This window comes from Manis javanica, chromosome 12, assembly GCF_040802235.1.
Source record: "Manis javanica isolate MJ-LG chromosome 12, MJ_LKY, whole genome shotgun sequence".
NCBI classification, from domain to species: domain Eukaryota; kingdom Metazoa; phylum Chordata; class Mammalia; order Pholidota; family Manidae; genus Manis; species Manis javanica.
This window is the reverse complement of record NC_133167.1, coordinates 48,041,108-48,185,286: the sequence shown is the minus strand read 5'-3', so window position 1 is coordinate 48,185,286 and position 144,179 is coordinate 48,041,108. Positions and strand designations below refer to the sequence as shown.

Sequence of the window (144,179 nt, the reverse complement as noted above, 5' to 3'; positions counted from 1 at the left end):
CATGAGGGCAGGTGGGGAAATAGGCACTTTTAACATGTGTTCTGTAGTAAAGCTTGAAAATACTGTTTTACAAATCTTGACTCCGATTCCCAAATAGTTTGAATTTATCCTTATTTCAAGTACACAGGGTAAATACTGCCAGAGAAGTGAGTGCCACTTTCTCTTTCCATGACAGCCATACCTTGCTTTATTGCTCTTTGAAGATACTGCATTTTTTATGAATTGAAGGTTTGTGGCAACCCTGTGCTGACCGTCTAGTGGCACTATTTTTCCAACAGCATTTGCTCGCTTTAAGTTTCTGTGTCACACTGTGGTAATTCTCACAACATTTCAAACTTTTTTGTTAATATTATATTTGTTATGGTGATCAGTGATTACAGCTTGCTGAAAGTAAAGATGATGGTTAGCATCTTAATTTTTTACTTAAAGTACTCACACTGTTATTTTAGACATAATGCTATTGGATACTTAATAGACTATAGTATACTGTAAACATAATTTTTACATGCACTGGGAAAACCAAACATTCATTTGACTTGGTTTATTGTAATAATTGCTTTATTGTGATGGTCTGGAACTGAACCCTCAGTATCTCTAGGGTATGCCCATACTAGCTTTCCAAAAACATTTTCCCTTAAACCATCCTTCTCCGAAGCAATGAAATAATAGGTAGGTGCTGATAATTCAGGAACACAGAATCGAGTAACTAAGAAGAGGAATATTTGGCTGTGTTTGCTGGGGAAATCTACTAGGGTGGCCCAACTGGAAGATTTTTTTCTTTGGCAGCAATCCCATCAGTTTGTCTCACTAGAGGTTGTGCTGTATTGTAATGACTCATCTTTTCCTTCTCTGTCCTGTGAATTGCTTGGCAGACTTTCTGCTAATTTGGAACATGTCAAGGGGCAGGTATTAGATTGTGTGTGTGCATATTTCAGGATGAGCAGATGCAAATGTCTGAACTATTTGCTCTTTATGTAGACCTCCCGGGATGACCTAATTTTCCCAACATCTTAAATTTAAAATCATAACTCAAACTTCATATTCTTTAATATCAACTTTAACCTTTAAAACTCCCATGAATTAAGTGATACACTGAGAAGTATTGACAGAGAGTCAGAGTGACAAAATTCTATGTACACTGAGAAGGAAAGCCAAGGCTTTCAAAAATAAAAAGGTTTTACTGTTACACTGTTTAGCTTGTGACCATTGCTACCATCTGATCTGTGAACTCTGCCCTCCTGGGATCCATTTCCCTACATCCTTCTTTAAGGTCCTTGTAGGGAAAGCAAGGACAAAAGAGCTTGGACCAATAACTCATTAGGTATGCAAAAAAAACTAATCTCTTACAACCAGCCTAAGGCAGAACTACAAGACTATATTTAGCAATTGTTCATTAATATTAATAATCCTCAAGTTCTTTTTCACAATCTGAAATACCGTCTCTTTTCCATGTCAATCCTAGTTACACATCAGCCAGCCTCGTAACTGTTTGAGGTGGGAGGCAAAGTTTAAAACGGAACGCTGGGCAAGAGAAATACAAAAGAGGAGCTTTCCAAACCATAGTAGACACAGTCTTTTGGGCATGGAGAAGGAATGCTTTCTGAAGTTCTACGTTAAATGCCAGGAATCTGCATTGTATTTTGCTATGGTTGAAAAGGACTGTGTCTAACCTGAGGCTTCTTAAGCTTAGGACTATTGACTTTGGAGCTGGGAAATTCTCTGTCGTGGGGGCTGTCCTGTGTATGGAAGGATGTTTAGCAGCATCTCTGGTCTCTATCCATTAGCTGCTAGTGTACTTCTCCCCAGTAGTGACAATCAAAAATGCCTCCAAGCACTGCCAAATATCCCCCCTGGGGGGAAATCAGCTCCTGTTAAGAACACTAACAGGACTGGGTCAGCCACATGGGTCAGCTTCCAGTCAGGCCACACTCCCTAAAATGCTACAATGCATCCCTGTTGGTTCATTCGTCAACTGCTATTGGGCTCCAGCTGGTCCCTTCACACTGCATTAGAGGTGAAAACTTACTAAGAGGTGGAGGTGGAGGAACTTGTTGCTATATCTCAGCACAAAACAGGAAGCAAAAGCAAATTAACACTGAATGCATGGTACCAAAATTAATTACATATGTTAGCCAACTCTATCACTGAGAAATGCTCATGAGCTATCTTTCTCCTGCCATGGTTCAGGCTTCCATCTCTCTCCTGAGAATCCATCTCTGGCTCATTGTTGTCTCCTGAACCAGTTAATGAGTTACCAGGTGTCTCTTCCAGTACCCAGTGGATATTCAATAAATATTTATTGAAGAAAGAAATACTAGTTATTTGTAATTTGATTTTTTCCTTACTATAAATGAGTTTCTTTTCTCTTTAAACCAAGTTTGATTTTAATGATAGCATGGTAGGGCAAGATTTTCCAGCACCACTAAAATTCCACCATGATATAGACCCATTGATGATAAGGTGAGTTCTGGCAACTGCAAGCAATCAATTCTTTACCTGAGGGCCACGGCATCCTGCAATGTTCAGGCTTCCCTTGAAAATCTTCCAAAGCACACCTGAAACTGGATTTTTGCCACCCTGTTTCACTTGGTTTCTGGGATATGATTTAAATCTTTTGATGTACTGAGTCAAGTGTAAATGACATTATGAAATGTCTACCCAGGTAATTTCAAGGAAACATTTGTTCCCAAGCATCTACAGTCAACATCTTTGTTCTGAAAACCTACAATTCTCAGCATAACCAAGTTATTCATGTGAAAAATTAAACTCTTTGTCCCTAGTAATAGTGATTTTTAACTCAGTCTCTTTATAAAAGACTTATGTCTTGGTACTTAAAACTTGGTCCTGACTCTAAAAGTTGTTTATCGAATTTATAGTAAGAGCCCATGACCAATTATTAAATATCCACTTAAATATTTAAACACTGAATATATTGGTTCAGTTATGTTAATTGCACATTTTTCGTAAACATCACCTATGATATGGAAGTTACTTAATCCGATGCTATGATAAATCATCAACTGCCTCATTGAGGAATGGAAATTGTCTGAATGATATCTTGAATCCATGAGCAGAATAAGCTCATGATTTATGTAATCCATAAATCTATGTAATCCATCAGTAATCCATCCAGCAGTCAGACAGGAGGGCGTCTGCCTTATTTGAGGCAAGGTCAGCCCTTTCCTCCTATTCAGGTCTTCAACTGATTGGATGAGACCCACCCATATTAGGGTGTCTCATATTTGGTTGTCAAGGTTAAAGTCAAAATCATCCCTAAACAAAAGAATCCCAGGGAGACCTATGTAAATCTTAGACCGTTTTATCTTGGAGAGTGAGTGACATAATTGCTAAGGTCTAAACCGACTCATAGGCCTACTTTAAACATAAATCTATGTAATCCATCCTCCCATAATTTGCATAATCATTAATTAAGAAATAGACACCAATTTAAAACATTGGAAGAAGGGGCAAAGAGAGAATTCCCCGGGTGAAATCCAGTTGTGGTTTTAGGGCCAAAGGAGAAGCAGACTTGATTACGCATTCTGCATTGATTCTCAGATGCCTGCTTTGAGTTTTCCAGAAGGCCTTGACATCATTACGATTTACAGATGACCCATTTGTTCACGTAAACCTCCCTCTCACTATGTGCCAGGTAGTTTCCCAGGAATGGAGAATGTAGCAATGAGAAGACACAGCGGGCCACTGTTCCTATGGAATTTGACTAAATAGTCAGAGAGATAAATGAAGAATATTTCTGACAAGTACATTTAAGAAAACAAACACAGTGATAGGCAGTGGTTTGGAGCAGAAGGGAAGGGCTCCATAGCAGATGAGATTTTCAGAGAAGGCCATGAAGGTAACTTCTGAGCTCAGATCTGAAGGACAAACAACATTTGCTAAAAAGTAGTTGAAGGAGAGGAAATAGCAAGTACAAACCACTGAAAAAGAAATAACTTGGCAGGAATAAGATCACCAAGACTGAATCTTAATGATCAGGAACAGATGCACAAGGTCAGAACACAGGGATTTATGGTTAAAAAAGGGGATTGAATTTTATGCCAACGTAAAGAGGCCGTTGGCTAGTTTTAAGCCATAGAATGACATGATCTTATTAATATTTAGAAAATCTCTTTTCCTGCTAATGTTAAGGTTCAAAAGGAACATCCATAGCAGTGAAATTCTTTACTTCTTCTGGCTGGCTAATTTGTTAACCCATCACACATTATGTGTAATTAGAAGCTTTAATTGTGGCTTAGTGTTTAAAGACAATCTTTGTATTTTATCTTTATTTTCATAATCATTAATCCCATCAATAATTTTTAAGGCAGACCTTCTATACTGACAAAAACTGGATTCTAAATAGCTGGAGCTTTAGTGTACTTTTGGTCCCCAAAATACGGACTTTAGTAGCCTTATTTTAATTCTATATGTGACAGCATTCCCTTTTTTTTGTCTATTAGTGAACATTGTTTTATTCAAACAGAAAGTTCTATTCAAGCAATAAAAAGTATGTAAAGTTTTACAAAATCATTTAATAATGATTAACCTCTGAAAACAACAGATCTACCCTCTCAAATCTCCAAGGCTCAAAGGAAGCAATTTGAATCAATGGAAAACAATTAACTGGTCAATAGGTTATAAACTGATCCGAAGAAATACTACCAAATATTGGTTATTTTTTGTTGAGAAATGTGTGTAAAGTTCAGAAATGATAGATGTTCTTTCTCTGCATTTGTCTCTTTTTGACTAAAAAAACTTCAAACTTGTTATTAGAAAAAAGGAAGACTAGCAAATCAAAGATGTTTGTCTTAAAACCTCAGTCACCTGGATCACTATATCCCTTAACAGAAAAGAAATTGTCAGGAGATTTAGAAAGTCAAAGAGAAAAGGGTTGGTTCCAAGTTATTTTATTTTGACTAACAGGTGATATGTTAAGAAACTTTGTCTAAAGAATAGAACCTGTAGGATGTATATATACATATATATGAAAGGAATTGACTCCCCTGATTATAGTGGCTGACAAGTCCCAAGATCTGCAGTCAGTAAGCTGAAGACCCAAGTCAGTCAAGTTTGAACACAGGAAAAACTGATTTCCATCTCCAGGCAGTCAGACAGGAGGGCGTCTGCCTTATTTGAGGCAAGGTCAGCCCTTTCCTCCTATTCAGGTCTTCAACTGATTGGATGAGACCCACCCATATTAGGGTGTCTCATATTTGGTTGTCAAGGTTAAAGTCAAAATCATCCCTAGACAAAAGAATCCCAGGGAGACCTATGTAAATCTTAGACCGTTTTATCTTGGAGAGTGAGTGACATAATTGCTAAGGTCTAAACCGACTCATAGGCCTACTTTAAACATAAACCCATGCATGGCCTCACCCAGCAATAGAACTATTATTTTAACTGTCATCTCCACCTGGAAACAAGAAATATATTTTAAGTTCTTTCTTGACTTTGTTGTCTGACTCATTCATATACATTGCTTCTATTGGTTATCACTAACCAGTTTAACCACTCCCTTTCCAGCACTGTTGTTTATGTGACTTAGAAATTATACTTTGAGCCTATGCTGTCAAAATCTAAGAGAAATGACATAAGGAATAAGAATAAGGCTTGTCACAGTTTTCTGCCTCTAGGCAATTAGATTTTATAGCATCTTTTTATAACTAAATGGGAAATATAATTGAAATGAGATGAACTCATTTGCTTACCTGAAGACCAAGCTGTTTTTCATCATGCCAACCCCAGTCAGAGGCTCCCAGGCTCCAACCTCCAACAGAAAGCAATAGATGTGTGCCTCCAGTCTTTGGTGAATTACCACTGAAGTGGTTTTAATATTGAAAGGCAGCGGGAAATAAAAGAAACCCAGAAACTGAAAGCTCATTCAGATCCACCAAACTCCTGTCTGATTCTCCTGGTTAGCCCTGGCATTAAAAACATTTGCAAGCTTCAATACTCATAGCCCAAACAAGTTACTGAGGTCTTTCCTTGTCTGCTTTGTATATACAGTCAGGTCTTCCACTGAATTTGTCTCCTAGTCCTATTGCTGCAGGATCCCAGCCATTACCATTCACCACCCTACATTAACCACACATCTGCTTGAAACTGCCTGGGCCCCAGTCCACTTGGCTCTAGGAGGATCTGTCTTCACCCCATCCAGGTCACAGGTGATGTGACTAAGGACCTTCACAACTCCTGGTGAGCTGCGATCCTCTGTACCATGACTGTAGCAAGAACAAAGGAAGGCTGAAAAGGAGACTAGTGTTTGGGGATGAATACTTTTAATAGAGAAAAAGCTTTTACACGTGCATTATAGTAGATAAAGCATTGAATACCTGAGTTTTGCTCTGACTGTGCATTTACATATCACCTATTTTAAGAATACCTAGACATTTAACTATACTAGGAAGTAAAGTTTTTAATTCTAAAATGAGAAAACTCAAATACAGCCAGCAGTTAAATTCAATTAACTGTGTTTGATAGGAGTTCTTGAGCTTCTATTAAATACACATTAATTCATTCATCCATTTAGCCATTCATGTATTAACTCATTCAACAAATACGTATTTTGAATCAACTGTCAGTAAAATTTTATTCTCATCAGAGACCCAAACATGCAAAGAAAGATACTATTTTCTTATCATATTAGATTTATATGACACAGAAAGAGATTGTATAATACATTTATTTTAGATCTTTAGAAGTAGAATAAATACTATCTATTTATGGATCACATAAAACAACAAGGTTATTACAATTTTTGTAATCTCATCTTTGCTGTTATTTATTCATTCATTCAATAAACATGTGTTGAAATTCTACTATCTGTACCGAATGAAGCTCAGCTCCTACAGAGAGGAATAATTATCTCAATAGATTATTTCAGTACATACAAGAGTTCAGCAAGCTTGCTCACAAGATGTTAATGGGGGAGAGAGAGCATTAGTTGCTTTGCCAAGAAGTAGAAACGTGCCCCTTAAGCAATTGGGAAGTGCTGACTTTTATGTGTAGGAGAGTTCTGGATAGGTTAGAAAGATCTCTGAGGGCCAGTGGGAGGATAAAAAGGGGCTGGAACCTTAGGGAGGCTCAAGGTTATAGGATGAAAAGAAAGTAACCCATTCTAAAGAGATTGTATGTCCCCACCAACATATAGGTTAAAACCCTAAATTTAACATAGTTATGTAGATTTAAGAGTCACCATTTTATAGGCAACATACATCTGTTAAGGATTAGAAGTATGAGGCTGTAAAACCCAATGTTCACATTCCACATACCATGTGTCTAGATATTGTATACAGATTAATTTTCAGAGATTGAAGTCACAGGTTAAACCCACATGAATCCCAATTCTACATTTCTCCCCCATTTTACACCTGAAGAAACTGGCAAGAGAGATTAAAGAAAATTTCCCAAGCTGCTGAGCCACTAAAGAGTAAGTGCTAGATATAAAATCCAGGTACGCCATCACCTGTGGACTTAACCACTGCACTAAATGGCATTATTGCTTCTGTCAGTGAATCCATATTGTAGTAATTCTTGCTCACACAAACATCAAACTGTACAGAAGAACTATACAGAATTCAAGTTCTTGAATTCTCCTTCTTTATTTCCTAATTCCATGCCCTCCAGATCTCTTTTAATTTTGATTATTTTAGATCTATGGTGGCTCCCTCCATAATTTTAGATAATAAAAACAATACCTATTTTTTTTCACTACAAATGGTGAGTTAGCTTAAATGCACTTTGACCCATGTTCTCCAGCTCTAGTCCCAATGTTTGGTAATTGTGTTACTGTTCTTAGTTTTTATATTGGTCTTTTATATCCTTAGGAATACACATGAATCCCTTTTTTCTATTCCATACTATTTTTATGGTATTTGTTGACCTTTGCCATTTATTAAGACAAAGCTGTCTCTACCCTCATTCCTCCCTTACACATTTTCCCCACACTTCCCTCTGTCTTATCCCTCACTTTACCAGTGTGTTTTTTCCTTTTTAACTAATTAATTTTACCAACCTTTACACTCTGTTCTGTGCTTACAACTAAGTTGTCCATGCTTTGCCTATACACTGGCTCCAGAAATTTAGGACATATAGATAGCTACACTATTATGCTGGTGCAGGAAATTTTACTGCTGCCTCCAACACTATATCAGAATTAAATTTTCATTTCAGAAATGTCATGTTGGGACCTCTGTGGAAGATGAAAGAGATGTTCCTCAGATCAGGGTCAGTTTGGTTTTATTTTATGATACCAGATGATACCACACGTTCTTTGTTTCTATGCAGACAATGACATTTTTGTACCTTTTGGTTTTTCCATTTCCAATTACCAGTTTCTTTGCTTTTCTTTTTCCTCTCCTTTCCCTTTCTTTCGTTCCTCTCTCTCTTCTTTTCTCTCTTCCTCACCTCCTTTCCCGCCTTCTCTCTTCAAGTTTTGTGTCCTGATACTATCTTATGATTTCCAAATCTCTCATTCAGAGCAACAGCAGTTTCTTCAGAACTTTTCATGCAATGTGGGTTTCCCCCGACCCCACTCCTTTTCCCAGGGAACACTAATATTCTGGGGGCTCCAGGGTGGTCAAAGCACGGAGGGAGAAGGTACCCGGGCCCCTGATCCCTGTATGCCCATACTGACATCAGCCGAGGTGACAGGTCCCTCTGTGACCATCCTTCCACCCTCTCAGGAGCTGGTCTCCCATTCTGGGTGTTGGCCACAGTCAGCCCTTCTCCTGCTCTGCTCTGAAGTCAGGAAAACTTGGCAGTGATATCCAAGTCGGGGTTAAAATATATTCATGCCTCCATCACGTTCTTCTATCCCCAGGTCATGCACAAAGCACTCTGTGAGCCTTGCCAGATTCTAGGGATTTAGATACAAATGCTATAAAATCTCTTCTGGTTTTGAGTTCCCAAAACTCTATGGGAAATCCATCCCACACCCTCTCCCTGCCACCATGCAGGAATTTGGCTTTAGCAGAGAGTGGGTCAGATTCCTTTATCAGAGACCATTATCAGTGATTTACTCTATGCCTTTTTTTCGCCTGAACTTTCACCCTTTTCCCAAGCCCAAAGCTCTACCATCTAGAAAGACCCATTTTCAATGATCCTTCCCATCTCTCATTTGGGTCAGTGTTTCAGTAAGTAACTTCATTTATTTCCATTTGTTTTTCTCTTACTCCTACCTTGTGTGCAGAATATCCTTTTAGACCCAACCTCTCCTGGCAACTGATTCTTCAAATGAATTCCTGGTGATCTAGACACCACACTCCAGGAGTGTGTGAATCTGAATGCAAACTCAAGCTGTGAAATAGTTATGTGCACTAGACTTTACCTGTAAGTGAGCTCTAGCAGTCACTAAACCTTCACATTTCCTAAAAGAAAACTAATCACAAATATTTTCTGCACAAATAAGTCTCCTGCACAAATAAATCTCCCTGATTCAGTCCCAACAATCAAATTGTTTTGCATTTCAATCTCAATTCAAGATGTTTAGAGACAAAAACAGACACTGAATCTATTAATTCTAACCTGAGGATCCCTGCATATTCTGGGCACCAAAAGATCTGTTGTACTGATGCCATGACTTGAAATCTGAGCCTCTCAGGGATCTGCTAAAGAAAAAGGGCTTTGAAAGGATGACTGCCCCCTGGAAGGCTAGATTCCCGCAAGCTACTAACTCCTGTACTCAAGTGGCTCTTACAGGCCCTTCAGAGTAATGCTCAACCCTCAGGGACCTGCATATATCAGACATTTTTATCTTTTCTCCCATTTGCTCTTTTCTCTCATTGGATGAGTATTTAAAAAGGGTTAGTAGGAGCTGTGGTTATATTTAATTTGATGTTCTAACTGTTCTCATTAAAGTTTAAAGAATCTTCTTGAAATAAGAAAGTACTTATTACCAGGTATTCCATGAATTTTTGAAGTAAAGAGAAAGATGAATCTTCCAAGTTCCTCTGTTTTATGCTTAAAAATATCAGGAGCATATTTTATTACTGCTACATCCCCTTTTCTCCAGTAGCTGATCCCTGAAATAAGGGGAGAATATTCGAAAGTAAGATCCCTGAAGCAGTGGGTTGTGTGATGTTGAGCTCCTCCACTGGGAATAAGTTTCAAGGGCAGAGAAAAATCCAGAGTGATAAACTAGTTAGTGTGTGTGAGTGTCCATGTGTCTGTGGATGTGTGTTATCACCAGTACCTAATGCATTTTTTATCTGGAGTGAATCACTTTTGAATACCCTCTCTTTTATAGGAAAAAATTATTTTCAGTAGTAATTATGAAATAAAACTAATAAATGTCTCTTAATAGCCAGAAAAGTACAGACAGCAGAAAGTTTCTCTTATTCAACTTTTCATACATAATTATATTAGTACAAGTAAAGTAAAATAATTTTTCAGTATTTTTCATCAGGAGAGGAAAAGAAAAAAACAAAGAAGCACAACTATTTTTCAGCACTTTTTATATCTAACTAGCAGTTTGAACTTTGATCTTCAGGGGACAGTTCTATATAAACTATAACAATAATGCTTATTAACTTTATTAGCTACTATTAGTGAAATGTACACTATTTATAGTTAAATGTACACAAACTTTTTGCTAGTGTAACCAAAAAAATACAATTTAGGCAACTACAAAATCATGCCCCTGTCAAAACATTTCATTTATCTTTAGGAAAAGAACCCTAATAATTAAGAAAGAAGAAAATCACTTTTAATTTTATTTTTATGTTTCACTCATATGAATGTAATAAATTGTTTACATTCAGTAAAATAGTTTATGCGCAAATTAAAAGGTGCCCTTAGTAAACAATAAAATCATACCACAGTTCACAGTTTCACTGTTTTACATTTCAAATGCAATATAAACTCCATTTGCCAAGTAGATTAGAATGGCAAAATGCAATAACCCAGCTTCTCTTTCTGTGTTTTTACAATCACTATACAAGAATTATTTTGGATCAATGATTTAAATGTGGGACTAGGTAATACCTGGGGGTTAGAGATATACACTGCCCAAAATGCACATGAGTGATTCCAAACCACTATAAATATGTTCTCAAAGGAAATACCTGTAGCTGGTGTGTATACGTGTTGGGAGCTGTGTAATGAGAATTCTTTGAATTAGCTTCCAAGTAAAATACAATGTTTGTTAAAAGCTATAAAAATGTTTAATTCTGTGTTACATATATATTACTAATAACCAAAGATAACTATAGGAATGGCTTAGAACATAGAGCAACAAGACTTTTTCAGGAAAGAAGTACTTCGTCACTGACATTTATTAGCCATGCCCCATCCCGAGCACAAGGTGATAATAAAAAGTAGGCTGACTAGTTGGTTATATTATTGTTTCTAAGTCATCAGCTACAGATAATACACAGCCCCTCATCGATTGCTTAAGTCCCTTCTGCCACTGTGTCCTTGACATGCCTATGGTTATATATAAGCACTTTGCTTTCAAATACTTTGACACAGGTGGTGGAATCTTTGCTTGTGTTTATTTAAATCTACATCCAATGATGATCAGTTAATATTTGATTTACCTTAATAAAGTCTGAGCAGTCCATGAGAAAGTGATGACACAGACTCTAATCAAAAGCCCACATTCCAGAGACGGCCAGGACAAGTGCTTCAGGCAGCTTTGTCTGTACTCAGCAGCAGAAGGCTGTGAATTTAGCAGAATGCTTCAGAGAAACATTTTTCACTGATGAAGGACGCAATATCCGAGGCATGCGCATTACCCGGCACCTCTACCCTTGGCGTGGTGTATTATTCCAGCACATGCCAGCATTTCTCAACTGAAACAAATAGAATCTATGCATGATTTTATAATGTAATCATTTCCCTAATAATGGAACTGGTATCACTTCCAAATTATTCATGTATATAAAAAAGTGGCAGTAAGACATCTTACATTTACATCTTATATCTTTGCACCCAAGGCCTATTTTATATAGTCAGTTTTGATAGATATTGCCAAATGTGTTCTCTAAAAAGCTGTAACTATTTATACTATTAGAAATAGTCATGAGGATACACATTAACTCATACTCTAGCCAAATGTTGGATATGATCTACTGTTATTTAATTCATGCAGGGCCTGATGAGCTAGAAATATCTACCAGTGAAATTTAATTTGCATTTTTTGATTCTTGATTTGATTATATTTATATGTGTCTTATCTCTGTATCCACTCTGAATTTGCTGTCCATATCCTTTGTCCATTATGTCTATAATTTTATTTTTTCATATAGATTTTTAGGGGCTCTTATTTATTAGACATTGTTATATTGGATATGTTGTATATGTTGTAAATATTTTGTCCTAGTCCTTTGCCTTTTCATTTTATATCTGGTATCTTTATTACACAGAGCTTTTACTTTCACATAGTAAAATTTCTGTCTTCTTGATAGATATGGAATCTAGAATTTGTCGGGCTTAAGAAGTCAGCAAAGCATTATACAATAAAGTATATTTTATTATAACTTAAATTATTTATAAAATGCCATTATAGTTTGAGAAGTTGTTTAACTCTTAAGCCAAACTAAAATTTGTTTCAGTGGACGGTATAAAGTAGTGGCTGAAATTTTTTTTGAAACAGGTGTCACATTATTTTTGGTTGAAATAGGTGCCAAGCTATTGACATCACTGAGTGAAATGACGTTAGGGGAGACAGGAGGGAGGGGAAGATGTATAGATGGCTGCTCAGCTCCAGCCCATCGCTGCCATGTGGACACATGAGCCAAGTGGGCCCGCTTTTCCAGTTTTATTTTTTTTCCAAGAGAACCCTTAGGTCTGTATATTATATAAAATCTCATGCTGCCTGACTGAGAATATGTACATTTCCAGCCATTTATTTTTCCTAGAAAGAATAAAGCTTCTGAAGCAGAAAAGAAAAGCTCACTTATTGGACATGTTGACTCAGAACCTATGTTTTATAAAAGAATTATTAAACAAGTATACAGCTAAGGCAAGAACTGGAACTACAGTTTCTATTTCAGATGTCTAAATTTAGCTTTGAGATACAGATATCTTTATAAAATGAGAACCACACTTTGATTTCACAGTTGCTTTTGAATGTAACATCATGCGTATACATTAATTCTTGCCCTTTTCCTAGATCTGAAGGTCCCTCTTGGTATACAATCTCCACTAGGCACACAATGAGAAACATCGTATGTTGGTATTTTAAGCCATATATACTATTTGTTTTTACATATCTGTGATCACTTACACATCAATTGTGTAAAACACACTTACCAAAAAGATTTTAAAATTATAAGTTAATAAGCCTTAGTAATGCCTGGCTATAAAGACAAAATAGAGTTTCAAGTTAATGTAGACTGCTCGTTTTCTCTGATTGCAAAAGGAGAAAAACACCCAACTCTTCAGTTTTATAGAGATGTCCTTTAACCAAGACCTGGTCACAAGTTACTTCCAAGGACAGAGGTTGGATTTAACTACCGTGCTAAACAGGGCTTTAATTAAGCCAATCTCAAGCCCTTCTGGTACACTGTGCATCTTTCTTTTAGAACAACAATTCTATTTTTGTGTGCGTGTTTGATTTCCTACCTTCTGAGGAGACAGTATAATATGGACAAAATGGATAACATGACCTGGTTTTGCTATTTATTAATTGTGAGATCTGGGACAAATCACTTAACTTTTCTGAGACCTTATTTCTTTACCTATAAAATAAAAATAATAAAGGGGGGAGTCTAGTAAAAGGGGGAAGTCTAGTAAACATAATGTTTCCCATGTAATTGTAGATTAAGGATACAAAATAAATAAACAAACAAATAAATAAATAATAAGACCTCAGGTTTGTTGGGAAGATTGCACCTAATAATTTGGAATCTATTACAGTTTTATTCAAAAATACATTACCCAAAAAATATAAGCTCCTCTACGTCCAGTAGACTGGGAGTTCTTTGAGGACAGAGCCTCTGTTCTTAATTCTCACATCCTTAGCCTTTAGCATAATAGAAGGATGTAATAAATGTTCATGCAATAAATGAATGAGTGGACAAATGGGTGATTGGAAATCTATGTGTTTTCAGGAAATGAGCTCTTAAAATTTTTGATTCAGTGAATGATTTTATTCTACTTTGGTTCAATTGAATTCAAGAATATCCCAAATTGCACAAGTGAAAAAAAATATTTCCTAGGATTTTTCAGCCCCAGGAGGTTCCTTACCTTTAACTCAGCCCTCGATTCCACATCAGTCATAATCTGGGTGTTCTACAGTTCAGAACACCTCCCTTGGACTCTGAGGTCTCAAGAATTCAAATTCTTTGAATTCTGAGGTCTCTCAATCCTTGGCCCTTTGGCTTAAGTTGACAAAACCTGTTTCCTAAACCTTACATGCATTCAGCCTCCCTTGGGAGTTTGTTAAAATGCTAACTTTGTATGTACCATTCCCAGAGATTCTAGATTCTGAGGAAGGTGGGTCTCAGGCAACTGCATTCAAATGGTCCTAAAAGCAATAAATTCTTCTCATATCTGTCATCATCTTTTACATTCCTAATGTTGTTTTCTTGGTGCAGTTCCTGGGCTATTGAGCTTGCCTCTAGAGTGACACTTATGTGGTGGGGCCACTTCTGATTCACCATCCAAACTTCTGCCTAAGTGTCCTCTGTGGAGCCCCTATAAAATCATTATTATTCAATGGCTCCCCATTACCTGCAGAAAACAGTTAATGCTTCAGGTCCATCACAATGAGCCTCAACATTGTCTTTCTGGCTGATTTATTTTACTCCATCCATTCACTCCAGACATCCATCATACTCCAGACTCCATCATACTCCAGACATATCTGATTACTCATAACTCACCAACACCATAGGCCCATTACTTTCTCCCATTCTGGTGCTCTAGCTGTTCTTCCATTCTGAAACTCTCTGGGAGAGTTGCAGCCTCTCTTCCCAACAGCCTCATTTTTCATGTAATCCCATTTATGTTTTTAAAGTTTAGCCAATTGTAGCAAGAAAGCATTCTGGGACCTTCTATGAATTCTGATAGCCATGCGTGCTTACTGCTGGCCTACCATTTAATCATTCATTCATTACTTCCTGAGGTCAGCAGATCTCTTACACCAAGCTATGAGCATTGTATTATTATGAGTTTTGCACAAGCTTCTGAAAACAGAGGTCCTGTTTATATAATTTTTTGTAGCCCTAGAATCATAAGTCAGTACCCGCAAACAAGTCCCACTGTGTTTTATATAGTTACAGCTTCCTTGAAACAAAGTTTGAGAGGTAGATTTTTTTACTACTTTTTCCTGATTATAAAAGTAATATATGTCTATGAAATACAGATGAGTAATATAAATAAAAATCATTTGTGATACTACTACACAAGAAGTTTAGTGTATATATATATATATACCTTAGTATATATTATTAGTATACATTAATATACACCATTAGGATATATTAGTTTATAATTAGTATATATTATTTCTTACATATAAATCAGAATAACATAGACATGTAATAATTATATATGTATGTATATATAAATTATATATTTTTCAAAACTTGTGATTATGCCATATATCAAATTTCATATCCTAGCATTTTTCTCATTATTATAATTATACTTTTAGATACATTTTTCAAGACATGATAATAAAAAAAACTATTCAGGATTAGTGTATTTAGCCATTTTATATTTGCTCACATTTGGTTGGTTTTCATTTTTTAAATGCTGTCATGTTTCAATACTTTATGATTTTTTCTCCCCTAGAAATTCAAACAAACAGTATTTCCCAGTAGAATAGTCAGAACATTTTAAGGTTCTTGATACAGATATAGTCTATTGGTCTTCCAGAAAAGTTAAAATATTTTTCCATTCCCATGTACCACATCTTCATTAGAGTAAGTTGTGTTACCAAAAAAAAAAGTAAGCAAGTAGCAAACAAAAACAACTTTGTAAATTTTGGGGTCTAAAAGAAGCCTTCGGTTTCAACATTTGATGTTATTAATAGTGAGTTGAATGAGCTTGAATTTTTCCCAATTGTTTAATAACAGGAGACCCATATAGTCTTAGTTTTTTCTTTTATTTCCTAATGAGGTGGTAGTTTTATTCATAGCATACAATTTTTTTGTAAATTTGGGTATTCATATTTTGTCATAATAATTTCCAATGTTTGATACTTAATAGTCATTTATGTTAGTACAGATAGATGTTTCAAATTTTTACATAATCAAATCAATTAATTTTTTCAGAATTTCTCTATTTTTTAGTCTTTAAATTTCCTGCCTTTTGATAACCTGTAAGTATAATTCTTTATATTTTTCAAGGCTTCTGGTTTTGTTGGGCTCTTTAACTCACCTTTTACTTAATTTTTTTAAAATTACTCTTTGTTGCCAGATGTATGTTGCTTAGGAAGGGAAAATATATTTAATTAGAAAAGTAAGACAAAGGTAAAACAATGAAAGGACAAATTTTACTTTTTAATTCTTCATGAGCTGAGAATCTACTTTTGTTTATTTCAAATATTTAATCAATTGTTCAAACATATGTATAGTAATAATAGTTGTCATATTTGAAATTCTGTAAGTAATTCTGTACTATAATTTCATTTTATGATGTAATAGCTGGTGTGAAACTCAATCATTAGAATATGCATATCAATTCTACTTTAAGAAAATGAATGTCAAAATTGAAAAATTGTTTCCCCCTTTCAAACTGCGCTGGTGTAATAGTTACCTATTTGAAACATAAATCTATTCCAGTAAAAACATATACATAACTAATCAGCCTTTTGCCAATCAGCATTTATTTTCCTACCTCAAATGATGCATATTTTGGACAAATACAGTCTTCTAGGTTGGAACATAGGAAAATCTTCTAAAGTGTTTCACTTAAGAAAATATTTAACAAGTGTTTCAAAGAATCATTATACTTCATTAAAAGAAAGTAAAAATCCATGTTGAAGACTATCTGGAAGCCTATCACATGCACATATACATGCACACAAATTCATGAACACATATATGCATGCATGTATAAAAGTATGTGTCACACATTTGTGCACATATGTGTGTATGGCAGTGCTTCCATGTAATTATGTATACATATATGAATGTATCATACATCTATGATTGAATAATTTTAACTTTCTGTAGGTTTGATTATCATGTTGTTAAAAATATAAAATAAAGTTTTGCTGAAGGAATATATGTGTCAGTGATGTCACTGAAGAAAAAATGGTTGCCTAAAGCTAATAAAATCTTGGGATTCTAAATTAGTATCAAGGAATGATATCAAAACTTTCTTGAATGATTTTATAGAAGTTCTAAAGTAAGTTAGCAAGTTATATTCACCTTTGATGAAGTGACTTTGGAGTAAAGGATTGTCACAGTCTGAGTAATAATCATAACAACATCAACAGTGTAACAAGGGCAGCAACAGGGATTTTTCGTGTATAAACTATGTTCCAGACACTCTAGGGGCACTTAGCATACATCAGTTTCTTCAAGGCTTAAAAACTCTGTAAGCATGCCTTGTTGACTTGTTTTAGATGATAAATTGAGGCTTGAAGAGGTTAAGTAATATCTATAGCATCATATTCCTAATAGAAAGCAGAACTGGAACTGGAAATGGAACCCAAGACTGAATATACTGAATGCTAAAAGTCTCTGCCTCTATCATTACACCAGCTTGTCTCACAGCCAGTCATGATCAGCATGGTCCCCTCAGGAAAAACACACACACATACACAAACAAACACAATTATTATACTACTTTGACTTCATACACCCAATGACATGGGACAGTAGGCTAAATTAAATAAAGGTGGTAAAAGTTTGCTGCTGAAAGATCAAAAGATTAAAGAATTTATAAACTGTCCAAACTTTGGTGGAAAGATGAAACTTTGACCTTATTGTCTGTTATATTTGTCATCACTGTCTCACCACCATCCTCTCATGCTGATTTTTATCCAGATTGTGGGCACAATAAGCCCTAAAGAATACACTCATCAGGCCCTAAAATATTTTCAACAGATTATCTTCAATATCTCAGGGTAGAACTGCAAAGGTTGAACTGCCCTTCACATTACCTCCCTCCTGGCTTCCTTCCTGAGGAAGTGACCACTAAAACATTGAATGGATGGGGCACCCTGAAAGGTGTGTCCAAGTGGTGAATAATAACAGTCCCAGTGACAATAAGAACAATGAGCCCTTTCTTGCTATGTAAGAATAGCTCTATCTCACCTCACCTGCCAATGGTTTACTCACTGGTAGTACTTTCATATGACTGTGGGCTGAGAAAACATTACCTGATTTGGTACTGCACCAGGGAAGCCCCTCTGAAGATATTGTTCTTTTTATTTCATCAACCTCAAATGAAATTCACATCAACAAACACCTTTTTCCTCAGTTCCATGGTAGCAAACAATATAGTGATCCTTCCACCTTTATTTATGCTTCAAGTATAATTCGGTCTCTTGACTGAGTTACACAAAAGTGTTAGCTGGTTCATGAGTTGCATTAGAAGAAAAAGCAAAAGGCTACATATGGTAAAAAGGCCAGGGACGGCTTCCATACCACCAAGAAAGAAGATGCTAATTCTTTTAACAAAACCATCATTTCACAAATTCTTTGCTGTAGCAGATTTTTAGAAAAGAATAAAATTTAAATGTCTAAAAACCTGAAGGCCTTAAACATTTAAAATGCATCACATTGTAATATTATAGGATGAGAAGTAAATGCAAAAGCAAGTTGTCAAAACAGGATGTTAACTTTGTATCTCTTATGAACAAAGGCAAACTGGCAATTGTATGTAATTTAGCTCATGTTCTCTGGTAAAAGACTGATCAAACATACAATGGAAACCTATCTATCCAATAATCCACCATCCATGTAGGCGTGAGTAACATGATGTTGGCATCTTTATTATGTATACAGAGCACATATACAGATATAATAAGTGGATTCTTCTGCATAAGGATACAGAAAAATGCAATGACTGAGAAATAATTATTGTATTGCACAAGAAAGGTTTGTTTTGTGATATAAAATTGTCAAGTGAGATAACCTTAAAAAATTAAACAAACCTTAAAAGTTTGTATAAAGTTGTGATGGACATCTAATAGAAGTGTAAGTGATATATGATATTCATGTATCAAAGTGCAAGATGAGGCTTTTCAGAGGAAAGCTGATTCATGCCCAAATATTAAAAAAAAGTATCACTATGCCCATAGGCAGGACCATGTATAATCTTAAAATCCTCGTTATATATATATCTTGATTTGGCTTTTTGCTATTCTATATTTATAAAGTCTTTGCCCTTGCAAAGTAAAAAGGCCATAGGAAAATTGTGATACATGTTTCCCAATAAAGAAGGCACAACATATTCCTCAGGAATTAAACCTGATAATGACTTCAGATACAATTTCAGCTGCTAATTGATTAAGCTAATTATTTGTGATAAAGAGAAATAAAAACCTCTGAGCGAGTTTTGGAATTAATCTGTTTTTAAATGAGCAGGAAGTTCATAAGTAGAATGCCTTAAAGTGATATTCCCTGAAGGAGCAAACAGTACTATGAGATAAAATTCAATTATAATAAATGTATTGACATTTTTCACTGAGTATATCCTCTTAATCACTTATATTAGTACTAATTTAATTTCAAGTTTAATTTCATTGCAAAATATTGGTTTTTAATAGTGCATATGGACCTAACCATGGATAAATTAACGAGACTTCCATCTCAGCAAACATTTTTTTTTTTTTGAGAGGGCATCTCTCATATTTATTGATCAAATGGTTGTTAACAACAATAAAATTCAGTATAGGGGGGTCAACGCTCAATGTACAATCATTAATCCATCTCAAGCCTAATTCTCGTCAGTCTCCAATCTTCTGAAGCATAACGAACAAGTTCTTACATGGTGAACGAATTCTTACATAGTGAATAAATTCTTACATGGTGAACAGTACAAGGGCATTCATCACAGAAACTTTCGGTTTTGATCATGCATTATGACCTATAAACAATCAGGTCAAATATGAATATTCGTTTCATTTTTGTACTTGATTTATATGTTGCTCCCACATTTCTCCCTCTATTATTATTATTATTTTTATTTTTAATAAAATGTTGAAGTGGTAGCTAGATGCAAGATAAAGGTAGAAAACATAGTTTTCTATGTAAGAGGGCAAATGTAGATGATCAGATGATCAGGTGTGTGCCTATGGACTAAGTATTAATCCAGGCTAGACAAGGGCAGCAAGACATCCACGGATGCAGAAGATTTCTCTCAAAGTGGGGGGGGGGAGGGGGGGAGTTTCTGAGCCTCACCTCTGTTGATCCCCAAATTCTCACCTGATGGCCCCCCTGCCACTGTGCCTGTCTTAGGTTGTTCCTCCCTTGAGGAATCTTACCCGTCTCTGCTAACCAGTCATCTTCCGGGGCCATACAGGGAAATGTAAAGTTGGTAAGTGAGAGAGAAGCCATATTGTTTGCAAAAGTTAGCTTTTTACTTCTTTGCAGATTTATGCCCTGTGGCTTCTATGCCCAGCACTTGTCTCGAGGTATCTTTACCACCTGGAGGAATTATGATACTCGGTAAATTCGATATGAGGCACGAATTCTATTTAAGGGTTTAATTAGGAAGGAAGAAGAAAAGCTATAGAGGTAGCATATGGAAGGAAACATGGGAGGATTGATTATTTCTTTGACATATCTTCTTGTAGAGTACCTTAAGTATGTATAGGTTTTAAACTACTAACTAATTTGCACACACATATTAACATAATAGGAATACGGTGACATAAACAAAGCAAATCTGTAATTACCATCCATCTCCAGTGAAGCCAAGAAAACCATTTAGGCACCCTAGGCATTTGTGAAAATTTATCTATGATATGATGGATATTGTCCAATTGTACTTGAACAGTCTGAGAAAAATCAGACAAATTAAAGCAGCCCATTTCTGGGATCTGTTCACATCCCATATGTTCTTTTAACCGTAGATAGTCTATAGTCATGAGATTTTGGAGTGCTACAACTTGCACCCCTCCCAACTCCTGGTTGAGTTCCAACAGTACAGATCCGGTCAAATTCGTTGTCTCACTGTATGCACATGCCAGCCTAGACATCTCCCTCCTCATTCCTATGGCAAGTCCAGGAGACGGTGGGCTGGATGCAGCCACAACCGCAGCATCGTCCGGATCCCTGTGGAGGCTTTTTGATGATCATCCCCTGGCACAAGTCCTCCAGAGAGTGCTGATGCTGGAAGCTCCTCCTCATATCGTATCTTAGTTCATTTTCTGGGTATCCAAGCTAGGCCTTGATCTTCTGCATAGAAACAAACAGACCCTTTGCCCACACTTTGACATGCCCTCTATACCACTGTGCAGAAACTCATTGGAGGTCAGCACACAGTAACTGCTTTTTTTTTTGTTTTAATTAAGAGAAAGGAATATTATCAGAAAAGAATACCTCCATAGCTGATCATCTGACACCCTTTAAGTGATCAACATTAAGGATATTTAAAGCATGCGTTGATCTTTGATTTACCAATAGTTTTATCCTATCAAGGAGTAATCCTCCTTTTATTTATTTATTTATTTCTTTTTTTTTTTTTTAATTTTTTAATCTACACTTACGTGAAGAATACTATGTTTACTATGCTCTCCCCTATATCAGGTCCCCCCTAACAACCACATTACGGTTACTGTCCATCAGCTTAGCAAAATGTTGTAGAGTCACTACTTGTCCTCTCTGTGTTGTGCAGCCCACCCTCCCCTTTCTCCCTCTCCCCCATGCATGCTAATCTTAATACCCCCTTTCTTCTTCCCCCCCTTATCCCTCCCTGCCCACCCATCCTCCCCAGTTCCTTTCCCTTTGGTACCTGTTAGTCCATTTTTGGGTTCTGTAATTCCGCTGCTGTTTTGTTCCTTCAGTTTTTCCTTTGTTCCTATACTCCTCAGATGAGTGAAATCATTTGGTATTTCTCTTTCTCCACTTGGCTTATTTCACTGAGCATAATACTCTCCAGCTCCATCCATGTTGCTGCAAATGGTTGGATTTTTCCACTTCTTATGGCTGAGTAGTATTCCATTGTGCATATGTACCACATCTTCTTTATCCATTCTTCTACCGATGGACATTTAGGTTGCTTCCAATTCTTGGCTATTGTAATAGTGCTGCGATAAACATAGGGGTGCATCTGTCTTTCTCAAACTTGATTGCTGCGTTCTTAGGGTAAATTCCTAGGAGTGGAATTCCTGGGTCAAATGGTAGGTCTGTTTTGAGCATTTTGATGAACCTCCATACTGCTTTCCACAATGGTTGAACTAATTTACATTCCCACCAGCAGTGTAGGAGGGTTCCCCTTTCTCCACAGCCTCGCCAACATTTGTTGTTGTTTGTCTTTTGGATGGCAGCTATCCTTACTGGTGTGAGGTGATAGCTCATTGTAGTTTTAATTTGCATTTCTCTGATAATTAGCGATGTGGAGCATGTTTTCATGTGTCTCTTGGCCATCTGTATTTCTTTTTTAGAGAACTGTCTGTTCAGTTCCTCTGCCCATTTTTTAATTGGGTTATTTGTTTTTTGTTTGTTGAGGCGTGTGAACTCTTTATATATTCTGGACGTCAAGCCTTTATCGGATCTGTCATTTTCAAATATATTCTCCCATACTGTAGGGTTCCTTTTTGTTCTATTGATGGTGTCTTTCGCTGTACAGAAGCTTTTCAGCTTAATGTAGTCCCACTTGCTCATTTTTGCTGTTGTTTTCCTTGCCCGGGGAGATATGTTCAAGAAGAGGTCACTCATGTTTATGTCTAAGAGGTTTTTGCCTATGTTTTTTTCCAAGAGTTTAATGGTTTCATGACTTACATTCAGGTCTTTGATCCATTTTGAGTTTACCTTTGTATATGGGGTTAGACAATGGTCCAGTTTCATTCTCCTACATGTAGCTGTCCAGTTTTGCCAGCACCATCTGTTGAAGAAACTATCATTTTGCCATTGTATGTCCATGGCTCCTTTATCAAATATTAATTGACCATATATGTTTGGGTTAATTTCTGGGGTCTCTAATCTGTTCCACTGGTCTGTGGCTCTGTTCTTGTGCCAGTACCAAATTGTCTTGATTACCATGGCTTTGTAGTAGAGCTTGAAGTTGGGGAGTGAGATCTCCCCTACTTTATTCTTCTTTTTCAGAATTGCTTTGGCTATTCGGGGTCTTTGGTGTTTCCATATGGATTTTTGAATTATTTGTTCCAATTCATTGAAGAATGTTGCTGGTAATTTGAGAGGGATTGCGTCAAATCTGTATATTGCTTTGGGCAGGATGGCCATTTTAACGATATTAATTCTTCCTAGCCATGAGCATGGGATGAGTTTCCATTTATTAGTGTCCCCTTTAATTTCTCTTAAGAGTGACTTGTAGTTTTCAGAGTATAAGTCTTTCACTTCTTTGGTTAGGTTTATTCCTAGGTATTTTATTCTTTTTGATGCAATGGTGAATGGAATTGTTTTCCTGACTTCTCTTTCTATTGATTCATTGTTAGTGTATAGGAAAGCTACAGATTTCTGTGTGTTAATTTTGTATCCTGCAACTTTGCTGTATTCCGATATCAGTTCTAGTAGTTTTGGAGTAGAGTCTTTAGGGTTTTTTATGTACAGTATCATATCATCTGCAAATAGTGACAGTTTAACTTGTTCTTTACCAATCTGGATTCCTTGTATTTCTTTGTTTTGTCTCATTGCCGTGGCTAGGACCTCCAGTACTATGTTAAATAACAGTGGGGAGAGTGGGCATCCCTGTCTGGTTCCCGATCTCAGAGAAAATGCTTTCAGCTTCTCGCTGTTCAGTATAATGCTGGCTGTGGGTTTATCATATATGGCCTTTATTATGTTGAGGTACTTGCTCTCTATTCCCATTTTGCTGAGAGTTTTTATCATGAATGGATGTTGAATTTTGTCAAATGCTTTTTCAGCATCTATGGAGATGATCACGTGGTTTTTGTCTTTCTTTTTGTTGATGTGGTGGATGATGTTGATGGATTTTCGAATGTTGTACCATCCTTACATCCCTGGGATGAACCCCACTTGGTCATGGTGTATGATCCTTTTGATATACTGTTGAATTCTGTTTGCTAATATTTTATTGAGTATTTTTGCATCTACATTCATCAGGGATATTGGTCTGTAATTTTCTTTTTTGGTGGGTTCTTTGCCTGGTTTTGGTATTAGGGTGATGTTGGCCTCATAGAATGAGTTTGGGAGTATTCCCTCCTCTTCTATTTTTTGGAACACTTTAAGGAGAATGGGTATTATGTCTTCTCTGTGTGTCTGATAAAATTCCGAGGTAAATCCGTCTGGCCCCGGGGTTTTGTTCTCGGGTAGTTTTTTGATTACTGTTTCAATTTCTTTGCTCGTAATTGGTTTCTTTAACTTTTGTGTTTCTTCCTTGGTCAGTCTTGGGAGGTTGTATTTTTCTAGGAAGTTGTCCATTTCTTCTAGGTTTTCCAGCTTGTTGGCATATAGGTTTTCATAGTAGTCTTTAATAATTCTTTGTATTTCTGTGGAGTCTGTCGTGATTTTTCCATTCTCATTTCTGATTATGTTGATTTGTGTTGAGTCTCTTTCTCTCTTAGTAAGTTGGGCTAGAGGCTTATCTATTTTGTTTATTTTCTCGAAGAACCAGCTCTTGGTTTCGTTGATTTTTGCTATTGTTTTATTCTTCTCAATTTTGTTTATTTCTTCTCTGATCTTTATTATGTCCCTCCTTCTGCTGACTTTAGGCCTCATTTGTTCTTCTTTTTCCAGTTTTAATAATTGTGATGTTAGACTATTCATTTGGGATTGTTCTTCCTTCTTCAAGTGTGCCTGGATTGCTATATACTTTCCTCTTAAGACTGCTTTTGCTGCATCCCACAGAAGTTGGGGCTTAGTGTTGTTGTTGTCATTTGTTTCTATATATTCCTTGATCTCTATTTTGATGTGTTCATCGATCCATTGATTATTTAGTAGCATGTTGTTAAGCCTCCAAGTGTTTGTGAGCCTTTTTGTTTTCTTTGTAGAATTTATTTCTACTTTCATACCTTTGTGGTCTGAAAAATTGGTTGGTAGAATTTCAATATTTTGGAATTTACTGAGACTCTTTTTGTGAGCTAGTATGTGGTCTATTCTGGAGAATATTCCATGTGCACTTGAGAAGAATGTATATCCTGTTGCTTTTGGATGTAGAGTTCTATAGATGTCTATTAGGTCCATCTGTTCTAGTGTGTTGTTCAGTGCCTGTGTGTCTTTACTTATTTTCTGCCCGGTGGATCTATCCTTTGGGGTGAGTGGTGTGTTGAAGTCTCCTACAATGAATGCATTGCAGTCTATTTCCCTCTTTAGTTCTGTTAGTATTTGCTTCACATATGCTGGTGCTCCTGTATCGGGTGCATATATATTTAGAATGGTTATATCCTCTTGTTGGACTGAGCCCTTTATCATTATGTAGTATCCTTCTTTATCTCTTGTTACTTTCTTTGTTTTGAAGTCTATTTTGTCTGATATTAGTACTGCAACCCCTGCTTCCTTCTCACTGTTGTTTGCCTGAAATATGTTTTTCCATCCCTTGACTTTTAGTCTATGCTTATCTTTGGGTTTAAGGTGAGTTTCTTGTAAGCAGCATATAGATGGGTCTTGCTTTTTTATCCATTCTCTTACTCTATGTCTTTTGATTGGTGCATTAAGTCCATTTACATTTAGGGTGACTATTGAGAGATATGTACTTATTGCCATTGCAGGCTTTAGGTTCGTGGTTACCAAAGGTTCAAGGTTAGCTTCTTTAGTATCTTACTGCCTAACTTAGCTCGCTTATTGAGCTGTTATATACACTGTCTGGAGATTCTTTTCTTCTGTCCCTTCTTATTCCTCCTCCTCCATTCTTCATATGTTGTGTGTTTTGTTCTGTGCTCTTTTTAGGGGTGCTCCCATCTAGAGCAGTCCCTGTAGGATGCCCTATAGAGGTGGTTTGTGGGAAGCAAATTCCCTCAGCTTTTGCTTGTCTGGGAATTGTTTAATCCCGCCATCATATTTAAATGATAGTCGTGCTGGATACAGTATCCTTGGTTCAAGGCCCTTCTGTTTCATTGCATTAAGTATATCATGCCATTCTCTTCTGGCCTGTAGGGTTTCTGTCGAGAAGTCTGATGTTAGCCTGATGGGTTTTCCTTTATAGGTCATCTTTTTCTCTCTAGCTGCCTTTAAAACTCTTTCCTTGTCCTTGATCCTTGTCATTTTAATTACTATGTGTCTTGGTGTTGTCCTCCTTGGATCCTTTCTGTTGGGAGTTCTGTGTAATTCCATGGTCTGTTCGATTATTTCCTCCCCCAGTTTGGGGAAGTTTTCAGCAATTTTTTCTTCAAAGAGACTTTCTATCCCTTTTCCTCTTTCTTCTTCTTCTGGTATCCCTATAATACGAATATTATTCCTTTTGGATTGGTCACATATTTCTCTTAGTGTTGTTTCATTCCTGGAGATCCTTTTATCTCTCTCTATGTCAGCTTCTATACGTTCCTGTTCTCTGGCTTCTCTTCCTTCAATGGCCTCTTGCATCTTATCCATTCTGCTTATAAATCCTTCCAGGGATTGTTTCACTTCTGTGATCTCTTTCCTGACATCTGTGATCTCCTTCCGGACTTCATCCCACTGCTCTTGCATTTTTCTCTGCATCTCATCCCACTGCTCTTGCATTTTTCTCTGCATCTCATACCATTGCTCTTGCATTTTTCTCTGCATCTCTGTCAGCATGTTCATGATTTTTATTTTGAATTCTTTTTCAGGAGGACTAGTTAGGTCTGTCTCCCTCTCAGGTGCTGTCTCTGTGATCTTTGTCTGCCTGTAGTTTTGCCTTTTCATGGTGATAGAGATAGTTTGCAGAGCTGGTACAAGTGACCGCTGGAAGAGCTTCCCTTCTTGTTGGTTTGTGGCCTTCTCCTGGGAGAATAGCGACCTCTAGTGGCTTGTGCTGGGCAGCTGTGCGCAGACAGGGCTTCTGCTTCCTGCCCGGTTGCTATGGGGTTTATCTCTGCTGTTGCTGTGGGCTTGGCCTGGCTGAGGCTGTTCTTCCAAAACGGTGGAGCCCTGTTGGAGGGGGAGCGGCCGGGAGGCTATTTATCTCCGTAAGGGGCCTCTGTGCTCCCTGCTGCCCAGGGGGTTAGAGTGCCCAGAGATCCCCAGATTCCCTGCCTCTGGTCTAAGTGACCTGTCCTGCCCCTTTAAGACTTCCAAAAAGCACTCTCCAAACCAAAACAACAACAGCAACAATGAGAGAGGGAACAGAAAGAAAAAAAGAGGAAAAAACACGCGATTTTTTTTTTTTTTGACCTCCGGTGCCGGTCCCAGGCACCCGCTCACTGGTCATGCCGCCCTGTCTCTCTAGTACCAGGGTCCCTGTCCTTTCAAGGCTTCCAAAAAGCACCCACCCACCAGTCCTGCAGGGAAAGAACGCTCGATATTCTTTGTCCTCAGGTGCTGGTCCCAGGCACCCGCTCACCAGTCCCGCCGCCCTGCCTCCCTAGCACCGGGGTCCCTGTCCCTTGAAGGCTTCCAAAAAGCACTCGCCAGAAAGAGAGAAAAAAAGGGGAAAAACGCGCGATTTCCTCCGTCCTCAGGTGCCGGTCTCAGGCACCTCCCCACCGGTCCCACAGGGAAAAACACGGGATATTCTTTGTCCTCAAGTGCTGGTCCCAGGCACCCACTCACCAGTTCCGCCGCCCTGCCTCCCCAGCACCGGGGTCCCTGTCCCTTTTAGGCTTCCAAAAAGCACTCGCAAAAAAGAGAAAAAAAAAAGGAGAAAAACGCGCGATTTCCTCTGTCCTCAAGTGCCGGTCTCAGGCACCCGCCCACCGGTCCCACAGGGAAAAACGTGGGATATTCTTTGTCCTCAGGTGCCGGTCCCAGGCACCCGCCCACCAGTCCCGCCACCCTGCCTCCCTAGCACCGGGGTCCCTGTACCTTTAAGGCTTCCAAAAAAGCGCTCGCCAAAAAGAGAAAAAAAAAAAAGGGGAAAAACGTGCAATTTCCTCCGTCCTCAGGCGCTGGTCTCAGGCACCCACCCCCCGGTCCCGCAGGGAGAATCGCGGGATATTCTTTGTCCTCAGGCGCCGGTCCCAGGCACCTGCTCACTGGTCCCGCCACCCTGCCTCCCTAGCAATGGGGGCCCGTCCCTTTAAGGCTTCCAAAAAGCACTCGCCAAAAAAAAACCACTCCGGTTTCTTTCCACCCGCCGGGAGCCGGGGGGAGGGGCACTCGGGTCCCGCCGGGCCAGGACTTGTATCTTACCCCCTTCGCAAGGCGCTGGGTTCTTGCAGGTGTGGATGTGGTCTGGATGTTGTCCTGTGTCCTGTGGTCTCTATTTTAGGAAGATTTTTCTTTGTTATATTTTCATAGCTCTATGTGTTTTTGGGAGGAGATTTCCACTGCTCTACTCATGCCGCCATCCTGGCTCCGCCCCAGCAAACATTTTTTTATCTAGCAAGAGAGAAGGAGGGAGGTTCATAGGCAAGCTGAATATGCTATTCTTCCAGGAAGAGACTTTAATCATCACTGGAACAGCTAACAATCATTTTTGGTTCTTATAACTTTGCATAGAGCTGGGAAAGTACATAAAATAATTTTTTTTCTCCACTAGAATGCATTGTATAATATGAGCTTAACTTTGTTACAGAAGGAGAAACAGCCTGGCGATCACAATGATTCAGTGCTGAAGCCCGCTTTGCTGTTTACTAGCCCTCAGAATGTCACTTCACTTGCCTGGGCCTAAGGCAGAAAGGGCCAGACTGAACACACTGAAATGCAGGGCCGTGACAGACTCACAGGTATGTTCTCTATAAACTGCAATGTATTTTAAATTTTGAGCCAAGGTGAAAAGAAAATCTTAAGAGACAGAGAGAGAAACTGGGGGAGTTGAGGGTGAAGGCAATAGCACATTGATTTGGGCTTCTCTTGAAAAATCAGAGAAACATGGTAACAAGTGGCTGGAGGTGAGTTTTCTCTGCCCTCTTTAAATAAGCCTGCTTCTCTAGTTCAACCTTTTCCCCACTGAAAGTTCTGAAGCAAAGTGCCAGCTGCCATTCACGTCATACAGTAGAATAGTATTTTCTGTACTGTTGATTCTATCAAAGTGAGAAAGTACTCACATCCAATGCCTCCTAGGCAGCTGCAGGCATTGGGATCTGGGTCTCTCTAACTGTACCATCTAAATAGATTGCTTTTCATTCTGTGATTCCATGTCTGAGCCACACTGACAGAAAGCTAGAGGCCCTTCATCCTAACTAAAAACCAGCACTTACCCCAAGTAATCAAAATAATCCTTGTAATTTTGGCCATTAGCTAATTGGACTCCTACTATAACTGGATTTCCTCAAAAGAGGTTGGCCATTTTCATTTTAGCCAAATTCATCCAAATCATCATGAGATCAGTATGGAAAGGCAGGAGAAAATGAACACCTTATAGAAGAAACCCCAAATCAGCTTAAGAGCAAGGAGTTTACCTGTAGTCCATGGTCTATCAAGCTAAGAGCTCAAGAGAGAGGCCCTTTCTTGTTGACTGTACATCTTGCACCTCACTTTCCTCTCTCCTGCTTCTCTCCTCTTCCCATGCTGTTTGCTCACTGCCCAAGAAGACATCCTTTGAGGAGCTAGAACTGAGGTGCCATAGGCTCCCATAACTGGAAAAGACATGCCCCGTGTAAGGCATGCTTCTTGGAGAAATCAACCAAGCGTTTTCCATTGAAGTCACAAACTGAGCGTCTTGAAATCTAATTTCCAGAATTAAAGGCTCTTATTTGCTGTTAACATACTTCTTATGAGTGCAGTTTAATGTCGTTTCCTCAAGTTTAGAAACTGGAAGGAATTTTTTTATTAAATGGTAGTTAAAGTTTTAACCATTGAGGATGCCAGCTAGTTTAAAATTATCTTTCCTAAGTCAATATTCACAAAGCTTCCATAGTTGTGACAAACATACACTCTTGCAGCCTGAAAGTGATTGAAGTTATTACCTAGAAAATGGCTCTGCCATCCCATGCCCACTCAGCACCTGCCTTTCAAAGAACCAGCTATGGGCCACAATGTCATTCTTCTCTATACATAGGACCAGCTTATGTTCAGAAATAGAATTAAAGCTAAAGTTAAAAGCAATATAGCCCTTGCTAGAAATTATTCCAGGATTGTCCCTGTGACTCTGCTATCATATGCTACTCTAGTTCACAAGTTACTATGGCATTTCCCATCATGATGCCCTTTAGTTAGGTATCAGAGGAAAGAGAGTCGACAGACAGAACAGTACAGGGGGAGTGAAAACGATGTAATGACTACTACACAAGAACAATTCATCATGTCATTGATCTGCTTAGAAATATCAAAGGGTTCCCACTGTCAAAAGCATTATGTCTACATAACTTAGCTTGCTCTTGAAATATATGGACCTGTGGTCACATCTGAGCTCAGTGCCTACAACTTTCTCCTAAGAACTGTGGGCTCTCTACAGTCTGTGGCAGCCCACACCACTCCTGACTCAAATTGAAAGGTGGTTTCTCTCAACCAAAACTGCTAGATGCCTAAAGATGTGACATGCCTATTACTTTTGAAAATATGAGGAATCCTTGGTGATATGCTGTTCTGGGTCCAGTTTCTAAGGGCCCAGAGAAGTAGCCAACACAACTTCAGAAATCCATGATTTCATAACAACAGTAATGACAAGCTTTCTTCCTCCCCCATTCTTACCAAAACTCAGACCTATACGGTGTTCAGAAATAGGACACAAGTGGAGGGAAAATGAAAATCAGAAAGACAAGGGAGAAGCAGGAGGGCTTGGGTGCTTTGTAATACTTTGTAGCTGTCAGAAGGTTGCAAATGGAATTGAGGTGGCCTACAAGTACTATGACTTTTATCTCTTCTTCCCCATTTCAACTGCTTCTCTTATGGCTTTCTGAACTTGCCATCATGAAGATAATTGTAAATGCATTGGCTACAATCATAAATGACTCATGAAAGACCTTACAATTTCTCATGGCTATACTCAGGACCACAGTAGGAAATAATAAAGATTTTTATGTTTTTTAAGAACTTTATTTTTCATGGAAAAATCTTCCTCAAGATCAACATTTAATGAACTTTTTCTATTGATAACATAAATGAGCTTTCAGTTGGTTCAGAGAGGAGTGACCTCCAGCTCGTGACCGTATCTGCCATGGCTGGATGGCTGGCTCTTTCAGTAAGGGTCCAAAGAATAATGAGGAATAGAGGATGCTTCTGTGCAGTACCAATGGTATTGGGGAGCTAAAAATATTAACAATTGCTAACAAACATTGAGCACATATAATGTCCCATGTGCTTTATATGTGCCCTTATTTACTCCTCACATCAGCATTATATGATGCCATTCTTATAGATGAACAACTGATGCAATGAGAGAGTAAGAAACATGTCTATTAAATCACTGAGCAGTAAGTGGGTGGAACTAGAACCTGAATTCAGGAAAACTAACTCCACAGCCACCACTTTTGAGTCTTATAGCACATGACTCTGTTCTTGACATAGATGTATGAACACAAAGAGATTACAAATATTTTACGTTACATATCTATCGCTGTTCCTGGAAAAGAGCATGTGACCAATAAGTGTTCCTTTTCTTCCTCTTACTATTTTTCAAATTAAATAACTGAGGCTCACAAGAGTTAAATCGCTTGCCCTAGGACATACCATCAGGGAACAGAAGAGTCAAATCTGACTTCAGAATCCATGATGCAGCACAGCTTGTCTCCAGATGCAGTAAGCCTTCACACATCTCAAGATTTGTACATTTTCATCCCTCCACTTTTACTCCATTGTTGCTACCATGTTTTATGCATTTATTTACTGAAGACCTACTCCCTTGCAGATACAAAAGGCCTTGTGATTGAATTATGACTGTGTGTCTCTCTCAGGACAGACAGATAAAAATCATTCATATATGATGCTGTCTCTTTTCTCCGACCCCTCTCTTGTCAGCTTGAGACAGTAGATTCAGGAAAAGACTTAGATGTTCTCAGGAATGACAAAATCATAATTTGGGAGAAGCCCAAGTCTATTTAACAATGAGGAACAATCATCAAACAGGAACACCTGTGTTTGATTTGTGAAGCTAAGAAACATTTTTTTAAGGAAGAAACATTCAAAGTTTAGGTTGTGTCTATTACAGAAGCTCTGTTACTCACCTAACCAATAACAATCACAAATGTAAAAAGCACACAAAGTGTGAAGTATATTGCTATAGGACAACTTGTGTTCTATCTATTTTATATGGCTATAGCCCTATCTAGGGTGGAATAGTTTAGAATGAAATTTCCCAGTAATTTACATTCTATCTTTAAAAAGACTTTTATGCACAGATACATATCTCATTATGGAAATACCATGCACATATAAGCAAAGAGATAATCTTACATACATTTTTTTTTATGAAGGTCTGGGTTCAGAATTATAAAACAAATCCTAGCCTTTTAATAGCCAACAGCCCACTTCTGGTTTTCAGATAATAAAATTGCATTGGAGGGAACACTGGGCAAGTCACAAACTGCCTCAGCTTAACACTAGTCTCAATAACAGTTTGATTATGTGGCAGTCAATGAAATATATTATACCCTTAGAATAAAGTTAGATAAATATAAGACTCTATCTCTGTCATTTAAAGATTTGTGTTCCCCATAAAAATGCTTGAATTAAAAATATCAACTTCTTGAAAAAATTGAGCCACGAATGCTAGAAAAATCCAAATTGTTGTAGCAGAGTAATTCAGGGTGTAGTGCTATATTTGGCATTCATAGTAAAACAGACTCTACTTTATGAATGAATTGCAACCCGTTACTGGTGTCATAAAGCCTCAGAATCAACTCCACACTCTTGCACTTGATTGGTCCCTCTTCTAAGGCAGGGCCTTTAAATAGCTAGTTTTTCCCATACTTCTAAATTTGAGCAACATTTTATTCTCTGCCAGAGATGTCTCTGGTTAACAAGGAAGAGATTTCTTTTACCAAACTGCAAAAAAACACTTTTAGAGGTTTCCATTGACCTTTTTGACTGGAAGCCCTAGAGCCCATGAGAGACTGACTGACGGATCTAACGGTCACTGGGTGTGTAGGAGGGACTTACATGATGAGAGAAAACGCCAAGAGTAAATCAAGCATCTTAGTACGGTAAGTACAGTGCTAGCGACTCTGTAGTTCATCCCATACTATGTCTCCATTTATATTTACCAAAACAGTGGTGAATATCTCTATATGACAGGTGAGGAAATTGAGCTGATGAAGGACAGAAAGTTTTAAGCCAGAGCCAATTGATTCTACAACTGCCAGCTTTCCACAGGCTAAATCATTCTTGGAAATTAGAAGATGAAAGTGAACAACAATATCAATTTGAAAAAAGAATGAAAACTATTAAAAACTTCCCCCTGAAAATGAAAATGTATTACCAATGTGTTCATGATATTTACATATTGTTTTAAGTTATATTAGATATGAAACAGAATTAGTTAATTCAATATAATTATGTTTTAATGAACATTGTAGACAAAATTTTTAAAAAACAGCAAGTCACTCTGTATTATCTACATTAAAATTAATGCAAAACATCTCACTTACTAGTTGGTTTTTCTCTAGAGCCATGGTTTCAAATTATATTGTATTACTAATATTTTCTTTTCTACCTTTTTTTCTGAAATAAAGTATGTCCTTTTTTAAAGCATTCCTCAAAAATTAGAACATGCCTCTAAAACAGTTATAATGGTGTCCATACTTGTTAAGTCACATTTTTCCTGAACACAATCTGCCAAGTTTCTCATACAATTGTATTTAATATGTTTCTTTTAGCTGGGATAGAAATAAAATAATTTTTTCATTATCTGTTGAGGATTAAGCAATGATAACAAAACCAATGATGTTTTCAATCCATTTTATCATAAGTTACCCTTATCTATCCTCTTTAGAATGATAAGTACTGCTCATTTTCATTACTACTATTTTTTAGATAAGGCACATGAGTAAGAGAGGTTAAGTAATTTGTCCATGGAACTCAGCAAGAGGAAAACTGAGCTAGAATTAAAGTCAGAGATTGTGACCATGTGCACCTTTACATTCAACCTGACAATGTTCATGAACAGTGCATTTTGCAAATAAGTATATTCCAGCTCGGATACCGCTGGTTCCTCCAAGCTCATATCTCCCAGTTCAATCAGGCAATCCAAAAATACATAGTATTCTGGAAAGAAAGAAATGGTCTTTATTTTTATTTTCACTCTCTTAAATAAAATGCTACATATTGAAGGAAAGGTTACCTCCTTCCCATGAAGTTTGAGAAAAAGATCTGAAAGAACTCGACCTCTGAAAATGGAAGCCACTGATTTATTCAACATTTGGAAAAGAGCAGTTGAAACTCTTCCACCACTAGGGAACAACAACTATTGAAAAGTACTAATGTAATTTATGTGGTTTGTGCCAAAAACAAATCCTGTCAAAGAATCTGAGGAAGTACTAATGGGTAATCATTCATTTTACTACAGAAGTTAAGCATCCCATCATTTCTTCCGTTAACACCTTACTGGAGTTTTGCCCCTCACTTTGCTAAAAACATGATTTACTCTGAAGTCAGTGTATTAGAAATATAACTTGCAGATTATACACCTGTTCAAGTTCTCTGAACCCTGGTGACCCACATGCACTTGGCAAACATCAAGAAATCAGCGCGACACCCCCCCCGCCCCGGGACCAAATATGACCTCTGGTTCTCTCTCAACATATCGGTCCCAGGAGAACCTGCAAAGAGGTCAGATTCAGGATATGGGATGTAACATATGTTCCACTTCTCAGTTGGCTAATAGCAAATATGGAGGGCTTCCTGGTCTCAAATAGCAAAAGGAGAAAATTCAACAGAAAAGTGACAGATCGGGATTGTGGTCACGGGACGGTGCTTATGGACTGAGGGCAGCTTTCTACCGCATACACTGCGTTGATTGACTCTGCACATCTCTAGTCACTCTGGGAATCCCAGTAGCACCACACAGCATGGCTGCTCCCCACATGCTCCCAGTAACAGCCTCAAGGGGCAAATGTGAACACAGATAGTTCTTGTCAATCATTCTAAACACACTAACTTGCTCCACTCCCCACCAAAGCTTCTAGATACAGGGATAGTAAACTCTTCTGAGATGCACTTTAAAAACTCTCAGCCTATTTTCACACTAAGTTCACAAAGCATTTCATGTGCAGATGCCAGAAAATGTAGCCCGTCTTAACAAGGCTTAGCAAAAATGTCTCATACACCTCCAAATCCATACACCACAGCCTGATATATATTCAAAGCCCAAACTCTCTGCAAGTTACACTCTTCTAGACACTGATCTCATCAACGTCTTGCTAGGAGAAACAGAAGTTTTTCATTACTTTTGTCTCCTCTTGCTACCCAGCAGCGATCTGAGCAAAAAGCTAGAAACTGAAACTGTACTGGATCCAATTCAGGAAAACTGAGACCTTAAGCTTTGTGGCTTCACCTGATCTCCTCATCCTTGAATGCGTCCTCTGCTCACCCCACAGCGAGTTTATGAGCTTCTGTGTCAGTTCAGTTCAGCAACAGGGCACCCGCTTTGTCACTACACCCAAGATCAAGGGGACGCGGAGGAATGCTGGTAGTGAGCAGAGCAATGGCTGAGGCCTCCTTTGGCATTTCCATGCTCCCTGCCAAGGAAGAACACATGGGAGGCATTACTGCTGGTGTCCCAAACTGCTCTTGTTTTACCGCATGCCATTCCTCAAGAGGGACTGAGCTTCCTGAATGTCCTGCGCGTTTAATAACCACTCATCAGCAGAATTCTATTACCAAAAAGGTTATGTGACCATAGCATTAAGATACTGATTCATAAGTGCCCGTATCTCCTAACACTGCCTGGAAAAAGTGTAGTTTGCTGCAATTCATATCAGTTACCCAAGGATAGTAAGAAATGGTTATGAGCAGTCCAAAGAAATTTTAGGAAAACTGACTTTAACCCAGATCTGTCATTACAAACATAGTTTAGAAACATCTGAATTACTATTTGATCCTCTGAAAACGTTTGCCAAAAGCCTATAGTAGGATTTTCAGGGAAAATACTGAAAGCTTTTTCTGTTGAGGAGGTAAACTAAGCCAATAGCACCCCTTTGTGGCAGTAAAAGGTATGAAAACTATAATTAAGACCATTATTTTATAAGGGTCTTTAAATTTTTTTCCCTATAAAATTATATTTATAAAAGCCTAAAGACTCATCGGTGGGTCCTTTCCCTCGCCTTCAGGCAGAGCCACACTAGTGTCATCTCACCAATTTGATAATCTGTTGTGGTTTTAAAGGTTTGCAAAGGGAGGATTCCATGACCTCTCCTGGTACAACCTTCCAGCATTTTACTCTCAAGTCTAATAAAAATACTTCATACAACATCATGCCCTCACTTCCTCTAGTTAGACCAGCCTCTTGGGTAGAGATGAGAAACAGATGGGCTCCATCCTTTATTTCCAGGGGTCTCTGCGCATCGTTAAGGCTCTGGAGAGGGAACGACAGCAAAACCATACGGAACAGATTTGGTCAGAGGAACTCATCGCGGTCTAGTCCTAAATCCTTCCCAAGTAAGACTCGCACAGAACAGGTCCACTGTTCAGCAGAGAGTGTGTTTTAATGGGCCAGAATATGCAAATCAAAGCTGTTCATTTGAAAAGAGCTTCCACTTTCCCTTACACAAGGTGTCTGTGCCCTCAGCCTCTACAGACTTTACCACCCACCCAACTCCCCTCAGATCATGTGCTCAAACTGTCTTAAACAAGAGATTTTTGAATAATAGTATCTATTAATTTAATTTTTTCTCCATTTGCACATCATCTATGGGACAGAAAAAATAATTTTTTAAATTTTTCTTTAAGTTAGGCGTTTTCTAATATTTTACTATTACTTTTCTATTTTTTTCATACCTTTTCTATTACTAAACTGAAGACTACATCATTCCCATTTAACACTTTAAATATTCATGAAGTTTGGGTTTTGTTGTCACTTACTTCAGCACTTCTCAATGACTTTCAAAATATAGACCAAACTGAAGGCTGCTCTGTACATTCTGGATACCTGTTTTCCTAGAGTTGACACGGGAGGACTGTGTTTCTTTTCTTCTTTTTTTGATCAATATTTATTATTATTGTTGCTTTGGCTAATGAGGAATGGATAGGGTTTGTTTTTATAATCTAGTCAGTGTAAAGATGAGCTTTGACCCTAATTTTTCCATGGGAGTGAGTTTTCAAAGGATAAATTAAGCATAATGATCTGTTGATCTGTTATTTGTAGCAGCTAAAGATGTAATATGCACAGACTTATTTACAGGCCCCTAGTTTTAAAACAACCGAGTATAATGAATGCCAAATTCATATTCCATTATGACTTCTGATCCTTTCTCTAAAAAGGAAGAGATGGATTCATGGAAAGAAATAATAATTAGCACCCCTTCTGTAAGTGAATGTACTACCATGTTTTATGCTTGTAGGCAGATAACATACACAGTAAAAGAACAGCCAATTGCATGGTCTTGCCTAAAACCTCACTATAAATTAAATACTGGCCATATATTCGTTTTGTAGTGTGTTGTTATTTATACTTGTTCTTAATCTTATTCTGTAATGTCTGGCGTAAACTGCACAATCAATATATTTTAATTTAAAATTAGCAAACCAACAGGAGTGCAGGACATCAGTTGGGACACAGTGGCTCTTTTGTTTCTCAGTTCATTCATATGAAACCATTGTGCAGTCCTGAACTTGGGACTGTCAAGTTATCTAGTCCAAGTAGATGCAGTTATGTTAACTTTTAAGATCCTCTTCCCCCCTCTAGTGGTGATGAAAGGTAAAAAACATTTATAATAGGTTTCTGCCCTAAAATACCCACCACTGACGTTTAGAGGAAAGAAAATTGCACAGAGAGCAGAGAGGGGTCCCGGTCCCAGAGCTGTCACTGCTCCCTATGTGAGCTGGAGATTTCACCTGACCTTCTGCTTTTCAGTTTTCTTATTGGGCATGAAGTAATGATCATGATTTGCAAGACTGTTTGATGGTCACAAAAGAAAATGTAAGTCAAATGCATTTAGAGATTGATCAAGCCAATCAGATTTTTATCTTTCAAAGAAATCACAAGAGACATAATATATTTGATCAACTGATTTGATCCTATGGTGGGTAGACTCTAAAATAGCCTCCACCGTCCCTCCCTCCTGGCATACGGAGTATTTAGAATAAAGAAACAGCCTTTACCAAGTGATCTAACATCATGTTCCAAGTAATGAAACAGATACCGTGCATCATGTGACTCTCTGAGAAGGCCTCCACATGTTGTCCTCTTGCTCAAAATGTTTAACTTGGATCTCATCACAAAGGAACAATCAAATCAAAAGGAAGCAATGTTCTGGAAAACAAAAAACTGCTGTGGACTCTGAAAAGTTCTGTATCTTGAAAAATCAATGAGGCTGATAAATATCCATAATGAAAAGAGATGTAAAAAAGTAAAAATTTAAACTATGAGAACTAAATGTAATAAATGATCCTTGACTGGATCCCAGACCGGGGAGGAGAGTAGTAGCAGGGCACTGTGGAAATTTGAAAATGGGCTTTATATGAGACCATAGGATTGGATCATAATCTACTTGACTGCTTTTTTCAGTGTGATTGTTAGAAAAAATATCCTTGCTCTTAGAAGGTATATGTTTAAATACCGAAAGATGAAGTACCATGATTAAAATACATTTGTGTGTGTGTGTGTGTCCTTTACTGGGGCTGAAATTCCTTTGAACACAATTTCTGTCAATCATTGAGCATCTGTCAGAACCTCTGGCATTTGTCAGGTGAACAGTGAGCACTGCTGAGTGAATGGACGAAAAAAACTACCAAACTCCAATGTGCTCATGCTAATCCCTGCAATGTGTCAGTGATAGTTACACATGTCAGTTATTAGTTTTGGATTGGTTAGTCATTAGCATTTAGTTGCTACATAGGGGGCAGGGGACACAAGCTGGAAAATTTTGTTTGAGGTAGGTGATTTTAGAACATGGAGGATTTAGAAAGAAAAGAAGGTCAAATGACCAGTCATTAATATTATCCATACTACCCTTTTGTTCACACCCCAGTGACTGTTTTCAGAGCTGTGGCACATAAGGTTATCAAATTACCACTACAGAGGTTGCACCTAACAATATGTTCCTATGGCTCTTGTTTCCTAGGGTCCAGCCATTCCACCCAAAGCCCCTGGGAGCAGCTAGGAGGGAGGGAAAAGATGACAGACAGGAAGAAGAGGAAGAGAAGACAAGGTGGCCTCACTGCTCCATCTCATTTCTTTCCACCTCCATGATGAATACTGAAATGTATCACTCCTGGTGAACCGTTACATCCATCCCTACTTTTAGAAGTAGGGAAAGGTGAAATACTGCCCTCTTCTGGCAGCTTTAGCAAATCATCATACACAGTTCATCCTACAGTTAATAAGTTGTATTAAGAACAGTCCCCCTACCGTGAGTCATTTTGAGAAGGCGATATAGCACAGGGGTAGGCTTTCTTTTAATTCAAAATACTGTAGCAGCAAACAGCTCTTTATTACTAAGAGTTTTTGCATCTTTTATCTTTAAAGTTTTAACTTTCGCCTTTGCATTTAAATGTGGCTGCAGGGGTAGTTTTAGAAAGTCTGTGGGCAAGTAACAAATGCTGAATGACCCAAGAGACAAGTTTCTGTGTCCTGCCCAACAAACCTGGGCAAAAAAATAGAAAAAAAGAGAGAGCAAAAGCAAGAGAGAAAAGAGATGAGTTGTTTCAATAACCTTATGCAAAATCATAAAAAGAAAATCTAAATGAAGTAGAACACACACACACACACACACACACACACACACACTGATGATGTGATTTATATCAAGAATACATGCTCTATCTTTATCCCCATTCCACTCACAGAGCTCCCCAAACCCTTGGAATTTCATATAATTAGGGCAATCAAGGTGTACTTTGTTATGTTAATGAGGCGACTTTTGGACCATACCTGAGGGTAGGGCCGGCTGCCAATGGAGCCAATGGTGTGATTAGAGGGGGTAACTTCCAGATCCCCTGCTCCCAGACCTGGGAGGATAAAGGGGCTGGAGATTGAATTCAATCACCAATGGCCAATGATTTAATCAATCATGTCTATGTAATGACTCCTCCATCAAAACCCAAAAGGAGGGCTTTGGAGAGCTTCCAGGTTAGTGAACAGGTGAAGATGCAGGGAGAGTGGAGCCCTCAGAAAGCACGGAACCTCTGCACCCCTTCCCCAGGCCTTGTGTGATGGCTATCTTCCATCTGGCTGTTTCTGACTTATAACCTTTTATAATAAACTGATATGCTAGTAAGTAAATTGTTTCTCTGAATGCTGTCAGCCGCTCTAGCAAATTAATGGAACCCAAGGGAACCTCTGATTTATAGCCAGTCAGTCAGAAGCACTGGTGATAATCTGGACATTGGATTAGCATCTGAAAGCAGGGTGCGGTGGGTGGGGGGCACGGTTTTGTGGGCCTGAGGCCTTAACCTACGGGATCTGGTGTATCTCCAGGGAGACAATGTCAGAACTGTATTGAACTGTAGGATACCTAGCTGGTGTGGGAGCACTGCTTGGTGGTATAGAGAAAAACCTCCCAACGTAAGAGTAGGAATTGATGAACACACAATGTAGTTGCTGTCAGAAGTATATAGACGTTAATTAAGTTTTGTGTTACTTTAAAAGATTAACTTGTATATTGATCTATTTATGAAGAGAGGGTTTCATAATTGCTATTAGAGACTGTAAAGATCTTACTTTCCTCCAACCCCAGTGTATATTGTCCTAAATACATACTTGCATCATTAAAGCTTATCTTTCTAACATGATCCCCATGATATACTCTTTCTCCTTCTGTTAATGAAGCTGCTATTTTAAAGAAATCGGTTTTTGGGAATGAGTTAGTAGGGATTTCCCTTTAGATAGGAATCGCAGTCTTGCATTCTCCCAGTGGCACATGCATTTCAATTCTTTAACGTTTGTCTCTCATTCTCCACCAGCAGGTAAAACTAGCTAATTAACTAGCTGAGGTGGGCAAATGCAATGACTGTGCAAAGCCACTGATCAGGAGCCCAAATGCTTCTGAAATTATAACAGTTTTACAATTATCTGTTTCCACGTTTAGCATTCATCAATTTATTCATTCAATATATACTAAGACAACTAGAGATTTCCAAGATAAAAACAGACATCTCAGCCCTCAAAGAGCCTTCAACCTAAGGTCAGCAATCATAAACAGCACCTTTGGAGTCAGATGAGATGCTCCTTGGAAAAATGGAAAAGGGGTTCCATGGCCAAATACATTTGAGAAGTGCACATTGTATCCTCTTCTCTGCAATTACTTGACCATACATATCTGCAAAAAAAAACCCGGTAATGGAGGAATCTGACTGACCTTTCCTCAGACTGCTTTTCTGGGTTAACAAAACAGAGGATAACCTACCTCAGACAATGTTGTCCTTTGATACTAAAATAAAGTTATGTGCAGTTATCTATGGGAAGCACAGAGTATAGGGGAGACACAGAGAAGGGTGGGGAAGAGTTGGAAGGTTTAGGCAGCCTCTCCAGTGGGGAGAATGCACTTGACCCCAAACTTGATCGATATGTAATAGCTTCCAAAAGTTCAGGCTGGGGCAAGTTTTCCAAGAAGTAATTTAGGCAAATCTTGGAGCACATCAAAGTGGAAAAGAACCACTGTGGTATGTGGATGGACATGAGGTATAGATAGAATGGTGGATGACGAAGCTGAATAGGAAGGCCAAGGCCATCTCATTCAGGCCTTGAAATCCATGCAAATCAGTTTATTTTCTATCCTATAGGCAGTGGGCAGAATTTACAGAATTTTGCATGGAGGAGTCAACACATGGCCACTCCCTTGGTGATATGGAGGGTGGGTATGGGGATAAAGGGGCCTGGAGACTGGAATTGGGGAAAAGGGCAGGAGACACTGAGCCTGTCATAATATTTCACGGTCCTCTTGCAAGCCAGCATTTGGATCAGAGAGAAGCTGATGGGGGGCAGAGACAGGAGACAAGCAGCATGCTTAATTTTCCAAAAAAGCTGAGATATAAATAGTACAGTAAGAACAGGAGGGACTCCATCTTAAGGCTAAGATTCCATGTTACAAAGCAGGGAGTTAGGAGGTAAGATTTCTAACATATTCTTTAACAGACAATAACTCAAACCGCTTTGGGAGCAGAGCAGGTGGTCTAGACTGTTATGTTCCCAGAGGAAAGACACTATCCTGGGAAGGAACCAGGTCAATAAATTTCCTGTATTAAGTTTATTTTGCAGAATTAGCTGGAGGACTGATAATAGAGGAGAGAAGAAGACGTGGTGTCTCTCACCAGAGATGAGCATCTTGAGACCACTGACAAGTCTACAACCCCTGGCCCTTTGTCACATTCCTGAAAAATGCTTAAATGACAGAAACCCCAGCTTTTTAGCGCACCTCCTCTCTGAGGTTGCCCGCACTTTCTTTTCTTTAAGTGCGGAACTTTAAATAAAGCTTTCTCACTGCTCAACTTAACTGCATTTTGTCTCTCTGCACTCTGCCAGTGGTAAGTGCCTTTGTTTCTTTGCTATTTCATTCTATTTTCAAGTCTCCATTTTACCCTAAGTAGGAAGGGGCTGCTGAAAGCTCTGATTTGGGCCTGCGAGTTCCCGTCGCCTGGGGACCCTGTACAGCAGGCTTCCTCTCCCTCCCTCTGCACCTCTGCATTTTCCTGCGTTCAGGTGCCTGCAAGACCTCTGCCATTCATTTCTTCTCTTACCTTCTTCTTACCATTTCTTTCCTTACCTGCATTTTCCCACCTGCTCGAGAATTCTTACTCGTTCAGAGTCAAGAACCCTCCACCGTCTAGGCTGAGGTCTCACCTGGTGCTCAGGGAGAGACCTCCCCAAACGCAGCTGCCAGGCAACAAAGCCATACCACAAGGCTGCTGGAGTGGCCCCAGTTCCCAGCCTTCTCCTCTCCTCTCCTGTGACTTGTCTTGTTTCTCCCAAATGCACCATATCTTCTTAGAAGTGAGACACAGAGTCTTGCATTTCTTTGCTCCCACAAAAATCTTAAAAAAAAAAGTCTATGTGTTGAATAAATAAATGACTGAACAGCATTTACATTTATTTAAGCAGTCTCCTTTAAACTATCATTTCATATTCATTTTCTCTTTTTGTATGCATGTAGGAATCAAAATACCCAGAGATTCCATGAGTCCTGGGGAAAGGCAACCATTGGAGGTAAGTACTTCCAGTGAAGCACTTCTCTGAGGGTTCCTTGTTGCATTATTTAGGCTTATATCAGACAAGTGACAGCACAGATTGGGTTCCTCCCTAGTTTGTATCCTGAATGGTAAGTGACTTTGACTCTGTGGACTTCTCCTGAAAAAGCCTCTACCCCTTTCATATGCAAAGTTGACTGGGCTGGGTAAGATGATTACTCCTGCCACCTTTTGGTCCCTCACATAACTTCCTCAATTTCTGGGAACTAAATCATTAAATGCAGCATTCCAGATACCATCCCTGTCAAAACAGCTGACAACCAGGGGTTCTTAACTAGCTCTAATGCAGCATTTACTTTAGAGAATAAAGGCCTTGAAATGACAGTATGGATGTTGTTCCCCCCTTTAAAGAGTCTGCTCATAGGATTGCTGTGGAAGCTCAGAAGCCTAATAGAACATGGTGAATATATTATTTGTCTTTTGTGTGCTGTTGGTTAAATCTATAGCAGTGCTCTAAAAAGCTGGTATTTATGGGTACATGTGTGTGAGGGGTGTATTTTCTTTTCAAAATATGGAAAAACATGTACTTAAGGGTTTGTGCTCCTGCACATGCATGTGCACATGTGTGCGTGCACACACACACACACACACACACACACACACACACACACACACACCCCTGCATGGCTGATTTCTCACAGCACCAGTCCATGGTCAACAACAACAAGAAACATCTAGCTTCCTTCCAGGAGTAACGCTCCTCCACAGATCGCTTCTCTTGAAGACCCTGCTCTTAGGTGGTGCCTGGCTCAGTTGATGTCCTAGTTGAATTTGACCCTCAGCTAGGTAGCTGTTAGTCTAGAAAAGTTCAAAGACCAGACCTGGAAAATTAAAGAATGATTGAATACATGGATGAATGGAATGAATGAGTGTGAAGGAAGATGTGTTTTAGGAATAGGGCAAATTCAGAGAGGCAGCTATTCTGGTAGAAAATAAAGCAGAGGTTTATAGAACTGCCTAGGCTTCCACCTTATGTCCACGCAGCCAGTTATGAGCTACAAGACCCTCAAAACAGGTAGCACACTCTCCAGCCCGTTTTCTCATCAGTGAATTGGGGGTAGTCTACCTACTGCATACACTGTGAGAATAAAATAAGATAACCCTTTGAAAAGTCGACTTGAATGGGGAAGGTGCTTTCAATCTGAAGGATAGTGTTTATTTGCAGCCCATAATAGAGAACAAGGATGTATCTAGCAAGTGAGCTGAGGGGAGAAACTTTTTCTAGTACTTCTTGAGTAAAGCACTCAGAATGTGGATGTATTTAATATTTTAAGTCAAATGTAGTACTACTCTGAGCCAACATTAATATAACATAAACATTTCTCCCTAATCCACAAGTAATCGAAGTTTGAGGTAAATTTACCCACTAGTTAGGGAACCTGCTCTTTCCGGGAGAGATTCTTAAGGGTATGTTTCAAATATGTTAGTGGCAAACAAAAGCAATCAAGAAAGAATTCTTGCATTCAGCCACTCAAGCTTTCTCTGCTAGTTTTCTTTTCAGTCTGCAAAATAGGAATAATGATCTCATTTATTCAAGGAGAATAACCCAGCTCAGGTTGGGTTTCGGGAATTACAATGTAAAGATATCATAAATCCTAACGAGGTAGCTGCATTTAATCATAAATAACACATAACACTCAGAGATCCTGGCTATGATTCGATATTTTCCCTCTCCTAAAAGTAACGCAAGGTATATTTAAAAGTTAGACACCCTAAAATTGCAAGACAAAAGTAATTAAAAAATAAAAAAAAAACAAATACCATCAAAAACATTTTCCCTGGGTTTCTTTAAGTGTTATGCTTGTTATCCCAAAGAGTGTTATCTACTCTGTCATCAAGCAGTTTTGTTTGATTCAATTATTTTTAAAACCAAGTGCATATTGTAAAATACACTTCAGATGCTAGGTGGTGCTGTGGGTCCACCTAATGTTATGCTATTTCCCAAACAAGGTTGGCCAGCCACTTAAAGAGCTTGACTTACTTTGCAATAGTTACAGCCTGTCATAAGAAAGTTTTCTAGGATGTGGACTTCCGCTAATAATTGGCAGCGTTTAGCATGTACAGACTGACTTATCAATCTGTAAATGTTCCTTCAGTAGCTGTTTGTATACAACTCAAAACAAGATCTACAGTGATACACCGACTGTCCTCTAGACTGAACCAAAGGTTCACTTCCAACTAGAGTGGTATTTGGAATAAATCTAGCAGCTAAGTATTTTCCACTGCCTCCCAAAGTTTCTATTTTCTAAGTGTTCAATAAAAATTGACATGGAATTAGAAACTTTATAAAGTTCTGCTTGAAAACACATGGAATAAACTAATGTGACAAGTAAGTGGATTTCAAATCTTCAGCTTCACTTTCCCAGACACACCCATAGTATTGTTAGTTTAATGAACTAGACCAATTTTGGTGTTTACATGAGGCCAAAAGATTATATATCTGTGTGTGTGTGTAATATGTTTAGATAGTATATATCATGTTGCATATATATTACATATATGTATATATATATAATATATATATTCGGTTGACTCTGACTTTGCTTAAGAAATACTAAGCATTGCCCTCTGATATCCATATATTGGTACTAGCTATAACACACATTACCTGGGCAAGACTTGTTAAAATTCAGGCCTCTTGTTTACATAACAATATATAATGCATTTATCCTTATACTTTCTTCATTGAAAGGAAAATAAAAATGAAAAACAAAAATACAAAATGTTAAGTCAGTGAAATGGGATATAATATAATGAGCATGCTTATGGGTAAATAATGTGCATATGAGAAAGCAAGGCATTTAAAACTGTGGTCTAGGGAAGCTTTAAGTAAATGCTGAAGTTGGCAACACACTTACCCTGTGTCTCTGCATCTTTTGTCCTGACCCCAGCAGATAACAGCTTCCTATGCAACCTGAGCATTTTTACTATGTTCATTCATACTCTAACACACATAGGAGAGTAAAGAAGGTTCAGGGGATAGGTGGCATATCTGAAATGATATCCTTAATGGATTTCTACTCACTTGCCTTCCAAGCCACACATGAGACCTACAAGGTAAGAGGAAATACCAGATACAGACACCTTATTATATGGGAAATAACTAGTATCTATGTTCATATTTGGAGAAGAAATAAGGAATATAATCATATGAACTGTATCAGGAGTCGGTGGGAGAAACCAATCTGTCTCAGATGCTGGCAATAAGGAAATTTAAAATCACTGTCAACAGAATTTAAGATCAGTAATAAAACTGACTAAAATTCTGTCTTTTTATGATCATTAGCAAATCTATACAAGGTTCTTGATTTGGAGGTGGATGGACACATTCCCTCTGTGCCCATACCATTTGCAATACCACTGATTAGGATAACTTTCCCCCTTAAGATTTTCCAGCAAGTGGGAAAGTGGAATTTTCAGAAGAAGGAAAAGTTATAAGGGAAAGGACAAAAAAAGTGACTATTTTTCTAGTCAATAATTTCAGTCCAGGAGAAGATCTCATTAATCGTCAACAAAAATCATACAAGGCAGATAAAATTGCCCCCATTTTACAGATAGGAAACAGACTGAAAAGTTGGGCAATGTATTCAAGGTCAGACAGCCATCACCTGCAGGAGCCAGGATTCTTAAGGAAGTCTTACTTCCTCTAAATCTCAAGTTTGTATCTAGCTGAGTATTTAAGATCATAGGCTGACACTGAATAGGTACAAAACTTAGACAAGGTACGTAGCTCACTTTCATACCGTCAGTTGTAATGTGAGATAATAATAGTACCCCTAGTATAGGACGGTAGAGAGCACACCAGCAATGATGTAGGGGACATGTCAGCATGGTCCTGGTGCCCAATAAGCATATCAGAGATGATAACAAATGGCAGATGGTTTTCATGCAAATTTTAACAAAGAATTCTGAATAACTTTTTCTTTTCCATGTGTTAAGGAATGCTGGGATATATAAATTTAAGTTCTTGAACATTTTTACCCTCTGTCTTGGTGGGTTAAATTGATAACTCTGACACTCATGGGATTTGGGGACAATGCTAGAATCAGGTGGCAGTCACTCTCAGAATCCATATATCCCCATCCCCACCCATATTTGTCAATTGATTCAAGACTTTCTATAGAAAATCTTATTTACTATACTCTGTCTCCAACTCTAAGGAAATAAATGGCAAGACTCTTATGTGAAGAGATTGGAATAAAGGCAAAGGGGTGGGTTTGTTTAGCTTCATTCTACTTAATAATGGAGTTGCTGAGTGACTGATTGTGAGACTACTGGCCTTCAAAATGGGGGTTCCCAAATACTCTGCCACTTGGCATATACAGAAGTTAACAAACACACGATGCTGAAATAATATGTCAAATTCCTCAGCCTATACTGTATTGTGTTGTAAAAAGCAATGAGTCTGCCATCTGAACTCTTCGTATGAAAATGAAAATCACAAAATACCGACACTTCATTTCACATGTTACTGGATGTGGCTGCTATTTAAAGGCAATAACAAAATCTCATTTTTTAAAATGTAACATTAAGTATAGAGAGCCCCACAAAATACTAAAGCCTGATATTTTTACAGACCAATGGGACAGCAGCATAGAGAGTACCCACATGATCAGTAAAGCTCTTCTTGCTTTGCTTTTTGGCACTTGCATTATTTTCAGGCAATTACGCCATGATACATGGCAATAGATGCACACAACCACTGACATTCCTAACATTTCACAGGACTGGATCCAACCTCTTTGGTAAATATCACTAAGGTAACAATGAACTATAATTGGTTGTAATATACTCTCTGTTAACATAATGCTTTATTTTACAATTTGAAGTTAGTACAGATAAACCCTTCTCCAGCGTGACACTGATTTTGCATTGTAATTGTACTAGGGTTTTCCAAGTCCCCCTATTGGGCTTCTATATGTTTGGAAATACGTATCAGGGTAACTTGTATGCTGAATAAAGCAAACAATAAGAGTTATTTTAAGCTCTATTGCAAAGTTTGGAGGGAGCTCTGTGTTGGTGGGAAACAATGTGTTAATGAAGTGAGTTCAGTTTTTGTTGCTTGGCTGGCATGTTGTTTCTGCTTTTCTTTCATTTCGATCACATAAACCATCATCAAATGGTACCATCACTACCAAATGGTACATACCATACCATCAAATCAGCTGTGCAAAGGCACAAACCACTGCAGAACATCCTCTCAGCTCCTGTCACTGGGGCTTAATACCAACAAAGGAAGTTCGCCCAGCATCTGAGCAAAGGATGGCAGAAGAGGAACCTTCATCGTGTTGAGCTGGGGTGGCTCATGACCCAGTCGCATACTGTGTTCCTCTCCTTTCTAACACTGTTTTCTGTCACCTGCCACAAAGCTTTAGCTTCTAGAGAGAATGCACTTGAAAATGTATCACTGGTCAGATGTGTGGGGGCCTGGCCTATGGCCAAGGCTGAGCCCCACTCTAGCTGGACAACGCCCTAAAGATGGCGCCTGCTTCCTGCTCACCACCCTTTCCCCTCTTCCCTGTTGGGGATTGGCCCAGCAGACTTTCGTACCCGTGCACAGCTCGTGCTGCCCGCTAAGAGTGGCACGTGACACCTATCCGCTTAAAGGTCACGCATGATACTGTCCCGGATTGGTTGGGTGACTGAATATAAGGGAGCCCGCCGGGAGGGAAAAAAAAGCTTCCCGACAACTGCTGTAACCACCGTGAGAGATTAGACAATAAAGCCTAGAGAAGAATCAAGACCTTGGGCGTGTTGCTTCGGTCCTTGAAGGGTCGCGACAAGTGGTGCCGAAACGCGGGAATCGCTAACCCTCATCGCGACCTGATCCGCTGACCCTGGCGCCTGCCGATGAAGTAGAGCTTGTAACTCTTCAGGAACGTCGCTGGACGCCGTTCGGTCAGCAGGCCAGACCGGGAGAGGGAACCAAGGAGGGTGAGTGGATCGGCGAGCAAACTGAAAGTATACGTGGCAGGGCAGATGGCAGGCAGTTGCGGTGGGTGTTTATGTGTAGTGTGTGTGTCCTGTTAGTGTTTGTGACATTATTATAATATATGGAATGAGGAGGCGCCAGTGAAGGTTCGCAGAGCGGCGACGAAATAAAAAGGTTCGCAGAGTGGCGACGAAATAAAAAGGTTCGCAGAGGAATTTACCCTAAGAACGCAGCAATCAAGTTTGAGAAAGACAGATGCACTCCTATGTTTATCGCAGCACTATTTACAATAGCCAAGAATTGGAAGCAACCTAAATGTCCATCGGTAGATGAATGGATAAAGAAAATGTGGTACATATACACAATGGAATACTACTCAGACATAAGAAGTGGAAAAATCCAACCATTTGCAGCAACATGGATGAAGCTGGAGAGTATTATGCTCAGTGAAATAAGCCAAGCGGAGAAAGAGAAATACCAAATGATGTCACTCATCTGAGGAGTATAGGAACAAAGGAAAAACTGAAGGAACAAAACAGCAGTGGAATTACAGAACCCAAAAATGGACTAACAGGTACCAAAGGGAAAGGAACTGGGGAGGATGGGTGGGCAGGGAGGGATAAGTGGAGGGAAGAAGAAGGGGGATATTAAGATTAGCATGCATGGGGGGGAGGGAGCAAGGGGAGGGTGGGCTGCACAACACAGAGAGGACAAGTAGTGACTCTACAACATTTTGCTAAGCTGATGGACAGTAACCGTAATGTGGTTGTTAGGGGGGACCTGATATAGGGGAGAGCATAGTAAACATAGTATTCTTCATGTAAGTGTAGATTAAAAATTTAAAAAAAAAAAAAAAAAAAGAAAGAAAGAAAGAAAGAAAAGGGGGATTACTCCTTAACAGGATAAAACTATTGGTAAATCAAAGATCAACGCATGCTTTAAATATCCTTAATGTTGATCACTTAAAGGGTGTCAGATGATCAGCTATGGAGGTATTCTTTTCTGATAATATTCCTTTCTCTTAATTTAAAAAAAAAAACAAAAAAGCAGTTGCTGTGTGCTGACCTCCAATGAGTTCTGCACAGTGGTATAGAGGGCATGTCAAAGTGTGGGCAAAGGGTCTGTTTGTTTCTATGCAGAAGATCAAGGATTGCTTGGATACCCAGAAAATGAACTAAGATACGATATGAGGAGGAGCTTCCGGCATCAGCACTCTCTGGAGGACTTGTGCCGGGGGATGATCATCAAAAAGCCTCCACAGGGATCCGGACGATGCTGCGGTTGTGGCTGCATCCAGCCCACCGTCTCCTGGACTTGCCATAGGAATGAGGAGGGAGATGTCTAGGCTGGCATGTGCATACAGTGAGACAACGAATTTGACCGGATCTGTACTGTTGGAACTCAACCAGGAGTTGGGAGGGGTGCAAGTTGTAGCACTCCAAAATCTCATGACTATAGACTATCTATGGTTAAAAGAACATATGGGATGTGAACAGATCCCAGAAATGGGCTGCTTTAATTTGTCTGATGGTTCAAGTACAGTTGGACAATATCCATCATATCATAGATAAATTTTCACAAATGCCTAGGGTGCCTAAATGGTTTTCTTGGCTTCACTGGAGATGGATGGTAATTATAGATTTGCTTTGTTTATGTCACCATATTCCTATTATGTTAATATGTGTGTGCAAATTAGTTAGTAGTTTAAAACCTATACATACTTAAGGTACTATACAAGAAGATATGTCAAAGAAATAATCAATCCTCCCAAGTTTCCCTCATATGCTACATCTATAGCTTTTCTTCTTCCTTCCTAATTACAACCCTTAAATAGAATTCGTGCCTCATATCGAATTTACCGAGTATCATAATTCCTCCAGGTGGTAAAGATACCTCGAGACAAGTGCTGGGCATAGAAGCCACAGGGCATAAATCTGCAAAGAAGTAAAAAGCTAACCTTTGCAAACAATATGGCTTCTCACACTTACCAACTTTACATTTCCCTGTATGGCCCCGGAAGATGACTGGTTAGCCAGAGATGGGTAAGATTCCTCAAGGGAGGAACAACCTAAGACAGGCACAGTCGCAGGGGGGCCATCAGGTGAGAATTTGGGGATCAACAGAGGTGAGGCTCAGAACCTCACCCCCCCTGCTTTGAGAGAAATCTTCTGCATCCGTGGATGTCTTGCTGCCCTTGTCTAGCCTGGATTAAAACTTAGTCCATAGGCACACACCTGATCATCTGATCATCTACATTTGCCCTCTTACAGCACCAAACTATGTTTTCTACCTTTATCTTGCATCTACCTACCACTTCAGCATTTTATTAAAAATAAAAATAATAATAATAATAGGAGAAATGTGGGATCAACATATAAATCAAGTACAAAAATCAAACGAATATTCATATTTGACCTGATTGTTTATAGGTCATATTGCATGATCAAAACCGAAAGTTTCTGTGATGACTGCCCTTGTACTGTTCACCATGTAAGAATTTATTCACTATGTAAGAATTCGTTCACCATGTAAGAACTTGTTCGTTATGCTTCAGAAGATTGGAGACTGACGAGAATTAGGCTTGAGATGGATTAATGATTGTACATTGAGCGTTGACCCCCCTATACTGAATTTTATTGTTGTTAACAACCATTTGATCAATAAATATGAGAGATGCCCTCTCAAAAAAAAAAAAATGTCAGTATGATGAAAGACAAAAGGCTGGAGGAACTTCCCAAATTAAAGGAGAATAAAGAGACATAATGACAACTAAATGCAATGCATGATCACATACTGGATCCTGAATCACTGTTAAAAAATTATTATAAAGTACATAATATTAATACAATTACTAAAATTTGACTGAACTTATATTAGATAATATAATTGTAGTGATGTTAACCATCATGAATTTAATATTTGTGCCCTGTTTATATAAGAAAATGTCCTTGGTCTTAGGAAATGCTACTGAAATGTAATTTATGAGTAATAGATCAAAATATTTATTTTTATAAAATAACAAAAAAATTTTGTGTGTGAAAGAGGGGAAGCAGGAAAGTAAGTGGAAAAAGTGGCAGAATATCAACAGTTGATAAATCTGAGTGAAAGGTAATAGTATATTTGTACAATCTTTCAATCTTTAAGTTATCACAGACTATACATAGATATAGATAATATATGATGTAGTTTGAGAAAATATTAAAATTTTACAACAAATTAATTTACTTTGGTAGTAAGAATGTATTTAGATGAATGTTTAAGTATAAAATATTAAACAAAATTTTACAAATTTAAAAAAAAAAAAAAAAAGGTTCGCAGAGTGGCGACGAAATCAAAAGGTTCGCGGAATTAGTGACGTAGTCCATCTAAATCATAACGAGGATACTTGCCCCTTTAGAGAGAGGATGGGGACGGAGGCCTCTAGGAACCTCTGAAAGCGCTCCTTAGAGCTAATGGAACCCCTTTGAAAACGAAGACTGCCAGGGCATTCCTGATCACTATAGAGAATCATGCCCCATGGTTCTTAGATGAAGGAAAGATCACCAGCCCTTTATGGGACAGGCTGGGGGATGACCTACGCCGGGCAGACAAGAGGGAGCCCCTTCCACCAGGGACAATCCCTATTTGGGGTCGAGTAAAAAATTGCCTGAAGGGACAGAAGCCAAGCTGCCGAGAGGCCATCCAAGAGGGGGAGGAAATATTAGAGGAAGTACAAGAAGAGCGTGCCTTCGCAAAGGCATCGGAAGGGGGATCTGAACAGGGACTGCCATCTGATGAGGATGAAGATGGGGAACTTTCGGGGGACGAGCTAGAGAACAGGTTTAATAGCAGAGTTAAACTAACCACAGAGACTTTTTACAGTGAGCAGTCTAATGCCATAATGAAAAAACAGGGGTACGCGGACACTAGAGGACTAGGGAAGGATCTCCAAGGGAAAGAACAACCAATCCTTTTAGCAGGGAGACCGCCCAAAGGGCCCAGAGGACCAGGATTGGGTTTTTCTTCAGGGCCACTGAGAGAAAACAGCCTATAGAAATAACATGGCAGTCAAAAAGGCCCATGTGGGTACCTCAGTGGCCCCTCACCAAAGAAAAGAAGGAAGCAGCCCACACTTTAGTACCTCGAACACACCTATTTTTGTAATTAGGAAAAAGTCTGGCAAGTGGAGATTACTCCATAATCTCAGGGCAGTGAACAGACAGATGGAGTTTATGGGACCTGTACAATTAGGCCTTCCTCTCCCTGTGGCCCTGCCCAGAGGATGGAATTCAATAGTGATAGATATCAAAGACTGTTTCTTCTCCATCCCGCTTACAAACTGTCAGGAAACAGTTTCCCCTGATAATCATCTATCATTATATGGATGACATCCTTTTGTGTCATGAGAGCAGCAGGGAGCTAGAGACAACACTCAGGGTCAGGGTATGGTGGAACGCACCCACCTCACCCTCAAGAATGCCTTATATAAACAAAAAGGGGGAATAGGAGAAGACTTTAGAACACTGGACAAAAATGGCCGCAGTGCAGCAGAGTGGCACGGCCAACAATCCAATCCAAAACACATGCCTAAAGTTTTGTGGAAGGATGTGTTGGAAGGAACATGGAAAGGCCTGGACCCAGTGATAATCTGGATCCGAGGCTCAGTTTGTGTTTTTCCACAGGACCAGCAGAACCCCGTTTGGGTGACTGAACGTCTGATACGCAGAGTGGAAAACCCCGGAGCAGAGGTACAAGATGATCGCACTGCTTCTGCTCCTGCTGTGGATCCTACAGCAGGCGACGGCAGAGCCGAGCTGCAGCTGCAGCCACCGCCACGCTGACTATCACCATTCCTACGGCAGAGATGCTGAATGGTCTGTCCCAGGCCACTGAACCTTCTTCAAGAACAATTGGACCTCTTGGGGGAGGTTTTGTCTGTGGGCTGCGTATATGAGGGTGTATTACTGGTATTCCTTTTCATAATTATTCTAAAGCTGCCAACTTGTCCAGACAGTTAGGCAAGATGTTAACCACCAATTGGTCCAGTGAGCTTGACGAGCTCACCACTCAGCTACGGTTAGAAATTTTGAATGTTAGCTCCAAGAAGGTAGAGATGCTCTCCGTAGCTCAAATACCTAAAGCTGTGTTAAACGCCACCAAAGCCTGGTCAGGTGTAGGTGTCATAGGAATATTGCTAATTGTGGGCCTCCTCCTGGTTGGGAGGAAAGTCTGTTCCATACAAAAACAGCAACGGGGAGAACGGAAGGTCCTGTTGCAGGCCATGGCAGCGCTAGAGGAAGGCATCTCCCCTAGAGTATGGCTTAATATGCTGGATCAGTAGTCAAGGACGGGTAAGATTGGGAGCTGCGCATATCAACCTAAGACAGGGCGCAGACCTAAGCTGTCTGTTGCCTGAGGACGGGTAAGAATGCCGCAGACTCCGGACGACCTAAGACAGGCATGATCCCGACAGCACTTTGGTTATAAAACAATAAAGGGGGAGATGTGGGGGCCCGGCCTACAGCTGAGGCGAGCCCCACTCTAGCTGGACAACGACCTAAAGATGGCGCCTGCTTCCTGCTCACCACCCTTTCCCCTCTTCCCTGTTGGGGATTGGCCCAGCAGACTTCCGTACCCGTGCACAGCTCGTGCTGCCCGCTTAGAGTGGCGCGTGACACCTATCCGCTTAAAGGTCACGCATGATACTGTCCCGGATTGGTTGGGTGACTGAATATAAGGGAGCCCGCCGGGAGGGAAAAAAAAGCTTCCCAACAACTGCTGTAACCACCGTGAGAGATTAGACAATAAAGCCTAGAGAAGAATCAAGACCTTGGGCGTGTTGCTTCAGTCCTTGAAGGGTCGCGACAAGATGAAACCTCATAATACACATGTTCTAGATCTACCGAACTTAGGGCTGGAAGAAAGCACAGAGAGCCTTGGCGAAACATGTCATGTCCGTCCATGATACTCTGAAGAGAAAATACTGTTGAAGTTTCTCCCCTCTCAGGATTTGTTTTTGTTTTTCTACTTGATCCTATAAATTGAAGGTGAAATTAAATAAGGACATACTCTTTAAGGTTATATTATTCAGAGATGTGAGCTGGCACTGAGCTGCTGAAACTAGAATTCCTCCCTATGTCCTCGTTTGAGTCTCTATGTTAATATCCTGATTCTTCCTTTGTCTTTAGCCTTCCACATTGCTCTCCAGGCACCTACAAGTTTTATGTGCAAATGTCCTGATGATTTGAAAAAGTTAAATAAAAGCCCAGAAATCACAGACCCTGAGAAAAAGCAGTGTTCTTCTCAGAGCTTTAAGGTGAAGCGTTACTGAGATTGTGAGACAAATTAAAATATCCCACTGCTCTGGAGGTATCAAGGACTAAGGCAGGGGAAAAAACTAGACCGTGTGTGAAAAACATGTTTCCATTTATATATAGAGACATTTATTGAGAGATTTAATAAGTCAGCCAAGGATCAAGGAGTCGCACACTGTGCTGGGCATAGGCGGTGCGCTCTGAACTGGCCACGGCCCTGGTCAAGGAATCCACCTAAATCCTAACCCTTTGTCTTTCATATGTACTGATCCCTAATCCCTGTCTTTGGATGATTTATTTTCCTTTTATCTTAACATACCTAAAGAATAATTTTGACATCCAGGCATGTCCAGAAACACACTGCAACTTTGGACACTCTAACATGTTCCTTCATTGTCTAGGAAAACTGGCCAGAGGCTGGTGTGCAGATATAACTCTGGAGCCCAAAGGAAAAGAGAAGGCCTTTTGCTGTCAGGCAGCTGGGACAGACCCTCGTTACCCCCACCCGCAGCCCCCGGTAGGTCATCAAGCTGAAGGGGGATGTTAGCTTGGAGATAATCCAGAGGGCTGCCAAAAGAGCAGTTGAAGAATAATCCTGAAGGGACAAGTTGAAAGGCACTGGGCTTGTTTGCCTGGATAACAGCCTTTAAGTATGCAGAAGGGACATGCCTGGGTGAGGCATGTCCTGGCTGCTGAGGAGGCCATTCTCATGCCACACGAGGCCTGAGGAACAGGAGACAATGGCTTTGGAGGCAGTTTTTACATTTCTAAAGAAATGTGGACCCATCAGACTTCAAAGTGTGTATGTTAAAGAAAATTAGAACTGGCCTATTCCTACCCAAACCAAGGATTATTCATGATAATCCAATTTAGGATGATAAACAAGCCTCTGGGAAAGGGTAAAATTTCAGTTCAGGGCCTAGATCACCACTGCTAACTGTGCTTCCCTGATTCCACAGAGATCTGTTATTTAGAAAGTGTGAAGTGTGTGCATTAGTGAATGAGTGTGTGGGTGTGAGCATGAGTTCACAAGGACAGGCTACCTCCCCTCCTGAGGTGGCAAGACTGTGGATGGCACACCATCCTCCACAGAAGGGGGACCACTTTAGAGGCAGGTTTGTTCTCAGCCAGACCTGGAGGAATCATCTGAACATCATCTACTGTCTAAAAATGCTCATACTTCCTGAGCACATGGCTTTCTACTTTACTACAGGAAAAAAAAAAAAAAGTGATGTGCTCCAAGTTCAATACATGACTTTTATAGTTTTACTTTTAAAGCTAAGCAAACAGCTTTCTCATGGCAGACTCAGAAATTCAGTCTAATTCCCAAATATTTGCATTAAGACAAATGCCAAAAAATATGTATTGCAATAAGATTCCAAGGAAGTGTGTTGCCCCAGGTCTAGTCCATTTATAACAGGGTGAATTCAGAAAGAAAATCATCTGTTTTCCATCTTTCTGAGTTTCAGAGGATATTATGTGGTGTGGAGCAAACTCTAAATACTTTAGAACGCATACATTTTTCCTGAGTGTCCCATTTTCTCTTACATATTTTGAACTTCTAGTCAGATGAGGTTATATATTCATACCAATCTTGCATCTGCTGTAGTTACTTGAAGCCAAAACAGACTGAAACACCAAACAGATGTTATGGTGACCTTTGTTTATACACAAATGCTGATGGTTGGTGGTCACTACTGGCCCTAGGCTCCTCTGTGTGTCAGTCAGTAACTACTGTGTCTAGATTCTCTGGAGGGATGTAGTCATCATTGGCCTAGGCTACTGGGGGTGGGGTCAGTCACTTTTGGCCACCTCCACATCTCTGCTGGAGCAATGTCCATTACTTCTGCTATTACTCTTGCAACACTCCTTAGAAAGCTCCAACCAGCCATGACATGAAGTGGTAAGTGAAAACATTGGATTGAAAAGAAGGATATGAACAAACGATCTGAAAGAAATACAGTTCCTTCTGAACAAGCCGTGATGTCCCTTAAGGTGGCTGAAATGGCAGAGCCTTCCTGAAGCGAGAGTCCTCAGTTTATGAGCACCATTAGAATTCTTTACAGGGTTAGTGATTGCTTTTGTTTGTTTTAAATATATCACATGGTTTTCTCTGATTTCTAGTAAGAGTTCGATTATCTAATATCTCCTATTAAACATTCTGAGTTTTAATAATTACTGAATTAAAAAATCCTAATGGTGGAGAAACTGTTCAAAAAGTAACTAGGGTGATCATTTATTTGATAATGCTGGGTGTTCCCTACCCTAGCTGGCCTATGAAAATTCACTCTTAGAGTCAGTATGTTTAAATGTCTTTCCCCATTGCCTTGGGTTACTGAGCAAAGGACAGTAAAGAGACATCTCAGTCAAGAGCCTGGTGAAAAGAGGATCTTCAATGCTATCTACTGACTTTAGTTCAGTGCCGTTATAGGAATGCTCAGCAAGGTTCTTCAGAGCCATGTTCATCCCTCAAGTTCTAGAGTAGAAGAATAGGTGAATATTACAACCAGTCAGAAGAGAGACTCAGAGCCCAACCTCTAATTCCCAGCCCTGACAGCTCATCTATCATATGGCTGTGTGCCAGAACTTCTGCTGGTCAGCAAGGAAACTAATGGCCCATAAGCAATGGGGCTTTCTCAGGTCGCTATATTTTGAAGAATGAAGAACACCCCATCAGGTGAGAGATGAGCAAAGAGTTGATAAGGTAAAGGCACAAAGATTGTATCTTGTTTCCGTTCTGGAAGTTTATACCAGAAGTCTGCTTTTATTGAGGGTTAAAGGAGTTTAGGGTAAAATAATGATGATTAGGAAAAAAAGAAAATAAAAAAACAAAGAATACAACACTTCTCTGTGTAACTGAGAACAATGTTAACGCAAGGTACATGTCCTTGGAAAACATTATATTAGTGCAATGTTCTGCCAATTAGCTAAATTATCTCCTTTCTGCATACAATATTTTAAACTGTAAATATTGGTAAATGTAATATTTTTGGAATAGCTTTAATAAATAGGATGGTACTTTATCTTCGTAAGCTTATGTTATTTATTTATGTATTAATTCATTGTCTTATTTTTTCTACATCTTTTATACCCAAAAAAGTGTTTGAACTGTATACATTTATTTATGAAGGTATATTTAACATTTTAAATTAAGACACAGAAATTCTAAGTAACACTTGAGATTCCCTTGAGAGAAGCCTCTCATTTATTGTGTTTGTAGATATTTCATACATTCATAAATCACATCCTGTGCATATTTAAGTGAGACCAAAATACTAAAAAGCACCAGGTCTCCCACTAGAAAAAAATGCAATTATTCTGCTTGGTTATGTTTTTTAAATAGCTTGACCTTTTAAATAATTGATGAATATGTAATTTGTTAATCAGTAATGGACAGTTCCCACAAAGGTATCATGCCTAGTTTTATAATTTACTATTTCAAAGAGTTTTATGAATGCAGTGATTAAATCTGGGAAGCAGAGAGAAACCACTCCAGGATGACATTATTCTATTTAACATCTATCATACTTAATAGTAACAATAAGAAAGCTTTACAAATTAAGTCAATGTATTGAATTCCTATTGGGTGAGTTATAGATAAGCATTTATGTGTAGTGATTTTTCCCCATACTAAATTCCCCATTTACAACCACATACCCAAATGAACATCAGAGCAACATGTTGTTACTGTAAAGGATTAAATGATACTTTAGCTTATGCCTTTATTTCTTGTCTTTTTTCCTCCAGTGATAATAAGAGATTTCATTTACCATGCATGAACACTTACATTCCCTTTCTGAGAACATTTCTGATATTTTTGGTATGAGAGAGAAAAGTCATTTATTTAAACATTGCCTTATTAATCTACAGTTTTTGGTAAATATCTAGATTATCTGGTCATTCGATTTGTCCTTATGGCCTAAGAAAGAGGACTAGCTGCCATGTTCAATCCAAATGACTTGGTATATCAAGATTTATAAGGACATTGATATTCACACTGTCACACAATAATGCTCAGAGCTAAATAAAAATAAAACTAAACAGCCACAAATACAACAGTATAATAGGATAAAAGCTAAAATATATGTACAAATTCATTGACATCTGTGTAAGTGTTGTAGACAAAACATTGAAAAGGAAATCTACATAAAACAAAGTCGATAAATTTATCAAAGTTAAAAAACGATTTGATAACAGACAGCAAAGAAAGTTTCACCAATCACAGGGAAGAAAGACTCCTTTTTGGATGAAAACACAGACTGCCACAACTTGTCCTCTCAACCCATACACACACAGAAGAAAGGCAAATGTGTAAGTTGTCTACAGCAACACACAACAGACAGGGGTGGGAAGTGACTGGCATGTCGCATCACAGGCAGTCAATCACGACTGGCTAAACGATGGCGGTACCTGACTCTGCTGCAGGTCACTGGCTTGCCTGAGAGGAGTAACTGATGGCGGGGGCACACCGGATGTGGACGCAGACCGGCCCAGCTTGCAGCTTACTTTCGGTTCTGTGATCACGGCCAGAGAAAAAGTATTAGTCTAGTAATGTCTGCAGAGATGGAATAGTTCTCAGAGCTCCTGCTTGTCTGCTGCCTGCTCAAATCACCAAATATTTCTGATGTTTGCTAATAACTGGCAGGTGATGAAACAATTTCGTAACAATGGACTCTAAAACAATCTTTACTTGTAGATCAGCTCCTCAGAATGAAGAACAAATTGTGGAAGCAGAAGTCTTGTTCTGTGCACCTGACCCCCTTTGGGGTTAGTTTCTATATTACTAGAGGAACAATATCCCATGGGGAAAAGCAAGTGACATGACCATTTGCGGGGTGTTTTGCTTCCACTTTGGTTCATAAGGTCTCCAAGTCCTAAAATGTCTTTTCCACAACTCTTCAATTTTCTTTCTTTTCTGTTCTCTTTTTTTTTTCCTTTTCTTTACCCTTCCCCTTTCTTCCCTCCCTCTCTCCCTCCCTTCTTTCTTTCATCATCATTGTGCTGTGCTAGCTGCTTTCATGTTTGCATTGTAACATTTCTCTAATTTATCTTCATTCCCTATAAATTTTATAACCATTTCTAAGACTTTCATTTTTTTCAAAATTACAAATCACTCCCTATCTCTTCCTCTATTTAAGGATCCCCAAAGAGCTGCATAGGTCATTGGCAGGATACTTTAGAGATTAGAATTTGAGGATGGAAATTTTCTTCCACCAAGATGCATGGAATTTATGGTATACCGATTTTCAGATATATTTGAAGCTATTTGATAAAGGAGAGGAGAGGTCATAAAAAGAAAAATTGGCATCTGTGCTTTTATCCCAAACTATTATTAGCTGTTTGTTTCTGAGTGCTTGGTATTGTCTAGCTATATTTAAATTACTCAGATCATCTGTAATCCTCAAGACACCCTTCAGTTACAGAGGGCTCCCAATGTACAAATCAGAAGACTGAGGCTCAGCAAGGTTAATAATCGCATTGCAAATACACAAGTGCATTTCAGAAAGCCTTTCTTTATACATTTGACTTAACAATTAAACTCACTGAACAATTAGCTTCACATGACGTTACATCACTAAGTTACTGATGTGACACACTGATGCCAGAGAGCAGGAATGTGCCCAGTTATGTTGGGAGAAAAAAATGGGCTGTGCCACTACATAGGAACACTATCTTCCTGCCATTTCTATATGAACACACTTCAGAAAAGAGCTTTGCTATGTCCATGTCACATGATTTCTTAACTGCCAACTTCAGCCTCTGCCAGTTGCCTTCCAAGAGGTCCTCCCCACTCCTCACAGCCACCAGATACAGATACAGAATAAGACAAGCTGATGCCCATTCACACACACACATCCCTTTCCTCTCCTACTTCTGCTTCCACCTACTAAACAACTGTCTCACCTCCATATTACAATTATTAAAGAGCACTAAGAACCTCTTTCTGTGTAAATCAGTCTTTTACCTGTGATTCTGGTTTAAGTGGTAAAAAAAAAAGTTGATAAATGGGCTTTGCACTTAGATATGACTTTGAGTCTATACTAGCTGTATAAACTTAGATTTTTTTTTTTTCTTCAAGTGTTCTTGCCATCCTTCCCTTGGAAAAAAATGTTGAATGTTCCTTACATTCAACTGAATTGAATTCAAAAGAATTATCTGAAGAAGTCCCCCAAATCCTAGAAAATCCTATCATAGGCCTCTCAGAGATCCTCTAGGGTTGTGGCATCATAATTTGTCCTGCTCACTTACCTTTGGGAATACACTGCATTGAGCCTTAAACAGTGAGGCTTAGGAGCCTGGAACTAAAAACAGGAAGTTGCCATCCTGAATTTTGCTAATCGGAAAATTGCTAAGGCTTTGGGGGTTCAAAAACAATGGACATATCCCTGAGATCTAGGATACAGCTTTCCTCACCCAAGAGAACATCATTCCATTAAGAGATTAATTATAAACCAGAAGGCAGGTGTCCTTCCTACACCCAGGGAAAACCCCCTTCCTTTGTAAACTCTAGTCTGTAACAATCCCATGTTGTTTTGTGAAATTTCAAGGAAGATCAAGCGTAAAGAGAACAAGAAAGGGTTGGTAGATTAAGAAAGAGACAGAGATGGGAAAAGAATGAAAGAGGAAGAAAGAAGGCAGGAAGGCAGGCAGGGAGGGAGGGAAGGCGGAACTAATTTTAACTTACTGGAATAAACCAATATCAAGATATTATCATGAGATGTTTCTAGGATAATAACTCATCATTATAGTAAAGTTTTTACTAAGTAACTAGTTTTCTCAGTTTTCTGTACAAGACCTCTCCTGTCTCTTGCCCTAGAGAACGGAGGTGGGGATAAGGGCAAGAACAGGTAAGAGGAGAAATGATGCCCAGCTGCTGGCATTCTGTAAGGATAGTAAAAGGTTGAGGGTCCCAGGTTGGAAGACAGTCTTTTATCTCATCACTATCTGCTTAGTGGGATTTTGAGAATAAGTAATAAGAATGGTGTCTGTATTTTTTTAAAATCTCAATTTTCATCTCCTTTTTGACCCTTTGGCTTTGTCGCTGATTCTCTTTGAAGTGTAAGGTAATGCACGTTTACATGAGACAACACTTCGAGGCAGGTTTACGGACTGTGTCATTTCCCAGAGTGTTAATCTACTCTTGCCCTTTTTTTTCCTCCAAGTACTAGTCATTTTAATCCTATACCACAGCAGTTGTTACCCCTTCCCTTCAGTTGCTCTGGAATTCCTTACATGTTCCTAAGGACAGTCTTGGGGTTTTTTGGTTTTTTTTAAGAGAAGCTTTGCAGCAGGGAGTGAAATACTTTTTTTGTACTTTGCTTAATGTCTAATTTATTGATCTATGAATTTACTAAATATACATCTCTTCAAAAATTAGGCATTTTTCTAAATATTCATACTATTTACATAACTAACCAAACTAAATGTATGGAATTAATAAATTTCCCTGAACATTTAAGTATTGGAAATTTAAACAGACTTCTAAACATTAAAAATTGCAAACCCAGTATATCAGATTCTCTTGAATGTTTTAAATACCTTAAGAGACAGAGAATCTCACATTATTACATTAATATTTATGTGTAAGTAAGGATATGAGTGTTACTATTTTCAGCTTATATTATTTCTATTTCTTCTGAGATTGCCTATTTGGATAGTTCCTACATGCTTCTGGACATTCGGTGTATTAACTATGTGCAACAAGACACCATCTTAGTCCAACTGAGGTTGCAGGATCTTGGTAACTGACTTTAGATTCTTGGTGTTGTATAACCTGGCTACACAGGCCAGTGTGATTCAGAGCCTTGAATCTTGGGATAAGTACCTTTTTTTGTCTTTACAACAAAATCTTACTTGTTTTATCATGAGGTTCTTACATCATTTGTGTTTTAATGATTTTAATGTTTAGATACTTGATACTTTTTCTGGAAATTAAGTGCTTTTAAGTTTTCTGTGGTTGTCAGTACCTAACTCTATTATTTATGGCACATGGACCTGATTTGTTAAGTATAAACAGAAACTTATATTGTCTCATGAATATATCAATATTCATGAAATTCATGAGTTCACCTCAAATGTTTCATTTCCTTGGGAAGTTAACTTCAAATTTCAGATTCTGGGGGCTTTGGATAATTTATCATCTTGCAACCCATTATTGGACTTTCGAATTTTTCCAGACCAGTGCTAGATGGTTGCCAAACTCCCCTTCTACCTGATTATATGAGGCTGTCAGTACTGCGCATTCTTCCTATTCTTGGGTTCAGTTCCTTTCTTCATTTGGCTCTTTCACTAGTTTTATTGCATTCCCTCCTGCTTAAACATAAAACAAACATAATCTATACAAGCAGACACATACTAACATGTCAATACTTTGGCTTCTTAATAAGGCATTGTTTATATTGAAACTATCTTTTTCTAGTCTTTACATTCCTCTTATATGAGTATCGCTATGAATGCTTGGCTTTATTCTAATTTACTGTAATTATTTATCACTGATATTCAAGATGTCCTAATTTAGCCAATAGGAATTCCTTGTTTTGGCTTCTTTATAAAAAACTGCTTGATGTTCTTCAAAAGAATTTTTGCTGTCAGGCAGCAACAAGGTGTTTCAGATCCATCCTTTTTCCCAAGTCTCAGAGCTTAAGGTCGTAGATCCTAGGTTAGAATTAGTTTGGCATGGACTCAACTGCTATTCCAAGGAATCCCATTCCCTTTTAGTGGAGATTAGTATTAGAGATCAAAATCTAGCAGTTGGGATTTACATGAGAATTGGTGGGCACAAAAAAAGCTATTGCTGATGCTACTGTTCATTAGGCCATTTTTTGTTCAAAATTGTATTGATCATTTAAGGTTACTAAATTCCCATGATTATTTTCAATTTGGCCTTTTCTATACTCGTTTTAAGACCATTTGGTTTCATCAACCACTTATTCGAACACAACACAGTCCCACATATTTAATGCAGTTTGAGAACCTCCAGGTTGCAGCTATTGTTTGTGAGCACCTGGAAGGTACCCCTAGTCATGTGCCCCAAACCCTGCTTTTCAGGTTTGAGATTCTCCGACCTGAGTCTAGCTGCAGCTACCTGGGTTGCAGGAGAAACATTCCATTTTTTCATCCATTTTCTTGAAATAGCAGAATCTGACTTCATAGTAGCATCCGTTTTTGGTTATTCCTCTATCCATTTTTAAAGCAGATCCAGCTACATTTCTAGAAGTTCACCTCCAATGGCTAGGGCTAAATATTGGTAGATCATGTCCCTACCTCTCTGCCTTTTTTTGTAATATACTCCTTCAACTTTTTGCCTTGAAAAGGCCCTCCATTCATCTGTACTGTTCAAATAAATCCTGCCTGCCTTCACAGTATGGCAATACCAACCTGCCAACATTTTTCCATTTTTGGTTGAGCAACTGATCAAGGAATCTTTTATTTTGTGTGGTTTCCCAAAGGATTTCCTTTAACGTCCTGCTCTTATTTCCTCAAAGATCTAGATCTACCATTCAGCTTCATCTTAGTCATCTTTTATTTTGACTGAGTATTATTTGAAGGAACCATCTTGATTCTTGATAATCCTGCTTCTCTACAGAATCTCTCCAAAACTATAATCACCTTGTGCAGGTGTTCGGGTCAAGAAGGTAAAAGAATTTCCCAATCTATTTATGTCTGTGGCTGCAGCTGTCAGGTTTCTACCTTGTCTAGATGTTGTCTTGGGCATTCGCTCCATGTTCCTTGGCTTAAGCATTTACACTTTTCAAACAAATTCTATCAAACTAATTCTAATCTAGGATCTACCACCTTAAGCTCTGAGACTATTCTTTAACCTTTCAGAGCCTCAGTTTATGTAACTGTAGCATAGGTTTAATAGAGTCCTTAATTCAAGACTATTCTTAGGGCTAAAATAATTCAAGTAGTTAGTCCAGCATCTAGCACATCAAAATCTAGCAGTTAGGATTTACATGAGAATTGTTTTTTTTCTTCTCTGTTAATCGGTTTAGGCTCCAGACCATTCTAACAGCAACTAGTTCAGATGTTATTTTCTCACCTAGCTTGACCTTTAAAATATAAACTAAGCCTTTTCTCTAAGGTTTCTTTCTCCTGTCCTTGATACTACTAGCGAGTTTACCTTTTGCCATTTCTAGGCAAAAAAATTCTAGGCAAGTTTTGTTCACTTAAAATACCTTTTGTTCAGTCCCCTCTAATTTGTCATGTAACTCAAATTACCAAAGCAAAGGTATTTCTAGGTGCAAGATATCAAGTGAATTTGGCTTTCGATCTATGACAGTTTATTTTTCCTTCTGTCTATCCAGCATATGCACACAAGAACAGCAGCATTTGCCTCAATGCCTAGCTTGGTAAGTAGCACCCCCAGGACCAAACTGAGCTGATTGTGGAGTTCCTTCCCATCTAGCAGATTGAGGCTGTGTTATGTCCTTGATAGCCTAGGTCCTTGACACAACTGAAAGAAAAAAAACTCAATGCTGTTCCACGGTATCTTGTGCCTTCAATTTACGATGTAGTAAAATCTAGAAAGCAGTGTTACCTCCTGCCAATTGGTATTTGCCTTTGGTAAACACCTGGTACCTTTTATTAAAAGCAAGCCACACTTCCATATTCTTACTAATAAAGACCAAGTGCATTGAGCCAGAAACCTATTTCAAGTTCTTAAGAAATCAAGGTGAAGACACTGGGCTGTGCCTCTCAATTTCTGATGGCCTTCCCTACTGTCCATTATGCTTGAATGGCATAGCTTCCTCCTTTCCACTGAAGTACACTCATACTACAAACTCTGCCCTCATCATTTGTGGGTACCAACAGGAACCCATTGCTCATCTTATGCAGCAGCTTTGGAGCAAGAACCATTATCCCAAGAAACAACACATTGCCCCTTTCTTTAGGAGAACTCAACACATTTCCACAGGACTCAGAGTTGTCACCTTTTAAAATTACCCCTTACTTATGTAAAACAAGGATACTATAGGTGGAACAATGTTATACACTTGTGCCAAACCCTATGCTTCCCCTTCAACTGGCTTTCTTTTCTATCTCCTAGATCATGGAAAGGCTAACACAATTACTACTTTAAACAAATTTTATTACACAAAGGTTGTCACATAATTGGGTATTTCTCTACTTTATACACAATTAATCTCTCCACAGAAAGGCTGCTTCTTGTACCTCTCATCGGTGATGGCAAGCACTAAAATCCTGACTTTTAACAGAATAGTAGTAAAAATGCCTCAGTGATTTAAGTTGAAAGCAGTACATTGGTACATGGCTTTTGTACTCAGTTATCAGGAATGTACAAATGGTCTTTTTAATCAAAAATACAAAATAAATTATCTGTAGGCATGGACAATGACAGCAGTAAACCATTATGTTATCAAATGAAACCAGTAACTGATGGTTATAGTCATTTTCCTAAACATCTGCCAGCCTTTTCTTCAGTCATTTCCTTCAACTGACTTCTCTGAAGTTAATGGTAGGAGCACTGTCTTGCTCTCCCTCTTATAGTTCATTAACAATGGTAAAGCATTATTCTAGAATTAGAACATGCCACCTCCCATACCACCTCCCATTCCACCCATTCCACCCATTCCACCCATTCCAGGGTCCTTCTCTTCTTTAGGAATTTCTGTGACAACAACTTCTGCAGTAGTTAACAGAGAGGCCACTCCAGCAGCATCCAATAAAGCAGTTCTTACAACCTAGGAAAAAAGTTTGAAGTATTACTTCTTCCTTAGTAAAAAGTAAGCAAGACTTAATGAAAGAGCTCTTAAGAATTTTTGGAAGTAGTCAAGTACTTACCTTAGTGGGATCAATGATTCCTTTTTCCACCATATTCACAAAATCTCCAAGCATAGCATCATAACCAACTTCTGAGGAACTCTGCATAATTTTCTCAACTATCAATGATCCTTCAACACCTGCATTCTTAGCAATGGTCATTGCTGGAATTTTCAGTGTTCTTTTAATAATTTCTATACCTATAAAGAAAAATTTTGATAAATGTGTATTTTTTTTATGACTATTTTGACATAATTAGACATATGAGAGTTCAACTGGGTAACACCAGAGGTCAAATCATTCCCCCTGAAAGATGTGATGCACCTCTCTAACATCATTGCCATTCTATTTGTTTTTCTGGAAATTGCTTTCTGATTTGTTGTTCCATTTAGTGGGCAGCAATATTCTAACAGATAAAACTCAGGCTGTGCACAAATTAATTTGTAAGGTAATTTTACCAATTTTTTGATCTTCATTAGCTGGACTTATGGAGTCCAAGGCTGGAATGCACCGAAGCAAGGCACAGCCACCTCCCAGAACAATGCCTTCTTCAACAGCAGCTCGTGTAGCATTAAGGGCATCTGTAACTCTGTCTTTCTTTTCATTCACTTCAACATCACTTGTCCCACCAACCTGAAAGAGTAAAAAGTCCAGTTAGTATGGCTTTTTCCATTCAAGATGCTGACTGCCAAGAGCCATGAAAAAGCACCTCATTTACTTAAAACACAATGTAAAAAAGGTTGCCTATTTGTTGTGATTGCAAGATCAAAATCTAACAGTGTATGGTCCCACAAAGCTCAACTCAATTCATCATTAAAAAAACATTATTTTCCATAGCAATTTCAATTTACAAGTTCATTTACAAGTTCAATTATGGTTTTAAGAAATACTTCAGTAAAGAAATTTTATATAATAAATATCTCCATGAGGAAGTTAATTCCCTCAACATTTTGGTTACATGGCACTATCGGGGAATACCACTGAAACAAAATCATTTTTGGGGCCAAAACAATTAAATTTATTTACAACGACTCTTACCTTTAGCACAGCTACTCCATCTGAGAGTTTTGCCAGACGCTCATTCAGTTTCTCCTTTTCATACTCACTAGTTGTGATATCTAACTGCTCAATGATTTCTTGAATACGTTTTTCAATTTGAGCCTTGTCACCTTTTCCTTTCAAAAGCATGGCATCATCTTTGGTTACAATCACCTCTCCAACTTTTCCTAAGTCATGAGGCTGAACATCTTCAAGATTGAGGGTCAACCCTTCTTCTCCAAACACCTACAAAAACATTAAAAAAAAAAAAAAAGGAATTACAAGTTAGTTTGTTCATCATACTAACATACACCATGCAGATGTTTTGATGAAACATATTGTATTCCTTTGAAATGTGTCATTTCAGGAATATTGCTAGCTGAAACAAAGACTGAATATCTAGTCTCTACATTTCCAACTTCCCACTTACTCTTCAATATTAACTGTATTTGAGAATAGCAGCAGCCAGAACAATTCATCCAAGGTCACACTTTTGGTAGAACCAGGGACTAGACCCTAAAGACTAAACTCTTAAGTCCCATAACTTCTCAACTACATTCTTGGAAAAAGATTTAGTCAACAAACCAATTCTTGGACCAGACTCATGGCAAATTAGAGAAGAGAGGTACTTTAGAACTACATAATCCAACTTCCACCTCCCAAACAGTCAAAAGAAACAAGAGACCAAGTCCACAATTCAGCTGGTACTAACTGACTGTGAAAAAATGTAAATTCTATGTATAAATTTTAGACCTAGAAGTACAAATAATATTCAGTAAACTAACACCACATTTATTTTACTTACTGCACCACCAGTAGCAATAGCCATGTCTTTAAGCTGGTTCTTCCTATTGTCACCAAAACCTGGAGCTTTGACTGCTACAACCTGAAGACCAACTTTTAGCCTGTTAAAAACAGTTATTAGTAAGATTTAAATTTAATAAAAATTCCTGTCTAGTTCTTCTTAGTTTTGACTAAGGTTCCTTAGGAAACTGCACTTTAATTTTTTGCTTCCTGGCAACTTTTAGTTAAATTAAGACAGGAAAGGGTAATTTTGAATTCATCCTTATTTACTAATCTTAAGAAACTGCTGACCTTACACTACAGTTGAACAAATGGACACAGGAATTAAAATGCTAATGAAGCAAAAAACATGTAATTTAAATCGTGATAACCATTTTATATCATGAAATCAAAAGTTACTAAATACAGAGATCATCTAATAAGCATTTACCCCTATCCAACGGGTTCCATTTAGTATTACATTAAGTTGCTACCCCAGGTTAAGTATGAGCAAGCAGTGTTATTTCTTAATTCGTATTTACAATCCTTTGTGATTGCCGACAATAAGCATTATGAATACTTGGAATATACAAACCAAAGACATGTCCACTTGAGACCAGGATGTAAAAGAAAAGGAAAATACAATCTTGAAGATAGTGCTGATCTAGTTACTAAGCCAAATAAAAATCAGTAGGATAAACTCCAGTGATATGCCAAGTAAATCAGGTGCCCAACCTTAAACCTACCAGTAAAATGGCTCAATGAAAACTCTATAGGCCTTTTACATTTTTCTTTTCTGGCTTTAAATCCCATAATCTCTTAGGCTTTCATAACCCCAAAAGCAAATCCACAAATCCAAGCTAACAAACATTCCACGATTTTGTAAGTTCACTTAAAAGTTTTTGGGTCAAGTTATGTATGCAGTCTCATACACACCTGCTACTTCATTTGTGCATTTCCATTACAATAATGGAAATCTTTATTCTGACATACCTATTCTAGAATTAGGAAGCCAATGTTATTTTAATAATATCTAAGATTCTGTTCACAACATTAACATTACCCATTGTAAAATAAAAGCAAATATATTAAACTATAGAATAAAAATATGCAGAGACCTTAACTTATTTAAGGCTGAATGCCAATTCCTCTATTTCAGCCTATTCATTTTTTTCTTTTAACAGATTATGTAAAATACAGCTAAAACACAGAGCTGAAGTTTCCAGAATGGTGTTTGTTTACTTACCTCCTCCCATGCAAAGTTGTAATTGTGATACTATTTTTTCTAGAAAAAATTATTTTTAAATTAAGTCACTTATACCTCCATAACAAATGTAAACATTCATAAAATACAGAAGGACATCATATACAAAATTAGGCTACTCTTGATAATGATGCACAAAATAGTAAGGACTTTGCAGCCTCATTCAAAGACAGAACCATTACAACTAGACTAAGGATTCATGAAGCACACCTATACTCTACACAACTCTAGACAGAAACACAAGTGGCTTGATGTGGAAACTATATACAGAGATTTCAAACATCAATACAAATAACTAACTTTCATCTAGAAATGTAAACCAAATACCACTGCCTATTACCTATTTAAAACAAGTGTACTTAGAGCTTCTCCATCAACATCTTCTGCAATTATGACCAAGGGCTTACGGTGAGCATTGGCAATTTCAAGAGCAGGTACAATGGACTGGACACTAGAAATTTTCTTTTCACTCAACAGAACATAGGCATCTTGAAATTCACATTTCTGACCTGAAAATACAAAGAACATTTCAAACCAATGAACATTAACAATATTTCAAAAATGACTGCAATTATTTATTTATTTATTTATTTGCTACTTCAACTTTTTATTGTACTTAAATATACATAGTAAAATCTATGATGTTAAACATGTTTAGGTGTACAGTTCTATTCACTTGGCATTAAGTACATTCACATTATTGTGCAGCCAACACCACCACCATTTCCAAAACTTTTTATTTTTCTCAATTGAAACTGAATCTTTTTAAGCACTCACTCCCCTTTCCTCCCTTCTTCCAGCCCCTGCCAATCAGACTGCAATTATTTAAATGAAAAAGCTATAAACCAAAGCTCTAATACATTTTAAAAGTAACTGATTAAGCTCATGTTTTCCTTAACTTTGGAACTTAAGAATTTTTTCAGAGGCATGACACAGACTAATGCCTACCATCTGACACATAGCAAACTATACTAAATTATTTTTTCAGTTATCAACTTGCCTTTACCTTTAGATGTATTAATAAAGTAGGGAGAAATGTAACCTCGATCAAACTTCATGCCTTCAATAATTTCTAATTCATCATTCAGTGTTTTTCCATCCTGTGAAAAGTCAAAGAATCAGCTTTATGAGTTTCATTAAAGAAACACAAAAATTGTAGTTAGATCAGATTAATACAAAGACCCCACTGATCAAAAGGGATCTGGGCAGAAGTATGCAAAAATGCCCCAGGGCATCCAACTGTTTCTGCAAGAAATTTCCAAGAATGCATACTTAATTAACTTTTACAGCTAGCAGACAGTATCACTTAAGTTCGGATGGATTCATTCCTGAAGACTAATAACTCACAAACACAAAACACAGTAAACACTCTATTCTACACAGGTGCTGATATTACAGATAAAAGAATGAAATATACTTTTTTGAAACACATTGAATTTTTATATTTGCAAAACTCAATTTTGATCAGATACTTCAATTCAAACCCATTAAAAACACACTTGCCTTTACTGTGATGACACCCTTTCTTCCAACCTTTTTCATTGCATCAGAGATGATAGTGCCAATTTCTTTGTCTCCATTTGCAGAAATCGTAGCAACCTGAAATAATCAAATTACTCTTCCAAATTAAAAAGCTAGTGTCCTTAACAGCTCCCTCCCTTTTTCTAGTAACTTCCAAACTGATACATTTATCCAGAGAAGTGGTAGGGGGCTGGCAGTAGAAAGGGAAGTGGACTCTATGATATAATAGTTTTAATGAAGTATTGGTTCTGTTTCCAATTCATTACTTGGCTACATTATTTTTGAAAGATACAAAATAAAACGAACAGTTGAAAAAGGGAGGGAGACATTGCCCCCACTGTTTTTTTTCCTCTTGGCAAGTGACAATATTGCAACATGACAAAAGTTCTGTACCTTTGACAAATGGCCAAAGAACACTTTCCACACATATAAGCAAGTTTTACAGCCATGAAGAAAAATGGCAGCCTATTAAAACTTTTGAATTATGGCCACTGCATCATTTTCAATGTTTTAGCAGTAAGAAAAACTCTTCCAATGTTGGCAATTGGGTAATACTGTTATTCTGACCTTGGAATGTGATTATGGAATAAAATCACATGCTCCTAAAAAATTTTTAAACTTAATCATAAAATACTAAAAAAAACCCTTACTTGAGCAATTTCTTCAGGGGTTGTCACAGGTTTAGATTGTTTCTTAAGTTCAGTAATTACAGCATCAACAGCTAACATCACACCTGGTTCAAGAATAAATGCCATTACAATGCTTATTATTCTGTTACAGTTCCACATCAAATAAAAACTCTCATTCATAAGGTTTCACACAGCCTATACACTTCTTCTTTACCAATACTTTTCCTAACCACATGGAGTTGGGTGGCAGGCACTGAAGCACGAACTCGAATAAAGTCTTACAATGCCAAAATTATTTTGAAAATTCGACTGTGAAAAAAACCTAGGTGTACAATTTCAAGACTCTCACCATTCACCTCATTCTATGTTAATCCTCAATCCAATCATGTTGCATGTTTCTAACAGTGCCACCCAATACTTCTCTCCAAAACTGAATGATACAAAAAAGAAACACAGTGTATTATAGTCCTTTACTTTCAATAAGGGTAATTCTCAAGGATAAGAAACTTCTTGTGGCTCTGCTCCTCCAGTTTTCAATTATCTGAAATGTTCTTACTTAATACATAATTACAAACTAGTCAAGTATTTTTTGTTTTAACAGTCAACAACAGCACTGTAAAATGGGTTTATGAGAACCCCATTTTGTTCAACTGAGACCAGTGCTAGCTCTTCCTTTGAGAAATGTCAAGTCAAGAAAAAGTGCAAAGCAAGGTGCGTAGTAACAATCACCTTCTTTGGGAAGTAATCCTAACAACCTCAATTAATACTTGTCAGTGATGTACAGTTAAACTGCCTTTAGTGCATGCAACACGTTCGTTTGGGCCTCAAAAACTGAAATAGATGGGATGATGCTTGTCAGTAATCCTGGGAAGCCAATTCAAAATTATTAATCACATCCCCCTTCACTCTCAAGTCTCCTAGGTTGGACCATGACACACCCTAGACATAGACTGCAACTCTATTTTCAAGATAGGAAAACCAAGTTTTAGCACATATCCAATATATGACAATGACAGGACTTAAGTCTGTATCACCATGAACCTCATGCTAAGGAGCAGATATTTAAATTGTGGTCTAGATTGCCAAAACAAAAAGCAGACCACTACCACATTATGTGCTGTGATGGGGTAAAAAACAAACTGCTTAAAAAAAAAAAAAAAAGCCCCACCCCATACCTCTCTGACATCTTGAGTGACTTAGTTTCTTGGTTAGTTCTACTTTCCAAGTAACTAAAGTAAAAGATCAACTGTATATAATCTCTTTGCTGTAATCCTTGCTACCGTACTATTTTCAAATTACATTTGGGGAGAGGGGGAAATAGATGAGGGAGACATAGGACAGGAGTACAACAGGTAATGTCTGTCATATTTTCCTCCTTAACACTCAGCATAGTGCCCACTACATGGCCAGGTACTAATCACTATTTGCTGAAATAAAACTCAGTGTAAGATTTTTTTTAGGAGGAGAAATAAGAATCAACCAACTTTTTTGTATAATTTAATTGGTAACTCAAAACACTAGTGACATCAAAGAAGCAGTCCTACCTCTCCTGATTTCCACTGGATTAGCACCTTTGCTGATCTTCTCGAAGCCTTCCTTGGCAATAGAGCGTGCCAGCACAGTAGCAGTAGTGGTACCATCACCAGCCTCTTCATTTGTATTATTGGCAACATCTTGAACAAGTTTGGCGCCAATATTTTTGTATTTATCTTTTAAGTCAATGGACTTTGCAACAGTCACACCATCTTTTGTTACTTTGGGACTTCCCCAACTCTGTTCAATAATCACTGTTCTTCCCTGTAATTGCCAAGAAAGAAATGTGATACAACCACACACTCTTAAGTACAACTTAGCTTACAACAGAATAAGCAGTTTTTGTAACTGGGCAATTACTTGAAAGTCTCAACACAAGTTGTTTTCATCAGATCTGCAGCATCACTCAAATGTGCACCATCTCAAACGCCTCCTCAAATCAGAAAGTTCATCAATGTTCTTTGTTTAGAGACAAAATAACCTTTTTATGCCAAGTGTGTGACTTTAGATGAGGTATTGTGGGAGATAAAAACTCAAGAGACTAAAAGATGACATCTTCAAAACACACAAGGTAAACCCATACCAATTTGATATACTGTAATGATATACCAGGATATTCTTCACACAATGTGTACTTAAGTTCTGTTCAGAACCTGTTATCTTTCACTGTTATCTTTCAAAGTAAAGTGAAAACTAAATTTTAAAACTTGCTTTGTAAGTAGTTACTAAAATACTAACTACAAGGCATTCACAGTGTACTCTTCCAAGACTTGTCAACATTAAATCTCAAACATGATACAAATAATGGCAGCTTTTGGATTTGAACCAATATTGTTACTTGTGAGGAGGCATGCAAATGCTGTATTTTATATAGTTTGAATCACTTTGAACTGTCTTCAACCTGAAATCAAGTCATCACTCAGCTGTGCACCACCTCAAAGGCCTCAACTTACTACCCCTTATTCAATCTCATATAAAACAAGACTTAAAATGTTAAATGTGCTTTAGAACAACAACAAAAAGATAAAACTAGCATCTAAAAGCACATTTGAGGTATTATAGGAGGTAATTAATCTTTCCCTCTAGTCTTGGTACTAACTGCTGGGAAAGAGTCCAAAACTTAACTCAAGCAAGCAAGCGAGTTTAATTCTACCTTAGGTTAAAAATACACCTTGAGCTACACCGAAGTTACCACCGGATTACATCACACGTTTTACAAAATAAGGTTTTGCAAACTTTTGAACAGTTTATTTTAGGGCCATTATATCTAAGCAAAAGGAAGAAAAAATATTTCCAATAATTTAGAACTCTTACATGTAAACTGGGTTCTCTCAGAAGTGCATACCGGAAAACTGTTCAATAGTTCAGCGTGACTATTTGATACAGTAAAATGTTATTCCTTAATTAACACCATAAATTACAACAAAGTAGGACTAGCTGATACCTTTGGACCCATAGTAACAGCTACAGCATCGGCTAGAAGGTCTACACCTTGAAGCATTAAGGCTCGGGCATCTGCACCAAATTTTACATCTTTGGCATAAGCCCGAGTAAGATGAGGAGCCAGTGCCCTGGACACTGGCCTAATCTGGCGAAGGACTGCAGGTAATCGAAGCATTTCTGCGGGATAGAAGAAGAAAACGCCGATAATCAGTCCATGAACATTAGCACTATCCCGTCGTGCGATACAACACAAACATGACACCTATGCAACAAATAGCAACATGAAATGTTGGACGTGAGCTGGGTTGACATCTGCCAGCCTCTACACCTGGGCCAGCTTACTAGTAGCACAAGATTGCAGGAGGAGGTTGCCCCAACGCCTGACATGCAGCACTAGCACAAGGAACACTCACCTTCTTCCCCAGGGCCGCCTACCCATGCCTCTAAAAACGAGTTAATCTTTCATCGCTAAAATTGCCTAAAGAGCAAACTCACTCCAAACATGTCCCCGAAAATCCAAGTCTGCAGGAAAAGGGGGGGTTGTACACCCGGGTGACCAGGACAGTTAAAAATTCGTGACGGTGCAAAAATCCGCTTAATAAAATGTGTCTTCCCTTCACGTATCCACCTGGGGTTACAGTATCAGAGGAGCCCGCTACGCCGCGATGCTGGGGAGTTGCGGCTCGGCCCACTCCGCGTGGCCCCACGTGAATCCATCTGGACGACTCAAGGTCAAAAAGGGAGGCTCATACTCCAGGTGTCCGCAGGGCCGAAGGCGGTTCCCACGCGGCTGCGACCACCCTCCCCGGCGCCATGCAATCGGCCAGCAGTGGGTTGCATCAGAGAGCCCAAGCGAATACACTCCCCTGATTCCACAAACACTCTCGAGCAAGCCCTGCCTCCCGCGCCCAACCCGGAGAAGCAATCAATGGCGCACGTGATGGGCCCCAGAAGGATCGGCGAGGCCTGGCCCTGTAGGGCCGACCTGCGGCGCCGGGGGGAAGCCCTGGCTCTCGTCTTCCAGCCCACTCAGTCAGAACTGCAACGGGGAAAGGCAGACTCGGGGATCCGAGGCACCTGGGTGAGGCGGCGGGGGGGCGGCCGCGTACCTGCGGGGCAGAAGCCTGTCGTGCAGACACAAGGCGGACCGTTGGAAGAGAGTGAGGGACAGAGCGCAAGGCGCACACGGCAATGAACCCGTGTCTCCTCCCTCCGCCGCTTCACCCCGCCCCGCGGCACAGCGTGCGCGGGCGGCTCCCACCCACTTTCCTTCGGCTCCGGCCCGGCAATCGGCACGCGTCGCGCGCCAGCCCCGCCCCTCCCTATCCTCCCAGGCCAGGCCTGCGGCTCAGCCTTCTCTGGCCAGCTTAGGCTAGTTCCCGGGCTGCGCTCGCTTCCAGAACTTTCCGGGATACGCCGCGCTCTCTGTGGGTCAAGGGTCGAAAGCGTCATTTCCGGAAGGGGGGCGAAGGGCCAGTACTCTCACCTCGGCAAGCGGCCTAGAAAAGCCTAGAAGAGCTGCTCTTTTCTTCCGGCCCCCAGTCCTCGCGTCAGTGGCCCGCGCACAACCTTGCGGACGAATCGCGGGGCGCGCTGCTGCGTCCGCCCTCTCTTGCGGGGAGGGGCGGAGGGTGGGGAGGAGAGCGCCTGCGCGCTGCGCGGCCTTTTTCCACCTTCACGTGTCGCGCAGGCTGGGCTGTAGGTCTAGTTGCTGTGGCGCGGCAGCGGATTAACTGCGGCAGTCGCAGTCATGGTGAGTACCGTGTGGGCTGGTGGCCGGTGGGCCCGGGTAGGTCGGAGGTGCGCGGGGAGCCCCGAGGGCCCTTTGGCTCTAGAGGAAAGGTAAGGGTCATTCTGAGGCCCGCCCCTCTTCGAACCCTGGAGAGGAGAGGCCCCGAAGACCCGTACCTCCGTGGAAGGCTCTATGCACGCGTGTTAGGCGACAGAGCCAGTGGGCGGGAACCCGGACGCACGCGCTGTAGTCGACTCACTGCTTCTGCGAGGCTTTTGTGGGTGTGTGGTGTCTTGAAAGCGTGGCTCCGGACTGAACGATTGACTTAAGTGTTTGTTGAGAAATTACGGAAAAACTTGAACAGGGAAAATATTTGACCTTGGAATAACCCAAGGTTGCCCTGAAACCTTGTCTGCTGACCAGAGGAGCAACAGCGTCCCTAACGTACATAGGGAATGGAAGATTAAGCTCGGAATATAGAGAGCAATATTTAAAGGGATTTCCTGAATGCAGTATCTGAGTTCTGGCGTTCATTTTGAAACCCACATGTGGCGGTGAATGTGTAACGTTTAGTATATACAGTTACACACTGTTTTTGTTTGAAGTCTAATGTTTCTCTCCCCACAGGCAGGACAGGCATTTAGAAAGTTTCTTCCCCTCTTTGACCGAGTGCTAGTTGAGAGGAGTGCCGCTGAAACTGTAACCAAGGGAGGCATAATGCTTCCAGAAAAATCTCAAGGAAAAGTGTTGCAAGCGACAGTAGTAGCTGTTGGATCGGGCTCCAAAGGAAAGGTAAATGGAGGCTAAAATATGACTCTTCTTTTATGTGAATTGGAGGGGTAAAAAAAAATATTTGATTATTACTGAAAAATAGTTTCTTAAATCGTATGTTTACTTAAAGATCATTCCCTAGTTCAGTCGCATGTAATCTGCCTCTCTAACGAAAATGATTGTAAAATAGAAATTCTTATTTTTTTTATTGGGGAGCTCCAGAGTAATCGGTAGCGAAGTATGACCAGCATTTTCTTCAAATTCTAAAGTTTTGATTAAAAATTTTTTTTCTTAAAGATAATCTGCACAGTCTTTTAAGAATGGAAGGGAAATTTGAACTCCTGATCCACTTCTAACATACTAAATTTGCCTAATCCTTTTGGCCTTAGTTGTCATACCTATGAAAGGAACGGTATGACAGCCCCTCCAGTTATTCTCCAATTAACTGGTTAGACCTCACACTTCTAAAAGTGTCAGCCAGAATATGCCATAAATTACCCTTGGGGTCAAATATGTTCAGTGCATTGTTACAGTTACCTCTAAGAAAATCTTAGGAAGGAGCTATCCTGGAGTCACAAATAGGAAGGCTTTAGACCTATGGACACTATGCTTTAGACCCTCTTCCCAAATCTGTATTTTGGAGGAAAGTTAAATGAATCAAAAAGTAACTATATATTCCAAATTCAGGAAACTTCTCCTAAATTTTTGTATATGATTTTAAAAACTGGTTTATTTCACATAGATGGTAGGTTATGTTAATATTTAACAGTCAAAAAGTTAGCTTTCCCATTATAACTCTTTGAACTTTACACCAAAATGGGTTTTAGTTTAAGTCACTGTATGTGCATCATTTCAGAGAGAAATTCTGTGAAATTTTTGAGTGAAGAACTACAATCGCAGTATAAATTATATCATTTGGTCACTGGGTCCTTTTTTTAACAGTTGTTTTGAGTACTCAACATTGATTTAGTTGTGAATATTTGATGAACTAGATGTGTTTGCTAATAACCACATTTTATTCTTAGGGTGGAGAGATTCAACCAGTTAGCGTGAAGGTTGGAGATAAAGTTCTTCTCCCAGAATATGGAGGCACCAAAGTAGTTTTAGATGACAAGGTGTGTAAACGTAATGGTTTTTTTGTTTTTTTAAGTTCAGTATTTGGTGTATTTTCTTAACTAATGGTTTCTCTGTTTGCAGGATTATTTCTTATTTAGAGATGGTGACATTCTTGGAAAGTATGTAGACTGAAATCGCTGTTGAAATGGCATGACATGAAGCTGCCCATTCCACTGAAGTTCTGAAATCTCATCATGTAAATAATTTCCATGTCTTTTATAATAAACTAATAATAACCAACCTAATGACATCCAGTATCTCTAAAATTTACTTTCACTGTGCTGATAAAACATTACCAAATAAAGATATATAAATAAACGGTTAATCTTTATTTAGTAATTTAAGATGGTTTTACGGTTCTCTAGTTCATGCTTTTTTTAAGTAACCAGAGAATTCTGGGAAATGAGGTCTTCAATTTTTCACATTGAATTAAGCTTTATTACATACAGATAATTGTCTAATTGCTTACCAGAGGAGCAACAGTGTTCCCTAACATACATAGGGAATAGAGGATTAAGCTCAGAATATAGAGAGCAATATTCAAAGGGGTTTCCTGAATGAAGAATCTGAGTTCTGGCGTTAATTTTGAAACCCACGTGTGGTGAATGTGTAAATAACAAGGCCATAGAATTACACCTTTTTTTAAAGTCAAGTAGCAACAGTCTACATAACAGCTCATATTGAAGTACAGTTCGTTTATGGAACTGAATGTCTTAGGTCTTGTTCCTTAAATTATATATAGAAAAATTTAACAGTTTCAGTTTTTAAGACAGTACCACACAGTTTAACTGTAAAAAGTCTAGAGCAAAGCAAAATAGTTATAGAATGAGCCTTCTATGCTGCGGTAGGCATTGTCTGGTAATTATAGCTAACACTTGAGCATTTTTTTTTAAGTACTATGTGCTGTTGTAGGTACTTTGTATCAGTTGATTTAATCTTTCAACAACTCTGAGCTGAGTACTGTCATACTCATTTTGCAGATGAGGAAGGTGCGGCACAGGGATTAAAAAGTCAACTCTAGGATATGGCAAAGGCAGGATTTGGATGCAGGCAGTCCACCTCCAGAAGATGGCTTCTGCTAAATAGCTTGATACCAAGTTTGGCAGCTAGGTAGAGTTAAAGTTTTGAACCCAGGCAGTGCTGTACCAGATGTGATTACCAACTTCTAAACTGCTACTCAAGCTACCACCTATTTTGTCTGAAATTAATTTAGTGTAAACCAGTCCCATGATCATGTCTTGAAAGTTGTTTTCTTGTATTTTGAGGAATTGAAGTCTAAAATGAGATTGTAAATGTGTGGAATAATGGTCTAAACTTTGATGTCCCCATCAGGAAAAATTGTATGTGTATTTATACTTTATGTGTTAATCCCATTTGAGGTACTAAGGCTTAGTTTTTGTCATATTTGAATATAAAATTATGATTAAGCACACTTTTTATAGCAACCAAGTGGGTCATCAGTTTCATACTGTGCTCAACCTGACTAAATAACATGCACATGATAATAACCTTATAAGCATAGATGTCCTTTTACCAATGAGAAAATTGTCTCCAAATTCTGAGATGAGGAAACTTATTCAAGGCCATGTTGACTAGTAAATTGCAGAGTTAGGAATTTAGTTCAAAGGCCATGGCTTTACCAGTACTCTCCAATCTGTTTTTGAAAACCCAAGCAAATGAGCTTTGGTATCTAAGACAGTTTAAGACCTTGGCTCATCCTTGAAATTAACCTGGTAAAATTCAGGACTCCATCCATAATCTAATAAATAAGAAAAATGGGAGAATTTTTTGGTACCACATTGGCGGTTCTATGATGCTTATTTAGCAGAAGTGCTAAATAAATTTTAGATTGTGAGATAATATTGGGGATTAAAAATTATGATGAGAAATTTTAGGTCAAAAATAAGTGTTGGTATGTAACAAGTTGTAGAACAGTATGTTGACATATACCATTTGCTCAACAAAAAATGAGAGGCAAACAGGTAAAATTCCAGGGTTTTCTTAAGGCTCCCATTTTTAAACACTTGCCTGGCACTGTTCTAAGCATGTAATCTGGCTTAATTGCATGTAATAGCAATCCTGAGATGCAGATACACCTTGCCTCGTAGGTGAAAGTTGTAGGCAGATAACAGTAACTTGCTCAAGGTAACACAAATTTTAAGGTACAGTTTGGAATTGAACTTAAAGTGTGTCTGACTTAACCACTATTCAACACAAAGTTTGGGAAATTGAGAGTAAAATTAAAATTACCAGGGAGCTGTTATGTGGTATAAATATTCCATTAAGATTATGGTTTTTCTCCTATTCCAGAAAGTATGTTTCACAAAAAAATTTTTAAAGAAGTGGGATTGTGAGAGTTTTTTCATTTTTAATTTATTGTGGTAGGAACACAACATGAGATTACTCTTAACAGACTTGTAAATGTATAATATCTATAGGCACAATATTTACAGCACATCTCTAGAACTTCATCTTGATTAACTAAAACATGTCTATTAATTAGCTCCCCCATTTTCCCTACCCCTAGTCCCTGGCAGCCACCATTCTACTCTGCTTCTGTGAGTTGATTGTTTTAGATACCTCAAGAAATCATGCTGTATTTGTACTTCTGTGTTTGGCTTATTTCGCTTAGCATAGCATTCTCAAGTTTCATCCATGTTGTCACATATTGTAGGAATTCATTTCTACAGTCTGAATAATACTCCATTATATACTACAGTTTCTTTATTCATTCTATAGATGAACATCAGGTTGTTCTCACATCTTGGCTATTGTGAATAATGCTTCAGTTAACATGGAGTGCTAATCTCTTCAGAATTCTGATTTCCACTCTTTGGAATAAATATTCAGAAGTAGGATTGCTGGATCGAACTATGGTAGTTCTATTTTTAATTTTTTGAGGGACTTCTACTGTTCTCCATAGAGGCTGAACCATTTTGCATTCCCACCAACATGGCCCATAAGATTTCATGTTTTAAAGTACTGACTTGTCACATTTGTTTTCAAATCTGATGTGCAATTTTTGTTTATAGCTAGTCAAACTTCATTCTTCTAGTACTTTTTTCTTTTGAACATTTAATTGATCCATTATCTGATGTATGGTGTGTGTCTGACTTTTTAACCAGTGATTAACTTGTCTCAACTTTATTTTTTGGATTATCCATCCTTCCCCACTACTACTCCCCCACCCCAAAATTGGAGATAACACCTTTAAGTCTATTCCTGGTCTATGTTACAGTTTTGTTCCACTGATCTATTTCATCACAATCTTTTAATGTAAATACAAACTTGTATGTTTAGGTTTGATACTTGAGATAAATCTTCCCTGTATTCTTTCAATAATGTATTCACCTGGCTGTGAACACCTTTAAGCTTCTTTAAGGACTGCCAGATTGCTCCCCAGAGTGAAACCAAGTCATGTCTCTTCTAGCAAGTTAATTGCTGTTTTCACTGCATCCACACCAAAATGGAGTTTTGAACTTCTGATTTATTTGTATGAAGAGTCGTGTTTTCCTTTACTCATAAGCAACTTGTATGAGAGACCCCAGTCAAACCTAGGTTCTGATCCTATATTGCTTGCATACTAGTTTTGTGTCATTTGATAAATCACCTAACCCCTTTTAAAGAATTAACTGTAAAAGACCATTAGTTGTCCCTTAATATTTCAAGCCAAGCCTATTATTTTTTTCTGCAACTTTATTTAGAAATAGAAGACATGTTTGTGTAGTTAAAAATTTGAGAGAATATCTACATTGAAAGGATAGAAAAAGATGTACACTGAAAAGAGTCCTTCCCATCCCTGTCTCCCAGCCACACAAGTTTCATCCCTTGAGGCAACTAGTGTTACAGTTTATATTCTTTCTCTCAGGCGTGTTTTATGTATGTGTATGTGTGCATATGTGTGTGCATGCACACGTATACATATGTCATGTATATGAAATACATGTATTCATTTTTCCTTTTTAAAAATAACATCCCATGGATTAAAGACCTAAATATAAGACATGAAGTCATAAAATTCTTAGAAGAAAACAGGCAAAAATCTCGAGCATAAGCATGAGCAATTTTTTTCTGGACACATCTCTCCAGACAACAGGAACAAAAGCAAAAATGAATAAGTGAGACTAGATCAAATTAAAAAGCTTCTCATCTTACTACCCTGATGGATAGGGACCATAATGGGGTATGTGGGGGGGTGGGGGACTTGACAATAGGGAGCAATATAGTAACCACAATGTTGCCCATGTGAAACCTTCATAAGATTGTATATCAATGATACCTGAATAAAAAAATTAAAAAGCTTCTGTACAGAAAAGGACACCACCAACAAAAAAAAGCAACCTACAGTATGGGAGAATATATTTGTACATAATTTATCTGATAAGGGATTAACATCCAAAATATATAAAGAATTCATGTGACTCAACACCAAAAAAACAAATAACCTGATTTAAAAAAGGGCAGAGGACCTGAATAGATGTTTTTCCAAAGAAGACATACAGATGGCCAACAGGCACATGAAAAGATGCTCCATATCACTAATCATCAGGGAAATGCAAAAAGAATTACAATGAGATACCATCTCACACCACTTAGAACGGTCACTATCCAAAAGACAAGAAGTAACAAGTGCTGGCAAGGATGTGGAGAAAAGGGCACCCTCCCACACTGTTGGTGGGAATGTAAATTGGTGCGACCACTATGGAAAGCAGAATGGAGGTTCCTCAAAAAAACTAAAAATAGAAATACCATATGACCTAGTAACTCCACTTCTAGGAATTTACCTGAAGGAAACAAAACAAAAATATCTGATTCAAAAAGATATATGCACCTCTATGTTTATTGTTACATTATTACAACAGCCAGGATAAGGAAGCAACAAAAGTGTTCATCAATTGATGAATGAAGAAGATGTGGTACATAGACACAATGGAGTATTATTCAGTCATAATAAAAGGAATTCTGCCATTTGTGACAACATAGATGGACGTAGAGGGTATTATGCTTGGTGAAATAAGCCAGGTTGGGAAAGACAAATAACAAATGATTTCATTTATATGTGGAATCTAAAAACAAAAATGAACAAGATAAGAGTAGACTCAGAAGACACTGAGAAGTGACAGATGATGACCATGGGGGAGGGGTTGGGGTGGATAGGTGGTAAGGGTAAGTGGGATAAAGAGGCCCAAAATCTCAATCATAATGCAAGTCAGTTATGGGGATGGAAGTGCAGCATGGATAATATAGTCAGTGATTCTGTAACATCTTTCTATGTTGACAGATAGTAACTGCACTAGTTGGGGTGAAGATTTAATAATGTGTGTAACTGTTGAATCACTGTGTTGTATATTTGAAACCAACATATATCAATCATACTTCAATAAAATAACAAAGTAAAAATAAAAACAAAAAATGTGCAACATTCCATACACACCCTTTGGTGTTTGTGTATTAACAGTTTGTCTCTGGAATTAATCTATAAAGTATATAAAAGCTTTTTCATTCTCCATATAGGCATATAATATTCCATTATATGGATGAACCATAATTTAAACATTTACCATTGATGGATAGTTTTCTAATTTTGTGCTACTGGAAACACTTCTGCAATGAAGTGTTTGCATGAATTATTTTGCACATGTGAGCAAGTATACCTGTTAAAATAAATTCCTAGACATACAATTGCTGTCAAAAGGTATGTGGATTTGATGCACCCCTATGTTTATCACAGCACTATTTACAATAGCCAAGAAATGGAAGCAACCTAAGTGTCCATCAGTAGGTGAATGGATAAAGAAGATGTGGTACATATATACAATGGAATATTATTCAGCCATAAGAAGAAAACAACTCCTACCATTTGCAACAACATGAATGTAGCTAGAGGGTATTATGCTCAGTGAAATAAGCCAGGCGGAGAAAGACAAGTACCAAATGATTTCACTCATATGTGAAGTATAAGAACAAAGAAAAACTGAAGGAACAAAACAGCAGCAGAATCACAGAACCCAAGAATGGACTAATAGTTACCAAAGGGAAAGGGACTGGAGATGACGGGTGGGAAGGGAGGGATAAGGGTTGGGAAAAAGAAAGGGGGCAATACAATTAGCATGTATAGTGTTGTTGGGAGGATACAGGGAGGGCTGTACAACACAGAGAAGACAGGTGGTGATTATGCAGCATCTTGCTACACTGATGGACAGTGACTGTAGTGGGGTGTGTCGGGGAGACTTGGTGAGGGGGGGAGCCTGGTAAACAGTGTTCTTCATGTAATTGTAGATTAATGATAGCAAAAATTTTAAAAAAAACTGAAGGAACAAAACAGCAGCAGACTCACAGAACCTAAGAATGGACTAACAGTTACCAAAGGGAAAGGGACTGAGGAGGATGGGTGGGAAGGGAGAGACAAGGGGGGAAAAGAGGCATTACGATTAGCAGACATGATATAGAGGGTGGAGGACACGGGGAGGGTTGTACAACAGAGAAGACAAGTAGTGATTCTAAAGCATCTTATTGCACTAATGGACAGTGACTGTAATGGGGTATATGGTGGGGACTTGATGATGGGGGGAGTCTAGTAACCATAATGTCGCTCATGTAATTGTAGATTAATGATACCAATAAAAAAGGTATGTGGATTTGAATCATACAAGTACACACACACACACACACACACACACACACACACACACACACACACCTCTTAAGTTCTTAAGTTGCCCTTTGTAGAAGTTGTATCAATTAACAGTCCTATCAGCAGTGTATGTGGCTGCTGATTTCTTCCCACCCTCAATAAAAAAGGCCAACTTCTTCTCACCCTCAATTACAAAGTTTTTATTTTGCCATTGTGATCATTGTACTTTTATCATTATGAATGAGTGTGAGCGTCTCATGTGTTTAAGAGCCATCTCTACTGTTAACTGACTTTTTCTACTGACTGTTAGTATCTTCTGCCCATTTTTCTATTAGGTGAATGATTTATGATATCTTTATTAGGAAAAATTGGTATTTCTTGATAAGTTTTCCCCTCCAGCAGTTTGTCATTTTGGCTTTGATTTTGTTTGTGCTTTGAACTTGCAAAAAGTCACTTTAGTGTAGTTGACTTAATATTTTCCATTATGGTTTCTGGGTATTACATCAAACTAAAGTCTTCTGTAATACCGAAAGGTTTTTCCATGGATAAATATTTTTATAGTTTTTTTCTTTTTTTTAGCATTTCAATCTTGACTTTATCTGGAGAGTTTCCTCTTATAAGAGATAAGGAATGGATCCAACCCCCCTTCTAGCAGATTAAGCTTAGTTTTTAAGGCACGATAACATTTAGCCTAAGTTTTGCATAATGCTCTTTCAATCTCATTTAGCATGGAGACTTGATTTGGGAAAATTATCAATGGGTACATACTTATTTGGCTTGAGTGTCAGTTCAAAAGGCCAATTTGTTATAATATTTTTAAGTCATTCATTTTTAAAAATATGTGCCAAGCACTGTTCTAGGTACTGGAAATACAAGGATGAGTAAGATGGAAGAGGCAGAAGTAAATAACTAAATTAATAGCATAATAGCATAATTTTAGATAGAGATTAGTGTCATGAAGAAAATATGGAAATTGCTGCTAACTTCATGAGAGACATTAAGTGCCCTATTAAAAAGGAAATTGTTGTGACTTGTCTCTTCTGATCATATCTTCCCTTCCTGAAAGGTCAGGAACTACTGTATTAGCTACTGTGTAACAAATCATCACAAACTTGGTTTAAAACAATAATCATTCCACCCAGTATCTGTAGGTCAGAAATTTGGGAGCAGCTTATTTGGGTGGTCCTGGCTTCAGGATCTTTCATGAGGCTGCCATCATCCAAAGATGTGACTGGATCTCAAGGTTATACTTCCAAGATGGGTCTCTCAAATGCTGGAAAGCTGATGCTAGCTTTTGGCAGTTGCCCCAGTTCCTCACTACATGGACCCCTCATAAGGTTTCTTAAGTGTCTTCACATAGCAGCTTTCTCACCCAGGGCAGGTGAGCTAAGAAAGCAAGGCAGAACCACAACGTCTTTTATGACCTAACATAAGAAGTCACATTATTTTCACAGTATCCTATTGGTTATGCAGGTCAGCACTATCAGTGTGAGAGAGAGCCACACAAAGGTGTAATACCAGGAGATAAAAATTATTTAGGGGCCATCTTGGTGGCTGCCTACCACAAACACCAATTTGGTCAAATGTTACAGAATTCTTGAGAGAAAATGAAGTGTCATGGGAGTTTAGTAACTCATTCGTAGTCAAAGTTGTCTAAATTTGAACACTTCTAAATTCAAAATACTTTCTCTGTAACAACCTTCATAAAGAGAAAATAATTTTCAAATAATATGTTGAAAATGTATAAAACCATATATAGGCACTAATTTGTTCAACTATGAGCATACATCCCCACACTTCCCTGTTGCTTCAACTTTGCTTGGTCTGGAATGAAATCTGCATTACCACATATACATGCCACCCATACTTTAAGGAATATTTCAACTATTTTTTGCATCATTCATGGTGTATCAACCTTGCTTTTAGTTTGGCTTCCTAGAAGCCAAGATGCTTGATGCAGTCCCAAACTTGGCAATGGTCAGTGACAGAAAACAGAAACCAAATTTTTTGGTATCTCAAGAGGAAGAAAACTTTTCCCCAAAGTGCTCCATCAGATGTCCTTCCATATTTCTTTAGGAAAAAATGGTGTCACATGCTTACTGTTTCACTAAATATTGACTGTCCAGTAGGGATTTTATCCCTCAGCTAGAAATGGGTTTACTTTTCCTGGTCACATAGGAAGAGACGGATACTGAGTAAAATCAAAGTCTGTTTGCAAAAACGTGTGAAAGTTAATGGATAGTAAGTAGGCAACCAACAGGAGCTACTTCAACACTTAAGACTTTTACTTTCTAGTCTAATAATGTAAATATCACCCTTTCTTATTCATTTTTAAATTCTTTGAGGTAAGTTTATATATCTTCTTTGTGTTTCTCAGCACTTGCTTAGTGCCTTACACCTAATGGGCATTCACTATTTTACTTGCTTCTTAAGTTCCCCAGAAAGAATTTCATATTGAATAGATATTTTTGAAATTATATGATGTTTTGGATTTATAAATTATTTTCTTATAAAACTAAAGAGATGTACAGGAATATTTATTTTTATACTTGCTTTCATACTCTGTGAATTAGAGGGAAAGAACTGCTGTGCACGATTTTCATTACAAATAAAAAAACTTTTATGTGGTAGCTTTTTCAAAATCTTAACAGAAGGCAAGAAAATCCAGATTGTCTGAATCCCAGCCCAGAATTATTTCCATTTGTCCAATTTTTCCTTTAAAAATAATACTCCTCCTTTAACCGAAATATTCAATAAACCCATTATTATATGTGTTATTACTGATCATATTCTTTCTTCTTTTATTCTCCCCCACCATCCACACTCCAAATTAACTCTGGTTATAAAATTCTTTTTGTTTGGAGGTCATAATCTGCTGACTGAAAGAGGAGTTAAAATGTGAAGGTTATGAGCTGGAAACATCTCGGCCCTGAAGAATAAGGTTCTTCCTATAAACAAGGCCAGATATCACAGTGAAAGTTTATCGTGCTTATCAGAGAAATGAATGTTGCTTCATCCCTGAATTTAATGCATACTTATCCACTTTTTCTCTTCTTCCCAGATGGACTGAAACTGTATAACAAATCTGGATTTAAGAGAATGAACATTAAGATGAGCCACTTCAATTTATAGGTAACTGATATTTACAGCTCAGGGACACTACCACACAATCTGGAAAATTAACTTAGTCCAGAAAGAAGGACTCTTACTTAAAGGCAAACCAACCTCCTGTTGTCCAACTTCTTTGAGCAAAAAGTTCCAATTAGCTCACAATCATTCACCTTTGCACCCACTCAGTTTCACCAGGCTCTCCTCTCCTGCTTCCCCCTTTGGAGGATGTGACATAGCTCTCCTCTCAGCAGTCTCTGTATTCGTTCAGGTGTATCTGATGGGATATTTGATGTTTTCTTCTCTTGGAAGTTATTCTACTTTACCCTTTGAACTGTTTTCCCAACTGGTATCCTAAGACTTCCCTTAACTCAGATAAAAGATTAAAGGAAACAAAACAAGTTCTAAACAGGAAACAAAAAAAGTTTGGCAAAACTGCGGTTTTTCATTACTTAGTATTAAAACTTGAAACAATGAGATCTATCAAGGGCATTCATTTTCTCCTGCTCTTCACTTACAAAAAACATAAGCCATTTTGTTTGCCTAACGCATAAACCAAATTGCCCACTGCCTCTCAGATAATTGGCATCTGGGTCTTTTATTTACGCAAATTTGTTAATGAAAAGGTCCTTGGCTTTTGAGTCAGCGGATAGTGGAATCATCATTTGACGTTCTAAACCCTAGTCCGATTTAAGATTGGGTGGATTTCATGCAGGGTGTGTGGAATTTTCCGACTGCCGACCTGTTTTCCAATTTTGCATGCCTAGGCGGATTTCGAGACAGAATTACCTTTCTCTAGGTATTGGCGTGCGCAAGGGTGTACCGAAACGGTCGCCATTGTGCAAGCTCTGTTCTAACAGTTTCACTAACGTAATCCCAAGCAGATGCACCAATGCGTTACGCAGACCTTGCACATTCCCGCAGGAGCCCTCTGCGCGGGCCTGTAGCCTCTCCGGGCAGGCTGTCTCTCCCAAACGGGCTCTCCGCCCCCGCATTGCATCTCTCTCTTCCTAACGCTCAGCGCCCAGAGGTCGTAGGCTCTTCCTTCCCCAATCCTCCTCCCACCACTAGGTGGCCCTTTCCGGGACACCACCCTATCTTCCCGTCCTGCCCTGCGCTGGCTTCGGCTGTTCCGTCAGCTACCCCCCCTCCCCGGGCCCCAACACAGAGCTCCGCCCCGCCCCGCCCTCACTCAGACAGACATCCCCTACATCCGGGTACCGACTCCAGCGGCCCTGACTTTGGCACTATGGTCATGGCGGAGGGGACGGCAGTGCTGAGGCGGAACAGGCCGGGCACCAAAGCGCAGGTACCAACTCTCCACCTTTTCTGCGGTGCGGAACACTCGGTGCTGAGCCGCACCGCACCTGGAAGCTGGCCGCCCTTGAAAGGTGGTTGGGCTGGGGCGGCCGGCAGGCAAGCGGGGGCGCTGGTGCCCGGCCTGCTCTTCGGAGCCTCAGCCCCTCAGTATGGCTGTGGCGGCGACGGCGGCCCGCTACGCCTGCGGAGCCCCGACTTGAGGGTGGGAGTGAAGGGCGGGTGGGGGCCGCTGAGGACCGGGATTTGGGGCCTGTCAGCAGAGACTGCTTGTTCTCGCCTCTCCCTTGAAATCCCCTGACCAGCGTCGGAGAGGCTCGAGCGGCCAGATGGAGACCCTGGGCCTTTCGTGAGGGTCGGGCCGCCAGGTTCGCAGGGGGTGTAAGCACAGCCTCCCTTGTCTTGGCTTCCCTTTTCTACCTAGCCTGTGATGTATCTTTCTGGCTAGTGCCGTCCAGCTGGTGTATCCAGGTGATGATAATTTATTCTCCTCCTACTACTGTTCGTCTTTGGTCCAGCAAGTTTTCTTCGTCAGGTTGCGACTTGTTAGATGTCATTGCTTGTGAATTTCCTTGTTATTATATATGAAGCATCATCAAGGAATGAACTAGTCATTATTTTAACAACTTTTAGTAGAACAGTATTTTTGGGGTGACTTGATGCTTGTTTAGATATTGGTTCTTGGAATCTGCAAAAGACGGGATGCCTGACATTCATAAAAATCAAATAGGCATTTAGACTTGAATCTGCTGGTTTAACGGCTTGCTATTTAGTAAATGCTCTAAAAACAGATGTTTTAATTTTAAAGGAAAAGTAAAAATGGAAAAAAAAACACTCTAGAAAACAATCATGGAGCTATGACGGTATGCCAGAAAATAGATTTTAATGATCTTGCTCAGAAGTTTGGAAAGGGAGTCCTTTCAAAAGGATATTTTAGATCTAGACACCTTCCCATATCCATGTTACAAAGTAGGAAACTGAAGCCCCAGGGAATCGACTGCCTTTGCTCAAGGTTAGTAAGCAATTTATGTATTATTTATGCTTGCTTACTACCTTTTCCAAGCTTTATTCTCTCATCAGGTACCTTATTCTGTGGAAAGATTGTTTCTAATTCTGAAGTGAACATTCTGTATTTTTATATTCAGAAGAAGATTATTTTGTATTCACATTCTGAGAATTGTCATGCATTTTTATTTACTCAAACGTTATCTTGAAAGGTTAGAAAATAATAAATTTTAAGTTAACTTTATGACACATCTATTTACTGTGTTATGAGTAAGTCACACATTAAGAACGCTCCTTTGCTTTATTTCACCTTGTCATAGATCAGGGTTGTTAAAAAAAATATAACAACAGGTTAGAGTTAACAAAATGACTGTATAAGCGGCTTTCTGTCCTATCCCTTATCTATCAGACTAATTTCCTTAAGTAAAATGGGTCTATTCTAAAATGATTTATTTAGAACTATGATAGAATAGGTAGAATATCTTCCTTCTTATTTTCTTTTTTAAAATTTGTTAGATGGGGTATAGGCACATAGTTGGCTTTCAATAAATGTTTATTGGCTGAATTAGATGAGAATGTTCATTAAGCCAAGTTTTTGGTTCCTCTTCTGTTTATATTACAGTTATGGTGCAAACATTTAATTCCCAATCAACTTTTTTTGCATTTTTCCTATATATTACTATATGTGTTTTTTAATGTTTTAAAAACAAAATATTCTACAAACTATTTTTTTAAAAGAAAGTGTAGGCAAAATTAGTGATAGAAATATTTTGCAGCATAAATCATATAGAAAGAATTTTAAAACTAATAATATTTAGATCATGAAACAATTTCCAAAAAGTTGTCTATAGTTCTTGACATTTTAAAATAAAGTCATTTCCATTCAGATAGGTCAACTGTAAACAGAAAAAATATGAAATGTTTAAGACACTTAAAATATATACCCATCACTTATCCTAAGAACTAAGACATTATTAATATAGCTTAATCACTGTGTATCAGATTCTTCTACTACCCAGTCCTTCCAGCATATAGTCATCATTCCTTTCCTTTTCTTTATACTTTTACTATTTATGCATTATATCCATAAGTATGCTTTATACTTTCTTACTTTTATTCCTTACTTTTATACACTGTATTCTCCAGTTTGCTCCCATTTTTGTTCAGGGTATTTGGAGACTTATCCATGTTGATTGTTGCAGGGTTACATTTCAGTGATTTACTTCTACTCCCTCCCGCCACCCCCCACCCCCGGTTTTACACCAGAAATAATTATTGAGCACCTGCTATGTGTCAGACATAGTGCTATCTGCAAAGAATACATACGTAAACTTTGCTGAAACATCAGTCAATTGGTAATGTTCTTAATCACTTACAGGACTATGAACTGGACTTTATAGAGGAATTCATAATAAATGCAAGGTGATCCACAAAAATATCTGTCTTAAAGGAAGTCTGTTCCATTTGGATGACTATTTTTTGGTGGAGCTCATATTTTGATGTAGAAATGTAAAATAGCATTTGAATTGGAATAATATTACTTTCTAATGTCTGTCTAAAATAGTACTTACGGAGCAGTTACTACTACTACTACTAACACTAACATTCACTATTCTCTTTAGGTAAAAACTGACTTGGTTTTTTGGTGCCCGGAGATTTTTTTTCAGTGTAACTTTTTGAGAGGTATTTAATCACCATAAAAAATACATGATAGACTTGCCTCCTCAATTAGTAATACATGAAAAGTTTATGGGAGCCATATTTGAGGGATTTGTGATTGAAAAAATGTAGCTCATAGTTCAACTAAATAAAATCTTGGTGTTCATTTAAAAACACTGAATAAAATTCCTCTAATTTACTCACTGTATGTTCACAAAATAAGGGCTTTTCTTCTCCTCTAGTGTAACTTTGCTTTATTAAGAATTGAAGTTAATCATAATAGTATCACATCTTTGTAACTCTGTTTCCTAGAAAAGCTTTAACCCATGAACTGTTTTTTTTTATAGGATTTCTATAATTGGCCTGATGAATCCTTTGATGAAATGGACAGCACACTAGCTGTTCAGCAGGTAAGAAGAATAGTTTCTTTAGCAACATCAATAACCTAACCATTGTACCTTCCTTGGCATTAAGTATTCCTATATCTATTAGCACAAACTGGAATCCATGGAATTCATGAAATGCTTGTTTAAGGCTTTTATCAACCCTCATTTTGTTTTACAATGGTGTATTATACTACAATCAAACTTAAATACCTTTTAATATTTGTTAGTATATTCCAAATCAGAGCCTCACATTTGATTTTAGAATGAGTTCAACATTAATTGGTGCTAAATTTGAATAGCAGGTAAGTAGAAAAAAATAGCTTACTCATTGGTGACTGAACATTTAAGAACATGTGTTTTACATTTAATTTTAGTTACAATTAGTTTTTAAATTTGTCCCCCTCCGGTATATTTGAGGGCTAAGATGCCTCTCTTTCGGTGTTGCCACTATCAAGTAGCTCACTAAGGCACTGATTATCAAAGAGGTGGGCTTCCATAGCATGTTTGGTTTGAAAAGCCCTTTAGGAGATTCTTAAACATTCTTACTGAGAATCACATTTTGTACTATGTTGGATTTTTTTTTTAAAGTGATAGTTTATGAATAAAATCTGGAATCTGGGAGAAAGTAGTTTCCAGAGCTAATTACTAAAAATTTCATTAAGAGGTTAATACAAGTATGACAGAAATTAGAGTGTACTAGTATATTGGATTAGGTGTTGGCTAACTAACATTTATAAAGGGAAAATGCACAGTAAAAAGTGACTGGCTTCATCTTGATAGCCAGGTAATAAAAGAAGATAGCTATTTGGAATTATTATGTTATTTGTAGGCCTTGGGAAATAAAATAGAAATACAGTTAATTCTTTGATCTTTAATATCTCAATTCATAATCTTAGCAGAATCATTAGAAGCCTGTAGAATGGGTTCAGTGTAATATTTAGTTACTTAGTACAGGCAATGAAAGAGCATTCGTGAATACATGGCTTTTTCATTGCCCTTCAAGAATGTATTGTTCAATCAGAAAATATTTATTGGGCTAGCAATAAGATAAGTCTTGTGTAGGATACAGAAATAAATAAAAAACTGTAGAGCTGTATGCCTGAAATTTGGCAAAAATCAAGAGGAAAAGTGTGCAGTAGAGGTTGTGTTTAAAAGTAGTTTTGTCTGCTACTTTATTGAATTTATTTATTGTAACAATTATTTTGTGGAGTCTTTAGGGTTTTCTACATCTGTAATCATGTCGTCTGAAAACAGTTTTACTTCTTCCTTTCTAATCTGCATGCCTTTTATTTCTATTTTTTGCATACTTGCTCTGGCTAAAATTTCCAATATACTTGAACAGAAGTGACAAAGGTTGGAGTTGGCATTCTTACTTTGTTGTTGATCTTAAAGTAAAGCTTTCAGTCTTTCAGATTGAATATGATGTTCGCTGTGGGATTTTCATATATGGCCTTAATTGTGCTGCACTAGTGTCCTTTTATTTCTAATTTGTTGAGTGTTTTTATATCAAAAGATGTTAAATTTTGTCATGTTTTTTTCCTGCCCTAATTGAGATGATCATGTGGGGTTTTTTCCTTCTTTTTGTAAACATGGTATATTGATTGATTTTTGTATTGTATTTTGAACCATCCTTGCATTTTAGGAATAAATCCCACTTGATTATAGTGTTTAATCCTTTTAATTTGCTGCTGAAGTTGGTTTGCTAGAATATTTAAATCAATTTTCATAAAAGATACTGGTTTCTAGTTTTTCTAGAGTGTCTGTCTGGCTTTGGTATCAGGCGGTGCAGATGTTAAAGAGTGAATTGTGAAGTGTGCCCTCTTAAGTTGTTTGGAAGAGTTTGAGAAGAATTGGTGTTTATTCTTTAAATGTTTGATAAAATTCACCAATGAAGTCATCAGGGTGAAGGCTTTTCTTTGGTTATACAACATTGTGAATGTAATTACTGCCATTGAGCTATTATAAATAATGCCGTTAACTTAAAAATTACTAAAATGACTATCCTTTCTCCATTGAATAGTCTTGGCACCCATGTCAAAATCATTTGACTATATATACATGAGGGTTTATTTTTAGGTGCTGTGGGAAAAATTGAAGTCCCTATGGCCAAGATCTCAACCTGAATCTAAACTACTTGATGATGTAATTGACCTACTGCTAGGCTACTGCTTCCACAGCCATGGGCAATAAGCTATTATTGACTGAGTCACTATACAAGGAACTCTGCCAAGTACTCTGGGTGGAGGCAGAGACAAAGGAGGATTACAGACCTGCAGACTGTTGGATACAGACGTAATTCTAGTGCTCAACCTATGGCAGGGAGAACAAAGCTGGGTAATAAACCCTTTTACCCCAAACACGTTCCATTGTTATTCCTTGGTCTCCCTGAATCTGTACTGAACTTGCCCAGGGCTGGAACTCCTTGGCAAGACAGCGCTCTATTGAATTTCACTGCTCTATATGTCTGTCCTTACGTATTTTTTTTTTTTTTGCTGTTGTTATCATTAATCTCCAATTACATGAAGAACATTATGTTTACTAGGCTGCCCCCTCCATCAAGTCCCACACACACACACCCAATTACAGTCACTGTCCATCAGTGCAGTAAGATGCTGTAGAATCACTGCTTGTCTTCACTGTGTTGCACAGCCCTCCCCATGCCCCCCCTGCTACATTATACATGCTAATCGTAATGCCCTCTTTCTTTTTCCCCACCCTTATCCCTCCCTTCGCACCCATCCTCCCTAGTCCCTTTCTCTTTGGTAACTGTTAGTCCATTCTTGGGTTCTGTGAGTCTGCTGCTTGGTGTTTTGCTCCTTCAGTTTTTCTTTGTTCTTGTACTCCACAGATGAGTGAAATCATTTGGTACTTGTCCTTCTCTGCCTGGCTTATTTCACTGAGCATAATACCCTCTAGCTCCATCCATGTCGTTGCAAATGGTAGGATTTGTTTTCTTCTTATGGCTGAATAATATTCCATTGTGTATATGTACCACATCTGCTTTATCCATTCATCCACTAATGGACATTTAGGTTGCTTCCATTTCTTGGCTATTGTAAATAGTGCTGCGATAAACATAGGGGTGCATCTGTCTTTTTCAAACTGGGCTGCTGCATTCTTAGGGTAAATTCCTTGAAGTGGAATTCCTGTGTCAAATGGTATGTCTATTTTGAGCTTTTTGAGGAACCTCCAGACTGCTTTCCACAATGGTTGAACTAATTTACACTCCCACCAGCAGTGTAGGAGGGTTCCCCTTTCTCTACAACCTTGCCAACATTTGTTGTTGTTTGTCTTTTGGGTGGTGGTGATCCTTACTGGTGTGAGGTGATATCTCATTGTGGTTTTAATTTGCGTTTCTCTGATGACTAGCCACGTGGAACATCTGTTCAGGTGTCTGTTGGCCATCTGAATTTCTTCTTTGTCTCCTCTGCCCATTTTTAATTGGATTATTTGCTTTTTGTTTGTTGAGGTGCCTGAGCTCTTTATATATTTTGGATGTCAACCCTTTATCAGATCTGTCATTTATGAATATATTCTCCCATACGGTAGGGTACCTTTTTGTTCTGTTGATGGTGTCCTTTGCTGTACAGAAGCTTTTCAGCTTGGTATAGTCCCATTTGTTCATTTTTGCTTTTGTTTTCCTTGCCCAGGCAGATATGTTCATGAAGAAGTCGCTCATGTTTATGTCCAAGAGATTTTTGCCTATATTTTTTTCTAGGAGTTTTATGGCTTCATGACTTACATTCAGGTCTTTGATCCGTTTTGAATTTACTTTTGTGTATGGAGTTAGACTGATCCAGTTTCATTCTCTTACATGTAGCTGTCCAGTTTTGCCAATACCATCTGTTGAAGAGACTGTCATTTCCACATTGTATGTCCATGGATCCTTTATCGTCTATTAATTGACCATATTTGTTTGGGTTAATATCTGGGGTCTCTATTCTGTTTCACTGGTCTGTGGCTCTGTTCTTGTGCCAGTACCAAATTGTCTTGATTACTGTGGCTTTGTAGTAGAGCTTGAAGTTGGGGAGCGAGATCCCCCCCACTTTATTCTTCCTTCTCAGGATTGCTTTGGTTATTCGGGGTCTTTGGTATTTCCATATGAATTTTTGAAGTATTTGTTCCAGTTTGTTGAAGAATGTTGGTAATTTGATAGGGATTGCATCAAATCTGTATATTGCTTTGGGCAGGATGGCCATTTTGATGATATTAATTCTTCCTAGCAAGAGCATGGGGTGAGTTTCCATTTGCTAGTGTCCTCTTTAATTTCTCTTAAGAGTGCTTATAGTTTTCAGAGTATAGGTATTTCACTACCTTGGTTAGGTTTATTCCTAGGTATTTTATTCTTTTTGATGCAATTGTGAATGGAATTGTTTTCCTGATTTCTCTTTCTATTGGTTCATTGTTAGTGTACAGGAAAATCACAGATTTCTGTGTGTTAATTTTGTGTCCTGCAACTTTGCTGTATTATGTTATCTGTTCTAGTAGTTTTGGAGTGGAGTCTCTAGGGTTTTTTATGTACAATATCATGTCATCCTCAAATACTGACAGTTTAACTTCTTTACCAATTTGGATTCCTTGTATTTCTTTGTTTTGTCTAATTGCAGTGGCTAGGACCTCCACTACTATGTTGACTAACAGTGGGGAGAGTGGGCATCCCTGTCTTGTTCCCGATCTCATAGGAAAAGCTTTCAGCTTATCACTGTTCAGTATGATGTTGGCTGTGGGTTTATCATATATGGCCCTTATTCTGTTGAGGTGCTTGCCCTGTATACCCATTTTGCTGAGAGTTTTTATCATGAATGGATGTTGAATTTTGTCAAATGCTTTTTCAGCATCTATGGAGATGATCATGTGGTTTTTGTCCTTTTTGTTGATGTGGTGGATGATGTTGATGGATTTTCGAATGTTGTACCATCCTTACATCCCTGGGATGAATCCCACTTGGTCATGGTGTATGATCCTGTTGATGTATTTTTTAATTACTTTTGCTAATATTTTGTTGAGTATTTTTGCGTCTATATTCATCAGGGATATTGGTCTGTATTTTCTTTTTTAGTGGGTTCTTTGCCTGGTTTTGGCATTAGGGTGATGTTGGCTTCATAGAATGAGTTTGGGAGTATTCCCTCCTCTTCTCTTTTTTGGAAAACTTTAAGGAGAATGGGTATTATGTCTTCTCTGTATGTCTGATAAAATTCCCAGGTAGATCTATCTGGCCCGGGGGTTTTGTTGTTGGGTAGTTTTTTGATTACCGCTTCAATTTTGTTGGTAGTAATTGGTTTGTTTAGATTTTCTGTTTCTTTCTGGGTCAGTCTTGGAAGGTTGTATTTTTCTGAGAAGTTGTCCATTTCTCCTAGGTTTCCCAGCTTGTTAGCATATTGGTTTTCATAGTAGTCTCTAATAATTCTTTGTATTTCTATGGGGTCCATCATGATTTTTCCTTTTCTGATTCTGTTGATGTGTGTTGATTCTCTTTTCCTCTTTATAAGTCTGGCTAGAGGGTTATCTATTTTGTTTATTTTCTCAAAGAACCAGCTCTTGGTTTCATTGATTTTTGCTATTGTTTTATTCTTCTCAATTTTGTTTATTTCTTCTCAGATCTTTATTATGTCCCTCCTTCTGCTGACCTTAGGCCTCATTTGTTCTTCTTTTTCCAATTTCGATAATTGTGACATTACACTATTCGTTTGGGATTGTTCTTCTTTCTTTAAATATGCCTGGATTGCTATATACTTTCTTCTTAAGACTGCTTTTGCTGCGTACCACAGAAGTTGGGGCTTTGTGTTGTCATTTGTTTCCATATATTGCTTGATCTGTATTTTAATTTGGTCATTGATCCATTGATATTTAGGAGCATGTGTTATTAAGCCTCCATGTGTTTGTGGGCCTTTTTGCTTTCTTTGTACAATTTACTTCTCATTTTATTCCTTTTGGTCTGAAAAGTTGGTCGGTAGAATTTCAATCTTTTTGAATTTACTGAGGCTCTTTTTGTGGTCTAGTATGTGGTCTATTCTGGAGAATGTTCCATGTGCACTTGAGGAGTGTGTATCCTGTTGCTTTTGGATGTAGAGTTCTATAGATGTCTATTACGTCATCTGTTCTAGTGTGTTGTTCAGCGCCTCTGTGTCCTTACTTATTTTCTGTACGGTGGATCTATCCTTTGGAGTGAGTGGTGTGTTGAAGTCTCCTAAAATGAATGCATTGCATTCTATTTCCTCCTTAGTTCTGTTAGTATTTGTTTCACATATGCTGGTGCTCCTGTGTTGAATGCATATGTATTAATAATGGTTATGCTCTTGTTGGACTGAGCCCTTTATCCTTATGTAATGTCCTTCTTTCTCTCTTGTTACTTTCTTTGTTTTGAAGTCTATTTTGTCTGATACTAGTATTGCAACACCTGCTTTTTTCTCCCTGTTGTTTGTATGGAATATCTTTTTCCATCCCTTGACTTTTAGTCTGTGCATGTCTTTGGGTTTGAGGTGGGTCTCCTGTAAGCAGCATATAGATGGGTCTTGTTTTTTTATCCATTCTATTACTCTGTGTCTTTTGATTGGTGCATTCAGTCCATTTACATTTAGGGTGATTATTGAAAGATACTTACTGCCATTGCAGGCTTTAGATTTGTGGTTACCAAAGGTTCAAGGTTAGCTTCTTTAGTATCTTACTGCCTAACTTAACTCACTTATTGAGCTATTATAGGCACTGTCTGGTGATTCATTATTTCTCTCCCTTCCTATTCCTCCTCCTCTATTCACTATATGTTGGGTGTTTTATTCTGTGCTCTTTTGTGTTTCCTTTAATTGCTTTTGTGGGTAGTTGATTTTTTTTTTTGCCTTTACTTAGTATTTGGTTGGTCTGTTTTCTTTGCTGTGATTTTTATTTTGTCCAGTGACGTCTGTTTAGCCTTAGTCATGCTCCCATCTAGAGCATTCCCTCTAAAATACCCTGTAGAGGTGGTTTGTGGGAGGCAATTGCCCTCAACTTTTGCTTGTTTGGGAATTGTTTAATCCCTCCTTCATATTTAAATGATAATCGTGCTGGATGCAGTATCCTTGGTTCAAGGCTCTTCTGTTTCATTGCATTAAATATATTATGCCATTCTCTTCTGGCCTGTAAGGTTTCTGTTGAGAAGTCTGATAATATAGCCTGATGGGTTTTCCTTTGTAGGTGACCTTTTTCCTCTCTCTAGCTGCCTTTAAAACTCTGTCCTTGTCCTTGATCTTTGCCATTTTAATTACTATGTGTCTTGGTGTTGTCCTCTTTGGGTCCCTTCTGTTGGGAGTTCTGTGTACTTCTGTGGTCTGAACAATCATTTTCTCCCCCAGTTTGGGGAAGTTTTCAGCAAGTATTTCTTCAAATGCACTTTCTATCCCTTTTTCTCTGTATTCTTCTGATACCCCTGTAATGTGGATATTGTTCCTTTTGGATTGGTCACACAGTTCTCTTAATATTGTTTCATTCCTGGAGATCCTTTTATCTCTCTCTGTGTCAGCTTCTATTCATTCCTGTTCTCTGGTTTCTGTTCCATCAATGGCCTCTTGCATCTTATCCATTCTGCTTATAAATCCTTCCTGAGATTGTTTCATTTCTGTAATCTCTTTCCGGACTTCATCACTTAGCTCTTGCATTTTTCTCTGCAGCACCATCAGCATGGTTATGACCTTTATTTTGAATTCTTTTTCAGGAAGATTGGGTAGGTCTATCTCCCTAGATTCCTTCTCATGGGAGTATGTCTGGGTTAGTCTGGTCTGTATCAAATTCTTCTGCCTTTTCATGGCGATAGAGGTAGTTGTGGGGAGCTGGTGTGTGTGTTGGCTGTGAGAACATCCCTTCTTGCTGGTTTGTGGCCTTCCTCTTCTGGGAGAATGGCGACCCCTAGTGACTTGTACTGGGCAGCTTCATGCAGACAGGGTCTCTGATTCTTGCTCGGACTCTGTGAAAGAAGCTCTATCCTGCTGCTGCGTGTGTGGCCTGCCTCAAGCTGCTGCTCCAGTACCGCAGAGTGGCGTTAGAGGGGAAATGGACGGGAGGCTGTTTATCTCCGTGAGGGGCCTCCGAGCTGCGCTACTGCCCAGGGGTTTAGGGCACCTGGAGTTCCCTGGGATTCCCAGCCGCTGGGCTAAGTGTCTCAGGACTTTTCCATCCCACTGTGGGGTCCCTGTCACTTTAAGTCTTTCAAAAAGCACTCGCTTTTCTTTGTCCCAGGGGTGCCGGCTGCGGGGTCCCACTCACAGGTTTTACCCTCCCGTTTCCCTAGTATCGAGCACCCTATGCACTGTGTGTCTGCGCTTCCAGTGCGGATGGCTACAGTTGGATGTTTTGCAGTCCTGGGCTCCCTCTCCCTCCCCGCTCTGACTCCTCTCCTCCCGCCAGGAGCTGGAGTGAGGGGTGCTTGGGTCCCGCCGGGCTGCAGCTTGTATCATATCCCCTTTGTGAGGCGCTGGGTTCTCGCAGGTGTAGATGTAGTCTGGCTGTTATCCTGTATCTTCTGGTCTCTCTTTTAGAGATAGTTACATTTGTTGTCTTTTCAAAAATATATATGGTTTTGGGAGGAGATTTCCGCTGCTCTACTCACACCGCCATCTTGGCTTCTCATCTTGTCCTTATGTATTTTGCGCTGTTATGATTAGTGGAGTTTTTTAAAAAATAGTTGACACGTAATATCCTCTTACTTTCAGGTGTACATCACAGTGATTTGATATTTTTATATATTATGAAATGAGCCCTACAGTAAGTCTAGTTACCATCTATCACCATACAAATTTATTAAAACAGTATTGATGATGTTTCTTCTGCTGTATATTACATCCCCTTGGCATTTTTATTTCATAACTTTAAGTTTGTACCTCTTAATTCCCTTCACCACTTCACCACCCCCACCCTGTAAGCAATAGTTTGTTTTCTGTGTCTGTGAGTCTATTTCTATTTTGTTTGTTCATTTGTTTTGTTTTTTTAGATTCCATATATAAGTGAAATCCTACAGTGTTTTTCTTTCTCTGTCCGACCTACTTCACTCAGTGTAATACTTTCTAGGTTCATCCATGTTGTTGCAAATGACAAGATTTCATTCATGTTTGTGGCTGACTAGTATTCCATTATGTGTCCATTCTACATCTTTATCCTTTCATCCATTGACGGACACTTTAGGTTGTGTGTTTATCTTTGCTATTGTAAGTGATGCTGTGGTGAACATAGAGATACATACATATCTAAATTGGTATTTTTGTTTTGAATAAATACCCAGAGGTGGAATTTCTGGATCATGTGGTAGTTATATTTTTAATTTTTGGAGTAATTTTCCATAATGGCTGCATCAGTTCACATTCCCAGTACCAACAGTGTGTGAGGGTTTCCTTTCCTCCATAGCTTTACCAACACTTGTTACTGGTTGTCTTTTTGATAACAGCCAATCTGACAGGTATGAGGTGAGATTGATTATTGGAGTTTTATGTTAAATTTTGAAATTGGAGGTGTGAATCCTCCAACTTTTTCTTTTTAAGATTATTTTGGTTACTTGATGCCCATTGCAATTCCATATAAATTTGAGAATCGGCTATTCCATTTCTTCAAAAAAGACTGTTGAATTATTGATAGGGATTGCATAGAATCTCTAGATTACTTTGGGTAATATTGGCATCTTTGTAACAATACTAAGTTTTCCTGCCCATGGATGTTTTTCAGTTCATGTAGGTAGGTCCTTGTCAATTACTTTCAGCCATGTTTTACAGTTTTAAGTATACAAATATTTAACCTTCTTATCGAAGTTTATTACAAGGTATTTTATTTTATTCTGTCAGATACTATTATAGGTGGAAGTGCTTTCTCAATTTCATTTTTGGATTGTTCACTGAAGGTATATAGGAACACAACTTTTTTTGTATATTAATTTTGTATCATGCTGTTTTGCTAAATTCATTTATTAGCTTTATTAACTTTTTTGTGGATTTTTTGGATTTCTGTATATAGGATCATGTTATCTGTGAATAGAGATAACCTTTATTTACTTTTCTTGTCTGATTGCTCTGGGTAGAACTTCAGGGCAGTGTTGAAAAGTAGTGAAGAAAGCAGGCATCCTTGTCTCATTTCTGATTTTAGAGGGAAAGCTTTCAGTCTTGCATCAGTGACCTGTGGGTTTTTCGTAAATACCCTTTTTCATATTGCCTTCATCACGTTCTCTTCTATACCTAGTTTTCTAAGTGTTTTTGTCATGAAAGGTATGGGATTTGGTCAGATGTCTTGACTGCATTGAGATAATTGTGTGTTTTTTCCCTTTGTATATTAATGTAGTATTTTTTTCTTTTTTTTAATGTTGACCCATCTTTTAATTCCTTGCTACTTTCTTTTGATTCATATCTGTATGGTATATCTTTTTCCATTTTTGGACTTTTAACAAAACTACCTATGCCATTATATTTAAAGAAGTTTCTTGTAGACAGTATATAGTTGGGTCATATTTTTTTGTTCTTTCTTACAACCTTTATCTCTTTGGTGTATTTAGGGCATTTCATGTTAATGTAGCTATTGATAGATATGCTTAGATTTAGGTTTCCCATTGTATTACTTGTTTTCAGGTTATCCCCTTTGTTTTTTTGTTCCCCTGTTTTCCCTTTTCTCCCTATTTATAAGGGTTATTTGAACATTTTTAGTATTTCAATTTATTCTGATTTTGGCAGTTTTTCCTTATATGTATTTTTTGATGATTGCTGTAGAGATTACTAAATACATAAGTTTTCACAGTCTGCTCAGAACCAGTATTTGACCACTTTGATTGAAATGTAGAAACTACTATTGTATATATCCTTTGTCCTCCCTCTTAATGCTGTACCTTTCTATATTACAGCTGTATACATTGAAAAAACCCCATCAGGCAATGTTATTTTTTTATTTCCTCTGCCAGAGAATTCAAGAGGAGAATGGTCTGTCATATTTATACCCAGATATTTATAATTTCTGTTGCTCTTGATATTCTAGGTTTCCTTCTGGTATTATTTTTCTCTGTCTGAAGAATATCCTTTAGCAATTCTTTTAGAGTGGTCTCTTGGCTGGGAATTCTCCTTAAGTTTTTTTTCATCTGAAAATGTCTTTATCTTCATTTCTAAAGGGTATTTTTGTTAGATACAGAATTCTGGGTTTACAGGTATTTTCTTTCAGCAGTTTTAAAATGTTCCATTTCTTTGCTTCTTTGGTTTCTGATGAGAAGGCTCAGTCATTTGAATCCTTATTCTATATGTAATGGATCTTTTTTGGCTGGCTTTATTTTTAGTTTTTGGCAGGTTGAATATGTGTCTGGACATGAATTTCTTGGTTTTTCCTCTTTGGTGGTCACTTTTGTTGTTGTTGTTCATTTTGTTTTTAATTGTGATAAAATATACATAACAAAATGTACCATTTTGCCATTTCTAAATGTATAGTTCTGTGGCATTAAACATATTTACATTTTTGGGCAACTATTAGCACCTCCATCTCCTGAACTTTTTTTTTTGAAGTATCATTGATATACCATCTTATGTTGGTTTCTAATATACAATAGAGTGGTTCAGTAGTTACCCATATTATTAAATCGTCACCCCTTCTAGTGCAGTTACTATCTATCAATGTAAGAAGATGTTATGGAATCATTGATTATATTCTCCATGCTGTACTACCTTCCCAGTGACCAATTTATATTGTGATTGCAAGTTATTGTGCCCCTTTATCCCCCTCACTTTCTTCTCCCACCTGCCCCAACCTCTCCCCCTTGGTAACCACTAGTCACTTATCTGTGTCTATGAGTCTGCTGCTGTTTTGTTCATTTTGTTTTGCTTTGTTTTTATACTCCACAAATAAGTGAAATCATGTGTTATTTGTCTCTCCCTGCCTGGCTTATTTCACTGAGCATAATACCCTCCAGATCCATCCATGTTGTTGCAAATGGTAGGATATCTTTTCTTTTTATGGCTGAACAATATTCCATTGTGTATATGTACCACATCTTCTTTATTCATCTGTTCATGGACACTTAGGTTGCTTCCTTACCTTAGCTATTGCAAATCTGCTGAACTTTTTCATCTTTCCCAACTGAAATTCTGTACCCATTAAGCAATAGTAACTCTTTGTTACACTTTTCCCCCCTGCCCACTCAGCTTCTTGGATGTGTAAATTTACATCTTTACCAAACTTGGTAACTTTTCAGCCATTATTTTTCAGATATATATTTTTTCTTCTTTTCTGAGACTCTGGTAACATGACTTTTAAACTTTCCATTGTCCCACAAGTTCCTGATGCTCTGTTCTGTTACTGTTGTTACTATTTTTAATCTTTCTGTTGTTCAGATTAGATAATTGCTATTTCTCTGTCTTCAAGTTATCTACTATTTGCTTGGTCATTTCCATTTTGCTTCCATTTTGCTGTTGACTCCAGTGAGCATTTTATTTTGGTTTTGTATTTTTCAGTTCTAAAATTTCAGTCTAACCTATTCATATTTCAGGGTATTTAAGCAAAGATTTAATGAAGCATAAAAAAGATCAGAAATTTAAAGTTTTGTTTAATTTTATTTAAATTGCAAGTAAACCTCCTTGCTGTTTGTCTGTTTGCCTTTTTTAACTTAGTCTTTCTGCTAGTCATTTTTTAAAACAACTTTGTTGGACACATTAACATACTACAGAAATCACTCATTTAAAATACACAATTCACTGGTTTCCAGTTTACTCACAGGTTGTATGTTCACCATAATCTAGTTTTGAAACATTCCCCCTGCTGCAGAAAGGTACTTTATCCCCATTAGCAGTTATCTCTGGTCTCCTTTCTATCCCCGTCTTTCCCCAGTCCTAAGCAACTACGTTTGTGTCTCTATAGATTTGCCTATTCTAGATACTTCTTATAAATGGAATCATAAAATATGTACCTTGTCCAGTTATATTTACATTGTCCATATTGTAAGTTTACGTGAAAATTATGGTTTGCAATTTTGATCCCAGTTCCAATTCTGGTAATTACCATATCTGCAATTATGTAGTAGGTCTTATCCCAAAGAAGTTAAATTGGAAAATAGGTAAGAGTTACCTTCTTTTTTCTGAATAACTGATTATGATTCTGTACTTGGTGTTCTATTTTGTGACTAACCCAGAAGTTGAACCTAAGAGTGATTAAATCCAAGAGTGATTATGTATTCAAAACTAAATATATTTAGTGTAAGATTTACCATGCAGAATATTTCAATTCACTTTAAGAACTTCTTTGTTCTTAGTATATTCAACAGAACATAAGAGCAGATTGTTCTAATATTGATAAAATTCTTGAACCACCTGAAGGCCAAGATGAAGGTGTATGGAAGTATGAACACTTAAGGTAAGTCCTTATGCTAATCAATACAGTAATAGTACTTCAGTTAGTAAAAATAACCTTTAATATTAATGATGATTATTAATCACAAATAAAATCATTATGTGACTGCAGACCAAGAAGCCAAATTCTCAAGTTTTGTGTTTTGAATGTTAGAAAGTTTTAAACTTTGTTATTTACTGATTGTCTTCTATATTTATGAATTTGGGCCTTATATATTTTGGGTTTACACCATTTCCCTTAATCATGTCCCTTAACCACACATCTATTATTTCCAGTCATCCAGTCATGAAAAACTAGGATCATATCAAAGTTCTAGTCTAGGCTTGGTATGTGATAAGTTACCAATTAAGTACTGTGAACTTCCAGTCTTCCCTTTAGTAAATAGAGATTAATTATAATTCCAAAGTTAGGAGTTTTAGAGCTTTTCATAATATCCTTTAAATGAGAAAATTGATGACTATTGAATAACTGGTTAACTAGAGTTAATTTTAGAATCAGCTATATTCTGAAGTCACTGGGTTGTTTTTCATAGTTATAAACTTTTCACTGTAAATAGGAGTTGGGATGAGTGGGTAGGTTTATTATAAAGAATGCCTTATGAGATACATGTTCATCAGTGTTCGTTGCTTTCAAGTTGATTTTTAAATAACAAGTAGAAAAGAAATATAATTTTTCTTCAATAAATTAGACCACATTTCCTGTGATGAGTGCCTCAATTTGTAGACAAAGCACTTTTTGATGCTACAGATTTCTTGTCTAGATAAATGCTATGACATAATGTCTTGTCATAGCAGTTCAGTAGTTTTAGGATGTCAAGACTTCTTTGTACTCTGTCAGATTCTTGGACAAATCACTTGACTACTTGACCTAGTTGGTTTTTAAGTATATATCTCAATGCATGATAATTTAAAGTATGATTATATAGATTTTTCCCATTCTTATAAATAAAAATAGAGCACTTTAGTAAAATATCTTCTAGTTGGTTTTTGAATAAATATCTCAATGCTTGATAATTTAAAATATGACTATGTAGATATTTTCCCATTCTTATAAATCAAAACAGAGCACTTTAGTATATTTCCTCTGCCATATTTTAATCAGCTCTGAAAATAACTATTTTCATATCTTTTGGGGTGTAATAATGAAAATAAGCAAGGATTTTTTTCACTACAAGTATAATTTCCAACAAGTGAGGGCTGATTTTAGTTTACAAGGGTTTTATTTCAGACCTAAGAAAATTTTTTCCTTCCTGTTTAGACTGAAATATGCATTATATAAAACTACAAAACCCTTCTCATGCATATTCCATTTGTTATGGTGCTGTTGTTTTTACTTTTGTTATGTTTTTCTGAATGTTAGCCACTTTTTTGGTTTTGTATTTATGTATATTGTATATCACATATATTTGTCTTCTTATCATATAGTGTATACACCTTTATAGTTGACCAGAAAGAGTTTTAAAAGGAGCCTTTTGATTTCTGCATGTGCTTAATGTTATTGATTGAAGGCTTAATACTTGCTGTTATTGGTTAATGTAGTTGATTATCTTGTACCGTAATAGTAGAAATGGGAATTGAGTCATGATTTCAGTCAAACCTTTGTAGTTAGGACGATGCTCCTTCTTCTGAGTGAGTGCAATCCCGTGCCTGGATACATGGCTTAGTAACAATAGAGTGTAGGCTGGATTTCAGCTCTGACTTGTCTCTTCACCACACAACATTAGCCTTGTGTTGAATAACTTGAAGGTATTAGGTTTGCACTGTTTGTCACAGCTTGTACCCCACCTCCACATCAGTTAGCTTGATTTTGCTGATGGCCATAGTGGGTTGGACTAAATGAGAAACTTGTTTATTACCACCTGTCATTATTACCACTTAATGGAAAACAACTAAAACACGTTAACATGGCAGCCTACAGATTGGGGCAGTAGAGAGTGATGTGGTGACTCAGAAATAGTGATATTTTTACAATATAAGAATAGCACTATTATTGAGTATCAGAAAAGGAAGTAGTTAGAGACAACTGAAAATTTGACCCTTATCTTTTAATTTTTTTCTATTATGATGTACTTTAAATAAGGAAAAATAGCTTTTCATATATGTGTGGTTTCTTTTTTTTTTTTTTCCTTTGAGGACTCTCTTTTTTCTCTTAATACATAGTTTTTAACTTTTCATTTTTTAGGAAATCAAAGTGTTCTAATTTGTTTGGTGGGAAAACATGATGATTAATTTGATAGGATTCTTAGAACACATTCATTCAGTATTTTGACAGCTCTAAAGTAGTTATCTTTGTGACATAAGGATTAATTGCCTTTTCATATCAAACAGCAACTCTGTCTAAAAATGGTGATCTCAGTGTCTTGTAATTTCCTCCATTCTTCATTTATTGAAAAATATTTTTTGAGCACATACTATGTTGTAGCATTGTTTTCAGTTTGGCAGTTTTAAAAGGAAAGTATATCACGAAGAAATGTCCAAGATCTATTGACAGAAAATGCAAGTTACAAAATTATGTATGGTATAACCCCAGTGTATTTTAATTTGTGCATGGAAAATAAGATTTGCATGTAAACAGTAATTATCTTTTGGGAAGAGGAAATTATCTCTTGGCAATTATGAAGGACTTTTTTCCTTCTACATTATGTATTTGGTCATGTTTGAGGTTATTAGAAGAAGCGTGTTAGTAATTAGAACAAAACTTGTAAAATATATAGTATAAAATGTCTTTTGTTCTTTGAATGTTTGGTTATAGATAGGCATATGCACACATAACTTTTTACATAACTGGGCTCTTAAGCAGAATATAAACAAATCCTTTGTATGTTTATGTATATACCAACATTTTACTACTCGGCAATTGCTAATCATTTAGAACGTTTCAAAAAAGTTTTTAATGTGTATATTCTGTGAACATCTCTACTTACGCAGTTTTGATTATTTCATTAGAGTAGATTCTTAGGAGGATGACTTAGTAAAAAAAAATACACAGTTCCTAAGGGTCGTGGTAAATATTTCCAAATTACTTCTCAGAAAAATTGTACCAATTTGCTAGTGTGTAGAAGTGATCAACTTACTGAACCCTAATATTGAACATTACTGAGATCATTAACATTGGATTTTTTTTATTAATCATATATCTTTATAAGAAGTATGCCATGTAAATTCAGGTAATGGTGATAAAGGAGAAAGGATGGTACTAATTGGATTCTGTTTTTTATAATAATATTCTAAATTCATTCTAATATTGTAAATTCTAACTCAATAGTCTAAAAGTAATGTGGCAAATAGGTAAGATTTTTCATTTATATATTTGCATTTTTAGGCAATTCTGTCTTGAGCTAAATGGACTTGCTGTCAAACTTCAGGTAATTCTTTTAAGTTAAAGCTATAATTGAACGCTCGTATTTTATTTTTTCTTTCTGTTTTTGTAACTTAATGTGCTTAAAAAGACTTACTGAAAATTTCTAATTATTCTAGAATTTTACTTTGAACTGTAGTGATAACCTTTTTCATTATTATTTTACATATTAAGGAATCTAACTATTTTTAACAGAGTGAATGCCATCCAGATACATGTACTCAGATGACAGCAACTGAACAATGGATTTTCCTTTGTGCAGCTCATAAAACTCCAAAAGAGGTGAGAATTTATGACATAGATTGATTAATAAACTCATTACACTCTAAATCTCCAAGATAGCAGATAAATTTTTAGAGCTTTTAGTTCACTGTTTATTTTGCCATTTGATTTAGTGGTCTCTTCTATAAGGATATTGCCATAGTGCTGTTTTAGGATTTCTTTTGATTAGTATCATTTTTCATAATTGGGCAATCAGATGGGCTAGAACTCACTTTATGATTCACTGGCTATCACAGAAAAACAATTGGCACATTGTGCTGATCTCTAATGAATATGGATGAGATATACCTGTTGAGATTTTTGGTTCAGTCATTTCTTTTGATAAGAATACTGTTTTTGATTACTAGTTGATTAACTAGCAATCTATGTAATAACTAGCTTAGACTGTTAAGTAGAAATGTTACTTTTGAGTTTTTTAACTTTATGGGTTAATATTTTATCTTTATATTTCATTAATACTTCTTTTTTCTTTTTTTAATTTTGGTATCATTAATCTACAATTACATGAAGAACATTATGTTTACTAGGCTCTCCCCTACCCCAAGTCCCCCCCGCAAACCCCATTATAGTCACTGTCCATCAGCATAGTAAGATGTTGTAGAATCACTACTTGTCTTCTCTGTGTTGCACAGCCCTCCCCTTTCTCCCACCTCCCACATTATACATGCTAATCATAATATCCCCCTTCTTCTTCCCCACCCTTATGCCTCCCTACCTTCCCATTCTCCCCAGTCTCCTTCCCTTTGGTAACTGTTAGTCCATTCTTGGGTTCTGTGATTCTGCTGCTGTTTGTTCCTTCAGTTTTTCCTTTGTTCTTATACTCCACAGATGAGTGAAATTATTTGGTATTTGTCTTTCTCCGCTTGGCTTATTTCACTGAGCAAAATACCCTCTAGCTCCATCCATGTTGTTGCAAATTGTAGGATTTGTTTTCTTCTTATGGCTGAATAATATTCCATTGTGTATATGTACCAAATCTTCTTTATCCATTCATCTACTGATGGACACTTAGGTTGCTTCCATTTCTTGGCTATTGTAAATAGTGCAGCGATAAACATAGGGGTGCATCTGTCTTTTTCACACTGGAGTGCTGCATTCTTAGGGTAAATTCCTGGAAGTGGAATTCCTGGGTCAAATGGTATTTCAATTTTGAGCATTTTGAGGAACCTCCATACTGCTTTCCAAAATGGTTGAACTAAGTTACATTCCCACCAGCAGTGTAGGAGGGTTCCCCTTTATCCACAACCTTGCCAACATTGTTGTTGTTTGTCTTTTGGATGGTGGCAATCCTTACTGGTGTGAGGTGATATCTCATTGTGGTTTTAATTTGCATTTCTCTGATAACTAGCGATGTGGAGCATCTTTTCATGTGTCTGCTGGCCATCTGAATTTCTTCTTTGGAGAACTGCCTGTTGAGCTCCTCTGCCCATTTTTTAATTGGATTATTTGCTTTTTGTTTGTTGAGGTGCATGAGCTCTTTATATATTTTGGATGTCAAGCCTTTATTGGATCTGTCATTTACAAATACAATCTCCCATTCTGTAGGGTACCTTTTTGTTCTATTGATGGTGCCCTTTGCTATTGATGGTGCCTTTTTCAGCTTGATGTAGTCCCACTTGTTCATTTTTGCTTTTGTTTTCCTTTCCCAGGGAGATACGTTCATGAAGAAGTCGCTCATGTTTATGTCCAAGAGATTTTTGCCTATGTTTTTTTCTAAGAGTTTTATGGTTTCATGACTTACATTCAGGTCTTTGATCCATTTTGAATTTACTTTCGTGTATGGGGTTAGACAGTGATCCAGTTTCATTCTCTTACATGTAGCTGTCCAGTTTTGCCAGCACCATCTGTTGAAGAGACTGTCATTTCCCCATTGTATTTCTTATTATTTATTTGAAACCTACCGTAATGCTTTTCCTCTCCATAATTGGTCCTACAATGAACAATAATTCATGTTGTTTTCTCTTCATTTAGTTTTTATCAAGGTGACAGTACAGGATGTGTCAATTGTTAATAAGAACACTTTATTTTAAATAATTTCTTCATATCATCTCATACTCCAATAATCAGTTTTCCTTAGTTACCTCAAAAATGTCCTTTACAAGTCATTGCTTTAAACTATATATGGCATTTCCTTGATCTGCATTCCCTTTTAATCTGTAGTAATTACAGTTGACCCTTGAACAACATGGATTTGAATTGTGCAAGTCCACTCATACATAGATTTTTTTCAATAAGTATGTTGGAAAATTTTTTTTTGAGATTTGTGACATTTTGAAGAAACTATTTTCTGTAGCTTTATTATAAGAAAACAGTATATGCTACATATAATATATAAAATATGTGTTAATCAACTTTATGTTATCAGTAAGACTTTGGTCAACAGTAGGCTATTAGTAATTAAATTTTGGGGAAATCAAAAGTTACATGTAGATTTTCCACTGCATGTGGGGGTTGGTGCCTTAGTTCCTGCATGGTTCATGGGTCAACTGTACTTGACACTGATTCATTTGGTTTATGCCACTTCTGCAGAATTAACGACTTTTAAATGATCATTATAATTATAGACTTTTAAGGTTAAACATAAGTGACTCTTAGTTGCAAAATCAATATCTCGTTTTCTTTTGTTTGAAAAGGCAAATTATCCAAAATAAGAAGTATCTAGTACTTAAGCAAATAATGCTTATTTGGAAGACTGATTGCATTCATGGTGTTACTTTTGTTGTGTTAATAAGTTGAAGCAGTATAAAGACTGTATCATTGTCATCTGGGAAAATCCACATAGCAGTTTCATTGATAATTCACGGAAACTGGCTACATAGAGTAGTAAATGATGTGGTAATTGCAATTAAGGAACTGAATTAAGGCTAGTTTCATTTTGGCAGATAGTAAAGATACAGTATTCTTACTTTAGAGTGGGAGAGCTGTCCAGTTTGTGATGTATTGTGAGATTTACATATGTTGTCATGTCTACTTTTTTCTTGTTTACTATGAAATATAATCATCAGCATTAAGAAATAACAGCAGCTGACAGATTGTAGCCAAGAAAGTTGCATTAAGTAAGTGCATGTCATTATGCATATCCAATACATATGGGAATGGATAAACAAAATGTGGTATATACATAAAACGGAATATTATTGAGCCATAAAAAAGAATAAAGTTCTGATAAATGATGCTACAAGGATGAACCTTGAAGACATTGCTGAGTGAAATAAGCCAGACACAAAGAAGGACATATACTGTATGATTCTGTTTATATGAAATATCTAGAAAGGACAAATTCATAATGACAGAAAAAGTAGATTGGAGATTGCCAGGGGATGGATGGGTGGGGACTTTGGGAAGTTGTTGCTTAAAGGTTATAGAGTTTCTGTTTGGGTTGATGAAAAAAACCTTTGATTGGAAATGGATAGTAGTGATGGTTACATAATAGCATAATAGTGAATGTAATTGATGCCGCTGACTTGTACATTTACAAATGGTTAAAATGGCAAATTTTATGTTATATATAACTTCCCACAATTTTTTAATAGAAAGAAGAAAAAAACATCCCATAATGACATACGCTTTACCTACTGTTATGACTAAAATATGAAACATGATAGATAATAACAAGTGTTGGCCAGGATTTGGAGAAAGTGATGGGATCATAAAATTGATGCTGGGATTGTAAAGTACTGTTGCCATTTAGGAAAAACAGTTTGGAAGTTCTTCACAATGAGGAAATTACCATATGACTTAGCAGTTCCACTCCTACTAATCATTTCCACCCCATACAAAGTGAAACATGTCCACACAAAACTTGTGAACTAATGCTTACAATCACATTATTCACAGTAGCCAAAAATTACAACAAGCAAATTTCTAGCAACTGATGAGAATATAAACAAAAATGTGGCATATGCATGCAGTGGAATATTTTTCAGCCATAATAAAGAATAAAGTCTGAAGAGGGATAAACATTTTATAACATTTTTGTATATATTAAAAACATTTAAAAGGTTTTTTAATTTTTTTAAAAAGCAATGAAGTACTGATTTATGCTGCACTATGGATGAGCTTGGCCAACATGCTAAGTGACACAAAAGGATACATATTGTCCCGTTGTTAGGGTATTTAAGGTATTTAGGAAATACTCAAAGTAGGCAAATCCATAATGTAGAAAGTAGATTAGTTGTTGCTTATGGTTTGGGAGGTGAGAATGAGAAGTGACTGGGTACTGGATTTCTTTCTGGAGTGATGAAAATATTCTGGAATGCAGTTTGTGATGGTTGCATGATTTTATATACTAAAAACTAATAAATTGTACACTTCAAAATAGAAATTTTATGGTATATGAATTATATCTTAGTTCAAAAATATACCAAAACTCATTAATATTTTTTACACTAATTTTATATTGAAGTGATACTTTTGGCTATATAGAGTTAAATAAAATACATTAAATTTAATTTCACCTGTTTCTTTTTACTTCTTAAATGTGGCTACTAGAAAATTTAGAATTAAATGTGTGACTTGCATTGTTTCATTGGACACTGTTGATTTAAAGGTTGTAAAACTGTCCCGTGGTACATCCAAATGACTAATATGAGAAACACAGTAACTTGGGATATTTGTTTTAGACCAAATCACCTGTAATCATATATACAGAGAAAGATAATTTTTTACTACTAACCATAAATTCCTATGGATATATAGTTAGAAAAATACATTCTTTATTTAGATAATCTTCATGTATTTGCTGTGGCAGTATACTAAGCTTTATTGAGGACTTAGAAATTTGCATTGCTAAATACCACTTTAATCTCAACAACTGAAAAATATTCTAATTGCTGGGTAAAGCTAGAGTCATTGTTACTCCTTTCTCTGGTTCATTTTTTCTATCTAGGTGATTCCCTAGATCATACTCAGTCCTCTTTTCCTTTGATGCTTCTCTCTGCCCTCAAAAAACTGAAGAATTACTTTGCAGTTTTAGTTTTTCTCTAATAGGTTTGTTGATTTGTTATGGCACAATAGGTTTCATTGCTTCTGATAAATGGAATAGGATAAGACAGCTTTATTAAAATATAAAGAAACTTCAAATTTCATGTTAAATTTCAAAGGAGGCTCAAGGAGAAAATTCTTTAGAAAGCTGCTAGATTAGTAACAGGTCATCAGGGACATAATAAGGGATGCTCTTTAGGATGTGAGAAGACAGTAATCCCTGGAGGAATTTGTGAAGAGGAGGAAGATTCTGGGTCACTTGGTAAAGTGAAGATCAGTGGAGTAGCAATTCGTACATCTGGGTTATGGTTTTTGAGTGTTCTTCCTTACTGTATGGTCTTGTATAAGTCATTGACCATCAGTCAAGAGTAGTATGTTATTCTTCAGGGCTTTCCTCCTTTATGCTTTAGAGTTGGGATGTTTACATACTTGCTAACTAGAATCTGTGTAACAGTCAGCCTCCTCTTAGACAGCATGTCTAAACAGCAGACTTTCCTAAGTTGGACCACTTGTTTTTAAAAGATTCCTTATCCTTATCTAAGATTTTTAAAATCTGGGAAGAACCTGGTATATACTCTGCAAACTGACTGGCCTCAGTTTCCTTATTTATAAAGTCAGGGTTGGATTAGATAATCAGGTGTTCTTCCTAGCTGTAAATATGTTTTCTTCTGAAACAGTGTTGGGAGAGAAATTGGGAGACTGATTCATGTATCTATCTGTAGAAGCCTGATATTACAGTTCATGTGGTAGTAAAGCTTTTTTTTAATTGATGTAACATTTCATAGTCATTCTGGTATTGTAAGGGACTTTTTTCTTAGAATATGCTCAAGTTTGTTGGAATAAACACCTGTATAATAAATATAATCTAAGAAGTAGAGCTCTTTTTATTAATGGATTTTTATATCCTTTCCTTTATAGTGTCCTGCTATAGACTATACTAGACATACACTTGATGGTGCCGCATGTCTTCTGAATAGCAATAAATATTTTCCCAGCAGGTAAACAAAACTATTAAGCATGGGGGTAAACTTTTTGGATTTGATTTATATGGTTGATGTTTTTAAAACTAAGTTGCTGGTTAATTAATACATTGCATTCTTTAGACTTTTCTTGTTTTGTGTTTTAGCTGTTGTGTATTTGGCTTGTTCAAAATTATTCAAGTTTTGAAGTTAGGGTGTGGTTGAACTAAAGGCAGTGGGACTTGGTGTTCAAAGCTCACAGGCCAGTTTTAGTCCCTGCTGCTGTGCATCATTCTCTAGGGCTCTCTCTCTCATGCTTTAGAGCTGGGGTACTTACATGCCTGTTTATGTGATTGTAATAGAGTCAGCTTCCTCTTACCAAGCCTAAAGAGCAGCCTTTCTAAGTGGCCTACTTGTTTTGGAAGGATTCCTTATCCTTGCCTACAGATTTTTTTAAGAACTGGAAAGAAGTTTGTGCATACTGTGTTACTGGTGAGGTTTGTGACTGGCCTTTTATTCTAGTAAGATATTTACACACACACACACACACACACATGGATAGATTTGGAGATCTGCCCCACCGCCCCTCAAATATCATTAACTCCAAAGAACTTATGTAAAATATGTAAAAAATACTGAGTTTTGCCTCAGTGTCCTATATGCATTAAAAAAAAAAATCAGAAATAAGCAGCAGTTTTTATTTCTCTAAAAAAATCATCAAGTTCTATAGGATAAAATGATAATTCCTTTTAGTAGTTTTAATCATCTCTAGTGAACAAACTATTAATGCCACAAATGTATGTTTTATTAACTTTTGCTTTGACATGGATTTGTTTTAATTTCATTAAATTGTTACAGAGTTTCAAAACTAATAGTGAATTTCTTAGGCGCTGTGGTTAGGTAGAAACACTAGCTCAGGAGTGAAGAGATGAGTTCCTTGGCCTCCTTTGCCACTTACTAGCAGTGTGACTTTAAATTGGTCCCTCGTGAATTGAGAAGATTGGGCTATTGTTCCTAAGATATGCCCAACTCTATTTCTTTTCTGTTTCTAGGGTTAGCATAAAAGAATCATCTGTAGCAAAACTAGGATCAGTATGCCGTAGGATTTACAGAATATTTTCACATGCTTATTTTCATCACCGGCAGATATTTGATGAATATGAAGTAAGTATATTTCAGAAATTACCCTGATGCATTCTTATCAGAATGATGGTAATATATGTTACTATGTCTGTTTTTGGGGGGTTTTGGTTAGTAAATTAAAACATTTTTTTCTTCCTCTCTACAGAATGAAACATTTTTGTGTCATCGGTTTACTAAATTTGTGATGAAATATAACTTGATGTCCAAGGATAACCTGATTGTACCAATTTTAGAAGAGGAAGTTCAGAATTCAGTTTCTGGGGAAAGTGAAGCATGAAGGGAATCAGAAAAAAATGTACTGATCACATAACAATTATGTACTGTATATATATCATTTTAGACACATCAATCATGTATCCATATTACAGCTTTTTTGTTTAGTATAGGTTTTTGTATGCTGAGTGTTGCCTTTTAAAATGGGAAATACTTTTTAAGTTATTCATGAGCTGTATATTCACCAGTGTGGCACTCATGTTTTTTAAATAAGATTAGTATTATCTGTTTATAATGCCTGTTAATAAAAGAATTTACAGTTTGGTAAAATTGCTGCTAAACAATCATTGGATTACAATCCTCATCAAATAAACCCATCTATAAAAAGATGAGCAAGCTTGAGGTTTCACACAAGCCATTTACTAAAGAAATAGTAATGTTTTCCTTGGTTTTACCCCTGAGTTTAGGTATTCTAGAAATTCTGTAGTGTATATAGTTCAGGTCTTAACTTTTCAAAAATGACATGTGTTTTAAAATCCTGTTTATAGTTTTGATATGCATATATAATTATATGTATATCCAAATATAAATGCAGATGAAGTATAATACGTAAATAACCTTACTATGCTCCATAAAGTATATTCTAGACCAGCATATGGGGAAAGGATTTACCTTTCTGCAATAGTGAACTGTTATATACAAGATGATGATGATAATAATAAGGTGGGTAAATGATGTGCCCACTGGAAACCTGCCCTGCTTTTCCCTTCTCATTTCCCTTAACTCCCTCTCCAAACTGTAGTGACTGAGCAGCTTTTCACCAGGTTGTGATTTACTAGTGGCTAACACTTATATATATTTGTATTAATGGTTTACAGACTATACCTCATATTAGCAAACATTACACTACAGGAAAAATGTATTGGCATGGGCTCTTGCTTATCATTGTTTTGAAAAATTGTTATACTTGGGAAATAGTCTTTAAAATAGTTTGGCTCTTCCTGTTAGTAATATTAATCTTCTAACCAACTAGGCAGCATTTAAATACAGTTGAAAAATATTGTAGTATTTATTTTATATTCCCTCCCCACAGTTTATGTTTGAATTATATGCACATGTGAGATTTTTTTTTGCAATAACTAACAGGTTCCAATAGTGTTGGTGAAAGGTCATACAGTTTTTGGACTTTGTTATGGTTCAGTGTCTTAAGGATTCAACTGCAGATTTTACAATCTTAAAATCTAGTGAATGCAATTTTTAACAAAGCACTGGAAGTCTTATTGCTAAGCTGGTTTTAATGAAACAATAAGGTTAAAAAAAGTATACATGTAATGAGAAATATTTAAATCCATCTCTTGAATAGAATTAACACATATGAAGCATTTCATTTTCATTTAAAAAGGATTATTTTGAAATGAATATGAAAATGTACATCTTGGTTTTTTCAAATTTGAGGAAATAATTTATACAATATTATGGGAGAACCGTGTACAGCAAAGATGTGGGAAATAATAGCATACTGAGAGTGTGTGTGTGTGTGTGTATATATATATATATATATATATATATATATATATGCCTTTCTAAGCCTGCCAGTATATTTGGCTTTGAACAGTGCTATTCCAACAGTCATTACTTTAACCCCAGCCCACAATGACCCTTTAAAAAGGTTTATGTTCATAGTGAATGGAATGTTGACTTTGAATTTATGCATATGTATTAATGTCACATACCAATGGGAACAGTAATTTACACATAAACTTGCTAAATATTGAGAGACTAAACTAAGTTAATAAATTATATGTATCAATGTAGCTATTCTCTCTAGCTGGTGTCTCACAATGGATTTTTATTGCTTGACATATTTTCTTAGTGAAATTTGTACTAAGGCAGTGACTGGGATTGGTCATCTGGCTAGGTATTTTGAAACACATTTTGAATAATATGGCTTGCTGTTAATGGGGAAATAAAATCTGATTTATTTCTTACTCATTCCATCTTCCCTGTGCTGTGTGTTTGGAATTGATCATAAAATAATCCCCAAAAGGAACATCAGTTTGCAACCTTGTTTTTTATTCATTTTGACATCCCATTCATACTCTGCGCTGTGAAGTTGATTCAGTGTACTAGATAAGACCTAAAGGAAACAGTTAGCTTTTCTTTAATGCTCTGTACAGAATTTTAAAAATATACATGTATGTACCTAAGTGGTATTAAAAAAAGTAATGAGCCTGATAAACCACTGATTTACAGAGTGAATGTTGTAAGAAAGAGGGAAATAGAAAGCTCACAGTTCTGTGCAGTAAGAAGTAAGGCTCCACTCTTTGGTTGGATTATCCAGTGTCGATCCAAAAGTTAAAATTTCCTTTCCATAAAATAATTTTGATCATATAGTCAACTCCTTTTCTCCCATCATATCTGGGAAAGTAGCAAACTTTTAATAATTGTATTCCTGTAAGTATTATAAGTATCATAGTTCTTTTTTGTGTGTAGAGTTTCTTTTCTCTGACTTTAGATGTTAAATTTGCATTTCTGGGACAGTTCTTCAGTTAAATTCTTAAGGCGTTTAACACTTTTGAACATCGTAATATAATTAAAAATCTGTGATTACATTGTTGTTATCAAGGACTCATTATGATTTTAAACACATTTACTGACTGATGTCAAATTCATTTGTAATAGAACCTAATTATTTTTTCCCTGGGTTTGTCTATATGATGACATCTTTTGCTTGAAGGCTTCCTATAATTTTATTTGCACATTAAATTCTACCCTTTGTATGCTTTATTTTTGAATAGTTCTTGAATGTGCTAAAGGTTTCTTGGTGTAGTTCTTCCATGCTATGCAAAATGTTACAGTAAAAGTAATTTTCATTTCTTGAATGTAGCTAATTGTTAACTAAGCAGATATTACAGGTGTGTATTGGCACAGCACGTTTAAGAGTCTATTGAGATGGTCCAAATGTATTTTCTGGAAAAATATGCATTGTTAGTATACACTGTAAACCAGAAAATTACCAAGTGAATCCACTTGAGAGTGGGATTGCTCATCCTAAAAGATGTAATTAGGAGCTTTACTCTTAACATTTGGGGCTGCATGGATATTTTATGTAGTCTGGGAATCTAATTATAGCACTTCAGTTATTTGATTTTTCTGTTAAATTTCTTTTTATAGTACAAAGCTTCATATCAGGTGTGAGAACGTAAGAACTTAAGCAAAGAGAATACTAAATTTTCATAATAACCTACATTTCCAAAAGATAAATATAATTGATATCCTGAACTTAACATCCATGAAGATTAGAATGTCAATTATCTGATACTGATTCTAGGATTAATTATAGCATCAAAATTCAAAATTAATAAGATATTCATTTTTAAACGAAATTTTATCCTGATCTGCATTCCTGAAATAAATATTGGTAAAAGCAGTTTATAATTCCATAAGTAATATATTTACCACTTTATTTTGGGTAGACCTCATGAGAGGCATTTGTGTCTTTTATAACAATTGGAAATCTGTACTTAAACATTATAGTTTGTTACAGATTATAGGAATCTCTCTTTTTATGATAATGCAAAAGGAACCTTTCATACAAAATGGTGTTTAAGTAAAAGAACTTTCAAAGTCTCTAAGTACTTGCTCATTTCAATATTGCTGGTTTTCCTTAGTATCAGTGTCTAGACGAAAATGTTAGTTTATTTTTTAAAAAAGGCTTTATACCTTGTTCTAGAAGTAAAAGGTTAAATCAAGTAGGAATGATAGGATCCTGTCCTCCTATGTTTCCCCCTACCTCCCTCAGAGATAGACTGAGGGGAGTCAGAGGAACAAGGAAACCCCAGAGGTGAGGAAATGACGGGAATGGTCGTCACTATGCCAGTTAGTGAGATACCCATTCACCCACTGCCAGTGATTGAATAGAATCCTTTTGATTTTTGAGGGTGAATCCCTACTTACCTGTGCTAAAAATGTCTCATGTTTTTAAAACCAGGTGTGTATTTATAGCGAGAAATTACTCTTGCCTTGATTTGGGTAATATTTAAACCACTTTTAAGATACTTGATGCTTGTGGTTTTTTAAATATCATTGTATAAAACAAATGCAGATCTTGGATTCTTGTTGTTGAGATACCATGCTTGTGATTTTAGTAGTTTCTGATATCTGCTATAGTCAGTTACCACAACCTTAGTGGCTAAAAACAACACAAATTTATTCTAATAGTTCTTGAGGTCAGAAACTCAAAAGCAGTTTTACTAGAATAAAATAGGTTATTGGTTCTTCCTAGAAACTCCAGGGGAGAATCTGTTCTTGGCCTTTGCTGCTGGTGGCTGCTAACATCCTTTAGCTTGTGGCTGCATCATTCCAGTTTCTACTTCAGTCATCACATTGCCTATCTCCTGTAGTGTGATACCTCTCTCTGTCTCCTTCTTATATGGTCACTTGAGATTACATTACGGGGCCCCTTTAAGTAATCCAGGATAATGTTCCCATCTCAGGATCTTCAATTACATTGGCCAAGCCCTTATGCCATGTAAAGGAACAATATTTACAAGTTCTGGAGATTGGGAAGTGAACGGTCTAGCATTTATTCAGCGTACCACAGCAGTCCTCTCAAATTCTCATTGTTAATCTCAAAAACTTCTCCATGCTGTGGACTTAACATTTACTCTGATAGTGATACTTTTATTTCCTGCATGTTACCTACTTGTTTATGCCTCCCAGTCATATATCCTTCATTTAAATCTCTGAAAAAGTTGAAATTGAGATCATTTTCTGCAAATTATCATTTACTGCATACCCCTTGTATCAATCCTAGAGCTAAATTCTTGACATGATCTTTTTTTTTTAAGGTATCACTGATATACACTCTTCTGAAGGTTCCACGTGAGTAACAGTGTGTTACTACATTCACCCATACTATCAAGTCCCCCCACTGCCCATCAGGGTAGTAAGATGCCACAAAGTCTTGACGTGATCTTTTAGTTGATACATAGTACTGATCATTTTGTCGTTCGGAGACCTTGCTTACCAGTCTGGGAAAGAGTAGGAGAGATGAAAGAGAATATGGAAGAGTGTTCTCCCAACCTCTTTATACATCAGGAAACAAAGGTAAAGTGTGAAACTACAGATTCTGGGCCTCCCAACTTTAGAAACTGATGTAATTGATTGGGAGTGGGAGGACCTGAATCTGGGTTTTAAAAGCTTCATTAGTGACTCTTAATGTTGATGTCAGTTTTGAAAACCCTCGGGAAATTTAGAAAATGAGGTAGAAGTTACACTTCTTTCAAACTAGTAAATAGTAATTGTAGCCAGTGTTTTCTGTGGGGAAGACAAATCTGGCAAAAATAACTCACCTTTATGGTAAATTCTCTGGTGAAGGAGTAAGTTTGGGGCATACCAATTCAGGGTTGCAGAGGATGATGAAGGCTCCTTAGCTGATCCTCTGCCTCTTACCAGCTTTCTTGGCAGTTACCTTGTTTTTTAAATGTAAGAGTCTATTTGAGATGTTGAATCTCACAATTTAATGACATTTAAAAGCTTTGTTTTATAATGAGACTATTTGTGAGAGCCTTTAACTGGAATTGAGGACACTTTTGTATTTTTGGTTTGATTTGATTGAGGGAAATCAGGTAAATTCTAATAAGTCTGTGATGTTTTGGTTGCTTACAAAGTGAGAATGCTGCTGCTATTGCAGAATTTCCAAGTGCATCTTTGATGGACATGGGTGAATATAGAGGAGATTGCTTTTCAGCTTTTCTTTTCTGAGGATGTGAGTGTTAGGGTGCAGGCTTCCGAGGCTTCCCCAGAGAACAAACTACACAGGCATAGAGATGTAAATTCAAGCAAAGTCTTATTCAGCCAACTAGTTGGGGTCCAAGTCAGCCCGATGCAGCGAGTCTCAACAAGGACCCCGAGCACTCAGAGCCAAGGGTTTATATAGCAATTTCAAAGCACTTAACTCATAGCAATTTTCTATAACTATACATTATTCTTGCAAGACAGATATCCTGGGGTTAAGCAAGGGCAGGGTAAGACTACTCCTCAATGGTTAGGGAGGTTCTGCACGATAAGCTTGGTATGTAAGATTTACTGACCAAGGTTAGCTGACCAAGGGTCACAGCTGCCCACCACCCGGTGCTCATGATTAACTTGTTTTTCAAGGCCTTACCCAGTTCCAGTTTTTCTTTCTAAGTCACATACTCAGAAAATGGCTTCTAGGCCTTTAAGATGGCTATGCTTATGCTAACCTATTTCTATTCTTACAGTGAGTATGCTCCAAACCAGCTTGTCTGGCATTCTTAGGGCACTTAGGAGGGAAAGTAATTTTTTGCCATCAGGTTTCTGCAGTTTTGGTTAGCATATTCTAGACTGAGGAGCATATTTATCTGTTTGAGGGCAATACAGATACTGAATCCAGCCTTCATGTCACCAGTCTTGAATCACTTGGGTTTGCTTTATTTTGGGAACTGAATCTAAAACGAAATGGCAGCCTCTTAGCATAACTAAAAGGGCTCTGAGTTGAGCCTCCCTCTTGTCCTTTTGTTTTATAGATTTAAGAACAAAACAAAAACCCCATCAGGAAACGAAGGCCACAGAAATTGAATGACTGTTCAGAATTCCCACAGATAGTGCAGAGCTGGGGGCTCAAATCTTTGAACGTTATGGAAGTTAAGGTAAAAGAGAAGAAGAGAAAAGTTCATCTGATGGGGGCTAGGAAGCCAGCATCCCAGCTCCTATGACTACTCAGTAGTACCAGTACTACATAAGATGCATGATCAGGTAATCTCCATTCTTAAAACAGCCAAGTTAAGTTGCATTTTAGATGGGATTCTCTAGTTGGGTCCTGAAGTGCTTTTTGGGGACTGAATCTAAAACAAGTTGACAGCTTCTTAGCATAACTAAAAGGGCCCTGTTGTGCTAGTATTTAACAAATCCCAAGGAAATTAACAATTGCAGTCATTTTCTAAGTCTCAGAGTAGGTTTGATTTTGAGAGTTGTGTGAAATCTTTTCATCCAATAAAGTATGTGGTATATCAGTGTGTAGTATGCTAAACAGTAGGGATGTTTGGGAGTTTCCAAAACCCCCAGTTTATTTCCAGGGCATATTTTAATCACTGTTGTGATTTTGGCTGATTATAAGCAGCCCCTTCTGCTTACAATTCTAAATTTAAAAATTTTAATAAAAAAATTTATTAAAAATAAATTCTAAATAAAAAAAAGATAAAAATCCCATTTGCCTTTAGCTTTCACTACTAGCTAATTTACAAGTATGCCAAAAGCTTCACAATGTACCCATTCTTCCTCAGGACTTCCTATACAACTGAGACAGGGACCATGGGTGTAGTCAGAGTAGGGTGAGGACCTGTGGTGGGGGGGCAAGGCGGAATATTTACAGTCAGAGCAATGTAACAATGGGCAAAGAAGTCCCCATTGAAACTCTGTTAAGCATTATGTAAAGTCAAGCTCACACTAATTCTCTAGGGGAAGATACCTAAGAATATAGGCATCTTCAGTGACATCAGTTAAAGGTCAAAAGGCCAGGAGCAACTTGGCCTGGAATGTTTGAGTGTTCTGCAAGGGTATCAGCATAACCTGTGACCCCGCTGTCACCCCTAGCAATCAGGCTATGACCCAGCCCACCTTGACAGAGTGGGTGATGCAAGTCCACATCCCTAAGTTTTTTTTGTTCTGGAAAAATCCTCAACTGCCTATAAAACCCCCTAGACAATGCACCACTATGGACTCTCTTGTGCCCTCTTGGCATGAGCCAGGAGCTCTATTCTCTCACTTTATCTCTAAATAAAAGCCTGTACCTTGCTCTCCTACCTTGACTGTTTGTGAAGCTCATTCTTTGGCTTCGTGAACAAGAACCCCGGCATCACAACCAAATGCTAACCTGATGGATTTCTCAAATTGTATCTAAATGCCCTTCATTGAGTCAGAATTGTACATTGCGGTCATTGCTTGGCCCTTGCTGCCTCTGTTTACATATAAGGTGGTTTTATATAAAACATGAAATTTCAAATCACCTTGCAAAAATTCAGTCAATGATAATGTACATCCAGTTGAGTGAATAAATCGAGAAGTTTTAAGCTATTAGTGCAGATGACATTATATTTCATGAATAGTTTCTCTCAAACCTTTCTTCTGGTAAGAATACATTTGCATCTGTCCAGTTAAGTGAATGAAGCATTTTGAGGACTACTTCTGATCTTGGAAGCAAATTAGAAAATCAGCTTTGGATAACTGTAAACAGCACAGCTTTCTGGAAGCTAGAAATGAGACTACTGGACAAGAAAGAGAATGTGATGTTTGTGACCTTAAAAGAGGAATAAGGGAGAAGTGTGTCTAGATTTTCAACTTCTATGTAAATTTGGAATACTTAAATGTATAGTTTTTCAATTCTACATTGTAATGTTACTTTGTGACAATTATCTCTATAAAGTTAAAAATTTTCAGTGAGTAGCACATAAGTTGTGTTTTATAATAGCTCATGTTAATGTCCTGTCATGTCCAGTTAGAGATAAAGAGGCTGTAAGTCCTGCAACACCCCCTATTAAAACATCCTTTTTCCTCCTTATTCACATTAATAAGTTTTTTTCTAAGTTATATTCACAGTTATATATTTTCTAAGTTCATTTAGCAATGGTGCTGTATTTATGTATAGTGATTGTAAACATCTGAACATAGGTAAATGCTCTGACAACAGTAAAAACTAATGATTTGGGGGAGTTAGGTGAGTGTGATTTTTCAAAAAGCATGGCTTGGGGCAGGGGAAATGTAGTATTGTGCATAGCCAAATGAGCTTGTTGTTGGTGAGAGGATTATGGGTGGAGTGAATAGGGTTACAATTTTTCAGTAAAATGCCAACTTTTAGGGCAAAGGACTAAGTCCTTGTTATTTTAATTAAATACCAGTTCCCAAATAGAGAGCAACCACTGTGAGAAGAACCCACTAGTACAGAGTGGAAAGCTCAGATTTAGCAGCATCATAGCAAGTAGAATATGACCATACTGATTGGCGTCAGGTTTCTGAGTATTAGGAGAGGCCACAGTCTGTGAAGTGATATGTTGAGTGTCAGCACGGAGTTGGGGGCTGGGGGCTCTCAGTGTGCTTTTCCAGCTGTCAAGGCTCTCCCACTCCAAGGCATCACTTCTGCTGCTGCTTCTCAGCACCACTCATTTGCAGGAACTCACTGGGACCCTAGAGCTCATATGCTCGCTCAGAAATAAAAATCATTACTCAGGTAGAATCAGAATGGAGTATAAAAAGGGGCCAAGACAGTGGCCTGGAAATGTAGTGATTATGGTGAAAGGGAGGCCAGGTGGAAGGTGACAGAACAGTCTTCTTGATGAAAACACTCAGTCAACCTACAGGAGAAGAATTTTTCATTCTTGTGAATCCCTTATTGCCTACTCTCCCAGAACCTACTGATAAGTGTTAGGCTCGAGAAAGGAAAAACAAGGACATGCAAATAGAACAGAGAGATGCCATAGGGGGAGAACAGACCAGACCCCAAAGTCCGTGCCATATATGGAAAGGGGACAGCTCTCCCTGAATTCCATCCTGATGTGCCAACTAAGACCCGGATGTCAGCCTCCTGCCTCTTGGAAAGAAAAAAGTTTCTAGTTGACTATTATGTCACCTTTAGCCAATCACACCTCTCAACACCCCTTAGGATAGCTTGCCCACTCCTCCCCCTCCTAATCCCTTATAAGTGCCCCACCTCCCTAACTGTGTGTGACTTCTCTGGCCTCTGGCAATAAGGCCACAGAACCTCACTGGGGGGAATTTAAGTAAATTACCTGGCCCTTTGTTGCCTCTCTTTGCCTGCTTATTTCGGCTAGAATTTACCTTACAATAAGGACCCATCTGTGCCCCCAGTCTCAGGTCCTGACACGGCTATCTGCTGCTCTGCACGGTCTGAAATCCTTTGCCCTGAACTGCTCAAGACCTTAAAATCAGGCAATTTTAAGATTTGTTGTAGGCACCAGATTGCATCCCACAGAAGACCAAGTATATTAAAATCAGCTCCATTTCACATTAAATAGTTTTCTATTTAAAAAATACAAATTTGAACACCATTTTGTAATTGGTTTTAAGAAATGGGCTCTTCTTTGGTCATTTACAATTGGCTATGGTTTCCCATCAGTCATCAGATATTCCTTGGAATTCCTTTGAAGTGAGAAAAACTAATCTATAAGTTATTTTTAAAATTAATATTTTTATGAATATGAAAGGAAATATATTTTATAGTGATTTAAATATTTCAGTTTTGCAGTTTTTATATTTTAGAGCTAGCATATTTTTTTAATTGGTCTCAAACCTTTTCTGGGACCATTGAAAAGTTCATAGATCCTCATGTTTAAAATGATCTGCTTATAATTTTATTTTAAGTTTTATTTAAACACATGCTATTCTTAGAAATATTATCACTTATCAAATGTCATTTGCTCAGGGAAGCCTCGAGTATATTAGGTTTGTATATTAGGTTTGTATATAACATGTACATGTTATATATATGTATGTTTTAGGCTGTCCTAGCAAACAATTCTACAATTATAAATTATTTCTGTTACTATTCATTTACTGTCTTTCTCCTCTGCCAGCCTATTGCTTTCATAAGGGCAAAACTGTGTCTGCTTGCACTCTAGTCTCTGGCATGCCATCTGACCAAATGTCATAAACATTTCTGAAATGAATGGATGAGAGAGTAAATTCACATCTTTTCATAGGGGTTCTGTTTCCTGAAGAGCACCTCATCACTGACAGCCTGATTACTGAGAACTAAAAAGCATTCTTCAAATATATCTTCCTCCTCCAACTTTTATTAAGGCTATCCATGCCTGTGGCCATAGCAGCGTGGTCTTCTGTAGACATGCTTTCTTCTTGGCACTTGGCATCTTGTCTGTGGCTCATCTGCAGATCCTGTCAGCTACCTAATGTACTTGGCAATGTCATGAAGAATCTTTTTATTAACCACATAGAAATATATTTAAATGTTTGTGGATATTAAATTCAAAGTTTAAAGATGCCCTGTGTTTTTTCTGGAGTTTCCCTTGACAGAATCTTGTTCACCACACTAAAAAAGAATTTTCAAACTTAAAATAAGACTTAAAATTAATGGCTTCAATTTATTGAGCACCTAATGAGGTGTCAGGAACTGTGCTAAATACATTCCCACATTATTCCACTAATCCTTGTTATTTAATTTGTTATCATTGCCATTTCACATACCAGTAAACTGAGCTTTGAAGTAGCTAGCTGTTCAGTGTTCACAGAACCACATAGTAGGGCCAGAATCTGAATTCAGTCCTGGTTACAAAACTTAGTTGTCTCCATTTTGCTAGGCTACTAATACGTTTCTGAGCATTCCTGTTACCCATCTTCAGTGTATAATACCTTTAATTCTTGTGAGTGGGATTGTGTTGGACAGTATGTTGGAGTGGAGAGGCTTAACCAAATAAGGTTTTGCTTTTCTCTGTAACACACCCAGAGGTCTGCAGTCCTGGGCTAGTGCAGCAGCTCCAGGTCCTCCAAAGGTGTCTCAGACTCCTTCTGTCTGTGGATCCCACCATCCCTGGGGTGTGGCCTCCACCCTCAAGGCTATCTCATGGCTACCTCTTCAGGGTCCAAACACTGTCCAATATTGGGTATTATCAATCATTTAAAAATTCTAACTAAATGAGAAAAAGACATCTTTTTTTGTTTGTTTTGCAGTTTTTTAATTAGCTCAAATATTGTTACGTTTATTGATTGATTCATGTTTCTTTTTTAATAAACTATTTGTGTCATTCACAGTTTTTCCTACTTGGCTGTGTGTCTTTTTTTTTATTAATATCTGTGTATTTAGAATATTAGCCCTTTGTTATTTGATTGTTTCTTGATTCCAGTTTTTTGCTTCTTTTTCAACATTGTTAATGGAGTGTTTTTCTGTGTGGAAGTTTAAAATATTTAGTCTTAGTATTTGTGCAGTCTTTAATGGCTTCTGAGTTTTGAGTTATGCTCTAAGTATTTGGTCATATTATTTCATTTTTATGGTTTTGTTTATATATTTAAGTCTTTAATTCATTAAGATATTTTGGAATAAGGAATGAATCTCATTCATTGTAACTTGGATGCATGGCAAAGCTCTTTACAGGAAGAGGTGGGGAGAAAGGGAGAGACAGAATGTCAGACTGCATAAACTGTGTCATAAAGCTAGAAAATTGAAAAAATGGAATCTTAACTAATCTTTTGGAGTACATTAAGAAAAGAGAAGAATCTTGGGACACATGGTTTTCCAGAACAAGTTTAAAAGAATGGCATGTGGTTAAGGAACTTAGGTTTACAGGAAAAGCATTGAAATTTTAAAGTCCACTTTAAAAAAAATTTTTTTTATTTTTTGGTATCATTAATCTACAGTTACAGAAAGAACATTATGTTTACTAGGATCCCCCCTTCACCAAGTCCTCCCCATATACCCCTTCACAGTCACTGTCCATCTGCGTAGCAAGATGCTATAAAATCACTACTTGTCTTCTCTGTGTTGCACAGCCCTCCCTGTGCCCCCCACGCACTATACATGCTAATCGTAATGCCCTCTTTCTTTTTTCCCCGCCCTTATACCTCCCTTCCCACCCCTCCTCCCCAGTCCCTTTCCCTTTGGCAACTATTAGTCCATTCTTGGGTTCTGTGCTTCTGCTGCTATTTTGTTCCTTCAGTTTTCCTTTGTTCTTATACTCCACAGATGAGTGAAATCATTTGGTACTTGTCCTCTCCACTTGGCTTATTTCACTGAGCAAAATACCCTCTAGCTCCATCCATGTTGTTGCAAATGGTAGGATTTGTTTTTTTCTTATGGCTGCATAATATTCCATTGTGTATATGTACCACATCTTCTTTATCCATTCATCTACTGATGGACATTTAGGTTGCTTCCATATCTTGGCTATTGTAAATAGTGCAGCGATAAACATAGGGGTGCATCTGTCTTTTTCAAACTGGGCTGCTGCATTCTTAGGGTAAATTCCTAGAAGTGGAATTCCTGGGTCAAATGGTATTTCTATTTTGAGCATTCTGAGGAACTTCCATACTGCTTTCCACAATGGTTGAACTAGTTTACATTCCCACCAGCAGTGTAGGAGGGTTCCCCTTTCTCCACAACCTCACCAACATTTGTTGTTGTTTGTCTTTTCGATGATGGCGATCCTTACTGGTGTGAGGTGATATCTCATTGTGGTTTTAATTTGCATTTCTCTGATGATTAGCGATGTGCAGCATCTTTTCATGTGCCTGTTGGCCATCTGAATTTCTTCTTTAGAGAACTGTCTATTCAGCTCTTCTGCCCATTTTTTTTATTGGATTATTTGCTTTTTGTTTGTTGAGGCGTGTGAGCTCTTTATATATTTTGGATGTCAATCCTTTATCGGATCTGTCATTTATGAATATGTTTTCCCATACTGTAGGATACCTTTTTGTTCTATTGATGGTGTCCTTTGCTGTACAGAAGCTTTTTAGCTTGATATAGCCCTACTTGTTCATTTTTGCCTTTGTTTCCCTTGCCTGGGGAGATATGTTCATGAAGAAGTCACTCATGTTTATGTCCATGAGATTTTTGCCTATGTTTTTTTCTAAGAGTTTTATCGTTTCATGGCTTACATTCAGGTCTTTAATCCATTTGGGGTTTACTTTTGTATATGGGGTTAGACAGTGATCCAGTTTCATTCTCTTACATGTAGCTGTCCAGTTTTGCCAGCACCATCTGTTGAAGAGACTGTCATTTCCCCATTGTATGTCCATGGCTCCTTTATCAAATATTAATTGGCCATATATGTTTGGGTTGATGTCTGGAGTCTCTATTCTGTTCCACTGGTCTGTGGCTCTGTTCTTGTGCCAGTACCAAATTGTCTTGATTACTGTGGCTTTGTAGTAGAGCTTGAAGTTGGGGAGTGAGATCCCCCCCACTTTATTCTTCCTTCTCAGGATTGCTTTGACTATTCTTTGGTGTTTCCATATGAATTTTTGAACTATTTGTTCCAGTTCATTGAAGAATGCTGTTGGTAATTTGATAGGGATTGCATCAAATCTGTATATTGCTTTGGGCAGGATGGCCATTTTGATGATATTAATTCTTCCTAGCCAGGAGCATGGGATGAGTTTCCATTTGTTAGTGACCTTTTTAATTTCTCTTAAGGGTGTCTTGTAGTTTTCAGGGTATAGGTCTTTCACTTCCTTGGTTAGGTTTATTCCTAGTATTTTATTCTTTTTGATGCAATTGTGAATGGAATTGTTTTCCTGGTTTCTCTTTCTATTAGTTCATCATTAGTGTATAGGAAAGCCTCAGATTTCTGTGTATTAATTTTGTATCCTGCAACTTTGCTGTATTTTTCTGATATCAGTTCTAGTAGTTTTGGAGTGGAGTCTTTAGGGTTTTTTATGTACAATATCATGTCATCTGCAAATAGTGATGGTTTGACTTCTTCTTTACCAATCTGGATTCCTTGTATTTCTTTGTTTTGTCTGATTGCCATTGCTAGGACCTCCAGTATCACCTTGAATAACAGTGGGGAGAGTGGGCATCCTTGTCTTGTTCCCAATCTCAGAGGAAAAGCTTTCAGCCTCTCACTGTTCTGTATGATGTTAGCTGTGGGTAAGTCCACTTTTTGTATGTGTGGTGTAAACATTAAACTATGCCTCTAGTCTGGGAAAGAAAAATGAAGCACAAATAAAATATCCAAATTTGGTGTGTTTCAATTGTATATTACTGAAGTTAAAAGACATGCTATTCTTTTGCTTTAGAAATTGAAAAGTCATTTACTAACTAAATCTATTACAATAATGTGAGTGGTTCTCTTTTTGAAACTAACATGTTGAAAACAATTCTGTCCCCGAAGATTAATGTACTCATTCAGACATGAAGGAGATTAAACATATGTATTTGGTAATTTTTGCAAAACCAACAAAAGAAATTATTTCATTAGAAAGCCCGGACCTTAAGATTTCCCAGATGTTCCGTTTGGGTGGTTCTTGGCCAGACCAAGCCAGGGAGCCAGGTCTCCTGCTGGCTGAGGGTAAGCACTGATTGCCTGAAAGGGCATAATGAGAACTTGACTGAAACATGTAGGATGGATTCAAACTTTCAGTGAAGGTAAGTTTCTAATTTTTCTAGTCTAAGTCTTCTAGCTGTTCTATTTAGTGAGCAAATAAAAATAAATTTCCATTTCTTACTGGGTTGCTTCACTGGCCTTTTATGCCTTAGTGCACCTTTGGAACTTCTTTTTCAGCAATTAAGATAATGTTTTGCAAGAAATGATTCAATAGGTGAAGGTCATGGTATCTCAACTCTGAGTGTTCCTAGGTGGTTATCTCCTTTCTTGTTCCTCTGGCTATTTTTCCTGTTTCCTAAGTGTGGGCTTCCCTTCATTCTTTTTCTTCTACTGCTAGGGAATGCCCAATCATATTGTCCTTCTTGCATTTCTTCCTTATCAATTAGTATTGAGTAGGTTTTCCATTTAGTGTCTTCCCATTCTGGCAGCCTCACTTGGCCTGAAGGTTTGTGAGGGAACTGGAAAGATTAGCTATGAAAGGAGGTCTCTGGGTCAGGTCTCATTTGTAGAGAGTTTGGTAGTAGTGAGGAAAGACCTGTTAGATTAATCCATACTTTGTATTATCCACTGTATTCCCTCCATAGCTTGGATGATTCCTAACTAAATGCTGGGAATAGAAAGACAAAGGAAATCTTAGGAAGTAGAGATACTATTTTTAGTTGGAGAATCTAATCACTTCTCAATGATCAATGGACTTGGAATTAAATTCTCAATTCTGGCTTCCTTACTGTGCTTCTTTAGCAGTTTACTTAAATTTTCTAAGGCTCAGTATCCTTATCTATGAACCAGACTAAGCCTCGCCTTAGGCAATTGTGAGGGTGAAACAGCCCATGAGAAAGCACCTGGCCTAGTGTCTGGAAAACACAAGCCTCGATAGTTTTAGCCTTCTTACTTCCATTAGGACTTACATTTTTTGTCTGAAAATTGTAGAGGATTTAATGCAAACATTTTATAGCATTTGAAATAACGCTTAAAGGTCCTTTTAACAAGCTCTGAAAATCCTGGGTAGTGTAAGTAGAGGATCCTTAACTAAAGTGGTCGAGAGGGAAAACTGGTGTCAGTCAGAAATGAGACCCAGAACCAAGGTAGATCAGGGGTGTGTTTCTTTAAAGGAAACCTGATTTAAAAGCCGCTATTTGTAGTCAACATATGTCATGTTTTTGGGCTGATTGACACTTTTTTTTTAAAGCTATTTGATAAAATTTCAATACATATTTCTCAATTTTGCCTCATTTGCTTTATCAATTTTTGTCTCAACATACACACATTTTTTTTAAATCATGAGAGTAAGTGGCAGCCATCTTCTCTTCATACCTGAATATCTTCATGTATATTTCATAAGAATTTGTTTTTATAGTAATCAAAATCAGGAAATTTAACATTGATATAATATTATTATCTAATCAGCAGCCCATTCATTGTCCCGGTTATGTCATCTAACTTCTTTTTACCCAGCCATCCTCCCCTTCACCTCAGACCAGTCCAGGGTCATGTATCGTGGTTAGTTGTCATGTCTATTTAGTCTCATTTACTGTGAAGCCGTTTCTCAGCTTTTCTTTGTTTTTCACAACCTTAACATTTTTACACCCATATAGGCCCATTGCTTCATAGAATGTTCCTCAATTTGGGTTTGTCTAATGTTTCCTAATCACATTCAGGTTGTGCATTATTTGCCAGGAATACCACAGAAGTGATGCTGTGTTCTTTTTTAATTTTATTTTGGTATCATTAATCTACAATTACATGAAGGGCATTATGTTTACTAGGCTCCGCCCTTCACCAAGTCCCCCCCACATCCCCATTCACAGTCACTGTCCATCAACATAGTAAGATGCTGTAAAATCGCTACTTGTCTTCTCTGTGTTGCACAGCCCTCCCCGTGACCCCCCCACACTATAAATGCTAATCGCAATGCCCTCTTTCTTTTTTTCCAGCCCTTATCCCTCCCTTCCCACCCCACCTCCCCAGTCCCTTTCCCTTTGGCAACTATTAGTCCATTCTTGGGTTCTGTGCCTCTGCTGCTATTTTGTTCCTTCAGTTTTCTTTTGTACTTATACTCCACATATGAGTGAAATCATTTGGTACTTGTCTTTCTCCACCTGGCTTATTTCACTGAGCATAATACCCTCTAGCTCCATCCATGTTGTTGCGAATGGTAGGATTTGTTTTTTTCTTATGGCTGAGTAATATTCCATTGTGTATATGTACCACATCTTCTTTATCCATTCATCTACTGATGGACATTTAGGTTGCTTCCATATCTTGGCTATTGTAAATAGTGCAGCAATAAACATATGGGTGAATCTGTCTTTTTCAAACTGGAGTGCTGCATTCTTAGGGTAAATTCCTAGAAGTGGAATTCCTGGGTCAAATGGTATTTCTATTTTGAGCATTCTGAGGAACCTCCATACTGCTTTCCACAATGGTTGAACTAGTTTACATTCCCACCAGCAGTATAGGAGGGTTCCCCTTTCTCCACAACCTCGCCAACATTTGTTGTTTGTCTTTTGGATGGTAGCCATCCTTACTGGTGTGAGATGATATCTCATTGTGGTTTTAATTTGCATTTCTCTGATGACAAGTGATGTGGAGCATCTTTTCATGTGTCTGTTGGCCATCTGAATTTCTTCTTTAGAGAACTGTCTATTCAGCTCTCTGCCCATTTTCTGATTGGATTATTTGCTTTTTGTTTGTTGAGGTGTGTGAGCTCTTTATATATTTTGGATGTCAAGCCTTTATCAGATCTGTCATTTATGAATATATTCTCCTATACTGTAGGATACCTTTTTGTACTATTGATGGTGTCCTTTGCTGTACATAAGCTTTTCAGCTTAATATAGTCCCATTTGTTCATTTTTGCATTTGTTTCCCTTGCCCGGGGAGATATGTTCAAGAAGAGGTCACTCATGTTTATGTCTAAGAGATTTTTGCCTATGTTTTTTTCTAAGAGTTTTATGGTTTCATGACTTACATTCAAGTCTTTGATCCATTTTGAATTTACTTTCGTGTATGGGGTTAGACAGTGATCCAGTTTCATTCTCTTATATGTAGCTGTCCAGTTTTGCCAGCACCATCTGTTGAAGAGACTGTCATTTCCCCATTGTATGTCCATGGCTCCTTTATCAAATATTAATTGGCCATATATGTTTGGGTTGATGTCTGGAGTCTCTATTCTGTTCCACTGGTCTGTGGCTCTGTTCTTGTGCCAGTACCAAATTGTCTTGATTACTGTGGCTTTGTAGTAGAGCTTGAAGTTGGGGAGTGAGATCCCCCCCACTTTATTCTTCCTTCTCAGGATTACTTTGACTATTCTTTGGTGTTTCCATATGAATTTTTGAACTATTTGTTCCAGCTCATTGAAGAATGTTGTTGGTAATTTGATAGGGATTGCATCAAATCTGTATATTGCTTTGGGCAGGATGGCCATTTTGACAATATTAATTCTTCCTAGCCAGGAGCATGGGATGAGTTTCCATTTGTTAGTGACCTTTTTAATTTCTCTTAAGAGTGTGTTGTAGTTTTCAGGGTATAGGTCTTTCACTTCCTTGGTTAGGTTTATTCCTAGGTATTTTATTCTTTTTGATGCAATTGTGAATGGAATTGTTTTCCTGGTTTCTCTTTCTATTAGTTCATCATTAGTGTATAGGAAAGCCACAGATTTCTGTGTATTAATTTTGTATCCTGCAACTTTGCTGAATTACGATATCAGCTCTAGTAGTTTCAGAGTGGAGTCTTAGGGTTTTTTATGTACAATATCATGTCATCTGCAAATAGTGACAGTTTAACTTCTTCTTTACCAATCTGGATTCCTTGTATTTCTTTGTTTTGTCTAATTGCCAAGGCTAGGACTTCCAGTACTATGTTGAGTAACAGTGGGGAGAGTGGGCATCCTTGTCTTGTTCCCAATCTCAGAGGAAAAGCTTTCAACTTTTCGCTGTTCAGTATGATGTTGGCTGTGGGTTTATCATATACTGCTTTTATTATGTTGAGGTATTTGCCCTCTATACCCATTTCGTTGAGAGTTTTTATCATGAATGGATGTTGAATTTTATTGAATGCTTTTTCAGCATCTATGGAGATGATCATGTGATTTTTGTCTTTCTTTTTGTTGATGTGGTGGATGATGTTGATGGATTTTTGAATGTTGTACCATCCTTGCATCCCTGAGATGAATCCCACTTGGTCATGGTGTATGATCCTTTTGATGTATTTTTTAATTTGGTTCACTAATATTTTGTTGAGTATTTTTGCATCTACGTTCATCAGGGATATTAGTCTGTAGTTTTCTTTTTTGGTGGGGTCTTTGCCTGGATTTGGTATTAGGGTGATATTGGCTTCATAGAATGAGTTTGGGAGTATTCCCTCCTCTTCTGTTTTTTGGAAAACTTTAAGGAGAATGGGTATTATGTGTTTTCTGTATGTCTGGTAAAATTCTGAGGTAAATCCATCTGGCCCAGGGGTTTTGTTCTTTGGTAGTTTTCTGATTACTGCTTCAATTTCATTGCTGCTAATTGGTCTGTTTAGATTGTCTGTTTCTTTCTGGGTCAGTCTTGGAAGGTTGTATTTTTCTAGGAAGTTGTCCATTTCTCCTAGATTTCCAAGCTTGTTAGTATATAGGTTTTTATAATACTCTCTAATAATTCTTTGTATTTCTGTGGGGTCCACCGTGATTTTTTCCTTTCTTGTTTCTGATTCTGTTGATGAGTGTTGGCTCTCTTTTCCTCTTAATAAGTCTGGCTAGAGGCTTATCTACCTTGTTAATTTTCTCAAAGAACCAGCTCTTGGTTTCATTGATTTTTGCTATTGTTTTATTCTTCTCAATTTTATTTATTTCTTCGCTGATCTTTATTATGTCCCTCCATCTGCTGACCTTAGGCCTCATTTGTTCTTCTTTTTTCAATTTCGATAATTGTGACATTAGACCATTCATTTGGGATTGTTCTTCTTTAAATATGCCCGGATTGCTATATAGTTTCCTCTTAAGACTACTTTTGCTGTATCCTACAGTAGTTGGGGCTTTGTGTTGTTGTCGTTTGTTTCCATATATTGCTGGATCTCCATTTTGATTTGGTCATTGATCCATTGATTATTTAGGAGCGTGTTGTTAAGCCTCCATGTGTTTGTGAGCCCTTTTGCTTTCTTTGTACAATTTATTTCTAGTTTTATATGTTTGTGGTCTGAAAAGTTGGTTGGTAGGATTTCAATCTTTTGGAATTAACTGAGGCTCTTTTTGTGGCCTAGTATGTGGTCTATTCTGTAGAATGTTCCATGTGCGTTTGAGAAGAATGTGTATCCTGTTGCTTTTGGATGTAGAGTTCTATAGATGTCTATTAGATCCATCTGTTCTACTGTGTTGTTCAGTGCCTCTGTGTCCTTACTTACTTTCTCTCTGGTGGATCTGTCCTTTGGAGTGAGTGGTGTGTTGAAGTCTCCCAAAATGAATGCATTGCCTTCTATTTCCTCCTTTACTTCAGTTAGTATTTGTTTCACATATGTTGGTGTTCCTGTATTGGGTGCATATATATTTATAATAGTTATATCCTCTTGTTGGACTGAGCCCTTTATCCTTATGTAATGTCCTTCTTTATCTCTTGTTACTTTCTTTGTTTTGAAGTCTATTTTGTCTGATACTAGTTCTGCAACACCTGCTTTTTTCTCTCTGTTGTTTGCATGAAATATCTTTTTCCATCCCTTGACTTTAAGTCTGTGCATGTCTTTGGGTTTGATGTGAGTCTCTTGTAAGCAGCATATGGATGGCTCTTGCTTTTTTATCCATTCTATTACTCTGTGTCTTTTGATTGGTGTATTCAGTCCATTTACATTTAGGGTGATTATTGAAATGTATGTACTTATTGCCATTGCAGGCTTTAAGTTTGTGGTTACCAAAGGTTCAAGGTTAGCTTCTTTACTATCTTACTGTCTAACTTAACTCGCTTATTGAGCTATTATAAACACAGTCTGATGATTCTTTATTTCTCTCCCTTCTTATTCCTCCTCCTCCCTTCTTCATATGTTGGGTGTTTTGTTCTGTGCTCTTTTTAGGAGTGCTCCCAACTAGAGCAGTCCCTGTAAGATGCCCTGTAAAGGTGGTTTGTGGGAGGCAAATTCCCTCAGCTTTTGCTTATCTGGGAATTGTTTAATCCCTCCTTCATATTTAAATGATAATCTTGCTGGATAGAGTATTCTTGGTTCGAGGCCCTTCTGTTTCATTGCATTAAGTATATCGTGCCATTCTCTTCTGGACTGTAGGGTTTCTGTTGAGAAATCTGCTGATAGCCTGATGGGTTTTCCTTTGTAGGTGACCTTTTTTTTTTTTTTATCTCAGGCTGCCTTTAATACTTTGTCCTTGTGTTTGATCTTTTCCATTTTAATTATTATGTGTCTTGGTGTTGCCCTCTTTGGATCCCTTGTCATGGGAGTTCTGTGTACCTCTGTGGTCTGAGAGGGCATTTCCTCCCCTAGTTTGGGGAAGTTTTCAGCAATTATTTCTTCAAAGACACTTTCTATCCCTTTTTCTCTCTCTTCTTCTTCTTCTGGTTCCCCTATAATGTGGATATTGTTCCATTTCGATTGCTCTCACAGTTCTCTTAAAATTCTTTCATTCCTGGAGACCCTTTTATCTCTCTCTGCATCAGCTTCTGTGCATTCCTGTTCTGTGTTCTAGTCCATTAATGGTCTCTTGCATCTCGTCTATTCTGTTTTGAAGTCCTTCCAGAGCTTGTTTTATTTGTGTATTTTCCCTCCTTAGTTCTTGCATATTTCTCTGCAAGTCCATCAGCATGGTTATGACTTTTGTTTTGAATTCTTTTTTAGGAAGACTGGTTAAATCTATCTCCCCAGGTTCCTTCCCAGGGGAAGATGTAGAAGATGTCAAAACTGTCTGGGTTAGTCTTGTCTGGATCAAATTTTTTTGCCTTTTCATGTTGATAGGTGCAATGGTGAGCTATTGACTCATCTGTTAGCTGGGAGAACCAAGACTTTCCACTTGCTCCTTGCCTTTCTTTACTGGGACGACTGTGACCCCTAGTGGCTTGTGTTGGGCAATTTCATGTAGACTAGGTCTCTGTATCTTGCCGGGTTGGTATGGACGAAGCTCCCTTGCTGTGGGCGTGGCCTACCTCAGGCCGCTGCTCTGCTATGGCGGGGCCCCAGAGGGTTAATGGACGGGGGCCTGTTTGGCTGTTTACCTCCGTGACGGGTGTCGGAGCTGTTGCCCAGGGGCTTAGTGCACCCGGAGTTCCCTGGAATTTCCAGCTGCTGGACTGTGACCCAGGATGCTTCCATCCAGCGGTGGGGTCCCTGTCCCTTTAAGACTTTCAAAAAGCACTCGCTTTTCTTTGTCACAGGGGCGCCATCTTCAGGACCCGCTCAAAGGTCTTACTGTCCTGTTTCCCTAGTATTTAGGACCCCATGCATACACTGTGTGTGTGTGCTCTGGTGCGGATGGCTGGGGCTGGGTGTTTAGCAGTCCTGTGCTCCCTCTCCCTCCCCGCTCCAACTCTACTCCTCCCACCGGGAGCTGGGGTGAGGGGCCTCAGGAGCTTGGGTGAGGGGCCTTGGGTCCCGCCGGGCTGCGGCTTGTGTCTTACCCCTTTCACCAGGCGCTGGGTTCTCACAGGTGTGGATGTAGTCTGGCTGTTGTCCTGTGTCTTCTGGTCTTTCTTTTAGGATTAGTTGTATTTGTTGTATTTTCAAAAATATATATGTTTTTGGGAGGAGATTCCCACTGTCTAGTCACGCCACCATCTTGGCTCTGCCCCCTGATGCTGTGTTCTTTTCAGTATACCATTCTATCAGGAATCACAGAATGTTGGTTTGTTCCATTATTGGTGATAGTAACTTTGCTCATTTGGTTAAGGTCCCATCAAAATTCGACCTAGCAACATAAACACATGTTGTGTATTAGAGTCACCTTGAACCTGATGACTCCTGCCTGCTCAAGCCCAGTACCCAGAATTCTCATCTTCTTCATATTCTGCCTTCTGAGAACCCAAACTACTCATTCCCAAGCCAGAGCATGGGCTCTTTCATGAAACTGATTCACAAGTACATCATCAGAAGAAGAATAAAGCTGAACAAAGGGCAGCCATTTTCCTGAAAAGGTCAGCAGCAGAAATCTTTGGGTTTTAGGGACTGCAATGTTCTCCAAAGTCTGCAGCCATATACTGAAGAGGATTTGTTCCTGACAGCAGGTTTGGGGCTGGAAACAGCATGCTTGCTCGCCTGTGTGGTCTGCGCATGGTTCCTGGAAGCTTAGCATTGTGGTTGGTTCTCTAGCCCTCCCAACAATTCTGTCAGTTCTCCAATAAATATTTATTTTATTAAGATACAGATTATACATAGTAAAATGTACCTATCTTAAGTGTATAGTTTAATTAGTCTTGACAATTATGTGCACTTATGTTACTTCCAACCAAATATAGAGAACATTTCCACCCCTCCAGAAAGTTCTGTCTACTTTTAAGGGCTATATACTGAGTGTTTGTGTCCCCTGTAAAAAACATATGTTGAAATCCTCATCCTTAATGTGATGATATGAGGAGGGAGGGCCTGTAGTAGATTATTCAGGCATGAATGTGGAGCCATGAGAGATCCCTGTGGGTGCCCTTCTGCAGTGAAAGGGCTCAACAGGAGACCTGCCAACCAGGAACTGGGTTCTCACCACATGTTCAGCCTGCCAGTCTCTTGATCTTGGACTTGCCAGCTCCCAGAACTGTGGGAAATTTCCATTGTTCATGAGCCACACCATCCTTGGTATTTTGTTACCGAAGCCCAAATGGACTAAGACACCAGTCAACCCCTTCAAACCACAATTCTGGTTTCATCACTATAGATGAGTTTCACCTTGTTGAATAAGTAAGTTTATTTATGTCTCTTACCAAATTTGCAAAGTTTTCAAGCCATTATTTTGTGAAGCACTTTTTCAGTCCTGTTCTCTCTCTCTCTCTCTCTGATCATTCTAGGACTCTAAAGACATGAATATTAGATCCTTTGTATTTTGTTGTCCTGAAGGGGTCTGTTCTTTTTTTTTCCTCTCTGTTCTGCTGCTGAGCCCATCTACTGAGCATTTTACTTTGGTTATTGTATTGCTCAGTTCTAAAAGTTCAATTTGATTCTTCCTTATATCTTTTACTTCTTTGCTGAGGCTTTCTATTTTTTTCATTTGTTTTAAGCCTCTTCAAAATTATTTGTAAACCTATTTTCATCATAGATGCTCTAAAATCTTTTAAAGATAATTTTAATATCTCTCTCACTGTTGGCATCTATTTTTTTTTTTTTTTTTTTTTTTTTTTTTTTTTGCTATTTAGTTTGGGATCTTAATGGCTCTTCATTTGATGAATAATTTGTATTTGAAACCTGGGCATTTTCTTATTATGCTATGAGACTCTGGATCCTATTTTATCTTTGTCAGTTGGCTTTTTCTGACACTCCTCCAGCAGGGGAGTGGGGGTACTGCCTGGTTACTGTCACATGGAGGTAGAAGACCAGGTTCCCCATTCCATCTCTGTGGACACCAGAGGGGGGTTTTCTTCACTACTGAAGGGCAAGAGTGGGAGTTCCAGCTCCCATGTGGTCTCCACACCCCAGGGGAATGGCCTGGGCCCACGGGGCAGTAGTGGAAGTCCTGATGCTCCTCTAAACCTACTCAGATACCACCCCAGTGGGGAAGGAGAGGGAAAGGTTCAAGCTTCCTGAGTGATCTGCATTAACACCGTGGAGGGAGGGTTAGGGCTCTTCCTGCCCTTTGGGACAAATTTCTGATTCCCTCCTTGTCCTCTGATAGTCCCCTGGAGGAGTCAACCTTTGTGAGGCTAGAAATCTAGGCTCCCTGAGTGGTCTGTGCTAGGATGAGGTCTCAGGGTTTTTGGGCTGTTGGGCCAGAGTGGTTATTGTCAATATTTGCTGACTTGTTAGACTTTTGTTAGGGTTTTTTGGTCTGCAGCATTGGCATTTTTAGATTTCTGGCTTCTTCAGCAGCCATGTCTGAGTTACATGATGCAAAAATAAAACTACAGAAATCACCACTGGTCATCTTATGTTGTTTTATATATAATGTTCAGGGTTTTTAGTTATACTTCATGGAAAGAATCTACTCCATCTTTTGGAAGCAGAAGTCTCTATTTTTCTTTCACGAAGCATCTATTCAAGCTCTTTGCCCATTTATAATTGGGTGCTGGGTCTTTTTGTTATTGCTTTGTAGAGGCCATTTAGGTATTCCTTTGTCAGTTATGTGCTTTGCAAACATATTCTCCCAATCTGTGGCTTGCCCTTTCGCTTCTTAAACTGAGTTTTATGAACAGGAGTTTTAAATTTTGATGAAGTCCATTTCTAGCTATCTTTTGAAATAAATTCCTTTACTGCTAAATGAGCCAAGGTAATCTGTTGCTTGCAGCTAAGAATGATGGCTGATAGAAGCCTTGAAAGAATCACTTTGATATTTATACATACATTGATTTTCACTTACTTGATACTTAATACATCAATGACTTTAATGTGCAAAAAACATTTTTACAATCCACTTATGGAATTGTCTCCACAAAAAAAATGTGACATTACTAGAAATAAGGCTCATTACTTTAGAGTTTTGCCTAATTTGCTACCTCAAACACCCTTTTAGAACTTAATTATCTGTCGGATCTGACTCTATGAACTCTGGGCTTTTGCACAAGTAAAATTCACTCTCAAGGTATGATAAATTGACACAACAAATATCATGTAAACAAATGTGCTATGAGTTCTGATGGTTTGCATTTAGCTAGTTTTCCTACCTATCCACCAGTCAGTTTTGACTGAACATGCTTAGTTACAGACTCCCCCATTAGCACATACTCCATTTGAGTTCACTTGAAATTTAGTCTTTTCAGGCAGGAATACTGTGGGGCTCTGAGGAGCTGAGAGGACATCCTTTTTAGCCCTATGCTGAGAGAGCCACAATCTTTCCAGCCCAGAGGGAGTACTCATGATGGATCGAAGCAGTGAGGAAATGCTAGGAAAATGAGACATCTCCTTAGCTCTTCCAGACTGCAAGAAATGAAAATGTACCTAGCACGTTTATATCCTAATATATCAATACCCATTCCTGATAAAACAAATGATTTGGAGATAGTTGTGATTTGGACTGACTATAGCTCTGCCTCCTGTTTTTATGGCTGTCTGAAGACTCCTGCAAGCCCTAAAGTCTTATTGAAGGGAGTGGCTTTTCTGTTTATCTTTAATGGAGAGAATTGTGGTGACACTGATAGAGCTGCTCCTCAGCTCAGTGGTGATTTCTCCAGTGATCAGGTGTTACATGTTGTCCATGTAAGATAACAAGGTGACAGTCAGTCCAAATGGGATCGAACTAACCAGTGGTTATTGAAACATGAGAAGTGCCATAGATAGTGTACCAAGGAGAATGGAAGAACTTCACAACCACATCTGTGATCTTGATCCTTTTTTGACATAACGTATAGGTATTAAAAATAAACATGCCACAGCCCCTAAGGAATTGTATAATATT

The 144,179-nt window shown here is 37.9% G+C and overlaps 2 protein-coding genes across 5 annotated transcripts; one reads left to right on the top strand and one right to left on the bottom strand.

The window, feature by feature from the left end:
• Window positions 1–66,682: 66,682 nt before the first annotated feature.
• HSPD1 (heat shock protein family D (Hsp60) member 1) lies at window positions 66,683–76,871 on the bottom strand. Its single transcript, XM_017667418.3, has 12 exons — window positions 76,712–76,871; window positions 75,604–75,779; window positions 74,171–74,423; window positions 72,648–72,730; window positions 71,980–72,075; window positions 71,483–71,576; window positions 70,817–70,985; window positions 69,235–69,334; window positions 68,430–68,675; window positions 67,850–68,024; window positions 67,413–67,591; window positions 66,683–67,312 (listed from the first exon to the last, which is right to left on the bottom strand). The coding sequence occupies exons 2-12, from the start codon at window positions 75,775–75,777 to the stop codon at window positions 67,151–67,153; spliced, it is 1,731 nt and encodes a 576-aa protein (XP_017522907.1). The 5' UTR covers window positions 75,778–75,779; window positions 76,712–76,871; the 3' UTR covers window positions 66,683–67,150.
• Window positions 76,872–77,192: 321 nt separating this feature from the next.
• HSPE1 (heat shock protein family E (Hsp10) member 1) lies at window positions 77,193–119,640 on the top strand. Of its 4 annotated transcripts, XM_017667421.3 has the most exons (9): window positions 77,193–77,355; window positions 77,962–78,126; window positions 93,292–93,354; window positions 106,556–106,656; window positions 109,975–110,017; window positions 110,206–110,292; window positions 116,194–116,273; window positions 117,287–117,398; window positions 117,523–119,582. In XM_017667421.3, exons 1-9 carry the CDS (start codon window positions 77,353–77,355, stop codon window positions 117,652–117,654), a joined length of 786 nt encoding a protein of 261 aa, XP_017522910.1. In that variant the 5' UTR covers window positions 77,193–77,352; the 3' UTR covers window positions 117,655–119,582. The 4 variants fall into 4 exon arrangements, with proteins under 4 accessions (XP_017522910.1, XP_073074681.1, XP_017522908.1 ...); XM_017667419.3 differs by lacking the exons at window positions 77,193–77,355; window positions 77,962–78,126 and adding an exon at window positions 90,144–90,272 and having other exon boundaries at window positions 117,523–119,640; XM_073218579.1 differs by lacking the exons at window positions 77,193–77,355; window positions 77,962–78,126 and adding an exon at window positions 91,098–91,292 and having other exon boundaries at window positions 117,523–119,640.
• Window positions 119,641–144,179: the final 24,539 nt, after the last annotated feature.

Bases quoted from the DNA above. Each gene is read 5' to 3' on its own strand.
- HSPD1 (XM_017667418.3), bottom strand. From the start codon at position 75,777: ATGCTTCGATTACCTGCAGTCCTTCGCCAGATTAGGCCAGTGTCCAGG. The intron at 72,076-72,647 runs GTAAGGGTTTTT...TGATTATTTCAG, and splicing joins CCCCTGAAGAAATTGCTCAA to GTTGCTACGATTTCTGCAAA. The intron at 69,335-70,816 runs GTAATAGGCAGT...TGTTTTTAACAG, and splicing joins AGTACACTTGTTTTAAATAG to GCTAAAAGTTGGTCTTCAGG.
- HSPE1 (XM_017667421.3), top strand. The intron at 110,018-110,205 runs GTAATTCTTTTA...TATTTTTAACAG, and splicing joins GACTTGCTGTCAAACTTCAG to AGTGAATGCCATCCAGATAC. The intron at 117,399-117,522 runs GTAAGTATATTT...TCCTCTCTACAG, and splicing joins AGATATTTGATGAATATGAA to AATGAAACATTTTTGTGTCA.